Consider the following 144179-nt stretch of genomic DNA (forward strand, 5'->3'; position numbering starts at 1 on the left):
AGAGACTGCGCACTGTATTAAAATACTTCCTAGAACAAAGTGCGAGGGGAGAGAGATTACAGCAGCAACAGCATACATTAGCATCAGTTGCTGTGTTGTGATTGGCTGATGCGATGTGTTGTGATTGGCCGATGAGCTGTTGATGAGTGTTGAAGCCGAGTAGTTACTTTAAAGGGGAGATTAAAACGCTGTCATCGCGCTAGTGTGAGGTGATGTTTGTGGGGGCATTGAAAGGCTGTGGAGGCATTTAAAGGGCTGTAGATATTGGAATGAATGCTGGTGAGCGCTAAACAAAGTGCAGTAGTGGTGAGGTGGAGGAAGGCAGATTCACAAGCTGGAGATTGTAGGGAGTGGTTTGAAGTTTTACAGTAGTATCATTTATATAAAATAAAAGGAAAAACGAAAATTCTCAAAATTAATGTATAAATGTATTAAAATTATGCCCAGTCACATTTAAAGTGTTGAATAAATGTTTTATATTGCTGTTTTGCAAATACAGAATTTTTTTCAGGTTTATTAAAATTAAGATACAGAAAATTAAGGCAAAATAGATTAGGTTTTCTTTTTCCACAGGTATATGTTGCAGAAGGTGTGTAAGTGAAAATTAAGTACATTTAAAACACATGTGATTATATGTTGATATTTACTGTTATAAATAAAAATTTTGCGTTGCTACTGTTTTTGCAAATTAATATTTTTCTTTACAGGTTAATTATAATTAGTGATACAGGCAAATTAGAAGATATATTAGATTGACTAAATTATAAGGCTTTCTATACCTGATAGTGTTAAATTAATTAATTAATTAATTGATCAGCGAACATTGCAAGGAAAATTTAAAAAGTATATTTATCAAATTAATTAAAGAAAATGTCTTCCTTATATAAGAAAATGAAAAAGGTTGTTGCCAAATGCGAGAATAAATTAAAGATTCCCAAATTAGCGAAAATAAATAATAAAAGTGTCAGAGTAGAAAATATAGATCAGTGTACAATTGATATTGTAAATATGGATCAGAACAGAAATTCAAGAAGACCCCCAGAGCAGATTGATGTAACGCCAAAAGTCCAAGATCAGATTGACATAGTCTCAGTTCAAACTTCTTCTAAAAATGATGCAACAGAAAAGCATGATGAAATGCTTGGTACATCTGGAATTAATATTCCTGATTATGTAAATTCATCAAATGATTTAAAGGAGTCCATGAAAATTATGGAAACAGAGATAGTCCATGTGCTGGGAAAAGATGAAATTAGTTCCGCAGTTTTAAAGGTCCCATTAACTGAAAAGGTTTATTCTATTGTATTTGAAATTGAATTAGTAGGGATTGCAACTCAGCAAGAAACAGAGATGACTTCAGTTCTGGTAAGTGAGAAGTCTGACATTGACCTAATTGAATTGACACAGTCAGACGAGTCAAAATTCTGGTCAATTAAAAAGGAGATTGAGATAAATGAGCTGAATGAGCAGTTACAAATACAGCGACAGGTAATGGTTCAGCAGAATGACATGGCTTCACTGCCATTACACATTTTTGTTAATGAACAGTCAGACAAAACAGATACAGGATTAATTAAAGAACAAGAAAACAGACCACAAAGAATAAATATACTTCCAGAATATTGGTATAAAAATGATGTTCTTTTGAGTGAAGACATCAAAGTAAAGGACACAATTGATAAACAGATTAAAACTTTGACTTCTGCAGGTTCACTTTTCAGAAATGCAAATTTAGTTAAAAGATTGATTGATGATATTCAATTGGCAGAAAGGTTTGCTGTCGTGATATGTGCAGCATATAAAATGAATGATGAACATGCTTTGAGTTCACTAATACTAACATCTGTAGTTGAAACATGGCAAGTAGTCAAAGGCTTACAAGATGAAGCAACTCATGAGGAGAAAAACACATGGTTGAGAAACACATGGTTGAGTACAGATTTTAGACAGCGAGATGAGGATGAGATTTTGTCACACAAAGATGGTAGAGTAGTTTTACCAAATAGCATGATTACTGACATGGACAGAATGTACTATAAAATTGCAGAATTTCTTTACCAGAGGTGTCTGGCTTATCAGCAAGTGAACACAATTAAGAGAATAGTTGTGGGAATGGGAACAGAATTACAGGAGAGTGGTTCATTGACCAGATTACAAATGGATTTCTGTGAGATGTCACTGTATGACAAACTGTGCTACATTTTTGTGATTTTTTGTTTGATTACAAAATGGGTTGAAACATTTCAGATGCGACATGATGATGAAATTACTGTTGCAAAGTTATCAGATGGCAAAAGACATATTGGAAACAGATTGCTCCATTGTACAGATAGAATAGAAATTTCAGGTGTTGAGGAGCATGAGAATATTACTATAAAAGTCAGAGATGTAAAAATGTGTCTAGCTGCAGGTACAAAGTGGACAGATGTCCTTCCACTTGTTTTGATGTTTTTGAGAAGTACTACTGATAAAAAGACAGATTTAAGTCCACGTGATATTATGATGGACAAGGTCATGAGACAGACATTTATACCAGAGAAAAGAATGATGACTATCAATGATAACATCAAATTGGAGAAATGCAGGAATTTATCAGATGAAATGATCTCTGTGTTTGATGAAGATGAAACTGAAGTGCAAACAAGAGAAAAAGAGCAAGTACTTGATCTGTTACCAGGAAAAAGAATAAGGAAAAAGGTTCGTCTAAAAAGAAATTCTCTAGTGCCAAGGTGGCAGAAAAGGAGGCTAGTCAGTCTTGTCACAGCAAATGCAGAGAAGTGCAAAAGACTGAAGAGGTGGATTGACACTGGCCATACTTTTCGTGTAACTACACCTGAAAATCCTGATGAGGATAGTGTCACAATTGATGATTCAGATTCTGAAGAAGAGCCTGAAGAGAATCCAGATCTTGAAGATCGACAAGTTGGTCGACATCTGGAGAACACAAAAAGAAAACAAGCCTTGATTGAAGAAGACTTGAAAGTTGTGACTGAAGACTCAGAAAATGATGGAAATCTGCCAGAAAAAGAAGCAGAAGAAGAATGTGATCAGATTGTGATTCAAGACCAGGAGAGTATTGAAAAGCAGAAAAGTAGCTCTGAAAGCAGGAACAGGAATTCTGAAACTGGGAAGTTGAAGGTAATTGAAGAAGAAAATGAATTGCCAAGTACCAGCTACAAAGATGACGTTCCTAACGGAGTGAAGTTGCTGAGTAAAGAAGTACCTGAGTCCAGAATGGAAATGTCTGACACTGAAACTGATGAAAGTGATGAAGATTCTCAAATAAGAAAATTCAGAAAAGGAGCTTGGAGAACAGAATGTAATGTGACCAAGCAAAAGAAGAAATTACCAAGAAAAAGTGATGAATGGCCAGGAGAAAATGAAGGCCTAAAATTGAAATTGAGATACAGATCAAAGAAACAGATTGATGAAAAATCAAGTCAAAAAGATTCTGAAAAGAAAAGTGAGGCAGGAAAGAAAATGGAAGTGATACCTGTAATGGATTACAGTCAGGAAAAGATTGAAGAGAATAGTGACAATGGTTGAAGTACATACTTGTTAAATTTTAGGTTTTCTGTTTTTTGGCATAAGGCTGAAGAAAATCTTGTTAGGTGACACAAGGTCGAAGAAATTCTGTTAGCTGAAAAATTAATTTGTGACATTAGGTCGAAGAAAAACTGTTAGAAGGTTTAAAGAGTATAAAAAAAAAAATAAAAAAAAATTGAAAAAGGGGGGTGTTAGAAATTTTTAGAAAATTTAGGTAAAATTTTTAAAATTTTTGTTTTATTTTTCTTTGCAAGCTTAATGAAAATATAATTCTGCTTTGGTTAATTTAGGTTACTTTTTCTTTAGAAATTAACAAAGAGAAGTTTAAGGTTAATATGACAAGCAAGATACTGACATTTTATTAGTTATAGTTTTTGCAACACATTTATTGAAACTTAGTTGTATGTTACACAAGAGAAAGAAATAGAACTAGAGGAGTTTCTTAAAACTCAATATGAGAATTGTAGATAAACTGATGAGATAAGTCTTTAGAAATACTAACACAGGTGAAATTGAATCATGTTCATCTTAGATAAAATCTTTGCTAAAATATTGGGTGGTGGTGTGGTGATTTGTTAATCACCAGATGAGGGAGTTGATGGAGCGGGATAGAAAACAGAAATCTGTTTAAACCCGTGAAGTCACACTTCCATAAATAAATTAATAATGCTAACAATTTGTGCTGTGTGTGCTAATTCAACCTAGTTTAAAGTTACATTACATTACAGAACACGTGGGAAACTAATATGTGTGCTCATAAATGTGCATTATGTTGCATTCTTATGTATGTGGAAAATAATAAATTAATCCTGTCTATTGTCATGTCATAACTAATAGCAGCTGTTTTTAAAATAATGGCATGTGCTTATTTTGCTTCCCTTGTCTATGTGATGTCATTTCTACTATTCTAGGTGCACATAAGGCTTTATGGATTATGAAGACTGGTAGATATAAAATGCTGCTTTATTTGTGCTTTACTGCTAGGTAATTTAGACTAATGGGTTAATTATTAGCAATGATGGGAGGCAACAGAACAAACTGTATTTCTTTCATTAATTATTCTTTGTGTTTGTTTATATAATAGTTTTACAAGTGAAGCTTAGAGATGGCTGCAGAAAAATAGTACCCTTTTAAAAGTGGCGCAGGGACAGTGGCGCAGAAAATTGACGCTTTCTGAAAGAGGCCTAATGATGAAAATGGCTCAAGTGAAAATAATTCTGAGAAGGATGGAAAAGGCCTCTGAGCTTTTAATTTGAAAGGTTTTGGATTGAACTGCTAAAAAGATGACTTTTTGGAGAAATTTGCTAACGTTTGCTAACGTGCCACGGGAGTTCAGAGCTGACTAGCTCAAGGTTAAAAGGAAGCTGTCGCTACAAAATGTAGCAGCCTAAGGAAGAACTGCCAAGACTTCTAAATGAACAATGGACTAGTGAATTTGCCCGGACATGTAAGAAGGAGGTGTCACAGTTTACTGTGGTACGAGGTGGCTCAGCCAATGAAGAACTAGAATTCGTCTGCTGGAATGTGAAAAATAGTTAGCTCAGCTAAAATTAGGGTATAAGAATAGGTTCAGAGAACACATAGTTGGCTTACGCTCGAGAATTCTGGAGGACGATGTTATGCTGATGGACTTTACACGTGAGGACAGGAGTTTTTATTAATTACTTTATTACTAGGTGATGAGGGTAGAGACAGAGATATAGTTAGGATTTTGGAAAATGCTTAATTTTACTTATTCCTGCTAATGAATAATAATTCTTGATTTATGCTCTTTTTATTAATACTGAATAAATCTTTCTTTATGACAATTTCTAATGCTTGTTTAATAAAATACCAAAACCTAAGTTTTTCTAGATGTATTAAAATAAACTTTCTAAAATGACAAGCTGGTCTTGATTATTGCAGATGGTTTAAACAACTATATTTAGATCTTATCGCCTCATGATTCAAGCGCTCTATTGTTGTTATGGGCCTAGTGTTGTAGTGTAAGTTTTGTGGTAGTAGATAGTGTCATTTGTGCAATATTTTGGTGAGAGCGCTGGATCACACTCTTTAGTTTCTCTTGTTCTTTTTCTTGTCTGGGGTGAAATGTTTAAACATTTAATACAAAGATACATTTAAAAGGTCTGCTTTTGAGTCAGTGAAGGCTGGGCCTGGAGGGACTCACTGCTGGTGCTGACTCTGCCATCAATGACCCGGAGACTATTCACACTCACAGGAAGAGAAGAGCTAATCAGCTTCTGCTGTTTGTGCTGTTGTTGCCGCCGCTGGGCCAGACGTTATTGCCTACCAAGGTCGGGGAGAAGCTCAGTCTGCTGCTGCGACTGACTCTGACACCAGTGACCCGGAAGTGACTCTACCCACAGCCCGAGGAGAGCTTGGCAGCCCCCGGCTCTGACTGGGAAGTAAAATTGTTCCTCTTGTCTGCAGGACCTTTGAAAGAGGAGAGAGGGTGAGTCTGAGGGGGGCAGGCAGAGGAGCGAGGGGGGAGGAGGGGGCAGAGGGAGAGGGGGAGAGGGGGCAGAGGGAGAGGGGGCAGAGGGAGATGGGGCAGGGGGAGGAGGGGGCAGAGGGAGAGGGGCAGGGGGCAGGGAGAGGAGGGGGCAGAGGGAGGAGGGGGCAGAGGGAGAGGGGGCAGAGGGAGAGGGGGATGGGGGCAGAGCAGGAGGGAGGGCGGAGGAGGAGGAGGGGGGAGAGGGGCAGAGGGGGAGATGGCAGAGGAGGTGGGGAGGGGCAGAGGAGGAGGAGGGGGGCAGAGGGGGAGGAAGGGGGGAGGAGGGGAGAGGGGGAGAGGTAGAGGCAGAGGGGGTGGGAAGGAGGGAGAGACTGGTGCAAAAGGGGCGACGGGTGTGAAGGTTTTTTGTTGTTGTTTTTTTTGTTGCATATTTATATAGTGTGAACTCGACCCGAAGGTATTGGAGCGCTTTACTTGAGCACCGTATTTACATTACAAATTCAGGCACGAGGAGATGAAGCGATTTGCCCAGAATCACAGGATGTGGACGCGACCCCGAGACTCGAACCCTGGTCTCCAGCACCAATGTCGGCAGCTCAAGCCAACAGACCACATCCTCTCCCCTTTTAGCCTGGGAGACACCTTAGTGCAGAGCCGATGCATGGAGAGCCCCCGGCTTGGGGGGCAGATTCGAAGTGAGAACAAGAGTGGAGAGGCAGCCGCCAAGCATAGCAAGAGTGGGTGCGGCTCCATCTCCTATCATCACTGATCTAGACTGGGCAAACCTTGACCCCGAACCTTTAAATCACCCCCTCCCCCTCCACCACCTGAGCTTCCATAGCAGGTGCAATATGTTTCCTAATAGATTGATCTTGTTAACAGAGTCAGTCTGAACATGTCAGTCCCGCATTGGGCATCATCTGCCCAGCTGTAAGAGTTTCTCTTCCCCTCCCATGGCCGTCATTCGCTCACCCCCATTCTCTCCGGCATGTCCCCCTCTAGAGAACATGTGTAAGTGAGTAGGCCCCGATTTATCTCAGCCCAAGCGGCTAGGGCCTCCTGTGCTTTGGGGTCTTTTCTCGTCCTTCTCAAGCTTAAATGTGACAACCTCTCAAGCCCCCCTCATCGGAGCTTGTTAATGTTAATGTTAATGTTAATTGGAATTTGTTGAGCGCTCGTTCGCCCGAAGGCTTCATGGCGCTATAGGAAAGAACCAGGCAAGGCAGTCAATGAGTGGAGCTGTACTAGATCAGTGGTGAGCTTGAGAGAAAAGCCAAGTTTTCAAGGAGTGTCTAAAGCTGAGGATGTTATCATTCAGCTTTAGGTGGAGGGGGAAAGAGTTCCAAAGAGCAGCAGCAAGGTGGTCGAAACAGCTACCTCCGAGGCGCTTCCTTTTGAATGGAGGTACAATCAAGCGTGATTTATAGGTGGATCGGAGGTGACGGGAGGGGCAGTATTTTTTGAATAAGTCTCTGATGAATAAAGGGCCAGTGTCATTCAGAGACCTGAACAAAATACACCCGGCCTTAAAGGCCACACGCTGCTCGACTGGCAACCAGTGTAGCTGCTTAAGGCCAGATCTGATGGATTGCCTCCTGGGTATATTCAGAAGAAGCCTGGCGGCTTGGTTCTGAACAAGCTGGAGACGTTTGAGCTCTCCAATTTGGAGGCCGAGATAGAGACTGTTAGAAAAGTCCAGCCTGGACAGAACCAGGGAGATGACGATCTGTGTGAGGGCTGCTGAGGAAAAGAAGCGGGCGATTTTTTTTATTTTCTTCAATTGGAAGAAACTAGAGGATACCACTGCTCCAACCTGTCTTTTTAGCGAGAGATCCTCGCTGATGAAGATACCTAGGCTCTTGACCACAGATGACTTAGAAGGGGGGGCGCCCATACTAGTAGGCCAGAAGCTGGGATTCCAACTAAGTGAGCTCTGTCCGGGCAGGACCAACTCGGTCTTGCCCGGGTTGAGCTTCAGGTGATTGCAGCTCATCCAACTCAGTATGTGGGACATAGTTCTTTGGAATTCAACCACTGAGTCCTTGGTGTTAAGAGGAAAGATGAGCTGCAAATCATCCGCATAGTTAAAAATAGTTACCTTTGCATTCCGAAGGGAGTGCAAAAGGGGGCGTAGGTATACATTAAAAAGCAGGGGAGATAACGAGGAACCTTGTGGTACCCCGCAGGTGGTAGGTATAGGGGGAGCAGAGAAGGAGCCCAATCTGACCGATTGTGTACGGCCCGTGATGAAAGAGCGGATCCAGCTCAATGCAGGGCCCCTGAGACCTGCCTGTTCGACACGGTCGACCAAGATGGTGTGGTCGACCGTGTCGAACGCAGCAGAGTGGTCCAGAAGCACAAGCGCCTGATGAATTCCTGCATCTGCGTTCCGCCTCAGAGTATTTAGCACCGAGAGAATGACCGCCTCGGTGGAATGGCAGGGTCGGAACCCTGCTTGATTCGGTGCCAGATACTCAGATTTTTCCAAAAAGCTGGAGATACTTTCACATACATGTGACTCCAGCAGTTTGGCACAGTATGGCAACAGCGATATGGGTCTGTAATTGATGGGATCTAACGGGTTTGCTCCTGCCTTTTTTATGAGGGGGACGAGGAGAGCTTTTTTCAGATTGCATGGAACTTTGCCCTGTACAAGTGACCCATTCCGTATAGAAAGTAAGCACCCAGGAAGATTGGTGCCCACTTCTTTCAGGATGTGGGGGGGACAAATGTCATCAGGGGAGCCAGTTTTGACTTTAGTTAAAAGTTTGAGTAAATTGACATTGTCTATGAGGGGATAGGAGTCTAAGGTGGCAGAGTTGTAAAAAGTGTCTGCAAACAAAAGAGGGGGCTGAGTGATGGGATACTTTGTTTGATAGTACAGATTTTATCAAAAAAGAAAGAGTTGAGTGTGTTACAAAACTCTTGGGTGGGGACCATTGGGAGAGAAGTTCTGTCGCTAGTGCTGAGATTTTCCACAATGTTGAACAGCTCCTTTGACTTGTTTTGGGCCTTAAGAATTTTATCCGAGAAATAGTTAGTTATACATTTTAGAATGAGATTTTGGTAATCCCTGCGAGCCTTACGAAAATTGGCTCTGTCGTGTTCTGAATAGGCAGTACGCCACTTGCGCTCCATTTGACGAGCCTTAAGTTTGAGGGTTTTCAAGTGAGGTGTAAACCACCTGTGAGCGTCATTGGGGCGAGAGCGAGAGAAGTTGATACAGGGAGCATGGGCGTCAGCTGCCTGGAGTAGCCACTCTGAGAAAACCTCTTCTGTTTTTCCTATGTCCTGATCAAATGAGGGACAAGTAGAGGTTAGCGATTCAAGAAAGGCCGGGATATCAACATTCTTCCACATTCTTGCCTTCCCACCTTGTTGAGACACAGGTTTACTGTTTTTTCCGATGGTCATGATGAAGTTGATCAGAGAGTGATCCGACCAGATACAGGGCAATATGGAGTTAACAGCCAGAAAGATGTTTTGAGACCAAATTTGGTCAAGGCTGTGCCCTTTCTCATGAGTAGGGAGGTGAATGTGTTGGATGAGATTAAGGTCTAAAAAGATTTCTTTCAGTGTGGCTGCCTGAGAGTCAGACTCCACCGAGTCCAGCCAGAGATTAAAATCACCCAACAATACGATTTTATCATGGGAAATAATCAGAGGGGCAAGTTGTTCCGCTAGGGATGCAGCAAAAGTGGGCATGTTTTGAGGGGGGCGATATATGAGGATCACAAGAAGTGATCCAGTGTCCACATCCATTTTAAAAATTAAATTGTCTGATCCTGTCAGACCAAGAGATGGTAAAGGAGAGACTTTAAGGTTTTTGCGAAGAATCGCAGCAACCCCTCCGCCCCTTTTACCGGCTGGCCTGTCGACATGCAGTATATAGTAATCAGCGGGAACTGCCGCCAGGATGTCGGGTAAGGATGCCTCATTAAGCCAAGTCTTGGGGACTCATCCAGTGAATTGCAACTTAGGTACAAGGAGCCTAGCATAGTGTCCTGGCTACTGAGCTTCCTTTTTGGGTTCTCTGGAAGAAGGTCCAGCAGACACGCACATATAGTCTGAGGAATCTCCCAGCCAATGGCCTCCTGTAATTGAACTAAAACCTCAGCCAAAAGCCCTGTATCCTTGGTCAGTACCAAAACCCCTGTATCCTTGGGCCGTGCCAGATCATGTGCAGAAAGTCTGCAATCTCTGTGTGGCAGTTCTGGTCTCTAGTGGGATATAAACTGTGTAGGCGTTTGTTGGCGAGGTAGGTCTTGTGTATAATATTTTGTTCTTTTAGCTTAAAACAAGCAGACACCACCACCGTTTTACTCACAAATGTATCCTGAGACACTCTCGCTGAGCCACTGGGTATACGTAAGATTACCCAATAACACCATTCATAGACTATAAGTAATTCACAGCGACGCAGCTTGTTTACTATAGCAACTTCTGAGGTGGACACACGTCACACCAATATCAAAATAACAAATCCCCTCTAAGACCCTCTGCCTCACCTCTAAAAGGCTGAGAGGTCAAGTCCCTTACTTCATTGCAAACCAGGTGGAGATGCATACACCCGTACAAAACTTGCCATCTCACTTGAATTTACTTGCTATTCTAAAATTATAGAAGATCAGATCAGATCAGGTGGTTGCAGCTTTGGTACAAGCTCCTTCCATTCGGAGCTCTCTCCCGGTTAAATACATTTGAATCTAACTTAAGTATTTTCCCAGAAATCTGATAACCCACAAGCCCACTCATACTACATTCTTGTCTGATTTGTTGTCTTCTCTTTTATGAATTTCTGATTCAGTGCCAAGAAACCCCAGGTTGAACATGCTCTCTATATATGCAATGACACAAGAAGCTTTTTTGTAGATTCTGTAGAGGTTTGATATGTTGCCACGTGCTTCAGTCACTTAACTGAATACTGTAAAAGAGAGCTGTACAGTGCAAGTGAGAATGATAGCGCAGTCTTGTCTGCCAGGGTATTATAAACCTTCGATTGCTGCAGTTCTCTTTTTTAGGTAGCACAGTGTGTAATTTGGACAGAGCAAGGAACAGACATGGGGCCTGATTTAGATCTTGGCGGTATTCCCTCCGTCACTCCACGGCAGCAGTTTCAAGTACTCCCTTGAGTTGCCGGTATCCCGCCTGCTGTATTTAGATGTGTGCTGGCTGAAACATTTTCCACACCAACAGACTGTTTTCCGTCGCATAAGCGGCACACCACCACGTCTCAGCGGGGTCCTCTGCTAGCTAACATAACTCTGTCTCCATCAGGCCAACCGTATTGTGCCAAGCCTATTTAGATATCCCTGTTGTGCTGGGGTTGTCCTAGCTGCAGTTTGCTGACGGAGCGAGTCCCTGGTGGAGTGGAGACTGGTAAGTACTACTTATTAATGAGTCCATACACATATGTTGTATGTGCTTCTAATTACATATGTACGTAGTGTCATGCCCCTTTTTTAGGTCTCGGCCTCGAGACCTATTGTCGCCCACTTGCCTCTCAAGGGAGACAGAGCGGTGCACGAGCCTACCAGGGTCTGTGGACGCGCTTACGCAGGCCGGCCGAAGGCACGCACACACGAGCATACACACAGATAGACACACACACACACACACACACACACACAGACAGACACACACACGCACACAGATACACACGCAGACACACACACACACACAGACACACACAAGCACACACAGACAGAGACACACATGCACACAGACAGACACACACACGCACACACACACGCACACACAGACAAACAGACACACAGATAGACACATTAACACACATAGACAGACAGACACACACAGACAGACACACACGCACACAGACAGACAGACACACACATACACAGACACACACACAAAGACACACACGCACACAAAGACACACACGCACACACAGACACGCACACACAGACAATCAGACACACACACACACACAGACAGACACACACACACACAGACACACACACAGACACGCGCACACACATACACACACACGCACACACAGACACACACACAGACACGCACACACAGACACACACAGACACACACACACAGAGACATGCACACACAGACACACACAGACAGACAGACACACACACAGACACACATACACAGACACACACACAGAGACACAAACACACACCGGTGTGCAGCTCTGGTCCCTGCTTTGGCTCAGAGAAGCCAGTCTCATGCACAGACCTCAATGCACAAGAAACAAAACAGAAACAAAAACTAAAATTTGAAAGAGCTAAGGATGCGTGAGATTACACTGAATTAAATCCCCTTGAGTGACATTTCTCGAAAGTAGTCGAAGATGGACCCTGCTTGGTGTTTGCTTAAGAAACCAGGAAGTAGAAGTGTTCCGACTGTGAGTGTCTTAGCACCCACGTCTGTGTCTTTGCCAGTGCCAATGCTTGTTTCTCATACGAGACCCTGTCATGGACTCAAACACCCATGTCTGTGTCTTTGCAGGCGCCAATGCTTGTTTCCCATAGTACCCATGTCTGTGTGGTTATAGGAGCCAATGCTTGTTTCCCAATACACCCATGTCTGTGTATTTACAGGTGCCAATGCTTGCTTCCCATAACACCCATGTCTGTGTGTTTACAGGCGGCAATGCTTGTTTCCCATAACATCCATGTCTGTGTGTTTACAGGCGCCAATGCTTGTTTCCCATAACACCCATGTCTGTGTCTTTACAGGAGCCAATGCTTGTTTCCCATAACACCCATGTCTTTGTGTTTACAGACACCAATGCTTGTTTCCCTGCTGGAGGCGGCGGTTCCGTCAGCGGCCACCAGAGGGCGCTCCTCGCCTGCTGATGAATCCACTGAGCTGCACATTGGATGAAAGGAGAAGGGTTTGTCTTCCGGGTCAGCGGCGGCAGAGACAGCAACAGCAGCAAATGCTGACATCACTTCCTGCCTCTCTTTGTCTGTTCTGCCTGGAGCAGAGGAGGAAGGAGCCCTGTCTGGTGAGCAGTTACCTTCATCTGCAGATCCCCCCTCAGACCCCAGATCTGCCCCCCTCAGACCCCAGATCTGCCCCTCCCCCCCGGCCCCCAGGAGGAGGAGAGAGCCTGGACACGTCTGCACAGGTCTCTGCTCAGGTAGGAAATTGTCAGCACCTTCTGCTGTGTTTGTAGAAATAGACTGAATAATCCTGGAGAGAATCTCTGCAGGAGCCGGGCTGAGCTGGGCTCTTCTATCCGGGGGCACCAGGGGGGGCTGAGCAGGGCTCTTCTATCCCGGGCCCCTGGGGCTGAGCTGGGCTCTTCTATCCGGGGCCTCTGGGGCTGAGCTGGGCTCTTCTATCTGGGGCCCTAGGGACTGAGCTGGGCTCTTCTATCCGGGGGCCCCTGGGGCTGAGCTGGGCTCTTCTATCCGGGGGGCCTCTGGGGCTGAGCTGGGCTCTTCTATCCGGGGGCCCCTGGGGCTGAGCTGGGCTCTTCTATCCGGGCCCCTGGGGCTGAGCTGGGCTCTTCTATCCGGGGCCCCGGGGGCTGACCTGGGCTCTTCTATCCGGGGCCCCTGGGGCTGAGCTGGGCTCTTCTATCCAGGGCCCCTGGGCTGAGCTGGGCTCTTCTATCCAGGGCCCCTGGGGCTGAGCTGGGCTCTTCTATCCGGGGGGCCCTGGGGCTGACCTGGGTTCTTCTATCCAGGGGGGCCCTGGGGCTGAGCTGGGCTCTTCTATCCGGGGGCCCTGGGGCTGAGCTGGGCTCTTCTATCCAAGGCCCCTGGGCTGAGCTGGGCTCTTCTCTCCGGGGCCCCTCGGGCTGAGCTGGGCTCTTCTATCCGGGGGCCCCTGGGGCTGAGCTGGGCTCTTCTATCCAGGGGGCCCCTGGGCTGAGCTGGGCTCTTCTATCCGGGGGCCCTGGGGCTGAGCTGGGCTCTTCTATCCGGGGGCCCCTGGGGCTGAGCTGGGCTCTTCTATCTGGGGGCCCTGGGGCTGAGCTCGGCTCTTATATCTGGGGACCCCGGGGCTGCGCTGGGCTCTTCTATCCGGGGCCCCTGGGGTTGAGCTGGGCTTATCTATCTGGGGCTGTGCTGGGCTCCTCTATCCGGGGGCCTTGGGGCTGAGCTGCGCTCTTTTATCCGGGGCCCCTGGGGCTGAGCTGAGCTCTTCTATCTCGGGGCCCCTGGGGCTGAGCTGGACTCTTCTATCAGGGGGGCCGGTTCTTCTATCTGGGGGCCCTGGGGCTGAGCTGGGCTCTTCTATCTGGGGGGCCCCTGGGGCTGAGCTGGGCTCTTCTATCCGGGGCCCCTGGGGCTGAGCAGGGCCCTTCTATCCGGGGGCCCCTGGGGCTGAGCTGGGCTCTTTTATCCGGGGGCTGAGCTGGGCTCTTCTATCCAGGGGGGCCCTGGGGCTGAGCTGAGCTGGGCTCTTCTATCCGGGGGCCCCTGGGGCTGATCTGGGCCCTTCTATCCGGAGGCCCCTGGGGCTGAGCTGGACTCTTCTATCTGGGGGCCCTGGGGCTGAGCTGAGCTGGGCTTTTCTATCCGGGGGCCCCTGGGGCTGATATGGGCCCCTCTATTCGGAGGCCCCTGGGGCTGAGCTGGACTCTTCTATCTGGGGGCCCTGGGGCTGAGCTGGGCTCTTCTATCCGGGGGGCCCCTGGGGCTGGGCTAGGCTTTTCTATCCCGGGGCCCCTGGGGCTGAGCTGGGCTCTTCTATCCGGGGTCCTGGGGCTGAGCTGGGCTCTTCTATCCGGGGGCCCTGGGGCTGAGCTGGGCTCTTCTATCCAGGGCCCCTGGGCTGTGCTGGGCTCTTCTATCCGGGGCCCCTGGGGCTGAGCTGGGCTCTTCTATCCGGGGCCCCTGGGGCTGAGCTGGGCTCTTCTATCAAGGGGGGCCCTGGGGCTGAGCTGGGCTCTTCTATTCAGGGGCCCTGGGGCTGAGCTGGGCTCTTCTATCAAGGGGGGCCCTGGGGCTGAGCTGGGCTCTTCTATCCAGGGGCCCTGGGGCTGAGCTGGGCTCTTCTATCCGGGGGCCCCTGGGGCTGAGCTGGGCTCTTCTATCTGGGGGCCCTGGGGCTGAGCTCGGCTCTTATATCTGGGGACCCCGGGGCTGAGCTGGGCTCTTCTATCCGGGGCCCCTGGGGTTGAGCTGGGCTTATCTATCTGGGGGCCTCTGGGGTTGTGCTGGGCTCCTCTATCCGGGGGCCCTGGTGAGCTGAGCTGGGCTCTTCTATCCGGGGGCCCTGGGGCTGAGCTGGGCTCTTCCATCCAGGGGTCCTGGGGCTGAGCTGGGCTCTTCTATCCGGGGGCCCCTGGGGCTGAGATGGGCTCGTCTATCCGGACGCCTCTGGGGCTGAGCTGGGCTCTTCTATCCGGGGCCCTGGGGATGAGCTGGGCTCTTCTATCCGGAGCCCCTGGGGCTGAGCTGGGCTCTTCTATCCAGGTCCCTGAGGTGGAGCTGGGCTCTTCTATCCGGGGCCCCTGGGGTTGAGCTGGGCTCTTCTATCCGGGGCCCTAGGGACTGAGCTGGTCTCTTCTATCCGGGGGCCCCTGGGGCTGAGCTGGGCTCTTCTATCCGGGGGGCCTCTGGGGCTGAGCTGGGCTCTTCTATCCGGGGGCCCCTGGGGCTGAGCTGGGCTCTTCTATCCGGGGGCCCTGGGGCTGAGCTGGGCCCTTCTATCTGGGGCCCCTGGGGCTGACCTGGGCTCTTCTATCCGGGGCCCCTGGGGCTGAGCTGGGCTCTTCTATCCAGGGCCCCTGGGCTGAGCTGGGCTCTTCTATCCAGGGCCCCTGGGGCTGAGCTGGGCTCTTCTATCCGGGGGCCTGGGGCTGAGCTGGGATCTTCTATCCGGGGGCCCCTGGGGCTGAGCTGGGTTCTTCTATCCAGTGGGGCCCTGGGGCTGAGCTGGGCTCTTCTATCCGGGGGCCCCTGGGGCTGAGCTGGGTTCTTCTATCCAGTGGGGCCCTCGGGCTGAGCTGGGCTCTTCTATCCGGGGGCCCTGGGGCTGAGCTGGGCTCTTCTATCCAGGGCCCCTGGGCTGAGCTGGGCTCTTCTATCCGGGGCCCCTGGGGCTGAGCTGGGCTCTTCTATCCGGGGGCCCCTGGGGCTGAGCTGGGCTCTTCTATCCAGGGGGGCCCTGGGGCTGAGCTGGGCTCTTCTATCCGGGGGCCCTGGGGCTGAGCTGGGCTCTTCTATCCGGGGGCCCCTGGGGCTGAGCTGGGCTCTTCTATCTGGGGACCCTGGGGCTGAGCTCGGCTCTTATATCTGGGGACCCCGGGGCTGAGCTGGGCTCTTCTATCCAGGGCCCCTGGGGTTGAGCTGGGCTTATCTATCTGGGGGCCTCTGGGGCTGTGCTGGGCTCCTCTATCCGGGGGCCTTGGGGCTGAGCTGCGCTCTTTTATCCGGGGCCCCTGGGGCTGAGCTGAGCTCTTCTATCTCGGGGCCCCTGGGGCTGAGCTGGACTCTTCTATCAGGGGGGCCCCTGGGGCTGAGCTCGGTTCTTCTATCTGGGGGGCCTGGGGCTTAGCTGGGCTCTTCTATCTGGGGGGCCCCTGGGGCTGAGCTGGGCTCTTCTATCCGGGGCCCCTGGGGCTGAGCAGGGCCCTTCTATCCGGGGGCCCCTGGGGCTGAGCTGGGCTCTTTTATCCGGGGGCTGAGCTGGGCTCTTCTATCCAGGGGGGCCCTGGGGCTGAGCTGAGCTGGGCTCTCCTATCCGGGGGCCCCTGGGGCTGATCTGGGCCCTTCTATCTGGAGGCCCCTGGGGCTGAGCTGGACTCTTCTATCTGGGCGCCCTGGGGCTGAGCTGAGCTGGGCTTTTCTATCCGGGGGCCCCTGGGGCTGATCTGGGCCCCTCTATTCGGAGGCCCCTGGGGCTGAGCTGGACTCTTCTATCTGGGGGCCCTGGGGCTGAGCTGGGCTCTTCTATCCGGGGGGCCCCTGGGGCTGGGCTAGGCTTTTCTCTCCCGGGGCCCCTGGGGCTGAGCTGGGCTCGTCTATCCGGGGTCCTGGGGCTGAGCTGGGCTCTTCTATCCGGGGGCCCTGGGGCTGAGCTGGGCTCTTCTATCCAGGGCCCCTGGGCTGTGCTGGGCTCTTCTATCCGGGGCCCCTGGGGCTGAGCTGGGCTCTTCTATCCGGGGGCCCCTGGGGCTGAGCTGGGCTCTTCTATCAAGGGGGGCCCTGGGGCTGAGCTGGGCTCTCCTATCCAGGGGCTCTGGGGCTGAGCTGGGCTCTTCTATCCGGGGGCCCCTGGGGCTGAGCTGGGCTCTTCTATCTGGGGGCCCTGGGGCTGAGCTCGGCTCTTATATCTGGGGACCCCGGGGCTGAGCTGGGCTCTTCTATCCGGGGCCCCTGGGGTTGAGCTGGGCTTATCTATCTGGGGGCCTCTGGGGTTGTGCTGGGCTCCTCTATCCGGGGGCCCTGGTGAGCTGAGCTGGGCTCTTCTATCCGGGGGCCCTGGGGCTGAGCAGGGCTCTTCCATCCAGGGGTCCTGGGGCTGAGCTGGGCTCTTCTATCCAGGGGCCCCTGGGGCTGAGATGGGCTCGTCTATCCGGACGCCTCTGGGGCTGAGCTGGGCTCTTCTATCCGGGGCCCTGGGGATGAGCTGGGCTCTTCTATCCGGAGCCCCTGAGGCTGAGCTGGGCTCTTCTATCCAGGTCCCTGAGGTGGAGCTGGGCTCTTCTATCCGGGGCCCCTGGGGTTGAGCTGGGCTCTTGTATCCAGGGGCCCCTGGGGCTGAGCTTGGCTCTTCTATCCCGATGCCCCTGGGGCTGAGCTGGGCTCTTCTATCTGGGGGCCCCGAGGGCTGAGCTGGGCTCTTCTATCCGGGGGCCTTGGGGCTGAGCTGCGCTCTTTTATCCGGGGCCCCTGGGGCTGAGCTGGGCTCTTCTATCCGGGGGTCCTGGGGCTGAGCTGGGCTCTTCTATCCGGGGGGGCACCTGGGGCTGAGCTGGGCTCTTCGATCCGGGGGCCCCTGGAGCTGAGCTCGGCTCTTCTATCTGGGGGCCCTGGGGCTGAGCTCGGCTCTTCTATCCGGGGGCCTTGGGGCTGAGCTGCGCTCTTTTATCCGGGGCCCCTGGGGCTGAGCTGGGCTCTTCTATCCGGGGGTCCTGGGGCTGAGCTGGGCTCTTCTATCCGGGGGGGCAACTGGGGCTGAGCTGGGCTCTTCGATCCGGGGGCCCCTGGAGCTGAGCTCGGCTCTTCTATCTGGGGACCCTGGGGCTGAGCTCAGCTCTTCTATCCGGGGACCTCGGGTCTGAGATGGGCTCTTCTATCCGGGCTGTTCTTGCCTTAGTACATCAGGTAGAACCGCCCATGACGGCGTGCCATGGGTAGTACGGTTGATACTTCATCTCATTCATAGATCTAGGGCTGGTGCAGTCTTGTACTCATTTGTTCTTGCCTTAGTACATCGGGTGTACCACCAATGACGGCGTGCCATAGGTAGTACGATTGATACCTCATCTCATTCCTAGATCTAGGGAGGGTGCAGCCTTGTACTCATTTGTTCTTGCCTTAGTACATCGGGTGTACCACCAATGACGGCGTGCCATAGGTAGTACGATTGATACCTCATCTGATTCCTAGATCTAGGGAGGGTGCAGCCTTGTACTCATTTGTTCTTACTTTAGTACATCGGGTAGTACCGCCCATGACGGCGTGCCATGAGTAGTAAGGTTGATGCCTCATCTCATTCCTAGATCTAGGTAGGGTGCAGCCTTGTACTTGTTTGTTCTTGCCTTAGTACATCGGGTGTACCACCAATGACGGCGTGCCATGGGTAGTACGGTTGATACCTCATCTCATTCCTAGATCTACGGAGGGTGCATCCTTGTGCTCATTTGTACTTTCCTTAGTACATCGGGTAGCACCACCAATGAGGGTGTGCCTTGCGTAGCAGTGTAGATACTTTCCCAGGTGTTGTACGCCTCTGAAGAGGCACCATTCCAAGGGGAAGTCTCATCGCCACAATGCTGCTCCTCTGGTTGGTGTTGCAAGCGATCCAGAAGGCAGTTTTGTTGCTTTTTACGGTTACTTTGCCCGTAGTGGCGCTTATAGTCCGTGGACAGATTGCTTGTATGGAACCCTGTGTCTGTGGTACAGGTCCCACTCGACCCGCTCTGCCTGCTTTGTTCTGCAATACATACTGTCTGAGTCACCTATATAGGACACTGTGTGTACCGAGCCAGTACGGTTTCAGGTGATCCCACTTTAGGGAACCCTGTCTGACATTCTGAGGTATGTGGGGGCTAAGTGACCCACAAACCAATCTTGTGAACTGGACGAGTGAAAGGGTCTACCGGGTCATGATATGCTTGGGGCTGAGTAGGAACGGCTGCATCTTTGTAGGAGTGGAAAGCGCAGTACCGGCATCTATAGGACCAAAGGTCACCCATGAATAAAACATTTCAAAGGTATACACTGCATGTGCATGTACAACACATGTTACTGCCCCCCTGTGCTCAATGTTGCCTCTGTCTTCACAATGTTGTGTAACTTCTGCCCTGTAATTGACTCCAATCAAACAAGGAGCTCCATGTTTAAAGAACCATTTCAACTAACGAAAGATCCAATGTGCAAATACCACAGATTTGTTTGGATTAGTAGTTTTGTGCTGAAAAATTCCCCTAATGGTCCATTCTGGAAAACAAATCTACCTGAAATGTCTGTTGACTGCTCACATTGACCCCTTAAATGCTGGCCCTTCTCTCTCCCCCTCCCCCATGTGCTGAGCACTTTTTGGGCTATTTGGGGTAGCTCGTGCTTAGGGTCCATAAGTTATTTCCAAAAAAGGTACCCAACTCAAATTTGTGCCCTTTTTTTTCTAACACCCTGGGGATTTTAAAAGTACCCAGAATTTGTGGATTCCTTGGCAGTGACCGAGAAAATAGGCAAAAAATAGTCACATTTATAGTTTTTTGAAAAAACTGGGAAAAAATGCTCCGGATAAAAATTTCTATTTTATTTCCTAAAAATGTCATCAACTAACATTTGCTGTGCTACGGTCACCATCCTCCCAACTATTATGGACACTCATTTTTATCACAGTCTCAGTCTATATGTCCTATTTTTTGTTCTCACAACCCACAGTTTTTGGTGGAAACCAGTGTGATACCCATGGGTGATCCAGGAAGGCTGCAGATTTCTGAAAGTTAGACAAAATTCAGAATTCAGAAAGGGTCATATATGTAAATACCTCAAGGTTTTCTCAAAGATGCCAACAGTTGACATAAAGAAGTATTGAAAATGAGTGTAAACATTTTTTACAATATTCTTATCTGTGAATTTCTGTCACAATGGCCAATTTACAAAAGTGTTATGATTAGATGGTATTTTTCAAAATGTCTTCCTTCTTACACACTGGCTAAGTTTTGGAATGTACAAAATGTAGTGAAATTCAATTGTTAATAACAAATGTTTGACTATTCTATTCTCCCACATGTCTTCCCAAAACACAATGGATACATCACATGTTTTTTCACTCAAACTGACCCTTTTTTTGCAATGTGCCTAGCTGTGGATTTTGAACCCCAGCTCAGCCAGCACCCAGGCAAATTTAGCAAATTAGCACCTTTTTTAAAACTAGTCATTCAGGGGCACCCAGGATGGGGTGACTTGCATGGGTCTCACCAGGTTGTTTTACCCAGAATCCCTTACAAACTTCAAATGTTAACTAACAAAACACATTCTCCTCACATTTCTGCGATGGAAAGTTCTGCAGTCAGTGGGGAGCCACACACCTCCTTCTGCCCAGCATTCCCCCAAGGCTCCTGATAAAAATGGTACCTCGGTTGTGTGAGTAGCGCTAGTGCCCACAACGGGAAATGGCCCAAAACCCAACAGGCATACATTACATTTATTCAATCAAAACTGACCCATTTTGCTGTAAAGGGGGTAGCTGTAGGTTTTGGGGCCTAGCTCAGCATGTACCTAGGGAAAACCTAGATACTGAGGAGTATCCAGGGTGGGGTGACTTGGTCAATTGGAGTCCCCTCACACGGGCTCCCATTAACCCTGGTTTGATCCGTTTCTGCCTTGGGTACTAGGCCGAGCCACGCAGGAGACACACCGCTTTACCAGCACAAGTAGGGTAACGCTGGGTGCTAGGAATTTTGTGGATTCTTCCAGATTCCAGAAGCTTCTATCACAGAAATGTAATGAAAATGCGTAATTTCAGGCAAAGTATGAGGTTTGCAGGGCATTTTGGGTAAGAAAACCTTATAGGATCCATGCAAGATACACCGCACTGGAATTCCCTTGTTGTCTAGTTTTCAAATATTTCTTTGGTATGTTGGTTTCATGGATGGCACCACAGCTGAGCCTCAAATACCACAGCTAACCCTATTGCTTATCTATCAACGTAGCGCTTTAGGGCATTTTGTGTCATGGTTTCTTGACCCACCCAGACAAGTGGGATACCGTTCTTATCGGGGGACATGTGGGAACTCATGGTGGTTGGAAATTTGTGGTTTCCCGTGGACTTTTCCAGGCGCCTGCCTACCCATCCCAAAAAGTGCAGCCATTCACCATTGCAAGTGGGATAATATTGGGAGTTTGCCACACTCCTTTGGCCCATATGTAAAAACGACACCGGAAAGGATCAGATGTCCTCCCGCTTGCCATTGGGATGGTACGCTTCAGTCCGAAGTGGAGCAGAAGACTGTTGAGCCTTTAGGGGTGAAGGTGTGGCCTGATGTTAGGATGGGCCAGTCCCAGGCCATTATCTTATTAAAAATATATATTCCTGTCATACATTGGGCTTTCTACGCCCGAGGCAAATTGGGGCAAAACTGTCTGCCCCTAGTTGGGGGGGGAGGCAGAAAGGCTTGTGTGTGCCATTTGGGGTGGGGTTGTGGCTAATGCCAGTGTGCAAGACCTGTAACACGTTATTTTATCCTAATGGGAAAATCCCAGGCATCAGATGGACTTTCTACCTCTATATATCCACATATCTGGGGGAACCTTCTCAATTGGTACACACCTCGTACCTGCCCCATGGGAGCAGAAAGACACTATTGTCCCATATGGGGGAGGGTATGGCTCCATGCAAGGGCAGGCCGCCCCCTTCCTTTTGTTTGTTTTAACTCTGTTTTTAATTGCCTGGTGTTTCGTGGGCCTTCTGCCCCTGGGGGCAGATAATTGTGGGTGAATACCCCTATCATCCCACCATGGGGGAACAGAAAGTAATTTGGGCTGTGAGATGGCAGAGAGCACAGGCTCAAGCCTCGGGGTGGCAGAAAGCCCACATGGTATGGTATGGGTGGTAATCACCTTCATCAGACCCCCAGGCAGGGCAAAATGACTTGCAGCTTTTTTTGGGGCGGAGCCTGGCTGGGCTTCCCCCACCCCTGAACATTTGATTTTTTTTCAAAACGTTTCCTGTTCTCTTCTGCCCCCCTCCTCAGGGGTAGTTTGGGGGTAATCACCCCCATTGCTCCCCCCAGACGGTGCAGAAAAACTCATGCTGTCGTTTTCTGGGTGATGGCTTGGCCATTTCCATTGTGGACAGCCCCCAACCCTGCAAAAAAAATGCACATCTTCCTGGTGTCTGGTGGACTTTCTGCCCTCCTGGGTGAGCAAATGGAGATAATCGCCTCCATCTGCCTGAGGGGCAGAAAAACTGATGCCCCATGTTTAGGTCTCGACTGAGCCAGTACATGCGCTGCTCTGGCGAGACATTTAGAAAGCGGATTTTCAAAGTGCTGCCAAAGTGGCCACCAGCTGGTGCTCACTCACACAGGCGCACGCGCGCCACTCTCTGCCGTCTTATTTCCTTGGTTACCTAGGTTTCGCGCGATCGCGATCAGTTTCACTTTCACAGCCAGGCGGCCGTGTCATTTTCACGGCCGCATGGCCAATGCGTGTCGTTTTAGCATATGGAATCCAAGGTGGTATTCTCAATCACGTGATCGATTGTGTTGCTCGGGTTCATGGAAGCGTGCTATCTTTACTTTCTGAAAATACCTATAACGTAGAAACATCAGAATATTACTTCGGATGTGTCTAGATAATCCTAGCTGGTCGGGATAGGCATTGACGGGCATTACAAAATACAGTATTCCTTCTAACTTTAGATCACCATCGTCACTTCAATATGGCGCCCCTGGTTGCTTTATCTATCATTTGACATTTTACATTGTTCAGGATAACATAGGCCTTTGACCCCACGCTCTGACTTTACATATAACAAGGAAAATATGGCGCGTCTTTACAGACACAGACCACAGGACATATTCGTTTACCCACAGTACTTGGGTGAGGGCGTTCAGGGTTGATGTTGAATGATACTGTTTAAAGGGGAGGACCTTAGAATACTGGCAGCTGATGAGAGCTTTGGGTTTTTGAACATTTGGTTACGATTGCCTTAATGGAATATTCCTGAATGTATTATCTTTAATAGTGATCTGACGCTTTAAGGAAGTGGTACCATCCGCTTTACTATGTGTAAGGGTGGTAGGGTGATTTTGCATACTTGTGTTAAGGGGGAACTTAACCACGTACCATCATGACGATTTATTTTTGATCAGTAGAATACACTGTTGGGTTGAGATGATGTTGCTGCTTAATACTTTAATTTAATATTCAGATCTTTTCGTAAAATTCATAGCCATGCAGGAGACCATGGTAATATGGGCTATTGTCTTGTGGACTCTTTATCTTACTTTACGTGTTTCCAAATATGTTCGGTATTTATAAGTAGTCAGAAGATGGGGTATGACTATTCGAATGATGGTCCGTTTGCCAGTTCCTTTTCTCCATCTCACTCACAACATGGGGTGTTTTCACATGACTGAACTGCAGGTCTCTTTCTTGTATAGGTCCTGAGCAGGGATGTGATTTGGTCCACTTATACCATCTATGGACGGGATGAATAACACCCTGTGATATGATGACTGCCACCAATCACATAATATAAATATTGTGACTAAGGTGAGAATGTAGAAAAAGCAGCCAATCTCTAACGAATAACAAGGCTGCTTCGGCGCAAGACGCTTTTAGTTCTTTCTGTTAGTTACCAAAATAAAGAGGCAGGCGCAGGGAACTGGAAGGCAAGAACAGGTTTATTGCTCCAGAGGAGAGCACATCAATTCGGACACACGGAATGTCTTCGGAAGGTGTTCTAACAACTTCTCCGCTGTTCAGTCTTTTATACACATTTTAGTCAGTTTATTGGTGGTCAAACATCCTAGGAATTCCCGCCCCCAGCAGGTTCTCACACAGTCCCAACAGTTATCGTACCCCAGCCGGATCTAACAAATGATCGATATCTTGCAGCTGGACATTCCGACAGGATCTGTAAATGCGTGGGATCGGTCAGATCTAAGGGTTCGCGCTAGTGATTAGATCAGGCGCTTCTGTTCATACAACAAGTCCTGCCGTGTGGGGGGCAATAAACTATGTCCGCAAGGGTTGGTTTAGTGCTTGGGAGCGGATCGAGTGGCCAGGTCCGGTTAGGGGATTATCAGAAGGGCTCGCTCGTGTGCGGAGGATGAAAGGACAAACGGGTTTAGGGCGGGAGTGGCTCCGGGGCTTTGTCACGAGGACAAGGTTTTACGACCTCAGTACGTTTGGTCATGCTAAGTCAGGGTGCTCTGGACGGTTGCAAGTTCAGGGTGAATCGTAGGTGACTCGCAAAGCATGAGATGGCTGCGATGCTTAAAATGGGTGCCGCTTACACGCATGCAGTGGCTCTTGTTAAGCAAGATGGCCCTGGCAATGTTCATGTCTACCGATTATATTTCAACAAGAACTGCCTATTAACTACAATATCTATATATGATCTACAGTGGCTATAATTCTACACCAGTGCCTTGGACTTCCCCCTTACTCTCTTTATTACAGACAATTTGGTGAAGTATAATTATCTTTCGAAAAAAGTGAATACTTCCCAATCAGGTTGCCCTCATGTTTTACTCTCTCATTGTCTACATTTGAATTTAGTTGTGAACTGTACATCATTGTATGGTGAATTAGGATGTTGTATGTAATGTTATATATTTTTAATATCCGTATATGGGTTGAAGTACCTTGTATAGAATTTTGAAGAATTGGGGAGCACCATTGGATTCATTATGACTCTATTTACATGTAACCTTTGGGTTGCTTATTGGTAAACGACCTACGCTGTAATTTGTGTGTGGTGTATTATGTGCCAATCACTTGTGATTTAGGATGTGATCTCTATGAGATACATAGAGACCCCAAAGTGTTGTTTGTGCTTTTATACGTAGGATTGTAATGTCATTGTATATGTTTTTATATGAAGTGATGTTTATTGTCTTTTATGGGATTGTTTCAGCCTTGATGAAGGAAAGAGAGGTGGGCTGCTCGCGTGCACCACTCGCGGGCTTGTTCTTTTGATTATAGATTTGTATTTACTTGGTTTTTTTTCTCTGGCTGCAGCGTTGTCCTGTTATGTTGCAACATGGTGTCGAGTTCTATTATCAGCTCACTGCCACACACCACTTCCTGATTGGTAGCTCTAACTCATGGCTTCTGCAGGTTACTTAAGCAATCATGATTGCCTGTTAAAATTGCGTGGCTGGGCGAATTCTTATTCAGCTGAGTCGCGGCATCTATTACCACTTTAAGAGTAGAAAGAACTCATTCGTAACTTTACATCGAACGGCACAATAGAAACTGCTATTTCACCTTTTAGTATACCTTGAACTAGAACCTAAGGATTTCAGTTTGCCTTCGAGATCATTTCTTTTAAAGTGTCTGCTTGACTGGATTATCTTTCGTTCAGAACAATCTTGCTTTCCTATACCCACCTGAGCACTGCCCCGTCGTTAAATGCTCAGGATATTTAACAGCTCTGTTGTGAAGCATGTAATGTATTTCTGAACGCGCTGCATTCTAATAATGATTCAAAAGAGGGGGTGGTGATGGACCATCAGGATTCAAGCAAGCCGGGCCGACGACGGCTGAAATGCCAGAAACCGGTCCCCGGAAGCTTGTTTCCTTTCCAGTAAAGAATTGGCTTGGTAGTTTGGTCTGCCCTGTTCCCATGATGCACTGGGACAGGGCTAGACTAATTTGCATGTAGCCAGGTTCTGAACTGGGATGGTGCAGTGAGCTAAAAAACGGTGATGGATCAAGCCCTGATCTTTTGACTGGGTAGGAGTGTTCTGCTTAATTCAGATACTCTGTCCATCACCACCCCCTTTTCTGAAGCATTCTAATAATGGCTATTTCATCCTTACCTTTTTATAAATCTCCTCCAAAATGTTTGAGGAAATTAACTATATATGAGCATGATTAGCAAAGCCAATAGGTCTCGCCTTTGAGACTATCGGCTCTGTCATTGACTTTTGTTCCTGCTGTACAGCATGGCATTGACAACTTTGGCAATGGTATGCAGCTTTGCTGCAAGGAGGGTGGCTAGTGTGCAGCCTGGCTACTATAAGACCATGATGCATCCAGCATGCACTCTTAACAAAAGGCAGACTGCAAAGCATCCAGCCTGCTGTATAGCTTGACTGCAAAACCTTCCTAATAGGTCTCACCACCATCACGTGTCAGCAGCACAACACACTGACTACAAGCATTGGCATAGCCAATAGTTCTCGCCTTTGGGACCTTATAAGTGTTTAGCCATGTAATAGTTAATGTTGCGGCACCAACGATATTGTGCTGGATAACTAAATACTTATAAGGTCCCAAAAGCGAGACCTATAGGCTATGCCAATGCTTGTTTAGGTTAGGGGCATGATCATGCCCATCGTGTGCTTCCACCATCCCAAATTTTCTTTCCCCCCTCTTGGTGTCTAGTGGGCTATCTGACCCCCCCATTAAGGGGAAGATCGGGGGTAATCGCCCCATCCGCCCCCCATGAGGCAGAAATATCAAGATATTTGCGGGTCTGAGGGGAGCACAATGTCGTGCTTAATGGGCCGCTCCCAATGTCCCTGGGGCCTAGTCGATGTATCCCTGTGTGGGTGTCGCTCTCCTGTGGCGATTCCCAAGGAGGGATCCACTGGCCAGAGATATCAGTGGAAAGGGGAGCTTCTCCACTTTCCAACTACACCTCTCCTGAAGCAATCAGTGTTCAGCAGGGAGGAGGAAGAGGTGTGGTGCAGCGGCCAGGGTGCCTGACTCTGGACTACGGGGTTCATGGTTCAATCCCTGGTGCCGGCAGCAGGTTAGCCCAGCACCATGTGACTCTGGGCAGTAGCTATCTTAATCTTCCTGATGGCCCGCAGCGCCAGGACACCACTTCGGAGGTAGCTGTGCACTTTACAAATGCTGGTATTTCATTTCATTTTCATATGCACCTTCTCTCTTCCCCCCAAGCACTGGAGCTCCTTCAGGTGTGGTGAGTCAGTGGAGCTCCTTCAGGTGTGGTGAGTCAGTGGAGCTCCTTCAGATGTGGGTCAGTGGAGCTGGTTCTGGTGTGGTGAGTCAGTGGAGTTGCTTCAGGTGTGGTGAGTCACTGGAGCTCCTTTAGGTGTGGTGAGTCAGTGGAGCGCCTTCAGGTGTGGTGAAAACGATTCAAAAAGGGGGTGGTGATGGACAGAGTATCTGAATTAAGCAGAACACTCCTACCCAGTCAAAAGATCAGGGCTTGATCCATCACCGTTTTTTAGCTCACTGCACCATCCCAGTTCAGAACCTGGCTACGTGCAAATTAGTCTGTCCCTGGCCCAGTGCATCATGGGAACAGGGCAGACCAAACTACCAAGCCAATTCTTTACTGGAAAGGAAACAAGCTTCCGGGGACCGGTTTCTGGCATTACAGCCGTCTTCGGCCCGGGTTGCTTGAATCCTGATGGTGCAGTGAGCAAGGGACTCACATCTGAGCATACCCTTCCACACTTGTGGTGGCTAAAACAATTCAAAAAGGGGGTGGTGATGGACAGAGTATCTGAATTAAGCAGAACACTCCTACCCAGTCAAAAGATCAGGGCTTGATCCATCACCGTTTTTTAGCTCACTGCACCATCCCAGTTCAGAACCTGGCTACATGCAAATTAGTCTGTCCCTGGCCCAGTGCATCATGGGAACAGGGCAGACCAAACTACCAAGCCAATTCTTTACTGGAAAGGAAACAAGCTTCTGGGGACCGGTTTCTGGCATTACAGCCGTCTTCGGCCCGGCTTGCTTGAATCCTGATGGTGCAGTGAGCAAGGGACTCACATCTGAGTATACCCTTCCACACTTGTGGTGGCTAAAACGATTCAAAAAGGGGGTGGTGATGGACAGAGTATCTGAATTAAGCAGAACACTCCTACCCAGTCAAAAGATCAGGGCTTGATCCATCACCGTTTTTTAGCTCACTGCACCATCATAGTTCAGAACCTGGCTACATGCAAATTAGTCTGTCCCTGGCCCAGTGCATCATGGGAACAGGGCAGACCAAACTACCAAGCCAATTCTTTACTGGAAAGGAAACAAGCTTCCGGGGACCGGTTTCTGGCATTACAGCCGTCTTCGGCCCGGCTTGCTTGAATCCTGATGGTGCAGTGAGCAAGGGACTCACATCTGAGCATACCCTTCCACACTTGTGGTGGCTAAAACGATTCAAAAAGGGGGTGGTGATGGACAGAGTATCTGAATTAAGCAGAACACTCCTACCCAGTCAAAAGATCAGGGCTTGATCCATCACCGTTTTTTAGCTCACTGCACCATCCCAGTTCAGAACCTGGCTACATGCAAATTAGTCTGTCCCTGGCCCAGTGCATCATGGGAACAGGGCAGACCAAACTACCAAGCCAATTATTTACTGGAAAGGAAACAAGCTTCCGGGGACCAGTTTCTGGCATTACAGCCGTCTTCAGCCCGGCTTGCTTGAATCCCGATGGTGCAGTGAGCAAGGGACTCACATCTGAGCATACCCTTCCACACTTGTGGTGGCTAAAACGATTCAAAAAGGGGGTGGTGATGGACAGAGTATCTGAATTAAGCAGAACACTCCTACCCAGTCAAAAGATCAGGGCTTGATCCATCACCGTTTTTTAGCTCACTGCACCATCCCAATTCAGAACCTGGCTACATTTAAATTAGTCTGTCCCTGGCCCAGTGCATCATGGGAACAGGGCAGACCAAACTACCAAGCCAATTCTTTACTGGCAAGGAAACAAGCTTCCGGGGACCGGTTTCTGGCATTACAGCCGTCTTCGGCCCGGCTTGCTTGAATCCTGATGGTGCAGTGAGCAAGGGACTCACATCTGAGCATACCCTTCCACACTTGTGGTGGCTAAAACGATTCAAAAAGGGGGTGGTGATGGACAGAGTATCTGAATTAAGCAGAACACTCCTACCCAGTCAAAAGATCAGGGCTTGATCCATCACCGTTTTTTATCTCACTGCACCATCCCAGTTCAGAACCTGGCTACATGCAAATTAGTCTGTCCCTGGCCCAGTGCATCATGGGAACAGGGCAGACCAAACTACCAAGGCAATTCTTTACTGGAAAGGAGGTGTGGTGAGTCACTGGAGCTCCTTTAGGTGTGGTGAGTCAGTGGAGCTCCTTCAGGTGTGGTGAGTCAGTGGAGAGTCAGTGGAGCTCCTTCAGGTATGGTGAGTCATGGGAGCTCCTTCAGATTTGGTGAGTGAGTGTAGCTCCTTCAGATGTGAGTCAGTGGAGCTCCTTCAGGTGTGGTGGGTCACTGGAGCTCCTTCAGGTGTGGTGAGTCACTGGATCTCCTTCAGGTGTTGTGAGTCAGTGGAGCTCCTTCAGTTGTGGTGAGTCAGTGGAGCTCCTTAAGGTGTGGTGAGTCACTGGAGCTGATTCAGGTGTGGTGAGTCAGTGGAGCTCCTTTAGATGTGGTGAGTCAGTGAAGCTACTTCAGATGTGTTGAGTCAGTGGAGCTGCTTCAGGTGTGGTGAGTCAGTGGAGCTGCTTCAGGTGTGGTGAGTCAGTGGAGCTCCTTCAGGTGTGGGGAGTCAGTGGAGCTCCTTTAGATGCGAGTCAGTAGAGCAGCTTCAGGTGTGGTGAGTCAGTGGGGCTGCTTCAGGTGTGGTGAGTCAGTGGAGTTCCTTTATGTGTGGTGGGTCAGTGGAGCTCCTTCAGGTCTGGAGAGTCAGTGGAGCTCCTTCAGGTGTGGTGAGTCAGTAGAGCTGCTTCAGGTGTGGTGAGTCAGTGGAGTTGATTCAGGTGTGGTGAAACAGTAGGGCTGCTTCAGGTGTGGTAAGTGAGTGCAGCTCCTTTAGGTGCAGTGAGTCAGTGGGGCTGCTTCAGGTGTGGTGAGACAGTAGGGCTGCTTCAGGTGTGGTAAGTGAGTGCAGCTCCTTTAGGTGCAGTGAGTCAGTGGGGATGCTTCAGGTTTGGTAAGTCAGTGGAGCTGCTTCAGGTGTGGTCAGTCACTGGAGCTCCTTTAGGTGCAGTGAGTCAGTGGAGCTCCTTCAGGTGCGGTCGGTCAGTGGAACTGCTACGGGTGTGGTCAGTCAGTGGAGCTCCTTCAGGTGTGGTGAGTCAGTGGAGCTGCTTCAGGTGCGGTCAGTCAGTGGAGCTGCTTCAGGTGTGGTGAGTCAGTGGAGCTCCTTTAGGTGTGGTGAGTCAATGGAGCTCGTTCTGATGTGGTGAGTCAGTGCAGCTCGTTCAGGTGTGGTGAGTCAGTGGAGCTCCTTCAGGTGTGGTGAGTCAGTGGAGCTCCTTCAGGTGTGGTGAATCAGTGGAGCTTCTTCAGGTGTGGTGAGTCAGTGGAGCTCCTTCAGGTGTGGTGAGTCAGTGGGGCTCCTACAGGTGTGGTGAGTCAGTTCAGCTCCTTCAGGTGTGTTGGGTCAGTGGGGCTGCTTCAGGTGTGGTGAGTCATTGCAGCCCCTTTAGTTGTGGTGAGCCAATGGAGCTCCTTCATGGAGAAGTGTGGCTCAATGGTTAGAGCGGCAGACCCTGACGCAGAGGTCTAGCCCGGGACCAGGGTTCAATTCCCCGCCTCAGAGGGTCTTGGGCTCAAAAATTCCACGGACCTGATAATTCTCACCTCGGTGCCTATTCCAATCATGGAGTCCCACTCTGCAACTCTGGGCAATAGCTTGCTTAATCTCCACAACGGCCCCCAGAACGCTAAGGATGCCTGGCCTCCACCTTGGGGGTGCCCAGGAGTGGACACCTCACAGGGAAAGCCAGGATGGGTTCCACAGCGGTATTCGTACAAGCGCCTTGAGACCCTTGCGGATGAGTAGTGCGCTATACAAGTATCAATTTACATTTACATTTACATGTGTGGTGAGTCAGTGCAGCTCCTTCAGGTGTGGTGAGTCCGCTGAGCTCCTTCAGGTGTGGTGAGTCAGTGGGGCTCCTTTTGGTGTGGTGAGTCAGTGGGGCTGCTTCAGGTGTGGTGAGTCAGTGCAGCTCTTTTAGGTGTGGTCAGTCAGTGGAGCTCCTTTAGGTGTGGTGAGTCAGTAGAGCACCTTCAGGTGTGGTGAGTCAGTGGGGCTCCTTTATTTTTATTTATTTAGTTTGTATAGCGCAAGCAGCTACCCAACAAAGGGTTTCCCGGCGCTGTGATTCAGTAGTAGCTGACCGGACGCCTGACTTAGATGTTAAATAGCCAGGTTTTCAAGGCCTTTCTGAATTTCATGTAGTTCACCTCAGAGCGCAAAGCTTGTGGCATAGCATTCCACAGTGAGGGGCCAAGGTAGGCGAAAGATTTGCCGCCCATACGTGAGAGTTTTATTTTAGGAACAACAAACTTATTGGCTGTTGCAGATCTAAGAGTCCTAGATGGATGGTAGCAATGTACCAGATTTTGTAGATACTTGGGGGCTTTATTTGTAGAGATCTTATGCATGAAGCATAGGGACTTAAATGTAATTCTGTTTTCTATTTTTAGCCAGTGCAGCTCACGTATAAGTTTGGTGGTAGATGAAAAGGTAGGAATTTTTCCTAACAGTCTCGCAGCTGCGTTCTGCACAGTTTGCAATCTGCGGACTGTGGCTTTATTTGCCCCCAAATATAACACATTAGCGTAATCTAACCTTGATGTTATTAAGGCATTGATGACCGTTTTTTTTGTGTGTTCTGGTAGCATCCAACAAATTTTCTTTAGCCACTTTAAGATGGCAAAGCAAGTGGCCGATGTTTTAACTGCTTGCTGGTGCATACTCAGCGTGTCATTGACAATAAAGCCTAGATTACGGGCCTGTGTAGTAGGAGTTGGGGGAGTACCCATTGCAGATGGCCAGTGTTGGGGTCCCCAACGTTCTTTATTTTTCCCCAAAATAATTAATTTGGTTTTTTCACCGTTTAATTTCAGGAAGTTTTTTTTGCATCCACCCCGCAATTTTCACCAGTCCTAGATTTAGTGCGGAGGGGTTGTCACTTCCTGATGATGAAAGGGAAAAAAGAAGCTGAGAATCATCAGCATAGGAAAACATCATCAAACCGGTCTCCTCAACTATTTTTGCAAGCGGACTCATATACAAATTAAAAAGTAGCGGACTTAAAATTGAGCCTTGTGGAACTCCGTTTTTAAAAGTAAGGGTTTCAGAACATGCGGATTGGGAAAAAACTTGAAACGTTCTATTCTCAAGTAAAGATTTGATCCAGTTTAAGGCAGCGCCACAGATGCCAAATGAGTGGAGAGTCCTTATTAGTACCACATGTGACACAGTGTCAAATGCGGCACTAAGGTCAAGAAGCACGAGTGCCACCGTTTCACCTTTATCTATCATAGCACGGATATTCTCTGTCACACCTAACAGGGTGGTCTCAGTTGAGAAACCAGCCCGGAAGCCTGACTGATGGGGAGGCAGCAGGTCGTGTGTGGTTATAAAATCTGTGAGACAACGATGGACATGTTTCTCCAGAATTTTTGCAAAAATAGGGAGAAGGGAGATTGGCCGGAAATTAGAAGGCACATTTGGATCTGCATCAGCTTTTTTTTAGTAGTGGGTGAATCATTGCGTGTTTCCAGTCCTCTGGCTCCTTCAGGTGTGGTGAGTCAGTGCAGCTTCTTCAGGTGTGGTGAGTCAGTTTAGCTCCTTCAGGTGTAGTGAGTCAGTGAGGCTGCTTCAGGTGTGGTGAGTCAGTGCAGCTACTTTCGGTGTGGTGAGTCAGTGGAGCTCCTTCATGTGTGGTGAGTCAGTGCAGCTCCTTCAGGTGTGGTGAGTCAGTGCAGCTCCTTCAGGTGTGGTGAGTCAGCTGAGCTCCTTCAGGTGTGGTGAGTCAGTGGGGCTGCTTCAGATGTGGTGAGTCAATGAGGCAACCTCAGGTGTGGTGAGTCAGTGGAGCTACTTTAGGTGTGGTTAGTCTGTGGGGCTGCCTCAGGTGTGGTGAGTCAGTGCAGCTCCTTTAGGTGTGGTCAGTCAGTGGAGCTCCTTTAGGTGTGGTGAGTCAGTGTGGCTGCTTCAGGTGTGGTGAGTCAGTGGAGCTCCTTCAGGTGTGGTGAGTCAGTTGAGCTCCTTTAGGTGTGGTAAATCAGTGGGGCTGGTTCAGGTGTGGTGAGTCAGTGGAGCTCCTTCAGGTGTGGTGAGTCAGTGGAGCTCCTTTAGGTGTGGTGAGTCAGTGAAGCTGCTTCAGGTGTGGTGAGTCAGTGGAGCTCCTTCAGGTGTGGTGAGTCAGTGGAGCTCCTTCAGGTGTAGTGAGTCAGTGAGGCTGCTTCAGGTGTGGTGAGTCAGTGCAGCTACTTTAGGTGTGGTGAGTCAGTGGAGCTCCTTCATGTGCGGTGAGTCAGTGCAGCTCCTTCAGGTGTGGTGAGTCAGTGCAGCTCCTTCAGGTGTGGTGAGTCAGCTCAGCTCCTTCAGGTGTGGTGAGTCAGTGGGGCTGCTTCAGATGTGGTGAGTCAATGAGGCTACTTCAGGTGTGGTGAGTCAGTGGAGCTACTTTAGGTGTGGTTAGTCTGTGGGGCTGCTTCAGGTGTGGTGAGTCAGTGCAGCTCCTTTAGGTGTGGTCAGTCAGTGGAGCTCCTTTAGGTGTGGTGAGTCAGTGTGGCTGCTTCAGGTGTGGTGAGTCAGTGGAGCTCCTTCAGGTGTGGTGAGTCAGTGGAGCTCCTTTAGGTGTGGTGAGTCAGTGGGGCTGGTTCAGGTGTGGTGAGTCAGTGGAGCTCCTTCAGGTGTGGTGAGTCAGTGGAGCTCCTTTAGGTGTGGTGAGTCAGTGAAGCTGCTTCATGTATGGTGAGTCAGTGGAGCTCCTTCAGGTGTGGTGAGTCAGCTCAGCTCCTTCAGGTGTGGTGAGTCAGTGGGGCTGCTTCAGATGTGGTGAGTCAGTGCAGCTCCTTTAGGTGTGGTCAGTCAGTGGAGCTCCTTTAGGTGTGGTGAGTCAGTGTGGCTGCTTCAGGTGTGGTGAGTCAGTGGAGCTCCTTCAGATGTGGGGAGTCAGTGGAGCTCCTTCAGATGTGAGTCAGTGGAGCTACTTCAGATGTGGTGAGTCAGTGGAGCTGCTTCAGGTGTGGTGAGTCAGTGGAGCTCCTTCAGGCGTGGGGAGTCAGTGTAGCTCCTTCAGATGCGAGTCAGCAGAGCAGCTTTAGGTGTGGTGAGTCAGCGGAGCTGCTTCAGGTGTGGTTAGTCTGTGGGGCTGCTTCAGGTGTGGTGAGTCAGTGCAGCTCCTTTAGGTGTGGTCAGTCAGTGGAGCTCCTTTAGGTGTGGTGAGTCAGTGTGGCTGCTTCAGGTGTGGCGAGTCAGTGGAGCTCCTTCAGATGTGGGGAGTCAGTGGAGCTCCTTCAGATGTGAGTCAGTGGAGCTACTTCAGATGTGGTGAGTCAGTGGAGCTGCTTCAGGTGTGGTGAGTCAGTGGAGCTCCTTCAGGCGTGGGGAGTCAGTGGAGCTCCTTCAGATGCGAGTCAGCAGAGCAGCTTTAGGTGTGGTGAGTCAGCGGAGCTGCTTCAGGTGTGGTGAGTCAGTGCAGCTCCTTCAGGTGTGGTGAGTTAGTAGAGCTGCTTCAGGTGTGGTGAGTCAGTGGAGCTGATTCAGGTGTGGTGAGTCAGTAGGGCTGCTTCAGGTGTGGTGAGTCAGTGGAGCTGATTCAGGTGTGGTGAGTCAGTAGGGCTGCTTCAGGTGTGGTGAGTCAGTGGAGCTGATTCAGGTGTGGTGAGTCAGTAGGGCTCCTTCAGGTGTGGTAAGTGAGTGCAGCTCCTTTAGGTGCGGTGAATCAGTGGGGCTGCTTCAGGTGGGGTAAGTCAGTGGAGCTGCTTCAGGTGTGGTCAGTCACTGGAGCTCCTCTAGGTGTGGTGAGTCAGTGGAGCTCCTTCATGTGCGGTCAGTCAGTGGAACTGCTACAGGTGTGGTCAGTCAGTGGAGCTCCTTCAGGTGTGGTGAGTCAGTGGAGCGGCTTCAGGTGTGGTGAGTCAGTGGGGCTCCTTCAGGTGTGGGGAGTCAGTGGAGCTCCTTCAGGTGTGGTGAGTCAGTGGAGCTCCTTCAGGTGTGGTGAGCCAGTGGAGCTCCTTCAGGTGTGGTGAATCAGTGGAGCTCCTTCATGTGTGGTGAGTCAGTGGAGCTCCTTCAGGTGTGGTGAGTCAGTGCAGCTCCTTTAGGTGTGGTGAGTCCGTGGAGCTCCTTCAGGTGTGGTGAGTCAGTGGGACTCCTTCAGGTGTGGTGAGTCAGTGAAGCTCCTTCAGGTGTCGTGAGTCAGTGGAGCTCCTTCAGGTGTGGTGAGCCAGTGGAGCTCCTTCAGGCGTGGTCAGTCCGTGGAGCTCCTTTAGGTGTGGTGAGTCAGTGCAGCTCCATTAGGTGTGGTCAGTCCGTGGAGCTCCTTCAGGTGTGGTGAGTCAGTGGGGCTCCTTCAGGTGTAGTGAGTCAGTGAAGCTCCTTCAGGTGTGGTGAGTCAGTGGAGCTCCTTCAGGTGTGGTGAGTCAGTGGAGCTCCTTCAGGTGTGGTGAATCAGTGGAGCTCCTTCAGGTGTGGTGAGTCAGTGGAGCTCCTTCAGGTGTGGCGAGTCAGTGGGGCCCTACAGGTATGGTGAGTCAGTGCAGCTCCTTCAGGTGTGGTGGGTCAGTGGGGCTGCTTCAGGTGTGGTGAGTCAGTGCAGCTCCTTTAGGTGTAGTGAGCCAATGGAGCTCCTTCATGTGTGGTGAGTCAGTGCAGCTCCTTCAGGGGTGGTGAGTTAGTGCAGCTCCTTCAGGTGTGGTGAGTCTGCTGAGCTCCTTCAGGTGTGGTGAGTCCGCTGAGCTCCTTCAGGTGTGGTGAGTCAGTGGGGCTCCTTTTGGTGTGGTGAGTCAGTGGGGCTGCTTCAGGTGTGGTGAGTCAGTGCAGCTCTTTTAGGTGTGGTCAGTCAGTTGAGCTTCTTTAGTTGTGGTGAGTCAGAGGAGCTCTTGCAGGTGTGGTGAGTCAGTGGGGCTCCTTCAGGTGTGGTGAGTCAGTGCAGCTTCTTCAGGTGTGGTGAGTCAGTGGAGCTCCTTTAGGTGTGGTAAGTCAGTGAAGCTGCTTCAGGTATGGTGAGTCAGTGGAGCTCCTTCAGGTGTGGTGAGTCAGCTCAGCTCCTTCAGGTGTGGTGAGTCAGTGGGGCTGCTTCAGATGTGGTGAGTCAATGAGGCTACTTCAGGTGTGGTGTGTCAGTGGAGCTACTTTAGGTGTGGTTAGTCTGTGGGGCTGCTTCAGGTGTGGTGAGTCAGTGCAGCTCCTTTAGGTGTGGTCAGTCAGTGGAGCTCCTTTAGGTGTGGTGAGTCAGTGTGGCTGCTTCAGGTGTGGTGAGTCAGTGGAGCTCCTTCAGATGTGGGGAGTCAGTGGAGCTCCTTCAGATGTGAGTCAGTGGAGCTGCTTCAGATGTGGTGAGTCAGTGGAGCTGCTTCAGGTGTGGTGAGTCAGTGGAGCTCCTTCAGGCGTGGGGAGTCAGTGGAGCTCCTTCAGATGCGAGTCAGCAGAGCAGCTTCAGGTGTGGTGAGTCAGCGGAGCTGCTTCAGGTGTGGTGAGTCAGTGCAGCTCCTTCAGGTGTGGTGAGTTAGTAGAGCTGCTTCAGGTGTGGTGAGTCAGTGGAGCTGATTCAGGTGTGGTGAGTCAGTAGGGCTGCTTCAGGTGTGGTGAGTCAGTGGAGCTGATTCAGGTGTGGTGAGTCAGTAGGGCTGCTTCAGGTGTGGTAAGTGAGTGCAGCTCCTTTAGGTGCGGTGAATCAGTGGGGCTGCTTCAGGTGGGGTAAGTCAGTGGAGCTGCTTCAGGTGTGGTCAGTCACTGGAGCTCCTCTAGGTGCGGTGAGTCAGTGGAGCTCCTTCATGTGCGGTCAGTCAGTGGAACTGCTACAGGTGTGGTCAGTCAGTGGAGCTCCTTCAGGTGTGGTGAGTCAGTGGAGCGGCTTCAGGTGTGGTGAGTCAGTGGGGCTCCTTCAGGTGTGGGGAGTCAGTGGAGCTCCTTCAGGTGTGGTGAGTCAGTGGAGCTCCTTCAGGTGTGGTGAGCCAGTGGAGCTCCTTCAGGTGTGGTGAATCAGTGGAGCTCCTTCATGTGTGGTGAGTCAGTGGAGCTCCTTCAGGTGTGGTGAGTCAGTGCAGCTCCTTTAGGTGTGGTCAGTCCGTGGAGCTCCTTTAGGTGTGGTGAGTCCGTGGAGCTCCTTCAGGTGTGGTGAGTCAGTGGGACTCCTTCAGGTGTGGTGAGTCAGTGAAGCTCCTTCAGGTGTCGTGAGTCAGTGGAGCTCCTTCAGGTGTGGTGAGCCAGTGGAGCTCCTTCAGGCGTGGTCAGTCCGTGGAGCTCCTTTAGGTGTGGCGAGTCAGTGCAGCTCCATTAGGTGTGGTCAGTCCGTGGAGCTCCTTCAGGTGTGGTGAGTCAGTGGGGCTCCTTCAGGTGTAGTGAGTCAGTGAAGCTCCTTCAGGTGTGGTGAGTCAGTGGAGCTCCTTCAGGTGTGGTGAGTCAGTGGAGCTCCTTCAGGTGTGGTGAATCAGTGGAGCTCCTTCAGGTGTGGTGAGTCAGTGGAGCTCCTTCAGGTGTGGCGAGTCAGTGGGGCCCTACAGGTATGGTGAGTCAGTGCAGCTCCTTCAGGTGTGGTGGGTCAGTGGGGCTGCTTCAGGTGTGGTGAGTCAGTGCAGCTCCTTTAGGTGTAGTGAGCCAATGGAGCTCCTTCATGTGTGGTGAGTCAGTGCAGCTCCTTCAGGGGTGGTGAGTTAGTGCAGCTCCTTCAGGTGTGGTGAGTCTGCCGAGCTCCTTCAGGTGTGGTGAGTCCGCTGAGCTCCTTCAGGTGTGGTGAGTCAGTGGGGCTCCTTTTGGTGTGGTGAGTCAGTGGGGCTGCTTTAGGTGTGGTGAGTCAGTGCAGCTCTTTTAGGTGTGGTCAGTCAGTTGAGCTCCTTTAGGTGTGGTGAGTCAGAGGAGCTCTTTCAGGTGTGATGAGTCAGTGGGGCTCCTTCAGGTGTGGTGAGTCAGTGCAGCTTCTTCAGGTGTGGTGAGTCAGTGGAGCTCCTTCAGGTGTCGCGAGTCAGTGAGGTTGCTTCAGGTGTGGTGAGTCAGTGCAGCTACTTTAGGTGTGGTGAGTCAGTGGAGCTCCTTCATGTGTGGTGAGTCAGTGCAGCTCCTTCAGGTGTGGTGAGTCAGTGCAGCTACTTCAGGTGTGGTGAGTCAGCTGAGCTCCTTCAGGTGTGGTGAGTCAGTGGGGCAGCTTCAGATGTGGTGAGTCAGTGAGGCTACTTCAGGTGTGGTGAGTCAGTGGAGCTACTTTAGGTGTGGTGAGTCCTTGGGGCTGCTTCAGGTGTGGTGAGTCAGTGCAGCTCCTTTAGGTGTGGTGAGTCAGAGGAGCTCCTTTAGGTGTGGTGAGTCAGTGGGGCTGCTTAGGTGTGGTGAGTCAGTGGAGCTGCTTGAGGTGTGGTGAGTCAGTGGAGCTCCTTTAGGTGTGGTGAGTCAGAGGAGCTCCTTTAGGTGTGGTGAGTCAGTGGGGCTGCTTCAGGTGTGGTGAGTCAGTGGAGCCCCTTCAGGTGTGGTGAGTCAGTGGAGCCCCTTCAGGTGTGGTGAGTCAGTGCAGCTCCTTTACGTGTCGTAAATCATTGAAGCTCCTTTAGGTTTGGTGAGTCAGTGGGGCTGCTTTAGGTGTGGTCAGTCAGTGTGGCCCCTTCAGGTGTGGTGAGTCAGTGGAGCTACTTTAGGAGTGGTGAGTCAGTGGGGCTGCTTTAGGTGTGGTGAGTCAGTGCAGCTCCTTCAGGTGTGGTGAGTCAGTGGAGCTCCTTTAGGTGTGGTCAGTCAGTGGAGCTCCTTTAGGTTTGGTGTCATGTGTGCCGCGTGGGAGGTTGATAGTGATTCTGCTGCTGAGTTCTGAATAGTTTGCTGCTTTCTGGTGATTTATTTTTGCGGACTCCAGGATTGATGGTGTTCCCTTAGTCCAGCTTCCTTTTGCCAGGGCGTGTGGGATTGTTTTCAGGGTGCTGATTGGGCGGCATTTGAAAATCTTCTACGTCATCAGAGAAATGAAGCATGATGTAGTAACGTAGTCCGGAATAATAGTGATATTTCAATAGTATTTATTGTAAAAGTTACACGTCCAAAGGTTTAACCCCACCAGGAGCAGCCAGCATGCTGCTCAGCCCTTCTCAACTGTGGTTTCCAGACACCATCATTCTTTATTCTGTCATTCTTACAGAGTTCCGCTGGTGGAGCGATGGATGACATAAACTACAATACAGCTAGGATACAACACATAAGGTGGTGACTGCGCTGACTTGGGCGGTCATGATGCGTTTGCTGTCTATAACAATGCCAAGGTTCTTGGCATGGGTGGGGGGGATGTCTGTCTTATTTCTGGTGGCCATCAGGTGGCGTCCCACTGTGAAGTGCTCTTCCGGAAGTTCATCATTTTAAGTCTTGTCAGTGTTCAGTTTTAGGCAGTTATCATTCGATCAGTGGGCAATTCCCGTCATGTAGGAATTGAACTTGGGTGCCTCGACCATGAGAGACAGTTGTGTGCAGTGCAGGAGAGGACGTTGATGCTATGAGAGTGGATGATTCTGGCTCGAGGGATCAGTGATGGATTTAAGAGGGTCGGGCTCAGAGAAGATCCTTGTGCAACTCCGCAGGTGAAGTAAGGGGCATCCACGGTGTACGGTGCCAGGCTGACTGACTTGGTTCCTCCAGTCAGGATGGAGCAGATCCATCGGAGTGCGTCTCATTGGATTCTGATCCCCTGGAAGCGGTCGATGTCGATGGGGTGGGAGACTGTCTCCAACTCCGCAGAGAGCACACCTTGTCTCTTGTGTCCAGAGTCACGCGGGTGTCATTCATGGCGGCGTTTTAGACAGTTTCCATGCTGTGGCTGGGTCTGAAACCAGTCTTTTATGAGCCATGTCCTTTCTCACGCTCCATCCTCTTCCTGGGTCTGTGAGGTTCTTTCAGCGCCGGGACACTCTTCGGAGTAGCCGTGCGCTATAAAAGTACCCCCTTTAACATAACATAACATAACATAACTGAGAGGTGTGGGGAGGCGCCGGTGGTCTTTGAGGTATTTAACAAGGTGTCAGTTGATCCTTTTCTCTAAGACTTTACCCTGGAATGGTAGCAGGGAGATCGGCCTGTAGTTGGCGAGCATTGGTGGGTCTACATTGTGTATTTCTATCAGGCCGGTTCTTCCTCGGGTCTATATGAAAATCGAAAGATCCACCCCCAGGCACCGCCAACTTGCTGTATTAGCACAGAGTATTGGAGTGGCCAGGCGAGGGAAATGGGTTCAGGGGATAGGAACAGCGGGGAAGGAGATTTGAAAAAGAGAACACACATAATATTCAGATGGACCTTGAGTTTTGACTTCCCCGTAAAACTTTCTCTGCTTTTGAAGGATAAGATTTTTACCTGGAATGGTGAACTCTCTCTCTCTATTGTGCTTTTTTGAGGGTTTCAGTGTCCATACGTGATTTTTTAATAGTAGGCTGTCAGATAAAAGGGATAAGGGAAACTCACTTGTTCAACGCTAACCTTTTAACACCTTAGCTCCATTGCATTCTAACACTGCTGCAGACATACATACCAGAAAGATTTCCATTAAACATTTCTCTCTCCTTCTCTCTCTTTTTAAATTGTTCAACGCCCCAGGTTAAGCCACCTGGGTTGTTAGACCTGGCACCTTGGCGTGAGTCTCCCTTCTACTTTTTGCTGATATGCCTCATCCTGTGACCATCGCCCTCCGCCTGGGACGACTCCTGGTGGCCCCCCGCCCTGGGCACCGCACCCAAGCCAACAGACCACGCACGCAACCTGGGCTTCATCCTGGACTCCTCACTCTCGATGACCAGACAAGTCAACGCCGTCTCCTCATAGTGCTTTCTCACCCTGCGCATGCTCCACAAGATCTTCCGATGGATCCCGACCGAAACCAGGAAAACGGTCACCCAAGCACTCGTCACCAGCCGACTGGACTACGGAAACACCCTCTACGCCGGAACCACAGCCAAGCTACAGAAAAAACTCCAATGCATCCAGAACGCCTCCGCCCGACTCATCCTGGACATCCCCCGACGTAGCCACATCTCCGGCCACCTAAGAGACCTGCACTGGCTCCCCGTCAGCAAGAGGATCACGTTCCGGCTCCTCACCCACGCACACAAGTCCCTCCACAACCAGGGCCCCAAGTACCTCAACGACCGCCTGACCTTCTACACGCCCACCCGCCAGCTAGGGTCCACCAGCCTCGCCCTCGCCGCCGTACCACGCATCTGAAGAGCCACCGCCGGAGGAAGATCCTTCTCCTACCTGGCGGCCAAGACATGGAACTCCCTCCCCATCCACCTTCGGCTGACCCAGGACCATCTCGCCTTCAGGACCTGGCTGTTCGAGCAGTAGCGGACCCCTTCCACCAAGCGCCTTGAGACCCTTCCGGGTGAGTAGTGCGCTATACAAGTATTCTGATTGATTGATTGAGATGTTTTGCTGGTGTTAGCTGCTCAGGGCACTGTGCCACTGCCAATCAGTTCCACAGTGCAAGTGCCCCATGATTGGCTTATTTGGTTTACTGTCAGACCCCTGTCAAGTGCACTAGGAGTGCCAGGGCTTGTAAATACAAATACTGCTAGTCTGCCTGCAGCACTGGTTGTGCAGAACCTGCGTGCAATCTGGTACTGTCATGAGGGCTGGGCAAGTGCACACGCTTGCCAGCCCCTAAACAATCCCTTTACTTCAGGTGAGTCACCCCTAAGGTAGGCCCAAGGGCAGGGTGCGTTGTAAGCATAAGGTAGAACAAGCCCTGGTATGTGTGGGCATGTCCTAATAGTGAATTACAGCCATTTTCGTTTTTGCACTATTGTAAGGCTACCTGTTCTCATAGGCCAGAATGGGCTGCTGGAATTGTTACACACTATAATCCCAGCAGGCTCAGGGAACATGGTATAAAGTCAAGTTTAGTATGCCTGAACTCAGAATAATAAAATACATTTTTTAGTAAAGTTTATTTTAATATCCTGTGTTTGCAAATACTACTTTTAGAAAGTTAGTGTTTGCTTGCCTACCCATTTCAGCCCGCCTTTGCTAGGTTGTGTATCTGCTGTCTGGTTTCTGTGTGTGACAGGGCTGGGAAATTCCAGGAGACAGGCTGGGGCTGACAGGTGGTGAATAGAGAGATTACCCCAGGATGGGTGGGGGGAGTGCCCCTTGACTCTGAATAGGGCTGTGCTCTGCCACCTCAATGCTGGCTCCGCCCCCTGGGGAGCGTCGGATGTCTCTGCCCTGCACCTTGTGAACAGAGAAGGGGAAACTGTCAACAGAGTACTCCTGGACTGTACTTGTCACCACAATGCTGGCTCCACCTCCTACGGAGCGTCTGATGTCCCTGCCCTGCTCACAGAAAGAAAAGCCAGAGCTGCCCAAAACAAAGTGCTCAGGAACTGGACTGGATTAGGCAAAGGCCCCCCTGGCCTGAAAGAACAAAGGGTTGGTATATAAAAGTAGGAGCCTTGCTCCTAAGAAATCAGATACTGTTTGCACCAAGAAGAACCTCTGTCTGAAGAGAAGGACCTGGGAAAGATGCATGGAGGACTACTGTCTCTGACCTGGGAGACTGGCCTGTGGTGGGTGCCTTGCTCCAAGAAGGAGAGGAGAAAAGACTGAGAGACACTTTTACAATCTACTTGGGCACTTCAAAAGAAACGATCTCCAAGGGCTTGGAGGCGAGCTTGCCCCCTGAACTGAGCCCCAGGACCATTGGGCTCATCCTGCCTTCGCTGTCTGCTGCTGGTCTGTTGCCTTTTTCCCCTCGCTGGAGCTGTGATTCCCAGTGCGCCTCGCCCCCTCCTTGGGCCTTGACACTTGTGCCTGGCCGCCCCGCCTTGTGCGAGCCCCGCTCGATTTCGAGCTGCTCATCCTACGCATTGCTGGGCTGCCCGCACTCTGCCACCTCGTCCTGTTCGCGCCGCACTGGACGCATCTCACCCCTTCCACCAGAATTCAACCCGAGTGCTGCCTCGAGCCCCGTACGGGGCTTATGTTCGAGATGTACCCCAGCCGCCCCGCTCCACACTCTTCGGTCCCGCTGGGCCGCGCCGCACGTTGCAAGCCTCCCTGAACGCTCCGTACTGGGAGCCCCGTGCCGTGCCTGCCCGCATCGTACCGTAGCACCCCCAACAGACCCGAAGGCACAGCTCGAACGCTGCAACACCCCCAGCGTCCCCGAGGATCCGTCTCGTCCGCCTCATCGCCCCGTGACCCCCGCTCTCTACCTCATCCCCACAAAGCCGGACGCAGCCGGGACCACCGCATCCGAAGGCCGACCTGCGCCCCATCCTCCACCATGCCCAGCTTGCCTGTTTCGGCCGGACTCCGCTCCTCGCAAGGTACTGTGCCCCAGTTCGTGCCCCCTGTGCACATGCCACAGACCCCGAGGTCCGCAACGACCGGACAGTATTATTTTAATTTTGTGAGCCCAGTATAGGAGTCGGACCAAGAGTGTGCCACGCGCACGGCTAACAGAACTACGCATTTATTTGTTTAAGAGACGCTTTGCCAAAAACGATCTTGTGGCTCATATTTAGAAACGTTATTATGGTCTTGTATTTAAATCTGCCTAGAAGTATATATTTGCATAAAGCTTACGTATTTTCATAGAACATAGACTGGTGTCCATTTGTGGTGGGTCATTTTTGATTGCTGTGTAAAAATCATAAATGCTTAACCTATAATGCTCAGGGATCAGCCTTGTCTGCTCGCGCCACGCAACCTAGAGGGTGAGCAGGGGTTATTCTCTAGAGTAAGTCCCTTGCCCTGACTAGAGGAGAGGGTCCCTATTTGTCACAAGTGCATACCTGTGCCAACTAGAGACCCCCAAATCTAACATGGGTAGATGAAAAGAGTTATATGAACAGAACAATAATATTCATGAATCGTTTTCTTTGCTCTTCAATCAAACGGGTTTGTCTCTATGGAGCTGCCTTCCCTGGAATTGTTTCAACTAATAATGGTCTTTACTGGTTGTGCAAGAAATTAGGTTACATTTAGTCTCTTACTTCGAGTTAAAACCAAAACTATAATGAGGCTTGCAACGCTAAAAAGTTCGGCCGACTCAGCCCTTACAGGGGTTTCACTCTATCCCAAGTGGAGAACAGACTCAGCCCTTACCAGGGGTTTCACTCTCTCCCGAGTGGAGGCCGGATTTAGCCCTTACCAGGGGTTTCGCTCTCTCCCAAGTGGAGGCCGGACTCAGCCCTTACCAGGGGTTTTACTCTCTCCCGAGTGGAGGCCGGACTCAGCCCTTACCAGGGGTTTCACTCTCTCCCAAGTGGAGGCCGGATTTAGCCCTTACCAGGGGTTTCACTCTCTCCCAAGTGGAGGCCGGACTTAGCCCTTACCAGGGGTTTCACTCTCTCCCGAGTGGAGGCCGGACTCAGCCCTTACCAGGGGTTTCACTCTCTCCCGAGTGGAGGCCGGATTTAGCCCTTACCAGGGGTTTCACTCTCTCCCAAGTGGAGGCCGGACTTAGCCCTTACCAGGGGTTTCACTCTCTCCCAAGTGGAGGCCGGGCTCAGCCCTTACCAGGGGTTTCACGCTCTCCAAAGTGGAGGCCGGACTCAGCACTTGCCAGGGGTTTCACTCTCTCCTGAGTGGAGGCCGGACTCAGCCCTTACATGGGGTTTCACTCTCTCCTGAGTGGAGGCCGGACTCAGCCCTTACCAGGGGTTTCACTCTGTCCCAAGTGGAGGCCGGACTCAGCCCTTACCAGGGGTTTCACTCTCTCCCAAGTGGAGGCCGGACTCAGCCCTTACCAGGGGTTTCACTCTCCCCCAAGTGGAGGCCGGACTCAGCCCTTACCAGGGGTTTCACTCTCTCCCAAGTGGAGGCCGGACTCAGCCCTTACCAGGGGTTTTACTCTCTCCCAAGTGGAGGCCAGACTCAGCCCTTGCCAGGGGGTTCACTCTCTCCCGAATGGGGGCTGTACTAAGCCCTTACCAGGGGTTTCACTCTCTCCCGAGGGGAGGACGGACTCAGCCCTTACCAGGGGTTTCACTCTGTCCCAAGTGGAAGCCGGACCCAGCCCTTACCAGGGGTTTTACTCTCTCCCGAGTGGAGGCCGGACTCAGCCCTTACCATGGGTTTCACTCTCTCCCGAATAGAGGCCGGACTCAGCCCTTTCCAGGGGTTTCACTCTCTCCAGAGTAGAGGCCGGACTCAGCCTTTACCAGGGGTTTTACTCTCTCCCAAATAGAGGCCGGACTCAGCCCTTACCAGTGGTTTCAGTCTCTCCCGAGTGGAGGCCGGACTCAGCCCTTACAAGGGGTTTCACTCTCTCCCGAGTGGTGGCCGGACTCAGCCCTTACCAGGGATTTCACTCTCTCCCGAGTGGAGGCCGGACTCAGCCCTTGCCAGGGGTTTCACTCTCTCCCGAGTGGAGGCCGGACTCAGCCCTTACCAGAGGTTTCACTCTCTCCCAAGTGGAGGCCGGATCTCTGGCAGGGCGAGCATACTCACCACCAAAGCGTTCAGCTGAAGAAACGTTGGCCAACAAACTCCGTCAACACAACAGAGAGATCCAGATTAGCGCGGGAGCCCAGGAAGGAAGCTGTTCCTCTGATCAATTCCTGGAACAGTGAGCGCGTGGTTCTGGGCAGGGCCAGTTTTATACACTAACCCCACCAAAGTGGACCAGCGCTTAGTGCTACTCAGATTGATAGTGCTGACGCGCCCTTGTTTATGGAACTAAATTACGGAAATATTAGTTCCCATATTGAATCATAAAATCGCAGCGGACAATATTGATTGCGTATTGCATTGCATGCAACCCCAGTACAGGTAGCGGTCCAAAGCGGCAACCACAGGCAAGATTAGTTTTGAATAACAGCAGGCAATGTTAGTCGCATTTTGCATTAAATGAAAAGACCAATACAGGTAGGTGTTCAAGGCAGTAATAACAGACACTATTTGTTCTCTCATCAATTTACAGCAGCACTATTGATCGCTTTTTGTTGTTGTATGACTTTATTCGATATAAAATATCATAAAAGTATGAACAACCTAATCTCATCGCTTTGAAACATGCCAATTTTAAAATAAAAACAGTAACATATTGCCATACAAACAATACAAAAAAAAAAGACAATCATCATTAAAAGGATTACAAGAGTGAAATAGAAATATAAATAGTTCAGAAAAACAGTAAAAACAATCGAACAATATCATACACAGAGGAGCAACAGTGCACGTAGGGAGGGGGCTCGCGTATATTAATGGATATTAATGTTGCTAACCCTCAACAGCTTGCTTCTAGTTAGCCAAGCACAACCCAAATATTTAGCTACCCCACAGATTACGCACAGGGAGGACGTATCTTTTTTTAAAATACGCAGCGCCTCCCTGTGGTACTTGGCCCCCAAGTTAGTGCAAACGGATTTCAACCACTTTCTTCTCGCATGTCTATACGCAGGACAAGCAAAGAGAAAGTGGGAAATAGATTCAGTGGGCGCTGCACAGCCAGGGCACGCAGCATCTTTCGCGGTATCTAATTATCACCCTGCTATAAATTCATTAAGTGGGAGCGTTCCAAGCCTCATCTTCAGGAATAATTACCTTTCTCTCGGAGATTGGATAAAATCAAGAACATTTTCTAATTTAGGAGTAGGTTTGTAATCTAAAAACTGCTCTGTCAAAGTGCCCCTTTTAGGGTTGCGTGTGGCCTCTGCATGCACCCACTCCCAGTAAGCTTTCTTTGCTACTAGTTTTGGCGGCGGGATCTGGCTTTCCCATGCCTCTGCCAATTCGATGTCCCCAACAAGCTGTTTAAGTTTACAAATCCATTTGATCTTATTGCCTGTGTCGAGTTGGATGAGCTCACTAAGGGCTGTGGCATAGATTAACAAATCTGGGGTCCTTCTCAAGCACACCCAGAATAGTAAGGGACGAAGCCTAGCAATTTCGTTAATTGGATGTTTCCCACAGTCCTGGCGGAGCGGAACTAATGGGGTAGATGGAGGGAGTGAGACCAGACCTCTGTAAAATGTATTTTCAGATCTCACTAAGTCCGTGATGTTCTCGAATCCCCATAGTTCCGCTCCGTAGAGGGCAGATGGTAATGCATTGCCCTCATACACCTTAAGGGCCGGGGCTACTGGTCTACTATAGGAAAGTCACTGATGTCTTAAAATGGCCCCCAACACCCGTTTATGATTGAGCAACATTTTGACCAAGTTGGAATTCCACTTCATCAAATTGTTAACCCGCGTGCCCAAATAGTCAAATGATTCGACTAATTCTAATGGGGTGCCATTCAGCTTAATAGTGTTCCTAAACCGTTTTGATGGTGAGTGTTAGAATCGGAGGTGTCTGGTTGGCACAGGTATGCACTTGTGACAAGCAGGGACCTTCTCTTCTAGTCAGGGCAAGGGAACTACTCCATAAGAATAACCCCTGCTCACCCTCTAGGTTGCGTGGCCAAGCAGACAAGGCTAATCTTCAGGGCGATAGTTATTTAAGCATTTATGATCACATACAGTAAACCCACTGACCCACCACAGACGGACATCAGTAGTAAGGTTGTATCAAAAATAAGTAGACTTTATGTAAAAGATATACTTCATATGCAGGATTATTACGGGACCATATAACGTTTAGCGATTGAGGCCACCATATTTAAATAGGCAATTGTTCTTAAGTGTTCTTGGACAGCAAGGTACACTGAGGGTCGAAGCACGCTTCGCGCTAGAGAAGCAACCCGTGGATGAATGACGGACGACAGGGAAAACAAACGTTGCGGACCCTGGATCCGATGCGAACTCGGGATCGAGTTCAAGTGTACCTTGGGTTGAATGTCCTAGGCGTTTCAAGCGCGGCCACTGGTGAGGATGGACCAGGGACGAGGCCGACGGTTCTCCGAAGGATCTATCCGGCTCGAAGCCCCCTCGAGGTGCGAGAAGAGTGAGCGGGAAGGTGTGGAGGGTTGCGGCGATCCGGGGTCTGGTGCAGCTCACAGGGCGAGGCGCCGTTCAGGCCTGCGGGGCGTACTACTTCTTAGCACGCTAGGTCGTACCTATGGATCTGTGTGGGGCGTCACGTTCTCGGGCAGACAGGTGCAGCACCGGGCCTCCGGTACCACCGTACGGAAGGCCTTCTTGAGGTGCGGCACGAGCCTTGGTATGCAGGAGAGCAAAGCGAGACAGTCGGGTACGTAGCAACGTACGGACCGTCCGGGGCTATCAGATGCGCTCCGTGCAGATTCCGGCGGGAGAAGATGAGAGACGCACAACGCGCTCCATAGCAGGCAAGGTGACAGGAGAGCGGGCGGGCCGGCACTTAAGGGGAGAGCGACTCAAGCTTGAGCGGGGCTCTCTGCGGCGGGGCAACCAGGCTCCGAGCTGTCACGACCTTAGGAGGGGCGAAGGCACCCGAGTCACAACTCCGGCGAGGGAAAAGAACTTAAGGCCCAACAGCAGACGGGTACAGGCAGAATTGAACCCACTGGTCCTGGGGTTCAGTTCAGGGGACAAGCTCGAGATCATGCCCTTGGAGATCGTTTCAGGCACAAGTCTTCAAAGTCCTCTCTGATCTTTTCCTCTCCGTTCTCAGCACGGCACCACTGCAGGCCAGTCCCTCAGGTCAGGGACAGGTTTCCTTCCTTCAGCTTCTCTTGGTCCTTCTAGTCAGGCAGGGGGTCGTCCTGGTCAAAACAGGATCTGATTTGCTAGGAGTAGGGTTCCTACTTTTATACACAGTTTCTTTTGTCTTTGCAGGCCAGGGGGCCTGAGCCTGGTTCAGCCCGGTTTTAGAGCACTCTATTGACAGGAAGCTGCCGTCTTCTTTCAGGGTGCAGGGCAGAGACATCAGACGCTCCGCAGGAGGTGGAGCCAGCATTGTGGTGGTGGAGCACAACCCTATTCAGAGTCAAGGGCTACTCCGCGCATCCATCCTGGTGTAATCACTCTATTCACCACCTGGTAGCCTAGACTGTCTCCGGGAATCCCCCAGCCCTGTCACTCACACAACCCAGACAGCAGATACACATCCTGGCAGAGGCGGGCTGAAATAGTTAGGCGAGCAAAGGCTAACTTTCTAAAAGTAGCATTTGCAAACCCAGGATATTAAAACAAACCTTGCTAAAGGAAGTATTTTATTATTCTGAGTTCAGGCATACTAAATTTGATGTGCCACCGTGTTCCCTGAGCCTGTCGGGACTATAGCGTGTAATAGTTCCGGCAGCTAATTCTGGCCTAAGAGAACAGGTAGCCCTTCAATAGTGAAGAACGAAAAGGACGGTAATTCACTATTAGGACATGCCACACACATCTGGGCTTGTCCTACCTTATGCTTACAATGCACCCTGCCCGACTGATATGAAGTTAAGGGAAGGTTCAGGGACGGGCAAGTGTTTGCACTTGCGCCGTTAGCGTGACAGTACCAGACTGTACGCAGGTTCTGCAATGGCAGACCCTAGACACATTTTATGAGGCCGCTTCTGTGGGTGGTGCAACCAGCGCTACAGGCCCTCTAGCAGCATTTGTAGTTACAAGCCCTGGCAAGCGTAGTTCACGTTACTAGGGACTGACAGTAACCCAAATAAGCCAAACATGGAAGTCAATTACGGATACACTTTACATTGGGAGCACTTGAACTGCGGCACGGATTGGCCGTGGCGCAGTACCCTGAGCAGCGAATACCAGCAAAAAATCTGAGGCACATCAGCAAAAAGTGGAAGGGAGACTCACGCCAAGGTGCCAGGTCTAACATAGAGTGTAGTGGGGGAGTAAAGTGCCATAGAGAGGATATGGTAAAGTACAGTGACATAGTGTGTAGTGAAGGATCACAGTGTCGTAGAGTGGAGTGGGGGAGTAGAGTGCCGTCGAGAGGATTTATTGGAGTACAGTATCATAGTGTGGAGTGAAGGATCACAGTGTCGTAGAGTGGAGTGGGCTCATAGAGTGCCGTCGAGAGGATTTATTGGAGTACAGTATCATAGTGTGGAGTAAAGGATCACATTCTTGTAGAGTGGAGTGGGGGAGTAGAGAGCCATAGAAAGTTTTTTTTTGGAGCACAGTGTCATAGTGTGGAGTAAAGGATCACAGCGTCGTAGAGTGGAGTGGGGGAGTAGAGTGCCGACGAGAGGATTTGTTGGAGTACAGTGCCGTAGACTGGAATGAAGGAACAAAGTGTCGTAGAGTGGAGTGGGGGAGGAAAGGTCCGTAGAGAGGATTTGTTGGAGTACAGTGTTGTACAGTGGAGTGGAGTGGGGGAGTAGAGTGCCATATAGAGGACTTGTTGGAGCACAGTGTCGTAGAGTGGAATGAAGGAACAAAGTGTCGTAGAGTGGAGTAGAGAGGATTTGTTGGAGTACAGTGTCGTAGAGTGGAGTGGGGGAGTAGAGTGCAGTAGAGAGGATTTGTTGGAGTACAGTGTCATAGTGTGGCTGGAAGGATCACAATGTCGTAGAGTGGAGTGGGAGAGTAGAGTGCCGTAGAGAGGGTTTGTTGGAATGCAGTGTCATTGTGTGGAGTGAAATATAAGAGTGTCTTAGAGTGGAGTGGGGGAGTGGAGTGCCGTAGAGAAGATTTGTTGGAGTAAAGTGTCATAGTGTGGATGGAAGGATCACAGTGTCGTAGAGTGGAGTGGGGGCATAGAGTGCTGTCGAGAGGATTTATTAGAGTACATTGTCATAGTGTGGAGTAAAGGATCACAGTTTTGTAGAGTAGAGTGGGGAGTAGAGTGCCATAGAGAGGATGTGTTGGAGCACAGTGTCATAGTGTGCAGTGAAGGATCATAGCGTCGTAGAGTGGAGTGGGGGAGTAGAGTGCCGACTAGAGGATTTGTTGGAGTACATTGCCGTAGACTGGAATGAAGGAACAAAGTGTCGTAGAGTGGAGTAGAGAGGATTTGTTGGAGTACAGTGTCGTAGAGTGGAGTGGGGCAGTAGAGTGCCGTCGAGAGGATTTGTTGGAGTACAGTGTCATAGTGTGGATGGAAGGATCACAGTGTCGTAGAGTGGAGTGGGAGAGTAGAGTGCCGTACAGAGGGTTTGTTGGAGTGCAGTGTCATTGTGTGGAGTGAAATATAAGAGTGTCTTAGAGTGGAGTGTGGGAGTGGAGTGCCGTAGAGAAGATTTGTTGGAGTACAGTGTCGTAGAGTTTAGTGAAGGATCACAGTGTCGTAGAGTGGAGTGGGGAGTAGAGTACCGTAGAGAGGATTTGTTGGAGTACAGTGTCGTAGACTGGAGCGAAGGATCACAGTGTCGTAGAGTGGAGTGGCGGAGTATAGCAATGTCTGAACTGGGGTGGCAGAGTGGGCTAAAGAACGGTGATGGATTAAACCCAGATCTTTTGACTGGGTGTGAGTGTTTGATAGATTCAGATGCTCTGTCCATCACCACCCCCTTTTGTACCGCTTTTGCCTGCCATAAGTGTGGCAGGGTATGCTCAGACGTGAGTCCCTCACTTTGCCACTGGATTCAAGCAAGCCGGGCTGAAGACGGCTGGAATGACAGAAACCGGTCCTCGGAAGCTTGTTTCCGGTCCAGGGAAGGCATGGCTTGGCAGTTCGGGCTGGACTGTTCCAATCAGGCACAGGGTCAGACTGATTTGCATATAGCCATGTCTGAACTGGGGTGGCAGAGTGGGCTAAAGAACGGTGATGGATCACCCCCAGTGAACTGATCTGCAAGGCCCAGATAGAGCCCCTTTACGCCACAAGTGCCCCAAACACAATCAGCGCACAAAAGGCTCCTGTAATCAGGCCTTGAGATAACAGCGAGGGGAATCCTCCCGAATAATTGAGTTAGTAGTGAATGAAACCAGTCACCTTCTTGAACAATAAGATTTGATGTGTGGTACAACATCCTGATGTCCACCTTGCTGTCTTGAGTCTTCCTGATCCATCTCTTACTCCAAGAGCCGTTCTTGTTTTAACAAAACCGTGACCATATGCGTCTACCTAAAGCTGTAACTATTATATGTGTGCTATGTGAGCACCCTTTTTTTGCTAAGTTACTCTATGAACACCTTTGCTGAAATAAATAAGATGTGGCATGTTTAACCCGTTGACCTGCGGTGCGGGTGGTTTATGACTGAGCGTGGTCAGGACAGCCCCCAGCCGTCCTCCGCACACTACCATTATGACGTCGGACGGCCGGGGGCTGTCCAACACCTGCAAAGGGTTAAAAGAACTTTTATGCAAATATCTCTGTATGGTTGAATGAGTCTTAAATATGTCTTCATAAGTTTCAACAATAGTAATAAATGAGATGCTTTTACAATCAATTAAAAATTGTATATGCACATTCAGGTATTTTCCATTTAAGTAATTTAAATCTCTTTACATCCTACAGCAAACAATCCTTGATTGCACAAAATGTTTAAGAATAATGAAGATAGTACTGTAACTCTGCAAAAGCAAAGTCCGAAACATGGAGTTCCAGTATTCAGGAAAACGTAAGTGCCGACAAAGGCAGTCGAACCTGAACATAAACAGACAGATCTTGGGAAGTGCCGTCAAGGGCAATTCGGTGGTTCTACCAGTCTCAGTTGTGCACCTCCGTGCCTGAAGATGAAAAAATGACCTCTAGAAAAGGAAGGCATCACTAATCAACCACTTCTAATGTAACCATGTCCAATACCAGCTCTGATCATGAGGTGGTTACAGCAGTACTCTGCTTCCTAAAGTGATATCAGGCCACTATTCAATGCTGGGGGTGTATTGTAAACTCTTTCAGGCCATTCCACAACAAGCAGCGAAAAGCACAGTTAACTGAAAGTTAAAAGAAATGAGGGTTCTGCTATATAAAACAAAGAGTACTGTCCCAGTGTGCACTGACCAGAAGGAAGATGGATCTTTACCCGCAAGCTTGCCGAACCATTATCCAGTCTAAAGACACAATCACCCATAAAGCAGCCTTATACACGTTATGAGTGTGGCGAGTATTTGGTGACCTTTTCATTTTAGTGTTTAATCGGAAAGCAAACGAGCAAAATACCACACGCATACAGGGAGAGCTTTACCAGTCATGTTGGCCCTTCAGAAAGCACAGTCAAGAGATGTAGAAAAATACATACCAGACTCAGAGACACTAACCAAGAAAGAAAAAGCATACACTTGCAGTGAATGTGGAAGTAGTTTTTCCGAATCATCTAAATTCATGAGTCATCAGCGAACACACATAGGGGAAAAGCCGTTCAAGTGCAATGAATGTGGGAAGAGCTTTTGTCAATTATCAACCCTAAAACGCCATCAGAAAACACACACTGGGGGAAAACCATTCAAGTGCATTGAATGTGGGAAGAGCTTTTGTCAATTATCAACCCTGAAAGAGCATCACAAAACACACACTGGGGAAAAACCATTCAAGTGCAATGAATGTGGGAAAAGCTTTTGTCAATTATCAAACCTAAAACGGCATCAGCGAGCACACACTGGGGAAAAACCATTCAAGTGCAATGAATGTGGGAAGAGCCTTAGTCAATTATCAAACCTAAAACGGCACGAGGAAACTCACAAAGGGGAAAAATCATTCAAGTGCAGTGAATGTGGAAGTAGTTTTAGTGAATCTTCAAAATTAAGGATTCATCAGCGAACACACACTGGAGAAACACCATTCAAGTGCAGTGATTGTGTGAAGAGATTTTGTAGCTTATCAGTCCTACATACACATCAGCGAGCCCACACTGCGGAAAAACCATACCATTGCAGTGAATGTGGAAGTAGTTTTAGTCAATCTTCAACATTAAGGATTCATCAGCGAACACACACTGGAGAAAAACCATTCCAGTGCAGTGAATGTGTGAAAAGCTTTAGTCTATTATCAAACCTAAAACAGCATCAGAAAACACACACTGGGGAAAAACCATTCAAGTGCAATGAATGTGTGAAGAGCTTTAGTCTATTATCGCAGCTAAAACAGCATCAGAGAACACACACTGGGGAAAAACCATTCAAGTGCAATGAATGTGGGAAGAGCTTTATATGTTTATCAAGCCTAAAACAGCACCAGAGAACACACACTGGAGAAAAAACATTCAAGTGCAGTGAATGCCTGAAGAGCTTTTGTCTATTATCAACCCTAAAAGTGCATTACAAAATACACACTGGAGAAAAACCATACCTTTGCAGTGAATGTGGAAGTAGTTTTAGTCAATCTTCAACATTAAGGATGCATCAGCGAACACACACTGGAGAAAAACCATTCCAGTGCACTGAATGTGTGAAAAGCTTTAGTCTATTATCCAACCTAAAACAGCATCAGAAAACACACACTGGGGAAAAACCATTCAAGTGCAATGAATGTGTGAAGAGCTTTAGTCTATTATCAAACCTAAAACTGCATCAGAGAACACACACTGGGGAAAAACCATTCAAGTGCAATGAATGTGGGAAGAGCTTTATAGGTTTATCAGACCTAAAACGGCACCAGAGAACACACACTGGGGAAAAACCATTCAAGTGCAGTGAATGTGTGAAGAGCTTTAGTCGATTATCAATCCTAAAACAGCATCAGAGAACACACACTGGGGAAAAACCATTCAAGTGCAATGAATGTGGGAAGAGCTTTATATGTTTATCAGACCTAAAACGGCACCAGAGAACACACACTGGGGAAAAACCATTCAAGTGCAGTGAATGTGGAAGTAGTTTTAGTCAATCTTCAACATTAAGGATTCATCAGCGAAGACACACAGGAGAAAAACCATATCATGGCAGTGAACGTGCAAAAAGCTTTTGTCAATCTTCAAATCTAAAAAAACATCAGCGAGCACTCCACCATCAATGAACGTGTCTATTCTCTGCTATTGTTTATTTCCCTACAGTTAGGAAAAACATGAAATATCAGGAAACCCATTGGGAGACTAGCACAAAGTGGACTAAAAGTAAAGAAACATTGTTGGTTTTTATTCTGTGAGAGAGTTATAAAAAAAGAAATCCAAGCATACCTGACCATGCTACCTGTAAAATCAACACCATGAACAATGCTTGGATTAAAAAGGGTATGTTCAGCTAATTTTAGAGATTAGTAATAAAACATATAAACCCAACACACTCAAAACTATTTAACAAGCACAAAATGAAGATTCTTCAGAGCTGGCTGTGGTTTTGCTCATTTTATGCATCATTAATAGTTATGTGACAGCGGCCAGAGAGCTGTGTAGAAAACTAGAAGTGAAAGCAGGAGAATGTGAGCTGCAGCTCGCTGGGTTAACCCTTGCAGTGCATGACATTTACCTCTGAAGCTCTGGTGTGGAACAATTGATGATCAATGTCCGAATTTCCATCTACGAGCCGTACTCGTCAGCACATTACACAACCTCGCATTTCATTAGCAACAAAAGAGTTAAAATCTCAAAGAAACTTGGCTCTACGCCTGGCTAGGAAAACCCCAGGAAACACAAGCTAATTTACAACTACAAGCGAGCATGAAAAACCTTCAAATCATCTATATACAAGGACAAACAAATCACATCGGATCAGTTCTGGCTGAAGCTGGTTCAAGCAAGCAAGAACTCCAACACAAAGTTATTCTGGTCTCTAGTTAACAGGGGTCCTTTAGGTAAAAGTAGGCATGGTAGCGCAAATATAACCTCAGAAGAATGGACTCAGTTTGTACCTAAACAATTCTGCGACCACTTAAACAGGGACGGTCATTCTAGCCCCCCATCAACTAATTTAGAGTTATTACCTTTTGAAGCCCAACGCATTGATAAGACCGAGCCTAACAACTTAGCTAATCATGTCCTGGAAGCAAAAACATTTGACGGAATGGAGCAAAGCGAAGACCCCTTGACGGAGACCTTGACAACACCAGAAGTGTTAAGAAACAACATTGCCCGTACAATCAGGAAAGCAAGGTCAGAAGGAGCTCCTGGGGCTAACAGTCTTCCTCAGGCCCTGTTTAAATCATACGTAGGTTTGTGGTCGGACCTCTTGGCCCCCCTATTTTCATACTGTAGGCTAAACCACAACATCCCAGAGTCCTGGAAAGGCACTATTATCCACCCAATCTATAAAAGTGGAAAGAGAAATGACTTCCGAATGATAGCTCTCCTCGACATTGAATCTAAATACTATGCCAGTATTTTGCTGGAATAGTTGGCGTCTAAGCGATGTCAGTTAACCGCGGCTCTTACGCTGCGTGACATTGCGCGCATGCGCATTGCTGTTTTAACGAAAATCAGGTTTTCTTGCTTTGAGAAAACTTTATTAAGACGCTGCGCGCTGTGGGGAAATGGCGTGTTTACTGTTCTTTTAGTGTGCAATGTTGATACATGTAGGGCTGGCCTGACACCATGATATAAATACATATGATTGCCTCATTTCAATATAAAGATTCAGGTTTTCATAATAAATAACAGAACTTTGTTTGTTGCGTCCATGCATTACAAATAACAAGTAAATTCAACCCTGTCATTAAGGCCGTGCGGCTTGAGGGAATTTAAATGGTAAATCCAATAGTTTTCGCAGCAATGAACATGCGCGCAATGTCACGCAGCGTAAGAACCGCGGTTAACTGACATCGCTTAGACGCCAACAGGAAGAAACAGCGAGGGGCAGCAGAATAAGAACATTGCGGTCAGTTAGAACGTATGGGGAAGCTTTGCAATATAAACGTAGGCATGAACAGCAGCGCTATTAATTAATGCAGTAAGACAGTTAAGAGGCATTGAAGATGGGCTAACGTTTATAGTAATCACAGTATACCATCCCCAAATAAACAAAATTGCAACCGAGTTGAGGAAACATACACTACAGACCTCGTATTCAATAAAATACATGCCACCAGTAACCATGCACAACGGGGCTGAATACGAACACGAAAGACAGAAACACATAGTCGAAAAGCGCGCGCTGAGCACACATGTTAATTCACCCGCACGAAGACCGTTTCCAGAGCGCTGCAGAGCAATATAGAACAGAGACTCAGACATGGACAGCTGAAGACACTGCGCGTAATATATGAGCGATCAGCACACTAGTGAAACCACAGAGTTTATCACCAGTAAGCATTTAATGTAATTGAAACATGGGCACTTCTTGATATTAAGGAGTACAACATATTATGTTTATTTTTTTAGAACATTTCCCTGATGAAGGCGACCAATCGCCGAAATGCATTGGAATGATGGGAATATTCATGATGCATAGCAGGAATGTTGTGTTAAGATAACACCAAATTATATGTGATTTGAAATAAATGAGCATTTTACAGTGAATATCGAGTGGAAGTTCATGCATTGAAATACTAGCTGGATATTACAGCAACAATCCAGTGCCTTGGGAGACAGTCGTATGAACCATAGGACTGCTACCTACTAGATTTTTGATTACACTCCAGGCGGGGAGTGATTCCCAAGAGCACGGGCATAATTAGAAAACTTCAGGAAGCTAACAGAGGCAGTACACGACCAAAACCAAAGCCTAATAGCCGTATAGCCTTTCTGCCTCAGGATATACCGGTTGGTAAAGGCCCTGAACCTGTGTTTTAGCCCCGAGCCGCAGGCCCTTTGCAGCAGGCTATTAAGCTCTAGTAAGGCCTGCCTGACTAGAACAGTACTTTGGGAAATCATGCATTTGATTGCATGTTTAAAACAGAACTTAACTGCAAAGCTTAAATAAGTCTAGACATATTTAAACATTGCCAATTGAATAGAATTGTAGTGTAGTTTCTATATTCCCAATAGGCTCAGAGCATTGGAATAACATAAACAATAGTGTAGACGTGGGACTGAGGTCGACTAGGTCTCTATTGAATATGTTAGACTTAATTATGAATGTCAGCTAGCTCAGAGGTCACTAGAAACTTTCTCGAATTCACAAGAAGGGATTAGTTTCCGACCGCATAAACATGACAACTTTGCTCCCCAATAACAAGGCGGATATCTCCAGAGTCGCGGAAACAATAGATAGCTGTTTTACTCAGTCACTTGTGCATGCTTAGTTTCACCAGAAGTGCAGAGAAACAGAGAGACGGGCATATTCAATAAAAGAAGTTATTTATTGAACAGTCTTCTTTCTCATGCAAGAGAAGTGAATTGCTACAATCGCAATACTTGTCATAAAGTAAAGAGCGTTTAGTGAAAAGAGTATTATAAAATAATACTGTAAAAGCATGGTATGGTTTCTAAGACATCCGGTGTTTAAAATGGATAAAATACATACAACGATAAAACAATGACTAAACGTATTCAACTGGTGCTTCTAAGATACGCCTACCCGGTGTACCTAACCCAAGGCTAGTACGGGGGAAGAAGTAAGGGAAGAGCAGCTTAAAGTTAAAATAGTTTCTGCCAAGAATCTAAACCAAGAATTCTCTAAGGGTCTAATCAGCTCCGTACCTTGTTTAGAATGTAGGAGGTCTTGTATCTCTCTCTCAGGACTCGATCTCCCAGCAACCCGCAAGGGTAGCTGGGAAACACTGGAGCTGGATTTCTCGGCAAGAGAAAAGACAGCGTCTCTCTCAGTGCGTCAGCGGGAGGGTCGGTTTCCTTCAGCACTTGCTTCAGCAGGGCGTGGGGCAAGTAGATAGTCGATCTGTTCCAAACCACCGTATATTTTGCTAGGGCAGATGCTGGTATGTTAATTCCTGGAAGGTGCAGAGTTTGACGTAAGGTTGGACATAAGACATCACTAAGAACTCGCAGTTCTTTCAGGACTCCAGGAGTTCTAGGACAAATCAATACAGAAGCAGGGGGAAGTCCCGGGCTGCTGGAGGCTTGGTTTCTCTAAGAACACGTTGTGCTTTCTAGGAGTCTGTGGAAGTAGCCTTGCTGTATTTGGACTGCATTGGCTATGTCTTAATATGGGTATGATTATTATGCCTATATAAGGATATGATTTAATATAACTATATAAGGGCATAAATCGGGAATATTAGACTAGGGTCCTAGATTCGTCCACAACACCCACTCCACGTCTAATGTCCATCATTACTAAATACTAAGCAATTTAAACATATCTATGCATGTGTTTTCCATCCCACCCCAAAATACTTGAACTGCATTTGAAATGGTATGTACACGAAAAACATGAGTGTTGTACTGTGCGTTTTTTAAGCAGTGGTGTCATTCAAAATAATGCATATATTGTATCTTAAATGATTCACAAAATTTTACATTTATGAAATGGCTCTAAATACAGAAGAGAAGGTTGAGACCATTTCATCACATATTTATACAAGACTGTACATGTGCTAGAGGGTAAGTGAAAATATTTTCTCTAAGTTTTCAAATTGAAATCTTGTTCTCTAAGAATAGTTCTACTTTAAGCAGAGTATCATGTGCCAAAAAGGTAAATATTTTGGGAACGGGGAAAAATAATCTCTGTGTGTTTAAAAAAGAAAACATTTTCAAAAGCAGGTTTGGAAGTTCTGTTTATCCTAATTGAAGGCCAAATTTAGAGTTCAGTGAACGCTGTGTGCTCTTGTTCTAAAAGTTATTCTCGTTGTTAGGGGAGAACATTACCTCAGATAGGCTGTTAAAGAATTCCTCTACAATAGTAGGTGAAAGTTCGGCCATGTCTGAAAAAGTAGAAATAGTGCATATATGCAATGCATTGCCGTCATCTTTGTCTAGATCAGCAATGGTAACTGAAGGTTGTACCTGTGTGCCGCTTTCATCTCGTACCTCACTGCCAGCTTGTTGCTGTGAGGTCTCAACGAATGCTGTCATCAGAATAGGTAGCCGCTGGGAACAACACGTTGCATGAGCCGTTACCGAACCAAGCAAAGTATTGACATCCTTTGGTACTGCTGATGGGAGTGTGAGACAGACATCTAACACGCATTCTTCTCCGCAGAGCCAGATTGGTCTGAATGAAAGGAACCAGGTGGTATTCAGATCTCTCAGCCGAGCCAATCCGAGTACTTTGGAAATTCTATCTCTGTACCGCATCGCAAGGAGCGTTTCTTCCATTGTAGCCTGAGTTTTGCCTGTGACTGGACTTGCCATATCGGAGCAGAAGGAACAAAAATAAGATTCTTGCTACGAGTCTCAAGATGAGAGGCAGGCCGCCGAACACAGCATTCGGGAAGATGCTCAGGACTGCTTCAAAGGGTGATAATAGTCCCGAAAAAATTGTCTTCAATACATGTGCGATGCCGCTGGTATCAGACATGTTTAAAATTTGGCTAACCATTTCTATAAAATGTACGGGGCAATTTGTTGATAATAATGCATGTATCTCTGCAGAAGTCCTTGCTACTTGCAGGTCATAGATTTCTTTAGACGAGGTCAAAGGCACAGTCTTTTGCAAAAGAATGGATTTCATTCCGCTTAAAGTATCAATTCGAATAGAAGAGATATTCAATTAAGGCCATATCGTTGCCTCCTTGTCTGGCTTAACGTTTGGATACAATACTTGCATACAACAAGTGACCCTGGATTTAACACTGACGAGCTAGGCTTTTCCTGGCACCATGCCACAGCAGCTGTGGTCACTTAACATAACGTAACTACCGTTGGAAAGTTGTCTGAAAAAGGGCTCTATCTGTAAGGCTGGGGTGCCGTGCAGGTGGCAAGAAAGGTCATTAGATGAACCTTCGCAGGCTCCATGTAAGTTAATTTCTTGACACAGGAGTGTACCGCTCAGTGAGTTTTCACAATTTCTCGCACTAAGAAATACCTCTTTATTTACCCCATTTCTACATTGATGTGTATAAGGTAAGCTCCAGGTTGACTTGATGTACCCATTACCCAACTTTTCATACAGGCCTGCTGGTATGTGCTTTAAGCAATATTGAAACTGAAATGTAATTGGTATTGTTATTGTTCCGTGTATTATCCACTCAATAACAGGTTTCTCAGAAACTGTCAGTGGTAATCCCTCGAGTTTTTCAATGCTCAGCACCGTATAGTCTGCTCCTCTCTGTGCCAAAGAGATTTGCTTATCTGTAAGTTAAAGATAGAAAATAATGACGTTGTGTTAATCAGGCGCCAGGGCACATATCCTGAACGGAGATTTTGCAACGTCCAGCCTAATTGTACAAAAGAACGTAATTGGGACTGGCCATGCTGTAACATTTTTAGGATGAGTCTTTGGAAACCAAAGGCTACGTGTCACACAGCTCCACAGGCCCAAACTAGGCCTAATTAACCTGTAGTAAATGTACTCAAGTACTATATCATAAAGTATTTCAAACGTACTCAAAAATGATTCTCCATCATATTTTCATTTATATTCCAGTACTAACCACTTTTAATCTGCAAAAATTCATTCCTTGATGAGAAACATAAAATTGAATCAATGAAAGACAATCCAAAAATAAATCAAAGCAATTCAATCCTATAACAATTTCTTAAAGGTGAAAAAATGTGGTCATTCCCAATGCATTTCGGGTTCAAACTGAACCCTTCGTCAGGGGATTAGCGAATTACAACATTTATATACAATTCATGAAAAGAAGATTCCAAAGTAGTTCTCGTCCGAATCTACAACACAAAATATTATTCTTAATACCTGGTGGTTCTGTACATTGTGTTTCTATGATTAGTATAATACTGAGAGCTTGCAAGTGAGATAGAATAGAAGCCTCAAATGAAAAAGTGTATGTGAATTAAGCTCAAGGAAGGAGAAAAGGTCAAGGATATAAGATGTTTATTTCACCTCAAGGTGGGAATAAAAAAGTGTACAAATACAACCAGAGTGATAACCAAGTAAAAGACAAGTGACTTTGAAAGCGTGACAAACCCATACTATATCGTCCAAAAACCTTAAAAAACGTCCCCATGTCATACGCTTGTCTCATTCAGTGTAAATGCCCGATATCCAAAGAAACGTGGTGTATTATAAAGAGAAAAAGTAATCATGGTTAAACTATGCCAAGTAGTATCCGCTTCTACCTTCCGTGATACAATGTAGACACGATACCGAAACCAGCTATATCCTACCAGGAGCATGACAAACCATAATTACTACTTCATAATCTTATTGAATGATTATACATTTGTTAAACAGGCAAAGAGTCTTACCAGTTTGCCTTGTAGATAAGCGTAAGAATCGTTCGTGTTCACCCAAAGCTGTCTACCTCGTTCAAGTATCTAAAAGAAGATGGATTCTAATGAACAAAGGTTCCCAAATGGAATGCAAAACGTTTATTTCAACAGAATCCTGACAAAAACATACCGCTCGATCTTCTAATGAAGCGCTGGATAATACCGCCATCAAACGTAATCCCGGAGGTCACATGAGTCTGGTTATCCAATCAGGTACGTTTAAAACAATTCCAAGAAATAAAAAACTGACTACAACTCCTGAACTGCGTAATGCTCAAGAAGGGACTATATGTTCCAAGACATGCAAAATAACTTTATTGTACCCCACTCGGGAATCTAAACCACTGCGTGGGACTATCTCAAATCCATAACCCAATGTTACAGCATTATGTATGGGTTTCTTTTGAGGACAAAGCAGGGGAAATCCAAATGTGTATAAACCAAATGCAATTGGAGACAGAAAAGAGACAAAAAACGAAGGAAAGAGGCAAACTCGATCTTAGTGACAAGAGTGTGACATACAACAGCAAGCTCCCTTACAATCTAAGTGTATCACAGTCAATTACAGAAAACACAATAATTCCTAATGGTCATTAAGACCCCCAGGGATTAGAGTCCCTAAGTATTTAATCCAGAAAGTCTCCCCACGCGCAAGCATGGTATTAATGTCAGTGTCAGTACGCTTGCTAATGTGTTCAAGAATAGTAAAGCGCAATTGTGGTATTGTATGAGGAGTAGTTGTCCAATGTGCAGCTAGAGATGAGCTCATATTCTTATTACGGATACGACTCTTGTGTTCCACAATTCTTGTTTTTATCATTCTATTCGTTCTCCCCACATATATTAATCCGCACGGACATTTGATTGCATATATTACCCCTTCCGTTGTGCAATCCGATGTGTGTCTCAGAGTAATAGCTTTGCCTGTGTGTGGATGTCTAAATTCGTTGCCCACCATGACATTGCCACATTGACCACAATTGTAGCATTTTCTCATGCCTTTGTTGTTGATTTTCATAGTTTTTTTTGGTGATTTCAATAACTCACGTAAGTTTTGTGAACGTGTATGTGCAAATAGCGGTGGACCAACAAGGATACTCTTGAAGTCTTGCTCATTTTCCACCAATTCCCATCTTTTTCAAATGATAGCTTTTATTTTGGAAGATTGCGCCGAGTGTTTTAATACAAAGACTTCCTTTTTTGTTGATTGTTTGATCTGTTTTTTCAGTAAGTCTTCTCTTTTTTTGTTAGAAACTGAGTGCTCCGCTTCTTCCAAAGTTGAATCTGGGTAGCCTCTTTCTTTGTATTTGGCGGATTGTTCTTTTATCAAATCCTTAAATGTATCCATGTTTGATGTTATTCTCTTAATCCTCATAAATTGAGCGACAGGTAGGTGTTTTTTCAATGAAATAGGATGGGCACTTGAGTAGTGTAACACGTTATTCACATCAGTAGGTTTTGTGTATACTTTGGTCAATAGTCCTTCGTTGGTTTTTGTTATTTCAATGTCCAAAAAGTGAATCTGATGTGTATGTATTCCGTGAGTAAACTGTATGCGTGAGTTGCATTTATTGAGATCAATTATACTAGATTCTAGTAGCTCTCTTGATCCTCTCCACACCACTAGGATATCATCAATATATCGTACAAACATCACAGCATTTTGTTTCCAATCCGGGTTCTTTAGGACAAATTGTTCCTCAAAATAGGCCTTGAAAATATTCGCGTAGGCAGGCGCCCCCGGAAATCCCATGGACGTGCCTGTCTTCTGAAAAAAATAGTCTTCCTGCCACTGGAAATAACTATGATACAGTGGAAAATGTAGCAGCTCTAGAAGAAATACACTTTTATCCTGAGGTATGTCCGACTGTAAGAGTCTCCATTCTACTGCCTCTAGTCCCTCATTGTGGGATATTGACGTGTATAACGCTGCTACGTCTATGGTACATAACAAGATGTCTTCCAAGAAATGATCTTTGATGGCTTCCAGTTTAAGTAGACAGTCTGTGGTATCCTTTACATACATCACCCAGGATTGTACTAGCGGTTGGAGATGGTGATCCAAAAAGTAGCCCAATGCCTCATGTATAGATCCTGCTACAATCAGACGAAATGGAGGATGTTGTTTGTCCTTATGTATCTTCGGGCACATGTATCTTGGGAATTTTGTGATTTTAGACACGGAATATTACCAACAGAGTGTGAATGAACATGTAAGAGACGAAAACACATACATTTTCCTGGAACAAGATCCTACGATGGCATTTCAAAATATCCTGAAGAATATTTTGCAAAAAGGAATTGATTAAACAATATTGGATGATAATACACGCAGATACTTAATGAACTTGTATCCCAAAATTCCCAAGATTCTAAGGGGCGCCCTATGATTGCTGGAGGATGGGGAGGTGCGGTATAAAAAAGTTTTAAGACCACTGGTCTGGGGTGTTCCTCATCGGAGAGGTGTGAGGGGCCTGATGTAACACTGTTGGTTGGTCAAATCTTAAAGTGGAGGGCACAGAAACTCTAAGCGCATGGATTTCAATGTCGAACCTGTTCATCACCACTTAATCATCCTCACTGATCACAATGGGTGACTAGAGCAGGCCCCCTCCTACTATGTCCTGATGCGCTGCCAGCTAGGTATATTCAGCACAGGTATGTAAATCAAGTTTGTGATGTAAAACATTGTAGTAATGGAAACATGTAAACTTTACAAAGGCATGGTGAGAGCAATGCCAAGTCTTGATCAACACGGTTAGTACTACTAGCAGGAGTGTGTACATTTATCTGCTAACAGTGCCCCTCCATGGAAAAGGTCAGCCATACCGTGACTCTCTCCCTGTCAAACCCAACCTATTCTAGACTCTCTCCAGCAGGACCTGCAGACGGCTGGCGAGTGAACACTAAGCACTCTCTCACAAACCCAACCTATTCTTAATTCTCTCCAGCAGGATCTGCAGACGGCTGGCGAGTGAACACCAAGCACTCTCTCAATTCTAAACTCTCTCTAGCAGGACCTGCAGACGGCTGGTGAGTGTACACTAAGCACTCTCTCACAAACCCAACCTATTCTAGACTCTCTCCAGCAGGACCTGCAGACGACTGGCGAGTGAACACTAAGCACTCTCTCACAAACCCAACCTATTATAGACTCTCCATCAGGACCTGCAGACTGCTGGCGAGTGAACACTAAGCACTCTCTCATAAACTCAACCTATTCTAGACTCTCGCCAGCAGGACCTGCAGACAGCTGGCGAGTGAACACTAAGCACTCTCTCAAAAACCCAACCTATTCTTAGTTCTCTCTAGCAGGACCTGCAGATGGCTGGCGAGTGAACACTAAGCACTCTCTCACAAACCCAACCTATTCTAGACTCTCTCCAGCAGGACCCATAGACGGCTGGTGAGTGAACACTAAGCACTCTCTCACAAACCCAACCTATTCTAAACTCTCTCCAGCAGGACCTGGAGACGGCTGGTGAGTGAACACTAAGCACTCTCACACAAATCCAACCTATTCTAGTCGCTACAGCAGAAACCTGCAGATGGCTGGTGAGTGAACACTAAGCACTCTCTCACAAACCCAAACCTATTGTAGACTCTATAGCAGGACCTGCGGACGACTGGCGAGTGAACACTAAGCACTCTTTCATAAACCTAAACCTATTGTAGACTCTCTCCAGCATGACCTGCAGGCGGCTGGCGAGTGAACACTAAGCACTCTCACAAACCCAACTTATTCTTAACTCTCTCCAGCAGGACCTGCAGACGGCTGGCGAGTGAACACTAAGCACTCTCCCACAAACCCAACCTATTATAGACTCTCCATCGGGACCTGCAGATGCCTGGCAAGTGAACACTAAGCACTCTCTCACAAACCCAACCTATTCTTAACTCTCTCCAGCAGGACCTGCAGACGGCTGGCGAGTGAACACTAAGCACTCTCTCACAAACCCAACCTATTCTTAACTCTCTCCAGCAGGACCTGCAGATGCCTGGTGAGTGAACACTAAGCACTCTCTCACAAACCCAACCTCTTCTAGGCTCTACAGCAGTACCTGTAGAAGACTTGTAAGCGAACAACAGACACTCCCTCTGTCAACTCCACCTTATTCCAACCCTTTTCAACAACACCTGGAGAAGACGGGTGGATGAACACTCCAGGCAAATGCAACAAAACTAGGGCTGCTGATTGACCCCGATCGCAGGCCCAGAGTGGCTGATCCACAGAGCCTGGTTCGATCCCATGTGTGGGCAGAAACGTCACCGCTTCTCGTCCAGAAATGCTTAGTGTTCATAGGAGACAGGCAGCCCTTGTTCTGGAAGAGCATGTGTGTTGAGTGCTTATGACCCTTGGCCCTCTTACAATAATTTATTGACCGTACACGTATCACTAGTACAGAGGCTGGTGTCAAACTCTTGAAGGGGGAAGAGTCACGTTCCCTAAACCACTGCAGTTAGAGCTGATGCTAGGAAACCAACCAACCTTCAAGCAACTTGGTTTCCGCTGGTTCTTTTGGTATGGCACCGCCATATGTAGTACATTGTGGTTTTATTTAAATATGTTATCAATTAAAAAAAATATTTATAAAATATTTTAGACAATTTACATCAAAATATTAGCACCCAAAAATAAACGTTCCAAAGTTTAGAACGTGTTACAATTAAAATGTATTTTTGAAAAAAATATTTATGTTTCTATAATTGTTTTATTAAAATGTATTTGTAACCAACATTCTTAAATTACTTCCCACTCTTACCCCTATAAACCCAACATCCTGCTCCTAATTTTTTACATAAAATTTAAAAATTTTAAAAAAAATGGAATAAATATTTTTAAATTACTCCCCACCCTTATCCCCCATTAACCAATCATCCTGCTCCTAAGATTTTACATAAATGTGTATTTGGCAATGTTATTTGGCCATGAGTTAACCATTCTGTGGACGGTGACTCTGCCGCAGTGAAAGGTAATTGTTGTAATTTCTCAATGTGCAGCATTGTATATTTTGCATCTCTTTGCGCCATTCTCATTTGTCTCTCTGATAGATTATATGCGGAGAATAGAGACGTACTGTTAATATATTGCCAGGGCACATGACCAGAGCGCAAAGATTGTAGCGTCAGCTTAATAATAGAATGGATCGTAACTGTCCGTGTTGTAAGATGGACAAATCCTGTTCCATTATATCTATAGCAGAAGATACAATGTTTCCCAGGTATTAAATCCTGGATGTCGGTGTGGTCATTCCATTGTCAACCACAGCTAAAGCTTTTCCTAAGTTAACTCTGTCAATTTCATGCAATCGCTCTGCAGCTTCTTGTTGAGAGATTTTCCAAATTTCATTATAGATTGCATATAAGAAGCGTTTCTGACCTGGCCTTTGGGGACGTGGATGTATTGCTGGACCCGTTAAAGGCCTACGTAGTGCAGTGTCCTCAGCATATCCCCATGTTGATGTCTGCATTCTTAGAGCAACCACAGGATGCTTCAGCTCTAGTTGGATTGGATACCGGCTCTACTACAGGCACACAGGCTTTGGATGTTTCGAATACTTCCCTAGCATTGGCTGTGGGAACTGAAGAAAATCATCTTTGCTGAATCGACCTGATCTTTGAGGTGTTACAGGGACCATTGTCCGAAACCGCTAGCAGCAGTGATATTAGTTAAACAGTCGGTGGTCAGTAATAAGCGAAGGTGGTGCTCTAATGTCTTTCACAAATACAAATCACTTAAAGCAGGTAATCTGGCACGGCTCATAAGGTAGGGAAAAAAACACCAAATCTCCACGTTTGTAGCCAGCAGACCACTAATGCTATATATACAAATCCTCTGCACATGTTCAAAAGTAAGTCCATAAAGTTACATTAAATATCACAATGATGCTGGTCTTTATATTTTTAGATGTCTTTAATTCAAGATCTTTAAGCCTTCTTAGCCAACACATTTTTTGTCGCTTGTACGACTAGATTGCCTCCGCCTCAATCTCAAACTTCAACTAGCTCCCCCCATCCAAGATCGAACAAATCACTACACCTAAATGAGCTGCCACCTACCCTGATGAGCTCGAAACATAGACAGAAAGAAACCAATAATAGGTATCAAATCCAGAGACCCAGTGAACCCCCAACCAACCATGCATCACTGTCACAAAGATCCAGAGAAGCTGATACTGAATATCAAACGCAGAAACCTGGGAACCCCCACCCACCCATGTGATCCTAACACAAAGACCCAGAAAAACTGACCTAGAACATAGAAATCAGAGACCTAGAAGAACCAAAGCAGTCATGTTCTCTAAGGAGGTGATAGAGCTATCCCTAACCTACAACACTCCACTCACAGATACCCCTACAGCCAAGATTCAAGTGATCACCGGTTTCGGAAGAGACCACCACTACTCGAATTCTCCAAGACCTCCGGCCCTCCTCACTCCCATTCCCAGAACCTCCCCCATAAAGAAGCACACCAAAGGGGAACGCACTACCAAATGCATGCTCATAAATTGTAGATCAGTAGTCAAACACGCAACAGAACTTGCGGAAACCATCCTCTTGCATGACATAGACATTGCATTTATAACTGAGACTTGGCTAAACAAATTCTCCACACCATTCCTAGACATGTTGGTGCTCCCACGCTTCACTATCATCAACAAGGACAGAAATGACAAGGACAAAAATGACCAAAGAGGCGGAGGCATAGCAATCATACATAAGAATATCATTGCCATCTCAGAAAAGGACTCCTTCAAGTACAGCTCCATCGAATGTCTCACCGCCAACATCAAGATTAATGACAATAGAACAATTCTCTGCCATCTCCTATACCATCCCCCAGGCAACACGTCCACTTTCGGGTAAACACCTGTCATATATGATTGCCCACTGCTCACTCGGCGATGCAAATAACCTAATTCTCTGTGACCTCAACATACACTGGAATGAGGCAAACAATCCACAAATTCTGACCCTCAACAATCTTCTTCTGGACAACAATTTGACTCAATTCTGCTCCGAAGAAACGCACAAGAATGGGGCAACCTTGGATGCCATTATCGCTCAAAATGACACAGTGACGATTGACCACGTCCTCCCCGTAGACTGGTCTGACCATCACAACATCCTATTTCACATCAACCAAAAAACTCTTCTTCAGCCCCCCCTTGCTAGACCCCCCCAAATGGTCCAGAAATCTAACTCCGATTCCTTTAACAGACCTAGATACAAAGATACGTGCACTCCTCCCTAGCTTCTCTGATCACCTTTCAACAACGGAACTTACCTCGCACTACACCTCAAAGATGACATCCATCCTCGATTAAATAGCCCCTCTAAAATTAAAAAAAAGCAGGAGTACTCCATCCAGATCTTGGTTTAACTCCAACATTAACTCAGAAAGGAGACAACTAAGAGCTACAGAGAGACTATGGAGACACAACCCCTCAGTCACACACCGCAAACAACTCAAAGGAGCTTGTGGGAAGTACGAAAAACACATTGAGAACGAAAAATCCTCATTTTTTTGCACTGCACTAGATAACCCAAAAAACAGGCCTAGAGAACTCTTTAGCATCATTAGACAACACACCTCTAAGCCTGCTACCTCCTCAATGTAAGCTTCCAAAGAATTATGTCATAACTTTGCAATCTTCTTTGAGGAAAAAATCAACAAGATCAAACTTTCACTTGAGATCAACATCAATAACCTCAGCAAGATCCCCCAGCCCGAGATCAAGGACGCCCCATACAATCCTCCTTCAAAATCGTGGAAATCTATCAGCCCTATACATGAAGACGAGATAGTCAACCTGATCTCCACATCTAAGCCTACCTCACACGCTCTAGATCCTCTGCCGCCTCAATTGACCAAAAAGCTTAAACTCTCCCTTGCCCCGCTGTGGTGCAAGATCATTAACAGTTCACTGCAATCCGGCATCATCCCGGAATGCCTCAAATGGGCAAGTCATGCCACTGCTAAAATAAACAGACCTAGACAAAAAAGATCTGAACAACTACAGACCAGTCTCAAACCTACCTGTTCTAGCCAAAACCCTAGAAAGATGTGAGCTCTTGCAACTTACCCAACACCTGGATAGCATCAACCTACTCGACACCAACCAATCGGGCTTTAGAAAGGGATGTAGCACCGAAACCGCGATCCTCAACATCATTGATGACATGCACAAAGCATTAGATGCGGACAAATGCTGCCTTCTCATCCTCCTAGATTTATCAGCAGCTTTTGACACGGTTGATGACATCCTCCTCATTAAGGCTCTTCAAGAAAGGGCAGGTCTAAATGAGGTGGTCTTACAATGGTTCTCCTCCTTCCTCCACAACCGCACTCAAAGAATAAAAATCAAAAACTGCTCGTCTGACCTACATCAAGTTAGCAAGGGAGTCCCCCAAGGATCAGTGCTCTCCCCACAAATTTTTAACATTCACATGGAACCACTCACAACCTTACTCAGAAAAGCTAACATCCCCTTTCACCTTTATGCCGATGACACACAGATCTACCTGGAAACCCCATCAATTGACGACATTCAGAGACTTAATGACACGCTCAGAGAAGTCCAACACTGGCCATCAAGGAACCACCTAAAATTCAATCAAGACAAGACTGAAATACTCCTCATCTCAAACAAAGAAGAGAACCCTCAAATTACAGAATGGTTAGCTGCAATCGATACACTCGACGGAAACATCACCCTGACGGATTCTGTAAAATCATTAAGCGTCACTTTAGACCTAAAACTGACCAAACACATTAAGGTCTCGGCAAAGAGCGCCTTCCTGAACTTAAAGCTGTTGAACAAAATAAAACCTTTCATCCCAGCCAAGGACCTTAAACAAGTTACCCAATCACTCACTGGTGTTATCCAGATTAGACTATGGGATCGCAACACTGTCAGGCTCAGCAAAGGCGCACCTGTCCCCCCTTAAAACAACACTAAACAAAGCAGCTAGAATGGTCACAGGAGTGAAGAAATTTGACCATATCTCACCTGCACTCATAGAACTAAAATGGCTTCCAGTTGAAATGCGTGCCAGTTTCAGAACAGCCTGCCTCACCCACAAAGCCCTTCACACAGGCAGACCCGAATACTTGGCCTCTAAACTAAAAAAAGCCGGACAAACCACGAAAACAAAAAAACGCAGCCCGATCCTTCGCGGGAAACGCGCCCAAAATCTGGAACGCTACTCCCCCTCATATAAGAACTATCTCCTCCTTCGCAAAATTCAAAGAGCAACTCAAAAATCTTTTCCTTGACCGGTCCCTAGCAAAAGGGCAGGAGACACAGAAGAGCTATTGACAATACTCATCTGTGTGTGGGATACCCAGAATACGGTCATCCTGATAAGGTCCTACGAGTACATATTGACACTGTTGACTTTCCCTCCAATACGCAAAGTGTATACCTGATATTGTCTTGAGACTCTTGACACTTGTGTTGATATCTGCACGGTACTTGCTGTGAATGTTTGTTTGGTCTTTGCATTTGAACGGTTGTCAAGCGCTCCGATACCTCCGGGTCTGGCTAGCGCTATATAAAACTTCATAATAATAATAATTGTACATGGGATTACCATGCGACTTTTTCAGGGTTGAGGTCAGTTACAAGTAGTCTCTTAGTTCCAGTGATAGTTCCAACTCGGAAGGGGATCCTATAAGTACTGCTCCTGGAGAGGTAGACCAATTAGTCTCTTGCCCGGAGAGCTAAATATGCTTCCAAATATAAGGGAGTTTCTTTTGGAAGAGTTGCCCCAGCCACCAATATTTAGGTGGAACCCTTCAGATCTCCAGGCCGTGGCGTGTTCGCCGTGCAAATCAGCAGTCTGAACACGTGTTCACTAAGGATTACAGATCTTGAATTAAAGACATCTGAAAATATAAAGACAAGCATCATCATTGTGATATTTAGAGTAACTTTATGGATTTACTTTTGAATGTGAGCAGAGGATTTTGTATATGTAGCAAGCAGCAGTGATGGTTCATCTCCCACACAGGACACATAAACATTTGGCTCTCAGTGTGCTGGGAAGAAATCGACTTTTTTACAAAACAACCAAAATTGGAATTTTAAACAAAATCTTTTTTTTCTTTTCTTTGATACTATTACTGAGCACCGCGGCTTGCAGACTCACTCAGTTGTTCAAGCTTTATATGTGAACATATTTTAAAGGACTTATAAAGATTTTTAAAGGACTTGTAGAGCTTTTTACTCATTTTTATTTTTTATAAACTTTAGAAATGTTTAATCTGAACCTATTAACAATGTTTTTACGATTGATTAGAAGGACATTCCCTAGTGTTTAGTATATCGTCAGGTCGGATGAGGAGTGAGTGTTATGATGTATAATGTACCCCAATATAGGCATGGGCAGTCACCTAACCTTTCACCTACATTTTCCCTGCCATTGTACCATATAGCAGGTTTTGGTATTGAACATTTACCTAGTTAGGTGCTGCATAAATGTTGTGTCGTTTTCCTAGAAATCTAGCCTCATTTATTATGCATGATGATTCTCAGAATCACAGCAGGATTACCATCTTTTGCATAATAACTATGTATAAGGGTCATCCCTTTCGTCATTCTTGGCCGACATGACACAGCAAGGTAGATCCCCTGAGGGCATCTTTTGGGTATATGAACACCATATCTTTGCTGGGGCGGGCAGAGGAGAAAGACTTCCATGCTGATACCCTGATGTGAGACACTGAGGTACCTGCACGCAGACACTCCAGCACGCAGTGGTCTGACATCCCTCGCGCGTTGTCCATCTCGAGACCAAGACGGGATCCTTCATTCTCTCACACCAGGTAATAGGGTTGGTTTTATCTTAGGGGGATTCTTGGCTGTACACATACATACATGCTAGGTTAATTTAGGTACATCTAGTTAGCGTCTGCATCGTAGGAGTACACATTATTACTGTTATGTTTTTATAAGCTTACATATATTCATTGTTTTAGCACTATGGTAGGAATCTACCATCCATTTACTCTGTTGGTGCTTATAATCACTTATATCTGTTTCTGTCTTATGGTTGTTTCAGCACACATATTTTAAACTGGAATGATGCTGGTTCATTAAATGCTTATAGAAAATGTCCCCACCGTTTATTCTGTTTATCTCTCTGAGTTAAAGTGAGTTCGAGTGACTGACCGAAAAGTGTTGTACTGTTTCCACGATCCCTGATGGGACGGAGTTGTCATGTTCGATAGTTGCCAGAAACTAATCGGTCCTAGGTAGGAGGAGTTCATAGTGGCACTGTGAGCTAGCTGGTATACAGGTGAACATACCCGGTGGGGGTGTCTGGAATCAGTCTGGACACCAACCCCAGTTTATGGTGTCTAAACGTGCAGATCCTCTATAGATTTATAGGAACTATACAACAGTGTACGGAGATATCAACCTGGACCAAGGTGGGCTGCAGACAAATCATGAGGACTGTATCAACCAAGAAAAAAACCTCATATCAGTAATGATGTCCAGTACCAGCTCTTTGATGCAGTCATCTTTAGTAACAAATCTGTAGTGAATAGAAAATATGCGGTCTTGACCGTGCATGGGGCCTGGTGGAGGAACCCTTCTCAGTTGTTATTTCTCTCGCCATTGATGTGTATTTCTTGAAGAGACTGGACTCCTTTCTCTTTCAGGTGCTTTAGATAGTGCTGAAAAACTGAACCTGCAGACCATATATAGATGATAATAATAATAATAGTGTTACCTCTGTAGCGCACACAGCTCCCTCAAGCAGAGATGTGACTGAGATGGCCGTTCCTCCCTTTCTGGCCTTGGAAAACCGGGGATGCACAGGAGGTGCTTGGAGATAGACGTAAGAGTGCGTGCCGATTGATACGGGAGGAGCTTCTTTCGGAGGTATCTAGGTCCGATATTATGCATTGCCCTAAAAGCAAGGGTCAAGGCCTTCAATTCGATGCACTTAGCAACCAGGATCCAATGAAGGATCTTGATGAGAGGGGAAATGCAGTGACAGAAAGGCACTCTGTGAATAAGTCTTGCTGCTGCGTACTGAATCATCTGAAGTCTGCGAATTAAATATCTGGGTAATCCCAGGTAGGGACTGTTGGCATAATCTAGATGAGATATCACCGTCGCATGGACTACTGTCCTCCTACTGTCCTCTGGCAAGAGGTGCAGGAATTCTTTTTAAGTTTTCAATTTGCCAAAGCAGACAGACGAGACATGGTGGATGTGGGTTTCAAAAGATAGATCTGGGTCCCACTTGACGCCCAGATTTCTCTTGTCACATGTATTTGTTTGCCCTGAAGCACTGGACATTGAGAAGACTGTATCTACAGCGGGAGCAATTGCTATTCCCATTGACGTCATCTGATGTGCTAGAATCTGGTTTGCTTACGGGACGCTGACGGGCGCAGACAGGCGCAGATGAGCATGCCTTAGGCATGCCTTCGGTGCACCAGTGGCACATCTGCGCTTTGAACATCTTAAGCGTTATAAGAGAAAAGAGTAAGCTGCCCCGCCCACTGCCAAACACTGGAGCGGGGAAGCGAAGGCTTCACAGTAGAGTTACACAGCCGCCATTTGAGTTCAAGGAGAAGTGATTCAAGCAGATTCAAATTCAAGCAAATCCAAATCTTTTTCAAGCAAATTCGAATTGTATACCTCCCAGTAAAATTAAAAACAAAAATCCACATCAAACAATGTGTGTACATTGAAGATGTATATGATGTTAAGTTCTCAAACTGATAATGCCTGGATGTACGTCATGTCGGAAGCTTACCAGTAGTAAAGTTAGACTTTTCTTCAGTTTAACTTAAGTTTGCACTCAGTTACACTTAAGACCAAAACTTAAGTTAAACTGAGACAAAAGTCTAACTTTACTACTCATAAATGCCCTTTGTGAATACCGAAAGTCGCAAAGTTAGACCTTTGTCTCAGTTTACCTTTGTGAATCGGGCCCTTAGTGCGTGACTCCCCCAGGCTGCCAGTTCACAAGTGCCTGGGGGAGTATGTCTGCCCATCGGAGTGCTTCACTGGTGACGTGACAGTGGTGCTCGTGCTGAGGCCCCGGCTCAGGGCTGCTGTAAGTTCACCTGCATGAGAGTCTGCTGGCTGCAGACATGAAGTTGTCCGAGTTGTCACTCTGATATCTGGAGCTAGGATGCAGCAGACCGAATGCTCTCTTTACCTGACTATGACAGGCTCGAGCACACCAGGAAAACGTACATTCACTGCTGCTGCCTGCTGCAAAGCTTGTGGCCCTTTGGGGAGGTGCTGGAATGTCTGCCTCGGGCAATTATGAATAAGCGTGGCAAGCTTTGCCAGACCATATCAACAGGTAAGGCGCTGGCCCACGGATTCACATGTGCCTGGAGCTGTCTGCAGGTGATGGCAGTTATGTTATCAACATTTGAGGAGCAGCCATGCACGCTGATAAGACATGGGCTGACTCGGCTACTAATCATGATTTAGGACCTTTTTTGCCTGCAATAGAACCCAGACCAGAGTAAAATCAGCAACAGAATGCAAGTTCCCCCGTCCCCAGGATTGCGGCTGTAGGACATAAATTCCGGTTGTGACAAAGTGAGCCACGGCCTGACGGGAAACTGGAACCGGCCCCTGTAGACAGCTCAGCATTGGGCAAATCATTGCAGTCTCAAGTGACAGATAGGAGTGCTCACCCACGCACACAAAGCCCTACACGATCAAGGCCCCAGCTACCTCAACAACCGCATCAACTTCTACGCTCCCAAACGACACCTCCGATCAGCCAACCACGCCCTTGCCGCCGTCCCCCGCATCCGAAGAACGACAACGGGAGGAAGGTCCTTCTCCTACCTGGCCGCCAAGACCTGGAACTCCCTACCGACCGACCTGCGCCTGACCCAAGACCACCTCTCCTTCAGGAAGAAGCTCAAGACCTGGCTATTCGAGCAGTAGCAGCACCCCCCCCCTAGCGCCTTGAGACCCTCCGGGTAAGTAGTGCGCTATATAAATTCCTGTGATTGATTGATTGATTGAGTGCTGTCCCTGAATGTAGCTAAACCAGAACAAGTCCTGCTGAGCCAGCCCCTAAATGGGCGCTGTCAGCTTGGCTCAGTTTGACTTCTAATTTTAATAGCAGCGCTCCGGCACTTGACAGCTCAGAAAACCATAAAAATATGTGACTTTGCATTTGAGTGCGGTGATGCGGACCACCACATTGAAAGGGGTTAGTCTAACACCTGATGCGCGGTACTTGTCAGGCCTGTTTCCCTCAAGGCAGGCACCCTTGCACTATGGTACAAGGCTGTCTACACTGGCGCTAGGCAGCTAAATTTAGCACCAGCACAGGGAGAAATGCAGGGCTGGACCGTATTCTTGTAAATACGGTGCAGCCCTGCGTTTCAGAAGTGGAGAGCGCTGCGCTCCTCGACTTGCTTGTAAAAAAGCCCCTTAATGTCAACAGCCTGACCTATTTTATCAAGAGACAGAAAATCCTCTCATTTCAGAAGATGCACCGCCTTGATGTAGCATTGCTCCAGGAAACACACCTGCACCTATTGAACATGATACAGTCAGAAGGGATTGGATGAATAAGGTACTACACGCCACAGGATCCAGACAACCCTTACACACCCATCTACTCCTTTGGAACATGGGGAGAGTGGGTTGGACATCTTATTTCACAAATCCCTGGGGGTTTGCACACTGCGGACACGGCAGGACCCTCCTGGACAGATATATTTTTGCTAAGGTTCAGATACTCAATGAGTCTTTGTGTGTGGGCTCTATCTATGCCCCGGCGGCTGATCAAACTCCTGCTCTCTTTTGGACAGCCAGGGTATTCATGAGGGGGGGGGGGCTGGAATATGGCTTCTTGACAAGTCCAGAAACCATACAACCAGGCAGCCCCGAGACCGGTTCATCCTCTCTGACATTATTGATGATCATGCCTTGATGGATCCATGGTGATTGGCGCACCTGAGGGACGCGGACTATACTTTCACCTCCTGCGTCCATTGTAAACGTTTACGCCTTGATCCTCCCAAACAGTACCTCTGATCATAATCTTGTTGCTACTCCACCATTTTTTTCCCAACTTATTTTAATTGAATATATACATAAAACAATAAATCAGAAGACATTAGTCAGTACAGCCATATGGCAGCATGAAGAGTCTCAGAAGAAACAGTAGTGGAAGCGTATCGCAAAGTAGTAGCCTGAGTTTACAACTGTACAGCAGGTGATATATAACAAATGGAGGTACCACATCTGCACACTACTCTTCGAGCGCTGTTTGGTATGATCCTAGCTTAATTGACCTTTTAATGTTATAGACCTGTTCAAGGTAACAGTTCTTGGTGACCGTGTTTCTTCCAATTATATAATAAAAAAGAAAAACTAAACCAATTTCTACACCCACCCCCCCTTCCAACCCCGTAGACTCAGCATCAATTCCAAACAGTTAGTCGACCCATCCTAGTGCAACACAATCATGGAAATCTAATCTTTCACACCGTAAAATCCAAAATCCACATTTGTAAAGCGCACAATCACCCGTAAGGGTCTCTAGGCGCTGGGGGCCGTCGGGAAGATTAAGCAAGCTATTGCCCAGAGTCACATGGTGCTGGGCTAATCTGCCGCCGGTGCCGGGGATCGAACCGTGATCCCCAGATTCCGGAGTCAGTCGCCCTGGCCGCGGCGCCACACCTCTAACAGCAACCATCATTGTACTATCTTAGGAATTAATTGTTTCAAAGATATATTGCTTTTTTTTGTCAGTGAATCTTTGTTGAGAGAGGATGGTGGTTACTGGATACAAAAAAACAAAGCCTGCAAGAGACCGCTATCTTAATATTTTAGGAGACAGTTGTCCTCTTAAACCAGAATCTCAAAACCTAATTAGAACCTACAATTCCGTCTTGTTCGAGGATATAAAACCGTATTAAGTATAAGGAATAAGCCACAGGCACAGTAAAATTCAAATTAAGCTGTTCCTTTAATTACCGCTTTGACACATGACCTATGCCTCATTGTCACTGATATGGTGTCTTAAACTCCATGGTATTTACCTCTGTTTACTTTGCTATCTAGGACGTTGTGGATTTGAAAAACTGCAAATAAATTATTTAAAAGAATAAATAAGCTGCCCAGTTCAATTGGAAAACTGACTAATATGCTCAGATATATTCATTGAAATACAGATATATTCATTGAAATAAAGACTGTCATTTCCAGTTGTCACCTTTCTGTAAATACACTTTAGTCCTTTACATCAGTGTTTGGAAGATGCTCATCTCAAGTGAAGCTATAAATACTTTTTACAGCAGCAACCAAGTGTGAGGCCCTGTACTTGAACTGTCTGACTCTTAAAAACATTCACGTCTGTGACATCTGAAATCCCAGGTCTTTACAGGCACCAATGCTTGTTTGTGTGAAATGTATTCACTCTTGGAGCCTGGAGGCGGCGGTTCCGTCAGCGGCCACCAGTGGGCGCTCCTCGCCTGCTGATGAAACACACTGAGCTGCACATTGTTTGAAAGGGAGAAGGGTTTCCTGTTCCAGGTCAGTGGTGGCAGAGACAGCACCCGCAGCGGTGGTGACATCACTTCCTGCCTCTCCTGGTGTGTCCAGCCTGCTGCAGAGGAGGAAGGAGCCCTGTCTGTCTGTGCAGTTACCTTCATCTACAGATCCCCCCCTCAGACCCCAGATCTGCTCCCCCCCTCCAGCCCCCCCCAGGAGGAGGAGAGAGCCCGGACAGGTTTCTGATCAGGTAGAGAGCTGCTAACTCACTTGGCTGCAATTTATTAATCCTGGAATTCATGGTGATGTCAGAGGAGGTGAGGCCTGTCCAGGGATTCAGAGGAGGTGAGGCCTGTCCAGGGGTGTAGAGGAGGAGAGGCCTGTCCAGGGGTGTAGAGGAGGGGAGGCCTGTCCAGGGGTGCAGAGGAGGAGAGGCCTGTCCAGAGGTGTAGAGGAGGGGAGGCCTGTCCAGGGGTGCAGAGGAGGAGAGGCCTGTCCAGAGGAGGGGCAGAGGAGAGGCCTGTCCAGGGGTGCAGAAGAGGTGAGGCCTGTCCAGGGGTGCAGAGGAGGTGAGGCCTGTCCAGGGGTGCAGAGGAGGAGAGGCCTGTCCAGGGGTGTAAAGGAGGAGAGGCCTGTCCAGGGATTCAGAGGAGGTGAGGCCTGTCCAGGGGTGTAGAGGAGGAGAGGCCTGTCCAGGGGTGTAGAGGAGGGGAGGCCTGTCCAGGGGTGCAGAGGAGGAGAGGCCTGTCCAGAGGAGGGGCAGAGGAGAGGCCTGTCCAGGGGTGCAGAGGAGGTGAGGCCTGTCCAGGGGTGCAGAGGAGGTGAGGCCTGTCCAGGGGGGTACAGAGGAGGAGAGGCCTGTCCAGGGGTGCAGAGGAGGTGAGGCCTGTCCAGGGGGGTAGATGAGGTGAGGCCTGTCCAGGGGTGCAGAGGAGTAGAGGCCTGTCCAGGGGTGCAGAGGAGGCGAGGCCTGTCTAGGGGTTCAGAGGAGGCGAGGCCTGCACAGGGGTGCAGAGGAGGTGAGACCTGTCCAGGGGTATAGAGGAGGCGATGCCTGTCCAGGGGAGCAGAGGGGGTGAGGCCTGTCCAGGGGGTGAAGAGGAGGAGAGGCCTGTCCAGGGGTGCAGAGGAGGTGAGGCCTGTCCAGGGGGTGAAGAGGAGGAGAGGCCTGTCCAGGGGTGCAGAAGAGGTGAGAACTGTCCAAGGGGGGGTAGAGGAGGAGAGGCATGTCCAGGGGTGCAGAGGAGGAGAGGCCTGTCCAGGGGTGCAGAGGAGGCGAGGCCTGTCCAGGGGTGCAGAGGAGGTAAGGCCTGTCCAGGGTGCAGAGGAGGTGAGGCCTGTCCAGGGGAGCAGAGGGGGCGAGGCCTGTCCAGGGGTGCAGCAGAGGAGATGCCTGTCTAGGGGTGCAGAGGATGTGAGGCCTGTCCAGGGGTGCAAAAGAGGTGAGGTCTGTCCAGAGGAGGAGAGGAGAAGAGGCCTGACCAGAGGAGCAGAGGAGGTGAGGCCTGTCCAGGAGAGCGGAGGAGGTGAGGCCTGTCCAGGGGGTGCAGAGAAGAGGCCTGTCCAGGGGTGCAGAGGAGGTGAGACCTGTCCAGTGGTGCAGAGGAGGCGAGGCCTGTCCAGGGGTGCAGAGGAGGTGAGACCTGTCCAGGGGTATGGAGGAGGTGATGCCTGTCCAGGGGTGCAGAGGAGGTGAGGCCTGTCCCAGGGCATGCAGAGGAGGTGAGGCCTGTCCCGGGGTGCAGAAGAGGTGAGGCTTGTCCTGAGGGGTGCATGGGAGATGCCTGTCCAGGGGGAGCAGAGGAGGCGAGTCCTGTCCAGGGTGCAGAGGAGGTGAAGCATGTCCTGTCCATGGGGTTAAGAGCAAGTGAGGCCTGTCCAGGGGTGCAGAGGAGGTGAGGCCTGTCCCTGGGTGCAGAGAAGGTGATGCCTCCCCAGGGGGAGGAGAGGAGGTGAGGCCTGTCCAGTGGTGTAAAGGAGGTGATGCCTGTCCTGAGGGGTGCAGAGGAGTGCCTGTCCAGGGGGAGCAGAAGAGGTGATGCCTGTCCTGAGGGGTGCAGAGGAGAGGCCTGTCCAGGGGTGCAGAGAAGGTGAGGCCAGTCCCGGGGTGTGCAGATGAGGTGAGGCCTGTCCAGGGGTGCAGAGGAGGTGAGGCCTGTCCAGGGGTGCAGAGGAGGTGAGGTCTGTCCAGGGGTGCAGAGGAAGAGTGGCCTGTCCAGGGGTGCAGAGGAGGCGAGGCCTATCCAGGGGTGCAGAGGAGGTGAGACCTGTCCAGGGGTATAGAGGAGGTGATGCCTGTCCAGGGGAGCAGAGGGGGTGAGGCCTGTCCAGGGGTGCAGAGGAGGAGAGGCCTGTCCAGGGGTTCAGAGGAGGTGAGGCCTGTCCAGGGGTGCAGAGGAGGAGAGACCTTCCAGGGGGGTACAGAGGAGATGAGGCTTGTCCAAAGGGTGCAAAGGAGGTGAGGCATGTCCTTTTCAGGGGGGGGTTGCAAAGAAGGTAACGCCTGTCAAGAGGTGCAGAGGAGGTGATGCCTCCCCAGGGGGAGGAGAGGAGGTGAGGCCTGTCCATGGGTGCAGAGGTGATGAGGCCTGCAAAGCTGGTGCAGAAGAGTTAAGGCCTGTTGCGTGGGGGTACAGAGGGGGAGAGGCCTGTCCACGGGTGCAGAGGGGGAGAGGCCTATCCAGAGGTGCAGAGTAGGAGAGGTATGTCCAGGGGAGGTGAAGCCTGTCCAGGGGTGCAGAGGTGGTGAGGCCTGTCCTGAGGGGTGCAGGGGAGATGCCTGTCCAAGGGGAGCAGAGGAGGCGAGGCCTGTCCGGGGTGCAGAGGAGGTGAAGCATGTCCTGTCCTTGGAGTTAGGTGCAGATGAGGCCTGTCCAGGAGTGCAGAGGAGGTGAGGCTCGTCCAGAGATGCAGAGGATGAAAGGCCTGTCCAGGGGTGCAGAGGAGGAGAGGTCTGTCCAGGGGTGCAGGGGAGGTGAAGCCTGTCCAGGGGTGCAGAAGAGGTGAGGCCTGCCCTGAGGGGTGCAGGGGAGATGCCTGTCCAGGGGGAGCCGAGGAGGCGAGGCCTGTCCGGGGTGCAGAGGAGGTGAAGCATGTCCTGTTAAATCTGGTAGTAAATATTTGGCACACTCCGAGATGCAAGTAACGCTGAATGGCAAGTCCCACACGAAATACTGACTGGGCACGGAGTTTGCACAGCGTGGAACGGGATCGTCCACTTGTAAAATCTATATGTAACAAGGATTTTGACTTCAGCGTGTAAATATAGCTCCCTGGAATTCTGTGCTACATGTACACGCATGCAGTGGGTGGTGACAGGACTTGTGAAAAGATATTATACCCATTGAATAATTTGTTAAAAACATAAGTGCCAGGTATCTCGTCAGGAGGCATGTTAAGTACAGCACATACCAACATTATAATTAAAACAAGAAGCGCGAGCAACAAGCCGGGAGTTGTGCGCGCACACGTGCAAAAAAAACATGCGAGTGGTGCGCACGAAAGAAGGAGAGGCCAGGGCGCTGAAAGCTGGTGGCTGCGCGCGTGATCGCAAGCGCTAGGCCGTGTGGCAGCACTTTTAAAAGCCGTAACAAAATGTCTCGCAGAGCAGCGCATGCGCTGGCTCAGGCAAGACCTAAAAACGGAAAGTTAACTAATGGCAAGTGGGGAGAAATTATCCCGCAATAGGCGGAGTATCCCCAAGCATATAGATTATTAGATGTCTTGGAGAGACAGCGCATGCACGCTGCCTAGGCGAGACCTAAAAATCACCAACTGAAACAAATGAAAATGATGATGAGACACCAACAAACAGCCTAATTATTCTAGTGAAAACAAATCACATTTCATTTTTAGGTCGAGCCTTGCTTTACTTATAGTAAAGGGCATCTCGAAAGGGCTACCCAGGATTTCATGGCTTGCTACAAGCTTGAGTGCACATGCGTGTGCACGCGCAGAACAGCCATCTGTCTCCTCCGTCACTGGTCATTAATTGCTTTCCTCTCTGTCTCCGTCCGATCACTTTAACTTTCGCTTTCCTGGCTTGGCTTGTTTATACTGGTGGGCTGATGCAAAGCTCCTTATTTGTGTCCTTTGAAAAGCTTGCTATGTCCTTGTTTCCCTTGCCTTGGCAAAGTTTGTTTGCATTTTGAAATAACTGTTATTTTATTGCGAAATAATGTCCCCCTCAGCCAAACTTTCGTCCCCTTTTCCCCTCTTTTTTGAAAGGAAAAATAGCTGCCATGTCCACCACCACCCCCACATCCACCACTAGCACGTCCACCACCACCACATCCACCACCACCATGTCCACCACCACATCCACCACCACCACTCCACCACCACGTCCACCACCACATCCACCACCACATCCACCACCACCACCACCACATCCACCACCACCCCCACCACGTCCACCACCACCACCACCACATCTACCACCACCACCATGTCCACCACCACGTCGACCACCACCACCAGATCCACCACAAATACTACCACCACCACATCCACCACCACCACATCCATCACCACCACGTCCACCAGCACCCCCACCACCACCATGTCCACCAGCACCCCTACCACCACCATGTCCACCACTAACACATCACCCACCACCATGTCTACCACCACCACGTTCACCAACACCACATCCACCACCACATCCCCCACCACCACCACATCCACCAACACCACGTCCACCACCACCACCACATCCACCACCACCATGTCCACCACCACCATGTCCACCACATCCACCACCATGTCCACCACCATCACCTCGTCCACCACCACCACATCCACCACCACCATGTCCATCACCACCACGTCCATCACCATGATGTCCATAACCACCACGTCCACCATGTCCACCACCACGTCCACCACCACCACACCCACCACCACATCCACCACCACTACGTCCACCACCACCATGTCCACCACCACCGCGTCCACCACCACCAGCATCCACCTCCACCACCACCACGTCCACCACCATCACTACTACCACCACCACCACCACCAGGTCCACCACCACCCCATCCACCACCACCACGTCCACCACTGCATCCACCACCACTGCGTCTATCCCCACTGCATCCAACACCACCGCATCCATCACCACCACATCCACCACAACCATATCCACCACCATGTCCACCACCACCATGTCCACCACATTCTCCACCACCACCACATCCACCACCACTACATCCACCACCTCCATGTCTACCACATCCACCACCACCATGTCCACCACCACCATGTCCACCACCACCACGTCCACCACCACATCTACCACCACTACGTCCACCACCACCATGTCTACCACCACCACGCCCACCACCACCACCCTCCACCACCACCATGTCCACCACCCCCACACCCACCACCACCAAGTACACCACCGCCATATCCACCACGTCCACCACCACCATGTCCACCACCATCACGTCCACCACCACCACATCCATGTCCTCCACCACTACATCCACCACTACCATGTCCACCACCAACACCACCCCATCCACCACCATATCCACCACCACCACCACATCTACCACCACCACCACGTCCACCACCACGTCCACCACCACCATGTCCACCACCACCACATCCACCACCACCACGTCCACCACCACGTCCATCACTACCACGTCTACCAGCACCCAGTCCACCACCACCACCGCTTCCACCACCACCTTCACATCCACCACCACCATGTCCACCACCACCACCACCACATCCACCTCATTCACCCCCACCATTTCCACCAACACCACACCCACCTCCACCACCACCACATACACCACCACCACACCCACCACCACCACGTCCACCACCACTACGTCCACCACCATCACATCCACTACCACCACTACGTCCACCACCATGTCCACCACCACCATGTCCACTATTACCACGTCCACCACCACCACGTCCACCACTATCACGTCCACCACCACCACATCCACCACTACCACGTCCACCACCACCATGTCCACCACCACGTCCACCACCACTATGTCCACCATCACTGCTTCCACCACGTCCACCACCACCGCGTCCACCACCACCATCACATCTACCACTACCACGTCCACCACCACCATGTCCACCACATCCACCACTACCATGTCTACCACCACCACGTCCACCACCACCATGTCCACCACAACCACATCCACTAACATCATGTCCACCACCACGTCCACCACTACATCCACCACCACCACATCCACCACCACCTCCACCACCTCCACCACCTCCACCACGTCCACCACCACCAAATCCCCCACCACTAAGTCCACCACCACCATGTCCACCAATTACCACCACGTCCACAACCACCACGTCCACCACCACCATGTCCACCACTACCATGTCCACCACAATGTCCACCACCACCCCACAACCATAATGTCCACCACCACCATTTCCACCACCACCACATCCACCACCACCACCTCCACCACCACCATGTCCACTACCACCATGTCCACCACCACCACCATGTCCACCACCTCAACCATGTCCACCACCACCGCATCCACCACCATGTCCACCACCATAATTTCCTATGCAATGAATAACGTTAACAGATGTTTCAGTGGCGCATCTGCAGAAAAATCCTGTTCCTGTTGGAAATTAAGAGAAACTTAACCCCTCACCCAAACAATACATTTACGAAAAAAATGGACTAAATGAGAGCCGTGGCCTGCGACCTTAGTGCTCCAGTAATATTACACCTGGCGGCCAAGAAACCAAGCGCGTAGAAGTCCTGCCGCAGACGCACGCACCGCGGCAGCCATCTGTGGGTTCTGCCCCGGTAGCTTGCGTGGTTTAATGTAACAGGCGATTGGCTTTGAATAGATCCCACGGGCTTCCCAGGGGCGGGATACACTTACAGGGACAGATTTAATCTTCCATGAAAAATCTGTGGGATGCCAGTGAAGCATGGGACAAAGAGGCTCGAGCGGTTTATAGCCGCTGCCAAAGCTACCACTGGACATGACTTCTCCAAACAGTATGTGTCCATCTTCACCTTTGACCCAGTAATGCACACCAGAACCGGAGTCATCAAGGACAACTGTGGCAATCAAACTACACACACAGGTATCTAGGTAATCCATAGGATTGGTTCTGTTGTGTGGTGGGAAGGGGGAATTCTATAAATCTAATGCCATTTGAATATAATTAAATTGGGGACATTACTATAAGGACAATCGTACTTCAAAGAAGTAAGTAGGCACCGAGGCATTTATGCCACACACATGTTTATTTGTTGACAGGAAAATACACTATGCAAAATGTTTCAGTAACAGATAGCTTTTGGTTAAACCTGGGCAGAATCAGTCAAATTCAAACTTTGTTGACAACGGATTAGAAATTTATGGTTGTGTGTACAGCGCCCTTGGCCATAAGGGCCCACACAAAAGCTTCAAATTTAAGTTTTCTAATGTTACTAAAAAGACCATGAGACGGAAGATAACAAGCATTTGCAAAGCAACAGGTTGCGCATTTACACAAGTTTAAGCTACTGGGATTGTAAATGACAAAGCATTTTATTTATGTGTTGAAAACCAAAACATAAATAAAAGGCATTGTCATTTACAATGCCAATAGCTCAAACTTGCGTAAATGCGAGACAAATTGCTTTGCAAATGCTTGTTCCAGTTTGTTGTGTGTCCAAACACCCATTTGGTAGCTAGTAGCAGGTATACCCCAACTGCCTGGTACTTAGTGAATATCAAATGAATCGCTAGTGGGCTGCCAACTATCAGAGTCGCACTGAGATAAAGAATATTTACCGGCACCAAAATAAAAATGCTCACCATTAGTGAATTAAATAGCTGAAGAAGTGGCATCTATAAGCTAACTGTAATACACGCTATCATGAAAAAGGAAATTAATAATAGACTACTGCGTAGAATATCAGTGCAATGCAGTAAAAAAAAGTACATAGATATGCAAGTCAGATTCAGAGAGGACTATATTCATTCTATATCATGCATTACAATATTTTAGCTTTCTCCCACTGGAAACTTGCTCTGCCCAATAAAAGTTAATGTTAACATGTTCCCCCACGTTTCATTAAAACTCTCCCACATTGTTGTACCAAAATACATTGAAGCCTTTTTTATTTATGTACATGAGAGCATACACTGCTCATGTGCGTGCTTATAATACGTGAATCATGGTTCATTACCATTAAAGAGAGGTATAATAAACTTGCAATGTCCCTCTCTGTGACATTACTGCACACTGCCGATGCTACTTTGCCAACCCTGCCCCTCTAAAACCTATTTTTTGTTTTGTTTAGGGCTCGTGACCCCTGTACTATGCATTTTCGTACTTGTAGTTTGCTGTTTTCAGTATCTGTATAGACTTAAATATACAAAAGTGATGTTATTACAAGCCTTAAAATAGCAAATGTGTCACAAATTGTGGCTTAAGTGAGGACGGAGGTGCAGGAGACTGATTAGTTAAGTGGTGAATTAATAAACCAGCCTCGTCACACTCACACTTCCTTGAAGACTTGACGAGCCTGTCTGCTCTGACACTTCTGGAAAGTTAGGGAAGGATTAGCAGAATGAGCAGCTTCTACTCCCATGGGACCACCGAGAGCAAAGGAGATACAGCGGCCCCGGCTCAACCCCGACCGCTTTTCGAAGAACATGGAAATACACATGTAGCTGGGGTGGTCGCCGGGAGGATCTAGATCAGTGATACTCAAAGTACGGCCCGGGGGGCGCAAAAGGCCCTCCAGGTCTTTACATACGGATCCCTGGTGAGCAGCAGCACTGGGCTGCCGTTTACTCGACTCAGAACTAACATGAAAAAGAAACGTACATATACAGCAAACACTTATTTACAGGTTAATTGCAGTTAGGAAAAGGAGGTAACTAGGCCTTTAACTTTAGGAACACCTTTATTCTTAGAGGCAGTCACTAGATATACATGCTTTGTTTCCCTACCCCGACTTTACACCCTGCTGGCATCAGGGCGGCCCTCGGTCACATCATAGACCAAACTTTGCAGCCCCCAGGAAAATGTTTATGAGTACCCGTGACCTAGATCAACAAAAGGCGGAAGTAGTTTGACACGAGGACGAAACAGAAGCATGCATCTCTAAAAGGCACGAACAGGAACCAATGATAACAAACATTGGCATAGCCAATAGGTCTTGCCTTTGGGACCTTATAAGTGTTTAGCCATGCAACAGTTGATGTTGTTGCACCAAGGATATTGTGCTGGATAACTAAACACTTATAAGGTCCCAAAGGCGAGACCTACTGGCGATGCCAATGCTTGTTTACCTGATGGGCATTGGCTGACCGCTACCTGGTTACTGAGGCCCTAGTGAGGTTGAGACATATTTGGGGGAGTTTTAGCCTCATCAGATGATGCTGTGCATGCCCAGCCTAGGTGCAATGAGGCGCAGTCGGTGCTGACTGGGAGTGTGTTCTTTCACTGGGAGTGCGTTCTTTCACTTTCAATTGACGGGGCTGCCCCCCTTTACTGTGGTGAAAGCCAAAAACGGAATTCAAGTCGATCTTCTCATCACACAGACTTTTCAGGTGAAAAAAATGTCAACGTTTGCTGAAGCCTTCAAAAGAGTGACCCAACTCCACCAATAAGGGTCAATGAGTATTGTTGATACAAAATAATCATCGATCGATGCAGATAACAACAACAAACATGAATCCCGTACAGCAGACTTGGGACCCTCCCAGCACCAGACAATCTTTGTATCTCATGGCGTCACCTGGGGTTTCATACGGGGTCTGTGGTCCTTGCTGTGGGTCATGACCTCACCTGGGGTTTCATACGGGGCCTGTGTTCCCTGCTGTGCTCGGGCGTCCTCCGCTGGCCCTGCTGAGACTGAGGCCAGGACTGAACCATGAGCGCGGGGTTAACTGCGCATGCGCTGAGGACAGACACTGCCTCCCGCCACGGAGCACGAGGCGCCTCGCGCCACAGCACATGCCGAGATTTACGTGCACAGGTCCTCGTGTTGGCTCCTCTATGTGGAGGGGGGGTAAGTGTCTTTCCTCTGCGCAGGCGCACTGAAACTGAGATATCTGTCCAGGGAAGTTCACAGGGCACAGGCTGCATTCCGTGCAAGGTCCTATCTCGGCGATAGGAAGTATTGTCTTCGCCCCGCACGTGCGCAGCTGTGACGCGCGGTGCTGCGCGTGCGCAGCCATGAGACGCCATGTTTGTTCGCGTGCGTAGATGGAGTCAAGCCCTGAATCAGCTGCGCTTGACCCGGAATAACAACAACCACCGAAGAGAGACTGAAGTCAGAGGTATCCGAGGAGGCAAAGGTTTGATTCAAACCAGAAAGCGCTCGGAGCACAAGACAACAGAGGCCGCAAGGAGCCTCTGGGCAGGAGGTTTATTAATAATAGGATTGCAGCATTTGTGGCCGTGAGCTCAGCCTGGTGACAGAAAGGATGCTCTGCAGCCACAGTGTGTGTCACAAGTTTACAAGTCGATGGGTTTAAAGCAGAGATTCAGTGCATGCATTCATTTCATTTAATGTAAGCACCGTGAAGAAATGATGCTTTGTGTTTATTAGCAGGTAAACATGTGTAGTTTCTACAGAGGAATAGTATTTGTATCTGTTCACAGGCTTCTTTCATATTGTCATACGCAGGGCTTTAAGTTGGACGGGTCTCTATCTAGCAGTGCCACCCTTCACTCTTTATGTCAATTCAAAGAGACTCCTTATAGTCCTTTCACAGTCTCATCATTTCAGAAATGATGCTTTGTGTTTATTAGCAGGTAAACATGCACACTTTCTACAGAGGAATAGTATTTGTATCTGTTCACAGGCTTCTTTCATAGTGTCATACGCAGGGCTTTAAGTGGGACGGGTCTCTATCTAGCAGGACCACCATTCACTATGTATGTCAATTCAAAGAGACTCCTTATAGTTCTTTCACAGTCTCATAATTTCAGAATTGATGCTTTGTGTTTATTAGCAGGTAAACATGCGCACTTTCTACAGAGGAATAGTATTTGTATCTGTTGACAGGCTTCTTTCATATTGTCATACGCAGGGCTTTAAGTGGGACGGGTCCTTTTTAGGTCTCGCCTGTCGATGCGCATGCGCATCGAGCAAGCGAGACTATAGGGGCTCATCGACTCTTTATCTAACTTGCAAGGAATCGTGGCGATTCCTTGCAGTGCCCGTGACTTTTAAGCTCAATGCGCATGTGCATTGAGCTTAAAAGCGCGTGCACAGCCGCCCGCATTCCTCCGACACCTTTGAAGTGAAGCTTAGCTTCACTTCAAAGGCCCGGCTTCTTCACACCCACATGCCGCTCTGCCCCGCTCCGCCCCCTCCCCTGAGTCATCCTGCCTGCCCAGACTTCTCCTCCCCCTACTTACATCCCGCTTTCACTTGTTTTTTGTTCCGACTCGACGTTCCCCCCGCCCCCTCCCGCCACGCAATGCCGAGAGCTTGTTTTTTAATGCCATCTTTTCTCCCCACGCTCTTTGGAGAGAATGCATTTGTGTTTTCTAATTGCTTCCCCTGACTGACGCCTTCCCGGATCATTGCAACCACAGTCACTTGCAGGTTTGCAAAACAGGCTGGGTAAACAAACAGATGACGTGGGCAGTTCAGTGCGATTGTCCAGCGAGTTGATATCGTCCGCAAGTTATTGTCCGCCCTCTGGTGCTTTGGACCACATCCTGACCCTATAGCCCTGAAAAATGATGGTACCACACAAGCCTATTGACCGCATACTGTCTGTGGTGTCTGCCCGCCCGCTCTCCACTCTATCAGGCAGCCAGCCGCACTCCTCCCACACCCCCGCTCCGCCCCCTCACTCTCTCTGCCCGCCCGCTCTCCACTCCATCAGGCAGCCAGCTTCAGGAGAGCAATCTGGAGAGCAATCTGCGGGGTGTCGCCATTTTAGCAGCACGGGCTTTCCCGATCACTGGACACTTACAAATTGGGCAGCAGCATTGAAGGCTTTGCTGCCTTACAAAACCGGCTCAGCGCGGCTGTCGCAACGCAAGTTTCCGTGTCTCCTGGAAGGCATCAAGTGCAATACTCTATTCCTCGTGGAACAGATCCAGCAGGACAGACGAGTACAAGAATAGTAGTTTGTATCAAAAGCATGACCTTCATTACCGCATGATAGCTGGGTGTTAATCAGCATGGCTAAGTCTAATTCCTTACGCACGGTGACATTTCTAATGTAGCTTCAGCGCCATCGGAAGTATAAAGCACTATATCCGTATCATACCATTATCGGCACTACAGGTCTTGTGTTGCGGATTGAGTTTCCTTTTAGAGGAAAGTTTGGTTCTGATTTGCATGTGTGCCAACTGGGGCCTCTGGTCAAGAATTGTAACTTCTGTCATTGCACAGAGCCCTAGAACTTAGGGTGGCTGATTATCTCACAAGAACATAAGAAACTTTACACGAAAAAAACACGCCCTTTTGGCAGGGCCACTGGAGCTTACTTGACTAACTATTTACAGCTGTTGGCTGGAGACTGTCATGTCTGGGTTCATTATGATATTCCGAGCGTTAAAACATACACTGCCAAACGCGCCTTCACATCCTCACCCCCTCATCCTCACACACCCTCACTCACCCTCACCCTCACTCACCCTCAACCCCTCACCCTCACTCACCCACACTCACCCTCACTCACCCTCACTCACCCTCAACCCCTCACCCTCACTCACCCTCACTCACCCTCAACCCCTCACCCTCACTCACACTCACCCTCACTCACCCTCAACGCCTCACCCTCAACCCCTCACCCTCACTCACCCTCACTCACCCTCACCCTCACTTACCCTCAACCCTTCACCCTCAAACCCTCACTCACCCTCACCCTCACTCTCACTCACCCTCACTCACCCTCAACCCCTCAGCATCACACTCACTCACCCTCACCCTCACTCACCCTCAACCCCTCACCTACCCTCACCCTCAACCACTCACCCTCACCCTCACTCACCCTCAACACCTCACTCGCCCTCACCCTCACTCACCCTCAACACCTCAACCTCAACCCCTCACCCTCACTCACCCTCACCCACCCTCACTCACCCTCACTCTCACTCACCCTCAACCCCTCACCCTCACTCACCCTCACTCACCCTCAACCCCTCACCCTCACCCACCCTCAACCCCTCACCCTAACTCACACTCACCCTCACTCACCCTCAACGCCTCACTCGCCCTCACCCTCACTCACCCTCAACACCTCAACCTCAACCCCTCACCCTCACTCACCCTCACCCACCCTCACTCACCCTCACTCTCACTCACCCTCAACCCCTCACCCTCACTCACCCTCACTCACCCTCAACCCCTCACCCTCACTCACCCTCACTCACCCTCAACCCCTCACCCTCACTCACACTCACCCTCACTCACCCTCAACGCCTCACCCTCAACCCCTCACCCTCACTCACCCTCACTCACCCTCACCCTCACTTACCCTCAACCCTTCACCCTCAAACCCTCACTCACCCTCACCCTCACTCTCACTCACCCTCACTCACCCTCAACCCCTCAGCATCACACTCACTCACCCTCACCCTCACTCACCCTCAACCCCTCACCTACCCTCACCCTCAACCACTCACCCTCACACTCACTCACCCTCAACACCTCACTCGCCCTCACCCTCACTCACCCTCAACACCTCAACCTCAACCCCTCACCCTCACTCACCCTCACCCACCCTCACTCACCCTCACTCTCACTCACCCTCAACCCCTCACCCTCACTCACCCTCACTCACCCTCAACCCCTCACCCTCACCCACCCTCAACCCCTCACCCTAACTCACACTCACCCTCACTCACCCTCACCCTCACTCACCCTCACTCACCCTCACTCTCACTCACCCTCACTCACCCTCACTCTCACTCACCCTCAACCCCTCACTCACCCTCACTCACTCACCCTCACTCACCCTCACCCACCCTCACCCTCACTCACCCTCACTCTCACTCACCCTCACCCTCACTCACCCTTAACCCCTCACCCTCACACAGTGCAATAGGTCTCGGAGCATTTGAGTTAGAGCTTTTACATTTGTTTATGGCTTTTTTTCTTTGTAATTCTTTAGCATTGCCTACAGGAAACAAAAATGCTAAAGATTTACAAAAAAAACCCATAAACAATTCTAAAAGCACTAACTCTAATGCTGCGAGACCTATTGCATTTCCAATGCTTGTTAAAAGCTGCTGCTGAGATGGGTCTCACTCCAGCAGTGCCACCCTCCACTATTTATGTAAATTCAAAGGGACTCCTTACAGGTCTTTCACAGTCTCATCATTTCAGAAGTGAAGCATTTTCAATATTCTAAGCAACTAAGCCATAGCCGTTGCTTTTTTATCTGATGCAACTAGGGTGACTCACTAGCATGGGTGCATATTCACGACACTGAGAGTAAACATTCAGGGCAATGGACTGTACAGTGGTTTCCAGACTCTGAACTGTTTCATACATTTGTGACTTAAGAAAAGAAAGTGCATTCAAATCGATCCGTCAAGTCCTTGCAGCCCGATAGTGCACTCTCAATGATCTGGGAAAGTGAAGCCTGCCAGAAATGAATTACGTCACACAAGACATACAGACACTTAGCAGTTTCCCATTCTTCTGCTCGTGGTCTCTTCTTTGTAAATTAAAACCACTGATAACTAGTATTCTTCCCTGCATAGAACTGCACACGTTACCTTTCATTATTTACCTTTCTCAAACAAGTCATAACGCTTTTTCAAAGTTCATTTAAATTATATTGCAGAACTGCTCACCAAGCAAAAACTTTTTAAAAAAATTACTAATCAGATAGGAGAAACCTAATGAATTTACCAATGATTGTTTATATTGTACTATTGTTAATTAGATATTCAACATACATTAACGAGCATTGGCATAGCCAATAGGTCTCGCCTTTGGGACCTTGATGTTGTTGCACCAAGGATATTGTGCTGCATAACTAAATAGTTATAAGGTCCCAAAAGCGAGACCTATTGGCTATGTCAAGGCTTGTTTTGCATTTGTCACCTCGAGTGGGCCAGGTATGCCCAGACGTGGGTCCCACACTATCCCTGCCACTGGAGTCAAGCTATCCTGGCTGATGAGGGCTGAAAGGCCGAAACCGGTCCTAGGATGCTTGTTTCCAGTTCAGAGAGCATATAAAAACTGTATCAGCCATTTTCCTACGATGCTTTCCTGTGTGTGTGTGTGTGTGTGTGTGTGTGTGTGTGTGTACATGTTTGTCTCTGTCTCTCTGTCTCCCATTCCCTGGAGGGAGAGTTTGTAGCTCCCCATTGTAGAAGAGTCGGTCGAGAAGGAGCTCACTGCATTGAATAATTTCTTGGTATACACTTTTTATTAGTATTGCAGGAAATCACAATGATTGATTGTCTCTTTTGTATTCTTCTTTTCCACAGGGTCTTCCACTTCAGTCCCTTAGGTGAGCCTAGGCCGCCGTCATCCCTTGGACAGATGGAAAAGGCTCAGGTAAGTGTTTTTGCTTAATGGTTTAGTCAAGGGAGGATGTGAGGAATAAATATTAGCTATGCATAAATGTGATGGGAGGGGCTAGAGGTTGGAGTAACCAAAAGAAAAAGAGTAGCCGATGATTTCTGCTTTTGTCTTTCCTTTCCGTCTTACTTATTTCCTTTACCCTGGGTCCCTTTCACCCCTCTGCCTCTCCACCCGTCCCTCTCTGACTCAGCCCCTTTCCAAAAGCCCCGTAGACGCCCATGCACCTGGAAGAGCAAAGTCCCTCCGGGGCCTTGGCGTGGTGACGAGTTCAAATTTCGAGATGGCATTGACTGATCGGAAGTCTATACAAAAACGGATGGAACCATCCGGTTTCAGAACTATGACAATGGGGGAAGACCAGTTACTGCTGGAAGGTTTTATGACTCCTAGTTGTAACATGCTCTCTATTGCGGCAGGGACCGCGTCCCGCCTAGCGCATGGTATTCTGTAGGGGTGTTGTTTTATTACTTAATTTGGTGGGGTAACAATGGCATGCTCGACGATTGTTGTTTTTCCCAGGAGGTCGGAAAAGATGGAGGAGAAGGACTCTAAGAGGGTCTGAAGAGACACTTTTTGTTCCTCTGTTAGATGTTCGTTTATGAGCAATTGAGTCAATGTTGAAGGAATGGGTTTTTAGTCAGACAAAACGTAATGGGTGTCTTTGGGGAGGGGTAGACGTAACCGGTAAGTAGTGAGGCCTATCCTTTCAACAACTACATATGGTCCCTTTAATTCTGCCCTTTTTTGGCGTATAGAGGAAGGTAGGAGTAGGAGCATCTAGTCATGGACTTATAACTGCTGTCACCTCTTTCCTTTATTGCAAGACATCTGCTAGCTTCTTTGAGCTTTTTCTAGGTTGTCGTGAGCAAAATCTCGCCGTTTCTGTATGTGGTTTCTTAGGCTTTGGGTGTATTCTAGAAGGTGTTGTGTGTCTTCTTGTTTCTCTTGTTCCCAGTCTTCTCTTGTCATTTCTAGCAAGGTTTGTGGCTGTCTCCCATAAATAAGTACAAAGGGAGAACAACCCAAGCTTTTCTAAACCTGGCTTCAAATAACAAAGAGGGCGAATGGCAACAACATGTCCCATTCTTTCCCTTCGGTGGTTAGCATTTTCTTCATGGTTAGCTTGAAGGTGGCGATATATTGCTTGCACAGACCCTCTGTCTGAGGGTAATAAGCCAATGTTCTTATTTGGGTAATTTTCAAGGTTTTACAGACTTGTTTCATTAAACGAGAAACAAAGGGGGTACCCTGGTCTGTCAAAATCTCTGTGGGAAATCCTACCCTCGAAAACAGTTCTAGTAACTTTTCATTGATGTTTTGTTCGTGCTTGATGTTCGTAGGGGAAATGCTTCTGGGTATCAAGTTGAGTAATCGACAATAACCAGTATATAGATATATAATATTTTTGATTTTGGGAGAGGACCCAGTAAATCCATACTTATCCTCTCAAAGGGGTTATCGATGATTGGTAGAGGTTGTAAGGGAACGGCAGGGGTTTTTTGGGGTCCTTCTTCTGAAATATTTCACACTCCCTGCAGTATTTATCTACATTGGCGAATATCCCTGGCCAATAAAAAATATCTCAACACAGTCTGGGTTGTTTTTTCAGGCACACTGTGACCTGCTAGAATGTGTGACTGGGCAAAAAATAATATTTGATAGCGAAATCTCTTGAGAACCACTAACTGTGGGGGATCGTCTTGTTTTCCTATCCTGTATATTAAATTGTTTTTGAGGATGAATGAGGAGAATGAGGACGGTATCACTGGGTTCTGCGCTTGTTGCCAGGCATTCTGGCGGGTGGGGTCTTTGAATTGAGCATACTGAAATGACCAGTCCGAAAGCCAAGGGGCTTGTGTGAGCAGCGTACAAGGGGGTGTAGGAGTCTCCCTCAGTGTGCTTTTGCGCAACAAGATGAATTCTGGATAGTCTGTGTCCAAACTGAGTTGTTCGGGTAGGTTGTCCAATACTCCTACCCTGACTAGTAGAGTACTGTCATTGGGTAACTTGATGGGGATTTCGGCTATTGGATAGGTTCTGATGTCTCCATGAACGCAGCGGATGAGTGTATTTTTCTCCATGCCAGTGCTTAATTTGTGCCGCTGCTTTCAGGTGCTAAGCACAAGCAACTATTTCTCAGGGCCGGGTCTATAGAATTAAGAGACATGGGTATGCTCCAAAGCCTAAGGAGTGTTGCAGGTGCTGACTTTTTCATGGTGAAGCTTCGTTCATTGTTTGAGGCTCGATCGGAGTCGGTCAGCTGCAGAGCAAGTAATGAAGCGGTGAGGGGGGCTGTGGTTGGAGGCAGCTTCAAGGCTCTTCAGGGACAGGGCAGGCCTCAATACAGATGGAACAGGCACAAATCGACTTCCGGGGCACTCCTGGCAACGTGAGAGCTGGTTGCTTCTCCCCATCCAATCCTCCGGGTCTGGCCACAAAGGAATCCTCTGGAAAAGAGAAGGAATAGTTGAGTTCGATGAGAGGACGTGGAGCAAGCAGAGGAAGTGGCAGAGGGAACCGTTGGGAATCACCTAAAAACTTCTGGCAAGAGAGCACTGGGTAAAAGGTCAGTTCAGTTGGAGGTGAGAGATTTAAGACAAGTAATGTTAGTACCAGAAATGGATACACCCTAAGAACAAAAAAATATCTGATGATCAGTCTTCCTTGTAAAATAGGGTCCATGTTAAATACATTTTCAGTTTTTCCCAAGGTGACACATTGAAACTTCTTTGCTAACAAAAGTGCAGATTGCTGCTGGGGCCTATTTATGGTAGGAATATAAACAACTGTGATTAGCAGGAAGTCAAATGCCATATTTTGTGTACGCATTAGGAAAAAATGTTGCAAAGAGGCAGGGATGGAAAGAGTGGTGGGGAGCTAGGGGGTGTGTTTTCTTGAGCAAAAGGGATAAAAAAGTCCTCTTGCCAGATCTTTACTAATAAAGAAGTAGTCTGTTCCAAGAGCCTGTTGTTCCCCCAAAAGATCTTGTTTCTGAATTTTATAAAAGGAAAAAGGCGCACACAGACCAGTCCAAGCCCAGCGTTTCTAACTGCCACCCCCAGCTAGTCATTCCAGTGATTCTCCGAATGATCGTGGTCATTTATATATATTCCCTCTTTCCGATAAGACAACTTTTTATGAAATAGATTCAACTATGCAATGGTATAATCTATTCTAGCACTATGATCCACTGCTTGAAAAGTCCATGCTGGTGGCGAATCTTGAGGAAATCGACCATTTTGCCATCTTAGACCTATGGTTTCTAATTCTTATACAAGAGTCTTGCCGATGTTTTCATTCTTTTGTTCCCTCATACCCAGTGTTGATTAAAAACTTGGAATTGACTATAAGTAATTTTGCCATTGTGTTTCAACATCTCTATCGTAAGACCATAGCATATTCATGTTATAGTCACCGGTAATAATAATCTCAGGTTGGGTGTCATTGTCCAGTTGCTGCAATATCATAATTATCAAATTGGTCACCATTGTTCTTCGTAATTATATACGTTGATTACTACAAGAGATTTCATTATATTTTGTTCCTTGTATCGTATTTTGACAATTAGATCATCCTTTTGACATGGGACATCCATTTCACTTTCCATTATTAGCTCAGTTGGTATAAAAATAGCCAAACCCCCACACAATCTGCCATAGTTACTTGTTCTCTTAGCTAATGAGTAATAACCCTATACCCTTCCCATCTAAAAGGAACTAAAGCCCAAGTCTCTTGTAAACAAATGATTTGAAAACAGCATAAAGTAGCGAGTTGGTTATTCTGAATCTTTGCTTGGACCCCATTTATATTCCACGAACATAATCTGACCCTTTCATTCAGAATTGTTGGTCCTCTTAAAGGAACTTCAGATTGTAAATGTCAATCCTGCCTGACATTATGGAGGGCTGCTGTTAGCCAACCTAATTTGACAGTGTCAAATAATCATTCTCCTATTTTTTTCCTCTAATTATTTTAAAAGATGCCCGTTGGTCATAGCTATGTATTTTTTTAATATTGAGTATTTCTTATTATTCTCGGTTCTCATTTGGTTATGATTTTGTAATTTTGTTGAAACAAAAGGGCTAGGAAAGGAAGGTTACAGGGGAGTTATTTTTATTCCCCAGTCCTGAAAGAGATTATGTTCTTGCATAATACGGCTGGCGGCAGTAGAAGATGTCCAAATTACTAATGTCGATTCTCGATTATTATTCTTGATTGTGAGGAATTTAATTGATTCTATGTCGGTACATTTAATTTTCTTTAATGAGGGTACTGCATTACACAATTTTAATATGTTCCCACGAGTCAAGATATCATTATTACCCCTAGATTTATATTCCGGCGTAAAAATTAAATGCACCACTCCTTCTTTTTGATCTGGGTTATTTTATTTAATTTGTTGCAGGCTATTTTCACCTTGAGCATGTTCAATTAACCTTCCATTATGATTACTAACAGTTTGAGACCATCATTGTCGATGTTTATGTAACTGCTTCATTTCGGTTCCCAGATCTTGTGGTAATTTAATATCCTTCCAGGTTTTTAACAAATCTCTATTCGTTTCATCCCCTCTGATACTCTCACTCTTTGCTCTACTTGTTTTCAATTGTGATGGCTTATTTTCCACCTGTTTATTAATTTCCTCCACTTGCTGCATTTCTAAGGACTGAATTTTTCCATTCTCTATCATTTTTATACTATCAGCTTGATTGTTTAGGCATTTATTTTTCATAACTAAAAGGGTTTTGTTGGAGACATTTGTTTACCCTCACCTTCACTATATATTTGGTCATGGTTGTTTCCAGTGCTCAATCTTACTATATCTGATGCATTTGTATTTTTTATACTTTTAAAACTTTATTTCTTGCTACCGTTGTTTTTTCGTTTCTCTTTTTGATAGATGAACTTCCGGAGCTGCGTCTGTCATTGTTGATTGTGTCGAGCATAGGTTTATCACTTCTTGATCTTTTGTTATATCATCTATTTTTTCTTTAACAACAACAATATTGTCTTTACATTTTATTGTATCTTTAGCGGGGCAGTCGGTCTTGATGGGTTGAATTCCCACATTAGGAAAATTCCGCTTTACATCGTCAATTATTGTTTTTAAAATATCGGGAATGGTAGCTAGTTTGTTAATTAGTGGGGCACAACTACACTCTGCATACGTAGATATTGGCTGAGATTGCGCCCTTACTATTATATTATTTTGCGTTGTTATCTTCTGCATAATTCTGGTAACAGAGGATGCCATAGCGCTCGAGATCTATTTGGACCTCCTTTTTGTTGGACTGATATGTTAAAGCTTCCAGAGTTAATTGCGAGGTTTTGAAGAATAAATCCCAAATTGCTCCTGCGTTCCCACTTCCTGGTGCCTGAGTACCTGGGCTATGGTGTTGCCCATTTATGAATGAGAGGTCCTTATACTCCTCTTTCTGTGGTCGTTGAAAATCATGTCCCTCTTCACAAGAATTAATGAATTGTGGACTACTATTCAAAACGTGTTTTTGATACGGAGTACTCCAGCGCTGCAGAGTTTCTGGGTTGCTGTTGTATTCGTCCTTATTAATTTGAGATCCGTTATTTTGATTACATTTTGGCTGGTCCTGTTTTTTAGCTGAATTTATTTTAGACAGAGTAAGATCCGATTTCAGTGGGGTATTGGCTTCCCTTATGATTTTCACCCCACCATTTAGTTAATTTGGAGCATCTTGCTCTCGTTGATTTATTTGGCCCAAATTAGATGGTTCCCCTATCCCGTTAGCTTTTCTGATTTTTACTTGCACTTCTATTGGCATTGGCTGCCTAGTTTGTAGTAAGTGCAGAGTATCTCCCATTTTTAGATTTGTGCATTTTGCGTCCTCTTATTGTGAACGACCAGTAAGTGGAATAGTTAACATCTCTAGGTCTGTTATTTGACCCCTTTGGTTGACTTGGTCCTTAGTTGAATTTGACATTCGTTCGACTTCAGCTTCAGACTCAGGGTGGCCTGGTTCACTTACTCCTTGCTTAGGGGATATAATATTTGTTCTACTCAGTGTTTTAATTGGAGTTTGGAGTGCACATGGGTTAGTTAGCATTGTTGCATAGCATCAGTTGGATCTTTCATAAAATCAAACTTTGACAGCGACTATCCCAGTTTCCCAAATGTATGGACCTTAGATGATTTAAAGGACTATATGTCACCTGCCTGTTTTATTTTAAACGTATCTAATATTGGTGTTTGTTGTATTTTTCTTTTCCTTTTGATAGGAGGGAAAGGTGGCCGCTCCTTTCCTGAGCTCCTAATACACCCTCTAAGGTGAAGAAGTCTTGCTCTTTTCAGAGAATTAAACGGGCCAGTGACAAGACCAAAGGGTGCTTTGATAGGACAAAAACACCACCAAATACCTCCAAGGGAGAACACCCCCAAAGCACACCTCCGTACAGAATCCGCCGGTACTGCTGGTTACTTAATTAGTTAATTAATTAACCGATTGATTAACATCCGGGCACCGGGTAGGGCTGTAGTCTAGGCATACAGAGTAATTCAGGGGCCGAGGGGTGCTTCAATAGGGTCTAAGTCTATTGTCACTTTCCTCTTTCCATAATTTCTCAGATTTTGTATTACAGACTTATTACAGACTCCAATGGCTCAGCAACTTAGGGACCGATCAATCTTAGCTACCTGCCACACGCCACACACCTCTTGCCACTTGTCACTCACCACTCACTGTTCATTGCTTGTTCGTTGCTATTCATCGCTGACAAGAGTACAAGGGAGAATGCTGGCAATCGTTCAGGAGCAAGAGCGGAATCCACAGCTAGTCCCACTACAGACGGCAGATGTAGGCACTTCCCTCCACTGCTCAGCTCAGCTCTGCTGAATGCTTAGTAAATACGTAAAATCAGGTGGCAGGCCAAGGTTCCTCTGTGATCCTCTGTTCTCCTCTGTGCTTCTGTGCGCTGCTGCAGCTGCCGCACCAGCAGCACCGCAGGCCAAGGCTCCTTTGACCCCTGCAGCGGCCGCGCACGAGCAGCACTAGCAGCGCCTTAGCACTGCGGTGCCGGCAGCGGCCTTTCCTGCCCCCACAGCAGATCTTTAGAACTTAAAGCGCCCATATAACAGGACGCGGGTGAAGCGGGAGAAACCTTTGGGGGCGGGAACTGGTCACAAAACAAACCCGGGCAGTCGTCCCAGGCTCCGCTCCGCTTGCTGGTCAACTCCTGCTCAGCCCTTCAGCTCTACTCGGTACGCTCTGCACTCAATGCCGAATCACAGGCCGACAACGACTGTGAACACCAACAGAGGGAAGAATTGTGTGTTTCCCCCAGTTAGTAAAAAAACAGCATAAGTCTTGGCTGCTTCTGCTGCACCCAGAGTCTTATGCGTCTTTGCAGTCTAATTTTTCTGTCTGGAAAAAAATGGTGTCCTGGTTTTCTGCACCCAGAAAGTCCAGGTGCAGAAAAACCTGACAAATCAGGTGGAATAAAATGAACACATGAAAGTACGCCTTAATTTCATTGCCCTTGATTCTTACTCTGGACCATAGATGAGGGATTGGTCTAGGCATAGTCCTCGCAGCACACAATAGATTTGTTTGAGGCAGAGGCCAAAACTGAAAAGTCAGGATACCAGATACAAGTAGGTGGTAACTCAGGGCAGGGGAAAACGCCTGCTGTCCGTGGACGAATAATTCCCATCCCAGAAATCTACATTACAAATTAATTAATAGTATTTATTTGTTTAATATCTGTTTGGTGCCAGTCCATATGACTTTAATTTCTGCTTTGGTATTCTATGTTACAACTCCATAGGGTACATGTATCCTATGTGAGCTTAATAAAATGTTGAAAATTCTACAAATCCTCACTCCTATATCCAAGTACTCTCTTGCTACCATTCTACACTCTGCACTGTCTGAAAAACAGCTCAACATTTTCAAAATTCTGCTTTGATTTGGCTTGTAAATTATATTTTGGAAATTTACATGTATTAACTATTTAATTTTAATACTATAGGTGATTGACATTACGGACGAAGAAAGCAAGATTTAGCACTAAGCAACTGAATGTCAGTGCCTTAAGAAGGATTATTTTGAAAAACTGAAGGACATCCAGCATTCTACGTTTAAACAATTTCCAAATATCTAAGTGTGGCGAGGAAAGTACTATACCTGTAAGTGAAGTCTCTAATTTTGCATTTCATTAACCCAGAGCAAAGCCATATCTGTGCACACAGCATCAGAAATAATGTAGAAACACCACTTCAGCATCTTCATCTGGAAAATTATCAGAAAGACAAATTGCCTCAGCATGACAGAATAACGTTCATCTAAAGCATCATATAATTCTAGAGAGGAAGCACACACTGCATAAAAGAAAGTTACAACTAAAGGTTTCTTCTGGATACCATCAAAGAAAAGACGCTGAAAGAAGACTCCGAAGCTGACAAGTTAACAGCTAAAAGATTGGAAAATCACCTTTGTTCAACAACCGTTTTTAACCAGTTACGCAAGTTTGAGACTATCTGCCTCGGGATATAACACCTCGACCCACTCTGCTCACTCTTGCGAAAACCTTAAAAATTCACCACTTAATTGTGTTCATGACCATCTCAGATTGTTTCCTTTTTATTGTGTACTGTTCTGTAATTCTATATAAATCGCCTCAACATTATCTGTTGTGCAGGAATGATATGTAAAACTGTTAAATATAAAAATGGATTAAAGGAGCACCGTTGCGCTATAGCTAATGTAAATAAATCCTCATCTTCAGAACTACAAACCTTAACCTTACACCAAACATAGAAAAGGTAGAAGGAACTGATGTTCTGCGACTAATGATCTACAATATTACTGTGCATGTTCTAATGTTCTCAGTTACTGCCATTACGCCAGTGCAAAAAGGTACTTCTCAGTTTAATCATTAAATATCAGACTAACTCCTTATGACTGCATTGCTAAGAACCTATACAAATAGATTTGAGAAAACTTCAGTCACAAATGAAGTTGCTTCCGGAGAGGCTATTACCTAAAGACTATTATCTGCTAGAAAATTTTCAACAGGTGTTACAGGGCTGCTTCCTGACATTTTTTGCTCAATTCAAGTGTTGAGAAGATTACCCACAATTTTGTTTAGAGATAAGTGCTGAACATTATCTAAACAAGCCTGACTCTAAAATCGAGGCAAAATAACCGAAGTTGGGGAAAAAAGTTACCTGTGCCCAAAAATATACAACCATAAATCTTATCTCACAGAATTTGACAGAATGCACACTGGGGAAAACTACTTTCAGTGTACAGTATGCCAAAAAAGTTTCAGGCGTAAATCTTATCTCACTGAGCATATGAGAATCCACACTGGGGTAAAACACTCTCCGTGCAAAGTATGCCAAAAAAGTTTCCGGCGTAAATCTTATCTCACTGAGCATATGAGAATCCACACTGGGGAAAAACCTTATCAGTGCTCTGAATGCCAAAAAAGGTTTAGTATCAAACCGAGTCTATATCAACATGCATTAACCCACTCCGTGGAAAAACCTTACCAGTGCGCTGAATGCCAAAAAAGTTTCAAACGTAAATCTTATTTCACTGAACATATGAAAATCCACTCTGGGGAAAACCCTTATCAGTGCTCTGAATGCCAGGAAAGGTTTTGTAACAAACAAAGTCTTTCTCAACATCTAATAACCCACTCTGGCGAAAAACCTTACCAGTGCTCTGAATGCCAGAAATGTTTCATTTACAAAACCAGCCTCACTCGGCATAGAAGAACCCACACTGGGGATAAACCTTTTCAGTGCTCTGAATGCCAAAAAAGTTTCATTGACAAAAACAGTCTCACTCGGCATAGAAGAGCCCACACTGGAGATAAACCTTTTCAGTGCTCTGAATGCCTGAAATGTTTCAGTTGCAAAAGCAAACTCACTGAACATACAAGAATCCACTCTGGGGAAAACCCTTATCAGTGCTCTGAATGCCCAAAACATTTCAACCGTAAATCACTTCTAACTGCACATTTGAGATTCCACACTGGGGAAAAACCTTATCAGTGCTCTGAATGCCAGGAAAGGTTTTGTAACAAACAAAGTCTTTCTCGACATGCAATAACCCATTCTGTGGAACAACCTTATCAGTGCTCTGAATGCCAGAAATGTTTCAGTATAAAAAGTAGTCTCACTCGACACATAAGAATCCACACTGGGGAAAACCGTTATCAGTGCACTGAATGCCACAAATGTTTCAGTCAAAAAAACTGTCTCACTCGGCATACAAGAACCCACACTGGGGAAAAACCTTATCAGTGCTCTGAATGCCAGAAATGTTTCAGTGAAAAAAGACATCTCACGCTGCATGTAAAAACTCACACTGGGGAAAAACTTTATCAGTGCTCAGAATGCCCAAAAGATTTCAAACTTAAATCACTTCTAACTGCACATGTGAGATTCCACACTGGGGAAAAACCTTATCAGTGCTCTGAATGCCAGAGGTGTTTCAGTGAAAAAAGACATCTCACGCTGCATATAATAAACCACACTGGGGACAAACCTTTTCAGTGCTCTGAATGCCCAAAAGATTTCAAACTTAAATCACTTCTAACTGCACATGTGAGATTCCACACTGGGGAAAAACCTTATCAGTGCTCTGAATGCCAGAGATGTTTCAGTGACAAAATGAGACTCACTAAACATACAAGGATCCACTCTTGGGTAAAACGTTATCGGTGCACTGAATGTGACAAATGTTTCAGTGAAAAAAGTAGTCTCACTCAGCATACAAGAACCCACACTGGGGATAAACCTTATCAGTGCTCTGAATGCCACAAATGTTTCAGTACAAAAAACAGTCTCATTCATCATATAAGAATCCACACTGGGGAAAAACCTTATCAGTGCTCTGAATGCCAGATCTGTTTCATTCAAAAAAGCAGTCTCACTCAGCATATAAGAATCCACACTGGGGAAAAACCTTATCAGTGCTCCGAATGCCAAAAATGTTTCAGCCAAAAATCTCATCTCACTGAACATGTGAGAATCCACACTGGAGAAAAAAAATTATCAGTGCTCTAAATGTCAGAAAAGATTCAGAGGTAGAGATGGTTACAAGCGGCATAAAATAATTCAGTTCTCCGAATGCCAGAAAAGCATCAATTTTAAACTCAATCTCACTCTACATGAGCAGACGCACACAAGGGAAAAACATTACCAATTTCTGTGAATGCCATAAATTCCTATTTGAAAGGCACAGCCTCACTAACTATAAGCGACTCCATACTGATGAAAAACCTCATGAGTGCTCTGAATGCCAGAAAAGCTATTTCACCATGAGAAGCTCCAGACCGGAGAAAATCCTTATGCCATAAAAGTTGAATCTGAAAGACAGTGTTACACGTCATGAGAGATCCCACTCTGGGGAAAAACCTTATGAGTGCTCGAAATGCAAGCAAAGTTTTGGTTACAAATTACTTCTCACTTGACATGAGCGAACTCACACGGGGGAAAAAAGCCTTATGTGTGTTCTGAATGTCAGATAAGGTTTAGTCTTGAACACAATGTCATTTCACATGAGAGAATACACACTGGACTAAAGCCATATACAGGAGGGGAAAGCCAGAAACGTTATACTCAGAAAGGAGATCTCACTAAGCATGAGAAATGCATCCACACCAGGTGAAAAGTAAGGCGTATCTTGAGTTGCAGAAAAACTTCTAACAACCTGACTTTACATGAGAGAGCACATATTGTATTATTATTATTATAATGCTGAGGAGGTTAAAATATTCAAATTGAATTCTAATTACATATGAAATGTTCATTGTTCAATATATTTCTCTTAGTATTTTAATGTGAGGACTTTATTGCTTAAGCAAAATAATTAGTATTTATTTTTCTATATGTAGGAAGCATTACATTAATGAAATCACTGTAGCATGCACACACCCTCACGTAGATATCAGGTGTACTCCTACCTTAAAAGGCATCAGGTACAGATCGCATTGTTGCAGGAGACCCACCTGGTAGCCGCAGAGGTTGCCACACTTCGCCGTAGATGGAGGGGGCAAATATTTGCCACGAGCTTCTCAGCGTTTGCACGAGGGACCCTGATCTGGGTGCGACCGGGAGTTCCATTTGCACTGACACACAGCAACATTGACACGGAGGGGCGTTATATCTTCATACAGGGTAGACTGGACGGGCAACAGATAGTTATAGCCTCCATCTACGCACCTAATGTCGAGCAGGGGAGGTTCCTGACGAGACTGTCGACGGTGATTGCATCTTGGCCCGACGTGCCCCTATTGTTAGGTGGCGATTATAACAGTGTGCTAGATGTCTCCCTCGATCGCTCGTCTCCTCCGGCGACAGTCGCCCCAGTCCAAGCAGCCTCCAGGGCCCTCCTTGATTGGGCAGCACAATGGAACCTGCGGGATGCTTGGCGAGTCAGGAACCCCAACGCCCGGGTATATTCCTACTTCTCCGGGGCCCACTCATTACACGTCAGATTAGATAGGTATATGATGTCCCGTGACTTGATTCCTTACGTATCGGATACCGACTACTTGGGGCGGACGCACTCAGACCACAACCCACACACTCTAGATTATGGATGGAAGCGCCCGCGCCCGCCTGTGCCCACGTGGCGCCTGCAGCCGGATCTCTTGCTCGATACCCCATTCCGAGAGGAGATGTCTGGGAGGATAATACAATACCTCGAGGACAATGCCGACTCTGCCTCGTCCCCGCTAATTGAGTGGGACGCCTTTAAAACAGTGCCCCGGGGGAACTGTCTCGGTGTGCAGGCAAGCCTGCGGGGGCAGGTGGAGCGGGATCTACTGAAAGCGGAGGTGGCTTTGCTAGACAAGGAGCGGGAAGCGGCGGAGGGCGATGACTCCCCATTGATCACGGCCAGGGCAGAACACGCCCTTTTGATGGAGAGACTGAAGAACCTTAATTTTGCGGCACACTCTGCACGCACCCACAACACCGGTGACAAGCCAGGCAGACTTCTATCATGGCTGATACGACAGGACACTCAGTCAGCGTCGGTGCTGTCGATCCACACGACTCAGGGCACTGAAGTCTTCACACAAAAACAGATACATGAGGCATTCACCGCACATTATAGGTCTTTATACAGCTCGAGACTGAGAACCACCGAGGTGGAGATCATAGATTACCTAGCGACACTGCGACTACCAGCGGCCACTCACGCCCAACAGGCGGAGCTGGGGGCGGAGCTTACTGGTGAAGAGCTGCGAGAAGTGATCTTTTCCCTCTCTAACGGCAAGGCGCCGGGCCCGGACGGGCTTCCGCCCGAATTTTACAAGGCCTATTCCTTGTTACTAATACCCGAACTGTTAAGGGTGTACAAGGCGGCAATTGAGGATGCTGAACTTCCGGCGTCCCTGAACGAGGCCAATGTGGTCTCCCTGCTGAAACCAGGCAGGGAAGCGTGCAAGCTAGGATCGTACAGGCCATTGGCGCTCCTTAACACGGACTATAAGATCTTGGCGGCGACACTGGCTCGGAGACTTGCACCCCTGGTTCCCACACTGGTGCACTCTGACCAGAATGGCTTTGTGCCCACCCGCAGCACGTCTTACAACATACGCCGCTTCTTCAGAGTCCAACGCTATGCGTCCTCCACCTGGCCACACTCAGGGTGCATAATACTTGATCTTGAAAAGGCGTTTGACTCGGTGGAGTGGCCCTTTCTCCTCCAAGTGCTCAAAAAGTATGAGCTGGGCGATGCCTATATTCAGATGGTGGGGCTCCTCTACCAGGCGCGAGAGGTGCGAGTCTGGACTGGACGGCTATTCTCTGACAGAATAAGGATTGGGAGAGGCACCAGGCAGGGATGTCCCCTCTCTCCCCTGATATTCGCGCTCGTGATGGAGCCATTGGCGGAACTGCTCCGGACCTCCGGTGCCGCCTGGGGTATCCCGCTGGTGGATGGAACCCACTCGGTGTCTCTGTATGCCGATGACTTACTCTTATATGTCAGGGACCTCACCCATATACCTACGACACTCACGGACATCTTTCGGGTGTTCGGGGACATGTCAGGGCTCCGCGTTAACTGGTCGAAATCAGGGGTCTATGCGTTCAGTGACACTATGCCACAATGTGTGGTGCGAATGATGGGAGAGAAGCTTCGATGGCACCCGACGGTATTCCGGTACTTGGGGATCCTCATATATTGGGACCCCGTTGATCTCCTAGAGGGCAACCTTGTGAGAGCCATCTCCTCGCTGTCAGCCCAGGTCACGTTCTGGAACTCCCTCCCATTGAATGTGCCGGCCCGAGTGGCACTGACGAAGATGATAATGTTCCCCCGGCTCCTATACTTTTATGCTAACCTTCCGGTGTATGTGCTGACGCGCATATTCAAGGGATTGGAAACCCTCACCAGATGCCTTATCTGGAATAAAGGACGCCCCCGGGTGGCATTGAGGACCTTATACGCGGCCGCGGAGTCTGGAGGCCTAGCGGTTCCCAATCAGGAACTATATTACCTGGCGGCCCAGTTGCAGTGGGTTGCCTATTGGCTGAGTGGTAAGAACCTGATGGACACGGCCACGGAGGACACTACCTTGTCCCCTACTCAGGTGCTGACGCTCTTCCACCCTCTGACACGGGGCCGGCCCCCCAATCAGATCCATTTAGCTGTCGCGAGGCAGTGCTTTATGCGAAGCCTCAGACTCACCAAAAGCACGGTACCATATGCCCCGAACCTACCACTGCTGGGGACCCCCTGGGGAAATGGCGTGCTGTCTTCAACCGTGCTCCGCAGTTGGACAGCGGCAGACTTGGACGGACTGGGTGACTTGTATAGTGATGGGGGGCTACTGTCCCTCGAGACTCTGACCGCCGACACCGGTCTGCCAGCGGGACAGTTTCTGACATACGCGAGGCTTCTCCGAGTGCTGACAGAGGCATGGGGAGACCTGACTCACGAGCCGACCACACACATGCTCATACAGTACCTACATGTGATGGGTGATGGCTCTCATCTGGTGCACTGGCTGGCTCAGGCGCTGAACTATCATACTCAATTCTCCTCCCAACGACTGAGAGAGAAATGGACAGCCGACCGGGGTAGTGAATGGACGGACAAACAGTGGGCCGCAGTACTCGCTGGCGCAAGGAACATTCCTCGCAATGCGAGATTTAGGATCATCCAATATTACATAATACACCGTGCGTATTTATCCCCGGACAAACTGAACCGCTACTTTGGCCTCGCCTCTTCGGCATGTCCCAGGTGCGGACTCCTGCACTCGGACCTGCTACACGCACTCTGGAGCTGCACTCACCTCACCGTGTACTGGTCGGCGGTCACGGACACGTTAGCGGCGGCCACGGGCGATGCCCTCCCCAAGACGTGGGAGGTATGCCTACTGGGACTCTACAAGAGAACCAAGCAGTCCAAACTACAGGCACGCTTCTGGGATCTGGGGCTCATTACAGCTAAGCGTCTCATCACGAAACGCTGGAAAAATAATGCCCCCCCGCGACCTGCAGACTGGCGTCGCTCAATTGCTAACTGGGCTAGCGCTGAGAGTGTGTCTTTGCACAGGGAGGAGACAGCGGGCCTTCGTATGTACCCAATTGCCCAAGAGTGGGACACTACCCTAACTGCATACCACCGGGCTTGTACCCAGGCTGGCATTACATGACCGCCTTGTCATGGAGTAGTGATAGACCAGCCATCCTCCGCCCCGGCACGCCGCTTCCTCCCCGTTCCCCCCCCCCAACCGTTGTGGTAACGCCCAGCGAACTCCATTAGCTATCCTTCCCCCCCACCGCCCTCTAGCCGCAGCGGCTCTCAATCCACGACCACTCCCTGCCCCCGCACAGTCCACATATGGCGTCACATACACCGCTAAGGTCACTGATTCACTACGGTACATGCTAGCACTAGTCCAATCGTTGTTGAAGTGTTTTCTCTCCTATTTTTCTTTACTTCCCTATAGTTTCTCATGATGGGCGGTTAGCTTGTTTTTGCTGAGCTCACGATGATGTTCATCTTCCCCGACCCGTTTGCTCTTCCTACTGTGTTTATTGAATACTGCCACGATCACAAGACTATAGCCCAGTGCATTATATGGCAAAGTGGGACATGTTTCCTGTCTCTGACTTCATCCGTGCCAACCAGGGAACGCTGCCTAGGATGAACATTGTTGGCTGTTATGACCACCTTGGTCTCTCTGCAGTGATGAACGCTGCAGGCACTGCAACCCATGATTTCTCCTGGAACTGATAATTGTGGACTAATGCATATTCTCTGGCTACTGTTTATTTTCACATATATGTGACCAACATGTCGAAAGTATCGCTGACTGGGTAATGCTTGAAGTTTATATGACGTTGTATGATCTATTGGTTTATTACTTGTGAACTTAAATAAAATATGGGACCGTTGGTCTAAAAAAAAAAAAATGAATGAAATCACTGTATCCCACCTTCTTTGTTTCCTTTCCTGTTCTTTATGAACGTTTCTATTGTTGAACTTTAAAGATTGCCCGAAATTATTAGGAATTGTGCTCTACATAACTTTGCTGTGTTACAGTATGTTGATTTTTATGTACTATTTTTGTCTCTTATGTGTATGGCAACTGATGTTTTGTTTTGCTTTAATAATCAGCTTATGTTTATTAGGTTTTATTATTCAATAAAATGTTTCAAACACAACAAATGGTAGTTGATATGTATTTAAAACGGCATCATTTTTATTGCATGGGCAGTTTCAAAGCGGCCAAAAATATGGTCTGTGGGATGACGGAGGACAACATTGGCATCAGCACGGAGAGGTTTGGGCAGGTGATTTTGAACTGTATGAACGTTTATATTGTTGAACTTTAAAGATTGCCCGAAATTAGGAATTGTGCTCTTCATAACTTTGCTGTGTTACAGTAGTTGATTTTTATGTACTACTTTTATCTCTTATGTGTATGGCAACTGATGTTTTGTTTTGCTTTAATAATCAGCTTATGTTTATTAGGTTTTATTATTCAATAAAATGTTTCAAACACAACAAATGGTAATTGATATGTATTTACAACTGCAGCATTTTTCTTGTATGGGCAGTTTCAAAGCGGCCAAAAATATGGTCTGTGGGATGACTGAGGACCACATTGGCATCAGCAGGGAGAGGTTTTTGGCAGGTGATTAGGGGTACATGTAAGGTTGGAAGTAGGGGGAACAAAGCATGTCCATTGTGTGGACTGTGACTCCTGGAGTTAGTGTGAGGGATACCATGCTACCCTGTAAATGAATCCCCTAGTGATTATTATCAACACATTTGATTAGGTTTTATAAAAGAAAAACATCTTCCAAGTTACAGATTGATAAATATAATATGTCCAAGTTAATCAGAACACAAGATAAAAATTCATGAATTACAGCAGTAGCTTTTTGCGTCTGTGAGATCACAATGAATGCCGTCATCAGAATCGGTAGCCGCTGGGGACAACACAGTGCATGGGCTGTTACTGGTTCAAGCAAAGTATCAACATCCGTTGGCATGACTGATGGGAGTTTGAGACATGTGTCTAACACGCATTCTTCTCCGCATAGCAGGCAGCGTAGCACAGGTAGGATGCAATCTTGCCAAATTGGTCTGAATGACAGAAACCATGTGGTATTTAATTCTCTTAGACGAGGTAGTCCCAAAATTTGGACGATGCGCTCACGACACTTCATCGCCAGTAGAGTTGTCTCCATGGAGAACTAGGTGTCGTTTGTGAAATGACTTGCCATATCGCAACAATAGAAGCAAAAATAGTATTCCTACAGCGAGTCCCAAAATGAGAGGCAATCCACCAAACACAGAGTGCACAAAGTTTGGAAATATTACCAGGACTGCTTCAAAAGGTGCTAACAGTCCAGAAAATACGGTCTTAAATACATGTATAATACCACTCGTATCAGACATGTTTAAGATACGACTTAACGTTTCTGAGAAATGTATAGGGCAATGTGTAGTTAAGAGGGCATGTAACTCTGCAGAAGTCCTTGCGATTTGCAGAACATAGGTTTCTTTTGCCGAGGTCAGTGGCACTGTTTCTTGCAAAAGAATGGCTTTCATTCTGCTTAAAGTATCAATTTGTATAGAAGAGATGTTCAGTGAAGGCCAAAGTGGCGACTCCCGGCTTTCTTGGTTTTAGGAAACAATACTTGCATACAGCAAGTGACCCTGGCTGACACAGTTACTAGATATGGTGTTCCTGGCAACATGCCACAGCAGCAGCGATCATTCAACGTAAGGTAACTCCCATTCGAGAGTTGTCCAAAAATTGGGTCAATCACTGCAGCTGGTGAACCTTGCAGGTGGGAGGATAAGTGTTAGAGGAAATATTGCAGGCCCTGTGTAAGTTTATACCCTGACATAGGAGAGAACCACTTTGTGCATTTTCACAATTTTCCCCGCTAAGAAATACTTCACGACCCCACTCCAATATCTGTATGTGTACGGCAATTCCCAGGATGTCTTGATGTATACTTTACCCAACCTTTTATATGTGCCTGCTGGAATATGTTGTAGGCAATATTGAAAATGGAAAATTGTAACAGACTGAGTGAATGTTCCAATGTATAATCCATTCCATAACTGGCTTTTCAGCGACAGTAAATGGCAATCTTTCCAGTTTTTCAATGCTCAGCACCGTATTGTCTGCTCCCCTTTGTGCCAATTTGATCTGTTTATCAGTGAGATTGAATTCTGAAAACAGTGACGTAGTATAGCCTGAATGAAGGTTTTGCAATGTCCAGCCTAATAGCATGATAGAACATACTTGCGACTGACCATGTTGCAACATGACCAAGTCCTGTTCCATGATGTCTATGGCAGAAGACACTATGCTATCTAAAGAATATATCCTGGATCACAGAGTCGTTAACCCATTGTCAACCACAGAGAGAGATTTCTCTAAATGAATACGATCAATTTCTCGTATTCGTTCTGCAGTCTCTGCTTGCGTAATTTTCCATGCTTCATTATAAGCAGCAAAGATACCGGCATATATATAAAACGTTTATGACGCGGTGTTCTTGTTCCTAGCAACAATTCCCTAAGATCAGCGCCATCTTTAAGTAAAGATAAGTGTTGCTTTACATCCTTAGGTGTAGATCTATGTATCCAATCAAGGCAAAGTTTCCCTACACTGTATGTTGTTACTATTCCTGGATGCTGTCTTTGAACATATCTTGGTTCTGGCCTAATGAATGCGAACCCCTTTGTTTTATTCAGGAATCTATCTTGACAGTTGTTTGTGTCTGTGGGCCAGATCAACCATTTATTCAAATCTGGATCTGTTCTGTTGTGATGCAAAATAGTATGTACGTCGACACCCCCCTCTGAAGTGTTATCACTAACAGGTGTAGGTGTAGGTATAGACAGATTGTTCAAGTCTTTTATCTTGGCTAACCCAAGACAAGACGTCTCTTAGGCAGTGTCATCCAAAAACATAATTTGCTCAGGGATGATGCAGGCTCTAAATTAAGCTTCTATCCTCTGCACTTGCCAATATTTTGTGCCCCAGACAGTTTTTGTCTCGATGTTGTCTTTCCAAGATTCGAAACCTAGTGAAGACAGTTGAGCATAAAAGGCTGTAGAATAAATTTGCTTGGTATTTGTTAACATACTTTTCATTCCTGTTTTTGTTTACATTTTTAAAGTAAAATGATTCCGGATTGGATACATTGAACCCTGAAAAGTACGGCCATTTTCTAAAAAATATTTTGATCTACCCTTTGGTGGCGTAGGACAATGTTCCCATTGGTTATACATTAATACATTTCTAGGATTTGCAGATTTGTGCAAGAAATGATGACCATAGTGATTATAACAATACATTTGTTCATAATCTTATGAACCTTCTAAGTATTCATGATTTGTAAAGTCTGACATCATATTATTAACAGTCTCGAAGTCCCAATCATCAGAAAAGGTACTAGATGAAACAAAGTAATTCAAGGAAATCTTGAACTGGTGTGAAATCTTCAACAGCTCTGACGGGCCAAAAATGTCATAATTAGTTCTGTCCCAAGCTATACTCCCTGGTATAGGAATGTCTGTGATGTTCACTGATGGCAAGTCTCTTTGTTCACGAAGGGATGATTTGTGTGGCTTGAGAATTAAGTTGATGTTCTTACTTGCTGGGTCCATTTTGACATATCTTCCATTTATCAGCATTCCCAAAGTTATTACCAGAGTTAACCAAAGTAGAAGAAAAAGCACACCCGACACAATCCAAAGTTCAATCTATGGTGATACCAAATAGGTCTTTTCCAGGTGATGAAAAAGGTTTATTGCTTGTTCTTTCAAAGTTCTTTTTACTGGCGCAGTTTTAGGTTCGCTTGGATCCTCGGAAAATGTATCAAAGGTAATGAAATAGCCAGAGGCAGTTCTGTCAATTGTTGGGTTTGCATCTGGATTCGTTGAAATCGCTGGAACCTCAGGATTACTGGTAACATTTGTGTAGTCAGATGCTACTTCATTGTAGACTGGCGTTTCTTGAAAAACTGTTATTTGGGTTTCAAGAGGTACAACTTCCATAGCTTTGTTGCTTAGTCCTTCATTTCGCACTGCAGATTCTTCAAAGGTGATGAGTCTCTCAGTTTGAACCTCTTGGATAGTGGCCAGAGCTGGGCATCTGCTACATTGGCGGAGTCCACTTGGCCTACTGCTTATGATTGTCCACATGAGGTGGTTTGACCAGGTTGATAGACACAAACCTGTTCTCCTTTTCTCCAGCAAGGGGCGGCAGTAATACTGTTCTTGATCCGTGGATTGATAGGACAGGTACTGGTTGTCAGTTAGAAGGCCCAAATTCCTTCTTGTCCGCGATCTTTTCTCTGACCAGATCACCAAGCTTTGGGATCCAGACAGGCCTTGCTGGGACGGTCGGTTTCTCTTCAGTGGTGATTGGCTTCAGGAACACATTACTTTGTTTCGTTCTTATTTCATTTAAGTCCTGTAAGACAGCCAAACGATCTTTGATATCAAAGAGTTTGTGGTCTACCAATCGAGGTCCGCTACTAACATTCTGGTCCCAAAAAGGACTTCCTATGGAGTGATACCCCCTAGAGAACTTCTTGGCAGATTGTTAAGACTATGTTGGACATTTATTAGATGTTTGACCCACCCGTAAGCCGAACTTAATACTCTAGCTGTTATAGATTGCTTTATGTCTCGTTTTTTTCTCTCCACTACCGAATTTCCCTCAGGATGGAATGGACTAGAGTACCGCAATGCAACGCCCAGATTGGCCATGGCCTCCTGGTAAGCTCGAAAGGTAAACTCAGGACCCTGGTCGAAATGTAGCGTGCCGATAAAGACTCGCAAATATTTAATAACAGTTCGAGCGTCAGCCGAGCGCTGAGGCCACATCCAAATGAATCTTGAACACGAAACCACTGCGATCATGATATATTTATAGTTGCCATCACTCTGTATGGGACCGCAGTGGTCCAGGTAAACGCAAGCTAATGGTTTATCTGAAATCAATAGGGGCGTCTGCGCAGGACGTTTCACAGTAGAGACTTTCATCTTTTGGCATATTTCATATTCCAAAACATAGTGTTCGAGGCATATGAGCTGCAGATACTACACTGTGCATTAGATCGCCAGCTGGTGTTGGGCTCGGATGATTGCATGTTGTTGTCGTCTTGGAAGAAGTTTTTTGTAGTCACGAGATAGGTGACTCCTCCATTGGACGATAGTGCGCAAGGGCATCGGCTCCATCCTTAGATAGTTTTTTTCCGCCACTGGGTTCGGATGAACTTTTTCCGCTCCGGCTCGACACCTACTTTTCAAGTACTTCGAAGCGCAAAAACTTGACCTAACTACCTTCGATATCGACTAACATTGTTTTCGACTCCATCAGCTCGATTCTGGTCATCGACGCGGGCCGTTGGGCCTATCCACGCCGTGAGGCCTACACCTTATGGAAAGTACGCCATTCAAGAAATGCCCCTTGTGTGGAGCAAAGTTTCCATGCAGTGACCACCACGAGGTCTGTAACCTGTGCTTATCGCCAGAACACAACGAAGCCAGCTGTACAGCCTGCGCGTCCTTTCGATCCAAGAAAACCATCCGAGATCGGAGGGCCCGTCGACACGATATGCAGAGATCAGCTCCAGAACCGGTGGATATCTTCGACGAGGAGGTTCCGCTCGTTCCCGAAGAGGATTCCGATGATCTCCAAATCGTCATATCAGAGGCAGACGACTCAGATGACTCCATACCATTGGGTCAGTGTGTGAGTACTACTGCCCCTGCATCACACACAGCACCCAAACTGAAGCAAAGGTCAACACTCCGCCTCCTGGGCCCAGTCGAGAACGAAAAATCACTTCGAAAGCCCTACCATCGAGCCCGGCTCAGAAGAAAATAAGTAAGCCTTCCGGCAGCTCCTTACCGAGCAAGCCGCCCGTGTCGATCCCACCAGCTCCATCGGCACCGAAACCGAAAGAAGTCGAGGCTCCGTCGACTTCTAAAGACAAAGGTGCGAAGCCAACGTTCGACGCCTCGAAGCCGACGAGACCAGCTTCCACTCTGAAGCCATCACCTTCGGTATCGAAACCGACAAGGCCTGATTCCGATGCACCCAAGCGCTCGAAACTGCCTACCACACCAAAAACAACACCTTCGGTGCTGAAAACTATGCCAAAGGACACTGTAACGCCTCCTAAGGCTAAAGACAAGCAGCATACTCGTTCGGATCCGAAAAAATCGGCGCCGACAAAGGTTACACAAGGAGAAGAACTTTTCCAACCTAATCCTCTGCAAAATAAGATCTACATTGACCCAAAGACAGGTGCTGTATCCACCATACCACACAAGAAGAGGAAGGCAGATACAACACCCACTGTAGTACCTGCCAAGAAGAAGGACTCTGCCACATCTCCTATCACCCTTCTTCTCCTATACTACCTTCTCCTCCTTCACCAGAAGATAATATTAGTTTTGGACACCTGCTGAACAGAGCTGCCATTTACCATGGAGTTACTATGCACTCTGATGAGGCAGTGGAAGATTTTCGTTTAGACACATTTGAACAATCGCCAATGTCTGTTCAAATTCTTCCTATGATTAAAGGGGTCATCAAACACGCTCCAGAGATATTTTAAGACCCTGTACGTACTAGGATCTTAAAACCCTAGAATTGAGAAAAAATATAGGCCTGCACCTGCAGATCCAGCCTATATTAAAGGACAACTACCATTAGATTCACTAGTTGTATCAAATGCTAGGAAAAGGGCAAATTCACAAATGTCAGGTGAGACACCCCCACCTGACAAAGAATCTAAAGTAATAGATGCTTCAGGCAAAAGAATAGCTGCGCAAGCTTATAACATATGGCATATAGCTAACACACAAGCCCTCCTCTCAAGATATGATAGGACTCATTATGATCAGTTAGAGAAACTATTGGAACATCTACCTGACCAATATAAGGCACAGGCAAACAACCTTTTACAAGAAGGCAAGCTAATTTCCAATGCCTCAATCAAGTGTGCACTTAATGTGGCAGACACTGCATCCAGAGCTGTCAACACTAGTGTCATACTTAGAAGACATGCGTGGTTACGCATTTCAGGATTTAAACAGGAAGTGCAAACTACCATTTTAAATCAACCATTTAATCAAAAACAGTTGTTCGGACCAGAGGTAGACACAGCACTTGAAAAGATGAAGAAGGATACATATACTTCCAAATCTATGGGAGCTTTACAGTCCACACAAGCTAAAAGTTCCTTTCATCGCTCCTTCTACAGAGGAGGTTCCAAACAGTCTGGAGCAGACAATACAACATCCTTCAAATCAAACACACAAACATCCTCTAACAAAGGATATTTTAGAGCAGGATATGGCGGAAACAACAACAAAGGAAGAGGTCGGGGTAACAACAATAATCGAACCTCCTCAAACACAAAACAGTGACTTTCCTCTGCTCCCCCAACAGCATTCCACTACTGTGGGGGGGCAGATTAACACAGTTCCTACCTGTCTGGAATTCCATCATAACAGACAAGTGGGTAAGACAAATTATCCAGTCCTGCTACTGCCTGGAACTTACTGCAACCCCTCCACACATACCACCCAGACAGCATCCAATGTCGGCAGAACACCTTACTCTGCTCAAACAAGAAGTCCTGTCACTTCTTCAAAAGGACGCAATAGAAACAGTTCCTTTACAACACCAAGGAACAGGGGTTTACTCGCAGTATTTTCTAATACCCAAGAAAGATGGGACACTAAGACCAATTCTAGACATCAGGCCCCTCAATCATTACATAAAATCAGATCATTTTCACATGATCACTTTACAACAAGTGCTCCCACTGCTGCAACAAGGCGATTTCCTTACAACACTAGATCTAAACGACGCCTACTTTCACATTCCTATGCATCCTGCTCACAGGAAGGATCCAAGGTTTGTACTGGAAGGACAGCATTATCAATTCAAAGTCCTTCCATTCAGAGTTACAACAGCACCAAGAGCATTTACAAAATGCCTAGCAGTAGTAGCAGCACATCTAAGGAGACAACAAATACATGTCTTCCCTTATCTAGACGATTGGCTCATGAAAGCCAAGTCATTCAATCAGTGTGTTCAACATACACATCAAACAGTTCAAACATTATACGACTTAGGGTTCACAATCAACTACACCAAGTCACACCTGCAACCCTCTCATATACATCAGTATCTAGGGGCTACAATAAACACGTCTACAGCTCTAGCGTATCCCAGTCCAGCAACGATACAGAGCATTCAGTCCTTAGTCACAGTCTTCCAACCTCAACAATCTCTGCAAGCCAGAGTGTTCATGAGACGGATAGGATTGAAGGCATCTTGCATCTTCATAGTACCATATGCAAGACTGCAGATGCGTCCGTTACAGGAATGTCTAGCACGACAGTGGAACCAGGCTCAAGGGCAACTAACAGACTTGGTGTTGATAGACAGCCGCACACATCGCTCTCTGCAGTGGTGGAAAACCAAAAACTTGACAAATGGGCGGCCACACCTCAAACCTGTTCCACAAATAGTACTCACAGCAGACGCATCTCTCACAGGATGGGGAGCCCATCTCCTACATCATGCAACTCATGGGCATTGGACCATTCAACAAAGATTGTTCCATATCAACCATCTAGAGCTGCTAGCAATATTCTTAGCACTCAAAGTATTCCAACTACAAGTACAAAACAAAGCTGTCTTAATCCGGACGGACAACATGACAGCTATGTATTATATACAAAAACAGGGGGGGAACACACACTCTACAACTGTCCCAGCTCGCACAGAACCTTTGGAGATGGGCCATTCCGCAAAACATATATCTGTTAGCAGAGCACCTTCCAGGAGTTCACAATTAGATAGCAGATCTGTTAAGTCGGCAGACACAACAGATTCACGAATGGGAACTACATCATCATGTTCTTCAACCATTTTTAGGTCTTGTGGCGTTAACCGCACGAAAGCGTGGTCTCGCCAGAGACCTATTGTCAGCGACTCAGCTTCCCAGGAGACAGGAGCTGGCCGCGTGCATCTTGCAAAAGGCGATCGGAGCGGGTCGCGCCCGCGAGAACGCGCTCGCCGTGGCCATCTCCTGTCTCCTGGGAAGCGCAAACATACACAGGCACACCTCCCCCAGAGACACACACACACGCACACATACACACACGAGCGCCCCCCCAACTAAGTCCCACTTACCGCCAATCCGGTGTTCTGTAGCCTCCGCGGGGCTCTCCCTCGGGGATGGGAGCCCCGCGTCACCGTGAATTATGTCCGCCCTCCAGCGTGCGGAACATCCGAGGCCGGGACCAATGGACTCCGAGAACGAGGCTGACGTCACAGCGTCCTCCCTCGCCCCCTCCTCCGACGCCAGATGACGCAGACTGCGGCTGCACGCTGAGGGGAGCCGCCATTAGAGCAGCTCTATTGATTTCTGAATCACACTGCAGCCGGGGATATAGAGCTGGTGGAAAAAATGTGTAAAAAAATCCCTGCGAGAGAAGCTGAGTGGGAGTGCGTGCATTAGAGGATGTGTGTGTAAGTAAAAGCGATCCCAGGCCTGCTAGCCTATCGTGCTGCATTTGTCATCCCTGCCAGGGCGACATCCCCCCACCCCCTCACCCCAAGCTTCTGCAAACGGAAGAGAGTGGGGAAGCTTCTCCCTGCAGTCTGCTGGACGCCCCTTGGTTTTTTATTCACTAGTGGTGGGTGTTTTTCCTTTTTTCCTCCATCATCCGGGAATGTGAGTTATCTTTTCAATGGACGGTGAGGCAGCCGAGCCCCAGTTCCTGGCTGCCTGTGGCACGCGTGTTACATGTGTTCTGTAAAAGTTGCCGCGAGGAGCTGCGCTGAGGCAGTGCATGCAGAGCAGCTATGAACTTGGCAGTGATGAACTTTTCCTTCGCCTTGACGCTGGTGGATGCAGCATTTCCACGCTCCTAGGTAGGTGTCTGGCTTTTGTGCAGTTTGAAGAGCTTCCCTGCAGCAGTTTTCTTTCGTTTCCTGTGTTTCTGTTGGCTCCTGTGAAGTTAGAATATCATTGGAGTTGGGTGCTTTTGACTTTCTTATCGGCTGGGCGGTGTTTTAATTCGGGAAAGAAATTGTGTGTTGTTTATTTTAATTCGTTTTTATTTGTATAGCCCCATAGTCTTTTCATGTTTGGTACGGTTTAAACATGCTCTCGTCGCAGGCATTTGTTACTTCTTGTTGGTCTCAAACATAAACTTTCGCACAGAAGAAATGTCTGTAAAGTGAAATTGTTTCTCTAATTGATGTAGCCGTTTGGATGGCATCGCGGCGCTAGGCTTGGATTCCCTTATGTTATGGGATTAGTGCTGGATGGAACGGCAGGAAAAGGGTTCACATTAAGTGATGTTCGTCATTCATTGCATTGTGCCTATAGTGTATTTATGCATTTATTTAAGTGATGATTTTTGTAAAGCACCTATAGCTCCTGAGCCTTTTTCAGAACACTTAACTGACTTGGGAAATGAATATGCTCAGTCGGTGTTTCAAATGTAGTGCCTTTCCAGAGAGTCTTCAAAATAAAGTTAGTGTGCATGCTGTACCTTAATTCCACTGGGTGTCATGTCCTCCGCCTCCTTCTTTTTTTTTTTTTACTTGTTGCCTGCCCAAGATCAGGAAGCAGGCACACCGAAACGGCACCTCCTCACCACTTCTTGTCAGCCAATAGCAACCCCCATGCCCAGCATACACAGAGAACTACACTGCTATGGCACAGCACTACCAACTGCCTGCCTTCCTGCCCCTACACTGTTACCCCGCGGTGCAGCCACAGGACAGTGGCTACATTGCCTGTGTCTGCCCCGCAACACGTTGTTCCTGCCATGGAGGTTTCCCACTGCTGGGTGCAGTTCATAAGTACAGGGACCCAAAGATATGTGGCATCGCAGAATAAGAATGGACGTGGTACAGGTAGGCTTTTAAAAATGTATTTATTAGTTTTCACTTTTATATAGCGCAAACTTTACCCGCAGGTATCAGAGCGCTTTAAATCAGCATGCTTATAACAAGCAAGACTAGCACTCTATATTACGGCCAACTTTGCTTAGCATAAGCAACAGCTAACCATTCGCAAACAATGTTTATATACCAATTGCAAATGCCAGTAACTCAAACTTTAATGCTGCGAGACCTATTGTAAATGCTTGTTTCACAAGTGGGGCCATCCAGACATTGATCTGTTCGCCACACAAGAAAACGCAAAATGCCCAACGTTCGCCGTCAGGTTTCCACACCCGCTGTCCAAGGGCAATGCGATATGGATGAACTGGTCAGGCAGATTTGCGTATGCTTTTCTGCCACTACCACTAATACCACTAGTAGTACGCAAGCTCAGACAACAGTCTCTCAAATTAATCCTGGTAGCTCCCAATTGGGCATGCCAACCATGGTTCACCACACTGTTAGAACTGTCTCTAGTTCCACACCAAAGCTATGTCTCACACCATCTCTGCTAAGGCAGAACCATGGAGACATCAGACATCCAGACCCAAATCAACTGAATCTGGCGATCTGGCTCCTGAAGTGTTAGAGTTTGGTTATCTTAACCTACCTCCAGACTGTATGAACGTTATTAAAGAGGCCAGGAGACCTACTACAAGAGCTTGTTATGCTGCTAAATGGAAGAGATTTGCCATTTATTGCAACAATAACCAAATAGATCCCCTGGATGCTTCTATCCAGGATATCATTTGCTACCTTTGAATTTCCCTCAGGATGGAATGGACTAGAGTACCGCAATGCAACGCCCAGATTGGCCATGGCCTCCTGGTAAGCTCGAAAGGTAAACTCAGGACCCTGGTCGAAATGTAGCGTGCCGATAAAGACTCGCAAATATTTAATAACAGTTCGAGCGTCAGCCGAGCGCTGAGGCCACATCCAAATGAATCTTGAACACGAAACCACTGCGATCATGATATATTTATAGTTGCCATCACTCTGTATGGGACCGCAGTGGTCCAGGTAAACGCAAGCTAATGGTTTATCTGAAATCAATAGGGGCGTCTGCGCAGGACGTTTCACAGTAGAGACTTTCATCTTTTGGCATATTTCATATTCCAAAACATAGTGTTCGAGGCATATGAGCTGCAGATACTACACTGTGCATTAGATCGCCAGCTGGTGTTGGGCTCGGATGATTGCATGTTGTTGTCGTCTTGGAAGAAGTTTTTTGTAGTCACGAGATAGGTGACTCCTCCATTGGACGATAGTGCGCAAGGGCATCGGCTCCATCCTTAGATAGTTTTTTTCCGCCACTGGGTTCGGATGAACTTTTTCCGCTCCGGCTCGACACCTACTTTTCAAGTACTTCGAAGCGCAAAAACTTGACCTAACTACCTTCGATATCGACTAACATTGTTTTCGACTCCATCAGCTCGATTCTGGTCATCGACGCGGGCCGTTGGGCCTATCCACGCCGTGAGGCCTACACCTTATGGAAAGTACGCCATTCAAGAAATGCCCCTTGTGTGGAGCAAAGTTTCCATGCAGTGACCACCACGAGGTCTGTAACCTGTGCTTATCGCCAGAACACAACGAAGCCAGCTGTACAGCCTGCGCGTCCTTTCGATCCAAGAAAACCATCCGAGATCGGAGGGCCCGTCGACACGATATGCAGAGATCAGCTCCAGAACCGGTGGATATCTTCGACGAGGAGGTTCCGCTCGTTCCCGAAGAGGATTCCGATGATCTCCAAATCGTCATATCAGAGGCAGACGACTCAGATGACTCCATACCATTGGGTCAGTGTGTGAGTACTACTGCCCCTGCATCACACACAGCACCCAAACTGAAGCAAAGGTCAACACTCCGCCTCCTGGGCCCAGTCGAGAACGAAAAATCACTTCGAAAGCCCTACCATCGAGCCCGGCTCAGAAGAAAATAAGTAAGCCTTCCGGCAGCTCCTTACCGAGCAAGCCGCCCGTGTCGATCCCACCAGCTCCATCGGCACCGAAACCGAAAGAAGTCGAGGCTCCGTCGACTTCTAAAGACAAAGGTGCGAAGCCAACGTTCGACGCCTCGAAGCCGACGAGACCAGCTTCCACTCTGAAGCCATCACCTTCGGTATCGAAACCGACAAGGCCTGATTCCGATGCACCCAAGCGCTCGAAACTGCCTACCACACCAAAAACAACACCTTCGGTGCTGAAAACTATGCCAAAGGACACTGTAACGCCTCCTAAGGCTAAAGACAAGCAGCATACTCGTTCGGATCCGAAAAAATCGGCGCCGACAAAGGTTACACAAGGAGAAGAACTTTTCCAACCTAATCCTCTGCAAAATAAGATCTACATTGACCCAAAGACAGGTGCTGTATCCACCATACCACACAAGAAGAGGAAGGCAGATACAACACCCACTGTAGTACCTGCCAAGAAGAAGGACTCTGCCACATCTCCTATCACCCTTCTTCTCCTATACTACCTTCTCCTCCTTCACCAGAAGATAATATTAGTTTTGGACACCTGCTGAACAGAGCTGCCATTTACCATGGAGTTACTATGCACTCTGATGAGGCAGTGGAAGATTTTCGTTTAGACACATTTGAACAATCGCCAATGTCTGTTCAAATTCTTCCTATGATTAAAGGGGTCATTAAACACGCTCCAGAGATATTTTAAGACCCTGTACGTACTAGGATCTTAAAACCCTAGAATTGAGAAAAAATATAGGCCTGCACCTGCAGATCCAGCCTATATTAAAGGACAACTACCATTAGATTCACTAGTTGTATCAAATGCTAGGAAAAGGGCAAATTCACAAATGTCAGGTGAGACACCCCCACCTGACAAAGAATCTAAAGTAATAGATGCTTCAGGCAAAAGAATAGCTGCGCAAGCTTATAACATATGGCATATAGCTAACACACAAGCCCTCCTCTCAAGATATGATAGGACTCATTATGATCAGTTAGAGAAACTATTGGAACATCTACCTGACCAATATAAGGCACAGGCAAACAACCTTTTACAAGAAGGCAAGCTAATTTCCAATGCCTCAATCAAGTGTGCACTTAATGTGGCAGACACTGCATCCAGAGCTGTCAACACTAGTGTCATACTTAGAAGACATGCGTGGTTACGCATTTCAGGATTTAAACAGGAAGTGCAAACTACCATTTTAAATCAACCATTTAATCAAAAACAGTTGTTCGGACCAGAGGTAGACACAGCACTTGAAAAGATGAAGAAGGATACATATACTTCCAAATCTATGGGAGCTTTACAGTCCACACAAGCTAAAAGTTCCTTTCATCGCTCCTTCTACAGAGGAGGTTCCAAACAGTCTGGAGCAGACAATACAACATCCTTCAAATCAAACACACAAACATCCTCTAACAAAGGATATTTTAGAGCAGGATATGGCGGAAACAACAACAAAGGAAGAGGTCGGGGTAACAACAATAATCGAACCTCCTCAAACACAAAACAGTGACTTTCCTCTGCTCCCCCAACAGCATTCCACTACTGTGGGGGGGCAGATTAACACAGTTCCTACCTGTCTGGAATTCCATCATAACAGACAAGTGGGTAAGACAAATTATCCAGTCCTGCTACTGCCTGGAACTTACTGCAACCCCTCCACACATACCACCCAGACAGCATCCAATGTCGGCAGAACACCTTACTCTGCTCAAACAAGAAGTCCTGTCACTTCTTCAAAAGGACGCAATAGAAACAGTTCCTTTACAACACCAAGGAACAGGGGTTTACTCGCAGTATTTTCTAATACCCAAGAAAGATGGGACACTAAGACCAATTCTAGACATCAGGCCCCTCAATCATTACATAAAATCAGATCATTTTCACATGATCACTTTACAACAAGTGCTCCCACTGCTGCAACAAGGCGATTTCCTTACAACACTAGATCTAAACGACGCCTACTTTCACATTCCTATGCATCCTGCTCACAGGAAGGATCCAAGGTTTGTACTGGAAGGACAGCATTATCAATTCAAAGTCCTTCCATTCAGAGTTACAACAGCACCAAGAGCATTTACAAAATGCCTAGCAGTAGTAGCAGCACATCTAAGGAGACAACAAATACATGTCTTCCCTTATCTAGACGATTGGCTCATGAAAGCCAAGTCATTCAATCAGTGTGTTCAACATACACATCAAACAGTTCAAACATTATACGACTTAGGGTTCACAATCAACTACACCAAGTCACACCTGCAACCCTCTCATATACATCAGTATCTAGGGGCTACAATAAACACGTCTACAGCTCTAGCGTATCCCAGTCCAGCAACGATACAGAGCATTCAGTCCTTAGTCACAGTCTTCCAACCTCAACAATCTCTGCAAGCCAGAGTGTTCATGAGACGGATAGGATTGAAGGCATCTTGCATCTTCATAGTACCATATGCAAGACTGCAGATGCGTCCGTTACAGGAATGTCTAGCACGACAGTGGAACCAGGCTCAAGGGCAACTAACAGACTTGGTGTTGATAGACAGCCGCACACATCGCTCTCTGCAGTGGTGGAAAACCAAAAACTTGACAAATGGGCGGCCACACCTCAAACCTGTTCCACAAATAGTACTCACAGCAGACGCATCTCTCACAGGATGGGGAGCCCATCTCCTACATCATGCAACTCAAGGGCATTGGACCATTCAACAAAGATTGTTCCATATCAACCATCTAGAGCTGCTAGCAATATTCTTAGCACTCAAAGTATTCCAACTACAAGTACAAAACAAAGCTGTCTTAATCCGGACGGACAACATGACAGCTATGTATTATATACAAAAACAGGGGGGGAACACACACTCTACAACTGTCCCAGCTCGCACAGAACCTTTGGAGATGGGCCATTCCGCAAAACATATATCTGTTAGCAGAGCACCTTCCAGGAGTTCACAATTAGATAGCAGATCTGTTAAGTCGGCAGACACAACAGATTCACGAATGGGAACTACATCATCATGTTCTTCAACCATTTTTAGGTCTTGTGGCGTTAACCGCACGAAAGCGTGGTCTCGCCAGAGACCTATTGTCAGCGACTCAGCTTCCCAGGAGACAGGAGCTGGCCGCGTGCATCTTGCAAAAGGCGATCGGAGCGGGTCGCGCCCGCGAGAACGCGCTCGCCGTGGCCATCTCCTGTCTCCTGGGAAGCGCAAACATACACAGGCACACCTCCCCCAGAGACACACACACACGCACACATACACACACGAGCGCCCCCCCAACTAAGTCCCACTTACCGCCAATCCGGTGTTCTGTAGCCTCCGCGGGGCTCTCCCTCGGGGATGGGAGCCCCGCGTCACCGTGAATTATGTCCGCCCTCCAGCGTGCGGAACATCCGAGGCCGGGACCAATGGACTCCGAGAACGAGGCTGACGTCACAGCGTCCTCCCTCGCCCCCTCCTCCGACGCCAGATGACGCAGACTGCGGCTGCACGCTGAGGGGAGCCGCCATTAGAGCAGCTCTATTGATTTCTGAATCACACTGCAGCCGGGGATATAGAGCTGGTGGAAAAAATGTGTAAAAAAATCCCTGCGAGAGAAGCTGAGTGGGAGTGCGTGCATTAGAGGATGTGTGTGTAAGTAAAAGCGATCCCAGGCCTGCTAGCCTATCGTGCTGCATTTGTCATCCCTGCCAGGGCGACATCCCCCCACCCCCTCACCCCAAGCTTCTGCAAACGGAAGAGAGTGGGGAAGCTTCTCCCTGCAGTCTGCTGGACGCCCCTTGGTTTTTTATTCACTAGTGGTGGGTGTTTTTCCTTTTTTCCTCCATCATCCGGGAATGTGAGTTATCTTTTCAATGGACGGTGAGGCAGCCGAGCCCCAGTTCCTGGCTGCCTGTGGCACGCGTGTTACATGTGTTCTGTAAAAGTTGCCGCGAGGAGCTGCGCTGAGGCAGTGCATGCAGAGCAGCTATGAACTTGGCAGTGATGAACTTTTCCTTCGCCTTGACGCTGGTGGATGCAGCATTTCCACGCTCCTAGGTAGGTGTCTGGCTTTTGTGCAGTTTGAAGAGCTTCCCTGCAGCAGTTTTCTTTCGTTTCCTGTGTTTCTGTTGGCTCCTGTGAAGTTAGAATATCATTGGAGTTGGGTGCTTTTGACTTTCTTATCGGCTGGGCGGTGTTTTAATTCGGGAAAGAAATTGTGTGTTGTTTATTTTAATTCGTTTTTATTTGTATAGCCCCATAGTCTTTTCATGTTTGGTACGGTTTAAACATGCTCTCGTCGCAGGCATTTGTTACTTCTTGTTGGTCTCAAACATAAACTTTCGCACAGAAGAAATGTCTGTAAAGTGAAATTGTTTCTCTAATTGATGTAGCCGTTTGGATGGCATCGCGGCGCTAGGCTTGGATTCCCTTATGTTATGGGATTAGTGCTGGATGGAACGGCAGGAAAAGGGTTCACATTAAGTGATGTTCGTCATTCATTGCATTGTGCCTATAGTGTATTTATGCATTTATTTAAGTGATGATTTTTGTAAAGCACCTATAGCTCCTGAGCCTTTTTCAGAACACTTAACTGACTTGGGAAATGAATATGCTCAGTCGGTGTTTCAAATGTAGTGCCTTTCCAGAGAGTCTTCAAAATAAAGTTAGTGTGCATGCTGTACCTTAATTCCACTGGGTGTCATGTCCTCCGCCTCCTTCTTTTTTTTTTTTTACTTGTTGCCTGCCCAAGATCAGGAAGCAGGCACACCGAAACGGCACCTCCTCACCACTTCTTGTCAGCCAATAGCAACCCCCATGCCCAGCATACACAGAGAACTACACTGCTATGGCACAGCACTACCAACTGCCTGCCTTCCTGCCCCTACACTGTTACCCCGCGGTGCAGCCACAGGACAGTGGCTACATTGCCTGTGTCTGCCCCGCAACACGTTGTTCCTGCCATGGAGGTTTCCCACTGCTGGGTGCAGTTCATAAGTACAGGGACCCAAAGATATGTGGCATCGCAGAATAAGAATGGACGTGGTACAGGTAGGCTTTTTAAAATGTATTTATTAGTTTTCACTTTTATATAGCGCAAACTTTACCCGCAGGTATCAGAGCGCTTTAAATCAGCATGCTTATAACAAGCAAGACTAGCACTCTATATTACGGCCAACTTTGCTTAGCATAAGCAACAGCTAACCATTCGCAAACAATGTTTATATACCAATTGCAAATGCCAGTAACTCAAACTTTAATGCTGCGAGACCTATTGTAAATGCTTGTTTCACAAGTGGGGCCATCCAGACATTGATCTGTTCGCCACACAAGAAAACGCAAAATGCCCAACGTTCGCCGTCAGGTTTCCACACCCGCTGTCCAAGGGCAATGCGATATGGATGAACTGGTCAGGCAGATTTGCGTATGCTTTTCTGCCACTACCACTAATACCACTAGTAGTACGCAAGCTCAGACAACAGTCTCTCAAATTAATCCTGGTAGCTCCCAATTGGGCATGCCAACCATGGTTCACCACACTGTTAGAACTGTCTCTAGTTCCACACCAAAGCTATGTCTCACACCATCTCTGCTAAGGCAGAACCATGGAGACATCAGACATCCAGACCCAAATCAACTGAATCTGGCGATCTGGCTCCTGAAGTGTTAGAGTTTGGTTATCTTAACCTACCTCCAGACTGTATGAACGTTATTAAAGAGGCCAGGAGACCTACTACAAGAGCTTGTTATGCTGCTAAATGGAAGAGATTTGCCATTTATTGCAACAATAACCAAATAGATCCCCTGGATGCTTCTATCCAGGATATCATTTGCTACCTTTGACATTTACAAAGATGTAACTTGGCACATTCATCTATACGACTGCACCTTGCAGCAATTGCAGCATATTTACAAAACAGACAACATCTGTCTCTTTTTAGAGTACCTGCTATTAAAGCATGTATGGAAGGATTAAAGAGAATCATTCCCCCCAGGTTACCACCTTCTCCAGTGTGGAACCTAAACGTTGTTCTTACAAGGCTCATGGGACCACCTCATGGGGCCACCTTGTGAACAAATGTGAACTGCAATTCATCACATGGAAAACAGCTTTCCTTATTGCTATTACCTCTCTTAGAAGAGTAAGTGAGTTACAAGCTTTCACAATACAAGAACCATTTTTACAACTACATCGTAACAAAGTGGTTCTAAGAACTAATCCTAAATTCCTTCCAAAAGTCATTACTCCTTTTCATTTAAACCAATCTGTAGTGACCTGTGTTTTTCCAAAACCCTGCCTCTGTAGCAGAAAGAGCTCTACACACACAAGATGTTAAAAGAGCTCTTCTCTACTATATAGATAGGACTAAATCTTTTTGAAAAACAAAACAATTGTTTGTATCTTTCTCTCCACCGCATAAAGGCAACCCCATCTCCAAGGGTGGAATTGTAAGGTGGATTGTAAAATGTATACAAATATGCTATCAAAAAGCAAAATGTACATTAACAGTTCCTTCTAAAGCGCACTCCACACGCAAAATAGGAACATCTATGGCTTTCTTAGGGAACATCCCCCTAGAAGACATATGCAAGGCAGCGACATGGTCTACAGCACACACATTCACTAAACACAACTGTGTTGATGTGCAAACCAAGCAGCAAGCTGCAGTAGGACAAGCTGTCCTTAAAACTCTTTCAAACTACTGCAACAGATACAGGTGACCACCGCTAGGGACACAGTGCTGCACAATCGATGCACAGTGTAGTATCTGCAGCTCATATGCCCCGAACGGAAAATGCTACTTACCAGTATGCATCTGTTCTTGGCATGTAGAGCTGCAGATTACTACACGCCCTCCCGCCTCCCCGGGACCTGTATCTGTTCCAGTTTTCATCTTACTTAGATGCACATGCAAGACATCTTTCTATTTACTTCTACTAACTCCATCATTTCCCATCATGGCGAAAAACAATCTACGGATGGAGCCGATGCCCATGCGCACTATCGTCCAAGGGAGGAGTCACCTATCTCGTGACTACAAAAGACTTCTTCCAAGACGACATCAACATCCAATCATCCGAGCCCAACACCAGGTGGCGATCTAATGCACAGTGTAGTAATCTGCAGCTCTACATGCCAAGAACAGATGCATACTGGTAAGTAGCATTTTCCTTCTGGTTTGTTTCCTCATGTGTGGCCACCAGTATCTCTGCTTTAATAATGACACTGTGGCGGAAACACGTGCATGAGCGGAGGCGAGCCCTTCATGTGCTGCTAAAGATTAGTCCTAATCTATGTTTCATGTTTGAAATTACTCTATCCCCCACTCCAGGAATTTGAGCAAACGGAACATTGTTCGCATCAGTTATGTATGAATATTTCAGTGGAAACCCTTTTGGTAATGTTTACCACTGTCTTTGCTTGAAGCATTGACTTCCAACATTATTTTGCCATTTATTTTTGTTTTTGAACGAGTGATTGCAGCTACGGAAGCCGTTTGCACAGCTGCCTTCGCGGCTTCATCAGCCAATTAATTCCCTGCAACGTGAACGCATTCATGTTGATGACTCAGCCTATGTATCACATGAGTGTTTTGTAGTTCTTATCGTAACTGAACTACTTGTTCCCAAAGCAACTTATGCTTAATTGCGCCACTCTTTGCATCTTTGTAACCGTTTTGAATCCAGTTTTGGAAGTATTCATTGAACACAATAATGCGAATCGCACACTATGAGTGTTGGGAATTCGCGGTCCGTATTCTCAAGCGCTATCTTGAATGCTTGTAGTTCAGCTCGCTGAGCTGTACAATCTCCTAGAGGTTGAGTTTTAGTAGGGAAACAACCTTTACAATGCAACTTTTACAACGCACTACCATTACAACAAAACTTTTACAACGCAAAAACCATTACAACGCATGTTTTTACAACGTAGATACCTTTACAACGCATACCATTACAAGGTAAGTATTGGTAAGTATATAATTATATTTAAAATGTTATAGGTTTGGTTTTTGGGTAAAGGGGTATTTTTAGGGTTCAGGGTCAGTTTTGGGTTTTTGGGTAAAGGGGTATTTTTAGGGTTCAGGGTCAGTTTGGGTTTTTTGGGTAAAGGGGTATTTTTAGGGTTCAGGGTCAGTTTGGGGTTTTCGGGTAAAGGGGTATTTTTAGGGTTCAGGGTCAGTTTTGGTTTTTGGGTAAAGGGGTATTTTTAGGGTTCAGGGTCAGTTTTAGGTTTTTGGGTAAAGGGGTATTTTTAGGGTTCAGGGTCAGTTTTGGGTTTTTGGGTACAGGATAAAAATAAAGTAAAATTAAATTTAAATTAAATTAATTAAATTAAATTATATTAATTAAAATTAATTTACATTAAAAATATTATTATATACTTACCAATACTTACGTTGTAATGGTATGCGTTGTAAAAGTATCTGCATTGTAAAAACATGCGTTGTAAATACATGCGTTGTAATAGTTTTTGCGTTGTAAAAATTTCGTTGTAATGGTAGTGCGTTGTAAAAGTTGCATTGTAACGTCATACATCCGTTTTAGTAACCATTGGTCAGAATTTGCCATCGTGGCAACAACCTTTAACGATCGCGCAGGCCGCACTATAGGCTTGTTTACCCTCGGTAGCGGGTTGAGCTGATCCGTCACTATAAATGATACATTCATACTGTTCTAGAGGCAGAATTTCAGTAGGCAGAGGACATTCTTGTTCGTATTGTAAAAATGCTTGTGTTTTCAAATAAGGCTAAAAAATATAGTCAACGTCTGTTGCAGCAAGAGAATTAACCCATTGTATCCATCTCGGATGTAAAGCTTTAGCACAGGTGTAACAACCATAATGCGCTTACCCTGTGCGAGGGCTCTCTCTTTCGCTACAGCAGTTTGAACAGCTGTCAGAATTTTTTCTGTAAAAGTGAATTTCATTTCTGCTTGTGTGTACAAATGTGATTTGTAAGTTATTGGTACTTTTTCACCTTCGTTAAAAGTTAAGTATGTGAATCCGTATTGTCCTGGAATGATTCGGATCACTAAGTTGCGTATGTTTACACGTGTTTGCAAATGTTTTGTCACTAACATCTCTGTTTGCAATGAACGCAAAATTTCAGTGTGTTTTTGTGTCCAATTAACTGTTTTAAAATCAGGTTTGATTAATGCATAGAGAGGTTTTGCCTTTCTGCGTAATTTAGAATGTAATTTCTTCCGAAATTTTAGGAAACCTAGAATCGACTGTAAGTTTTTCAGCGTTGTTTGAGGTTGGAGCAGCGCTCATTTCTCTAGAAAGTTTGCTGCCAGTCTTTTGCCTTCACTTGAAAGTTCGTATCCTAAAAAATGGACATTGAGGTGGGCAATATTTGCTTTCTTAAAATTGAATTTATACCCTTCAGAGGCGAAGCCCAATATAATGGTGTTCACCCTGTTCAAGTGCCTATCCAAGTCATCATCTGTCAGATAGATGTCATCAACATATGACAATGCTTCATCATCATAAGTTTGTAGTAACTCTGTTACCCTCGCTTAGAATAACGCAGGACTATTCTTGAATCCATGAGGGAGACGACAGAAGTGACCTTGTGTCCCCATGATTGAGAAAGCGGTCAAATACCTACTTTCTGGTGCAATGTTTTGACAGAAGAAACCGTTAGAAATATATAATGTGGTTTTATATTTTTTACGCACAATGTTATTCAATAATGCTGCACTGTGTGCTTTTTGTACTGCAAATGTTTTGCAACAAGAGTTTAGATGTCTGTAATCCAAAACTAGATGATATATATTGTCTGGTTTGGAGACAGGAAACAAAGGATTGTTCATTGACAAGGTGCATGTTTCAATCACCCCCGATATTCAAGTTGATCTAAGATCTCCCTGACCTGTTTTGTATCTTCTTGCTTAACTGGGTACTGCCTTTGTGCAGTTGGTTGATTTTTTAACTAGATCTTATGGTGAGGAGAATCCTCATCCCATCCTACATGATTTTTGTATAATGCGGGAGTTTGGGCAACTGCTCATTTCCTGGCATAAGTATATTTTAAGTGAATTGGAATGTGGTTGGAGAAGGCTGGCATAATGATGTCTTCGCCATGTGGGCACTTCCTGACAAATTCTGGTGGCCAGTCTTTTTTTTTTTTTTTCTTTTTTTTTTTGGCCAGTCTTGTTCAGCAAGAAGAATGTCATAACCCTTAGAAAGTCGCTCCCCAAAGAGTGCTCTCACTTTTCGTGGTATGTATCCCTCCATCTGGAGTGTTACTTCATATAAATTATGTGGAGAACTAACCCTGAGATCTGCAGTTTCAACTTGGATGAAATCATTCAAGTCCACTGTCTCCAGATGATCCTTCAAGTTCTTGTGAGCTCTGGTGACTTCTGCTGCACTGTCCAACATTGTCTGAGCCCATTCCCCGTTCTTGAGTTGTGTCCTAAAGATCCTTGGCATGTCTGATTTTTAGACCTGCTACCTTCTTTTTCGTGAATTGAGGTTTCTTGTTTTTCTGAACGTGTTGATCGTCTTTGGACTTCACGCGTTCTTCCTTATGTTCTGACCGTCCTCTCCTTTCGGATGTCTGTGACAATATCTGGTGCATTCTTCTTTGCCTTACAAACCGTGCATATACATGTGCATTGATTGCTTATCCTATAAAATACTATTTATGTAGGGACGACATATTTTTAAAAGGGACTTTTTTGCATTCCATATGGTTAAGGTGTTTCTAGTACAACATTTATATTGCATGCCTGCCACTGAGTGTAATATCACGTTTATAAAACTCTCGCACACCAGTAGCAGTGGGAGGCGGGAAGCAGAGTCATGGCAAGGGATGCTTCTGTGGCAACCATCTTCTGTTACGAAAAACAGTCATCTAAAGGCTGGTGTCCAACAACTTGCAATGTGAATGCTGCGGGGAGGGGGGATTGGGCAACACTTAAAGCCTGGCACATCACACACAAAGTAGCCTTTCAGACTATAAGTTATTGTTCAAGCCACTCAGTCTGGTGTGTTGCATCAGCCTACCATCCTGCAGGACTCAGCAATATTTACTCAGGCGTGCAACTGTGTACAGGACTATGCTTGCACAATATTTTCTGCACTACCCATCTGTTCTGTGTTAAATCCTTTGCAGCGCCATAATTTTCAGGACAGACAGTTACAGCCTGCTGTGTCAGTAACTCCTCCATTCTAAGTCCTATAAACAGTGCTGTAGCTCTGTCTTTTCCTCATTCGAAGTCCTCAAGGCAGTGCTGCAGCTGCTTATCTGGTCTTGTCAGTAACTCCCCCATTCTAAGTCCTCTAGACAGTGCTGCAGCTGTGTCGTTGGTCAAACAGATGATTCCTCAATCTTAGTCCTCTATGCAGTCCTGCAGCTGTGTCTTTAGTCAAACGGGTAATTCCTCATTCTTAATCCTCTAGGCAGTGTCTTTGGTCAAACAGGTGATTCCTCATTCTTAATCCTCTAGGCAGTGCTGCAGCTGCTTATCTGGTCTTGTCAGTAACTCCCCCATTCTAAGTCCTCTAGACAGTGCTGCAGCTGTGTCGTTGGTCAAACAGATGATTCCTCAATCTTAGTCCTCTATGCAGTCCTGCAGCTGTGTCTTTAGTCAAACGGGTAATTCCTCATTCTTAATCCTCTAGGCAGTGTCTTTGGTCAAACAGGTGATTCCTCATTCTTAATCCTCTAGGCAGTGCTGCAGCTGCTTATCTGGTCTTGTCAGTAACTCCCCCATTCTAAGTCCTCTAGACAGTGCGCAGCTGTGTCTTTGGTCACACAGGTAATTCCTCATTCTTAGTCCTCTAGGCCGTGCTGCAGCTGTCTCTCTGGTGACAGTGGTAATTCCTTATTCCTAGTCCTCTAGACAGTGCTGTTAGCTGCTTGTCTGGTCCAGTCTGTAATTCCTCATTCTAAGTCCTCTAGGCCGTGATGCAGCTCTGTCTCTCCTCATTCACCCACTACACTCCAAACCAAAAAACATAGGTAAAAGACATTGTCATTTTCAACGCCAATAGCTCTAACTCTCAAAAAATGTGAGACCTATTTCATTGCAAATGCTTGTTATACTTCTATGCACATTTCTTGTGATCCTTGATCCAGAATTCACATTGGACAGGCAAGCTTCCTGTGACTCCAGATGAGTTGTGATTCATTCACTACATATTTAATTACGATCATGTCAAACACATGTCTTAAAATATGTATCTTTTGTATTGCACAGGCTGCACTTGTTTTTAGAACTGAGGAAACCCCAATCTGATGTTTTAAGAAAACACTACTAGCAAGGGTCAAAACTTCATCTATATACATATGTTGTGCCCCGTATTTACTCTAACACAACACAAAGTATTCACTCTAAAACTAGCCGTTGTTATTCATAGACTTACGGAACAAAATAGGCACTATATCGAATTAATTGTTTTAATATATTTTGTTGTTGTGTTCAAAGTCTATTGATCATACTGCATGATGACTTCGCTTCAATGTCACTTTCAAAGACCGCCTTGATACATTATTTTCCTGTAAACCTCTGCATATGAATAACAATATACGTAGAAAACCAGACTCCTGTGTTTTTTAAATCATTTAGTGATAGGTCAAAGTTGTGAAGCAGAATATAAATAGTTGGATGCAACATTTCCTTCCTTCTGACAACCGTTGTAACTACATATTATGAGCTTAAAGCAAGCAAGGACTTTAGAAACTGCTGCCAGAGTGTTTGGTAGTTGTGGAAGATGGTGGGCGTGAGGAGGAAGATGGCGCATTGAACCGCACAGATGGGGGTGTGGTCTCTGCCGTGCACCTGACCGCTGCTGTTCTTACCAGCCCTCGGCTCAGCCTAGTCATCCAGCTGGGAGACTTGAGCGTGTGAATTTGTGTGGGTGCCCGGCCCCTTCTCTGTATCTACTCCATTATGGATGGCTGCATGATCCCGCGAGGGTGTGCATCTTGAAGCAGCATGTTCCTGAGGAGGTGAATACCCTCAATTTTGAAGTGGCGATAGACCAGCCACTCCTTGAAAGACCTGAGGTTGATCACCAGGTGGAACCCCCGTCCCTCTTCTCTACCAGAAACAAGTTGCTGAGGAAGCAACTGGGATGAAGCTGGGAGAAGCATATCACACTCTTGGCCAGAAGGTCCGTAGAATTCTGTGTGGTACCCTTGGACGGTCTCCAGTACACACTAGTCCGCCGTTATCTCTGCCCATTTGTGCACGAAAAGGCATAACCCTCCGCCCCCAAACAGAGAGGTGATAGAACAGGGCTTACTGTTGTATCCATTGTTGTTGGATCCCCCTCAAGGTTGATTATGTTTCCCTAGACTGCCACCACGGGAGGGAAAGATGGTTCTGTGACGGCCATCAAGCCATCTCTTCGCATGGGCACTGTTAGGGCATTGGTATGATTGGCTTCTGGAGGAGCAACCCCTGCCTCTTCTGGCCCCTCCAATAACCCTCGACAGGAAGATATTTTTTATTGAAGACTGAGCTTTGTCGAGGGCTGGAACATGGTGACGAACTTTCCTGGTTCTTTGACAAAAGGGTCACCGAACAGGGTAACCTGTGCTATCGGGCCTGCCTCCGAGGTTAGAGGTTCTCCCAGCTTGGGGTTGATTTTGATCAGAAGGGAGCAGCATTGTTCTGCTGAGAGCGCGCAGTTGGCATTGCCCAGGAGGCAGATCGCTCTCTGCGCCCAGCATGCAACGTCCTCTGTGGGAAGAAGATCCCCTGACTGTCTAGCCTGTTCTGCTAGTTTGATGAGCTTGGTTAAAGGCCCCACCACGTCCCGGAGTTTGTCCTGGCAGGCTCGCCATGACCTCTCTACCCCTTTCTTAGGATCCCTCATGTACCTAGCGAGAAAGGTGCATCATTTGGGATTTATCTCTGGGGTTGCTGTCACCATATCGCGAAAGGAAGGTCTGGGACATTCCACCCTTAGGCTTGCCCTAACTTCTTTACTGAGAGGCTGGCGGCTCTTGCTCGCCACATACACCGCCCCTTTCTTCTCTGGGACCCACTCTGCGGAGCGTGGCATGTAACTAGGCCCATTGTCTCCCACAGCAGAGTCTAAACAGGTTGAATGTGGGTGCCAGAATCTGCCCAAGTCTTGAGCCTTCGTCATCCTCAACATCACCCTCACCCGTATCGGGTAACCCCTCTTTGGGATCGAAATCCATTGAGACGTCATCGCCCATTACTCCAGGTATTTCTTCCTACCGGTAGGGTGCATCCTTAAGCGTGCACACACTCTTGTGGAAGACTTCATTCAAACAGCTAAAGCCTTCCATGTGCCCCCTGTTATGCTTGCCGGCCTTGCGTGTGGAGACTGAGGTCACCACACTAGGCCCAGCCCCCAGTCCCCCAGTATACCTCTGTAATCATAGGCTGACAGTTTGGCGACACTCTAATGCAGAGGGGCAAGCACAATGATATGGCTATGAGATATGAATTGGAGAAAGAACTTATCCATCTCTGCAGGAAGGTGTCATTGTGGGGGCCAAACCTCCTCCTAGGCACACGAGGGTGCATAGTCGTGTTCTCTCTGGAATTGCATCTTCTTTAAGGGTGAGAGCACCAATACGTCCTAAGGTATATAAATGGGCATCCCCCTCGCTGGTGCTCCGAAGTGGTGTTCCAGGCAGTAACCAGTTTCAGGGGTGTACGCTGCTTGCCTGCACCACACAAAAGTTTTAATTGGGCTTAGCCCTGTTTGTCTTACTGCCTCCGTGGTGTCAGGTGAGGGTTGAAGAGAGGAGGCACACAGTGGGAGTACGCTTCACCTCTCTTCAGCAGTACGTGCTGCTGGAGCGCTGACAGAGCTGCTCTGCGGTGTCATGAATGGGTTGGGAAGTGCGAAAGAGTGCCATGTAGCGCACCAGCGCTGTACTAGGTAGACACCCTTGGGCGGTTTGCCTACAGCGCATGGAGCCTGAAGCAAGGAGGCTGTAACTAAAACAAAACAAAGCTAAGTGAAAGCTCATGTAGAAAGGCAACACTTTTTTTAAATAAGCAGTCAAATCAATAACTCTGCACCAGAAATGCCCTATATCCCTCTAACTATAGTCAGGAAGGAATCTAAAGGCGACTTAACTGACGTCATGCAGTGAAGAAAGAGGAAGGCCTGCGATGTGTTGTGTTATTTAGACTATCGTACTGTTAATGGATTTGACTATTGGTGACCATGGTTACTCCCTGTGGTTCATGGGAGTTGTAGTATTGTTGCAGTGTTGTTTTTACTTTTATCTTTGAACTTGCTATTAATAAAGAGTGAAGAAAGATATGCATAACCTCACCTCCTGTCCTGCCGTAGAATTCCCATGTCTGGAAGAAAACAGTGTTAACGGCACAGGTTGTATCTAAAGAGTTAGACTCTTTAGAGGATGCGCCCTCTATGCAAGGCTGTCCACACAGTCTCTACATCTTGACAAAACACAATACTTCTACAAGTTCCACTGTAGGAACAATGTATTTTCTATGTGCGTGCGCAACTATGACGAGTTGTAATATGCATGCGCAGTTGTAGGTGGCCGTTACTACACATACGTCTTGTTCCACGCAAGAGCACTTGTTATTCATCATATCGTTCAATGCGCACTTGTTCATGATCAAATTCCTCTTAACCGATGCACGTGCTTCAGTGCCGCGTGTCCAGGGGAATAACAGTGTCTGTGGTCCCTGCTGTGCCCTCTGTGGGGGACTCACACAGACTGGCTCAGGAAAGTCTACACTCGGTGTCTCGATCCTCACAGGTTGTGTTCTCTCTCTTTATTCATTTATGCTTCGCTATGTAGCGCAAACTTTACCCAGAGGTGTCAGAGCACTTTACAATAGAGCAAAGTAAGTTGCATGAGGCATGAGAGTATTATGGTAGTAGGTAAAACTACTTATATGTACAAGTTACTCTCACTGCCAAACCGCCCCTCCCTTTCCACCAGCTGGCTACCATCTGCGCCAGGCCACCCCTCTCCATTGGCTGCCTACCCTCAGTACCAGGTCGCACCTCTCTCAGGCTGTCTACCATCTGTCAAAAAGGAGGAAATTTCCCTTGACAATGATTAAAACCTATACCTGTGATTGTATCAGAAATTACACCAATTATGTAAAGTGGTTACCACTGCATACAATGCTCTAACACAACTTTTTTTCTGAGTTGAAAAACGTGTATCTTTATTTGTAAGCCTTGGGCTTTTTTGATAAAAAATATTTTTAAAAGATTATACATGTACATCAATTTTTCGAAAAGTTCATTTACAATTTCTCATATCATGAACAAACAATAAAAAATATATATATCAATTTCCACAATTCAAATTAAAAACAGCACAATATCACAAAATTCTACATACAATTTACACAAATTATGACCTGCATAATCTGAACAACACAAATACATGAAAGACTAAAAACTTGTGTTATTCAATTGCACATTGATTATAACAAACCCAGGCCAATATTTTCAACTTAATATTTGCACCCTTTCTTTGGCTTTCGTGTTCAATTGTGCTTCCCCTTAGCGTCGACGCTAGGATTTAACAACCTAAAGCAATTAAAAGAGGTGAGCAGGCATTTGTAATGTCCAGGAGTTACTCGATAAGAAATAAGCTCTCTTTGAAAAAGAGGGGAAAGTCGGGGGATATGCTGAATTACATAACGGCCCAATGCAATCAGGAAGGAGCCAATAGTATAGTTGCCTACAGGCAACACAGTTATAAAATTAATGTAAACTCCCTCAATTATGATACTGTGAGCTAACTAAAGACTCGTGAGGGAGCACACAATGAGGGAATCCTGCCCATTACCTAGGAGGTAGGAGAGAATCATAAGAGAAATGGGAGATCACAATAGAAACAGGACACGCTTTAACCACAAAATGTGCTAAGGGGGCGTGAAGTCGACCTCTAAACGATTGAGGGGTGGATCATAGACTATGTGCACGTACCTAATAGTAAGGAAAAGTGGCCAAATGGATTAGCCATAAAATGTAATGTGTATATAATGTGAAATTATAAATATGTATGACGAGTATTGATGGATTGTACTTGCATTTATTTGTTTTTAGATAGAGAAAATAACCATTGAACAAGATTGGGGACAACTAAACTATCTGTATGTCTTGATAAAGATGGTATCAAATTAATACAAACCACCAAAATGCGTAGACGCTAAGGGGAAGCACAATTGAACACGAAAGCCAAAGAAAGGGTGCAAATATTAAGTTGAAAATATTGGCCTGGATTTGTTATAATCAATGTGCGATTGAATTAGACAAGTTTTTAGTCTTTCATGTAATTTTGTTGTCCAGATTATGCAGGTCATAGTTTGTGTATATTGTATGTAAAATTTTTGTGATATTGTGCTGTTTTTAATTTGAATTGTGGAAATTGATATATATATTTTGTATTGTTTGTTCATGATATGAGAAAATGTAAATGAACTTTTCGAAAAATTGATGTGCATGTATAATTTTTTTAAAAGATTTTTTATCAGTTTTAACGTCTTTATTGCGAATTGTTATTCATAAAAGACACACATACAAAACAAACAGTACAAATTGATTTAACAGAATCATAAAGTATCAAAGCAATACTAACAAGCAAATAAAAAGTAACAGTAATTAATTAGATAAAAGTTCCCAATTAAACATACATTTTTTATCAAAAAAGGCCAAGGCTTACAAATAAAGATACAAGTTTTTCAAGTCAGAAACAAAGTCGTGTTAGAGCATTGTATGCAGTGGTAACCACTTCACATAATTTACCCCAGCAAAGCACCTTTTCCTATGGGAGGCCAAACAAGGTAAATCGCCACTTTCTGGAAGACCTGGAACACCTAAACCTGAGGGCCCTCAACGGAAGATCAGACAATGATACTCCTCCAGCGGCAAGCTACCACACTGAGCGAACAAGCTCGCTTATAGACTATACGTTTGTTAGCCTTCCACTGTGGCAACATGTAACATGCTTCAAAATGGGCGATATAGGAGACAGTGATCACTGCCCACAGGAGGCCTCCCTAGTGGGCACAGCTACGAACAACATCCTCCCCACTCTACAACTAGGCTCAAGTTACACAACCAATTACAAGAGGATTAAGTTCTCGACAGAATCAATAAAGACCTTGACAGAAACAGCAGTCAGTCTTAATATTGGCTCAAACACCTAGCGAAAACCAGATAAATTCCTGGGAACGCTTCACAAGCAACCTCAGCGCTCTAAAGGCAACAGCTACTACACAAAGGATCTCTCATGGGAAGTCACAACCGATCAATCTATCTACGAGTCAAAGAATACAATTAAAAGGACTCAAAAATCAATAAATGGCTCGCTAAGATCTCTAAGCCACGACCCATGTAATATTACAATATTACACTCATTTCCAATGTGCGGGAACAGAGAACCAAACTAAAGAGGCTGAAATGGAATATTAACAACAACAATGAACAGGACCTCTGGGTAAAACTCTTGCATAACATCAAGCACAACGCCAGTGATAGATTCTGGAAAACAGTAAATAAGAGAACACACCCGAACCGTGTGGGCCCCACCTCCTACATATTAGAAGAAACATGGGCAACCTATCTAAAGTCCCACCTCAGTGCCCAAAGTTTCACTGCCTCAACACCGGGGTAGACCAAAACAGCGGAGCATGTAGTTGACACCATCGACTGTAGTAGGGAAAGTGCTAGCTTCCCTCCCGCAAACACTGAAGCTGGTTCATGCGTAAACGCAATCAGCACATCTCAACCTGCTGGAAATAAGCTATACAGCAAAAAATGCACACCCGTCACTGAACAGCTCTTAATTAAAAAAACAGATCAAGAAGGGAAAAAAGGAGGGAGCACCAGGGCCGAATGGTATTCCACCAGCAGTGTTCAAAGAAAAACCAGAGGACTGGGCAAAAATACTGCACTCGCTATTTCTTGAAGTACGACATCTGGGCATAATTCCAGACTCTTGGAAAGGGTCGATAATTGTGCCAATCCATAAAACGGGCAGCAAGAATCTACCACCCAATTATCGATTAGTATCCCTGATCGATAATGAAGCTAAATACTTTGTGAGTACATTGCTGGAGGAATTGACAACTTGGGCAGAAAACAAAAAAATAATTCCGCTTAACCAGACAGGATTCCGAAAAAGCACCGGCACAATAACTAACATCATGGCAATGTTAATGCTAATGGACATGGCAAAAACCAAGCACATGCAGCTCCACGCCTGTTTTATTGATTATAGTGCCGCGTTTGATAATGTGGATAGGCCCAAACTATGGTCGAAGCTAGCCAGATGGGGCATTCCCAACAATCTTCTATCATTGATCATGCTCCTACATTCCAACACCTGGGTTCAAGTAAAATTGGGCTCAGGAACGCATCTCTCAAGTAAAATACAAACAACGAAAGGGCTGAAACAGGGCTGCGTGCTGGCCCCCATGCTATTCAACCTATTCATGGCAGACTTAACCCTGGCACTTAACAACTGCAACTCGCACCCACCCAGATTAGGGGGTTCCACAATATCTAATCTACTCTATGCGGACGACGTTGTCCTACTCAGCTACACAGCAGTGTGCCTGTAACATCTCTTGAATTGCCTAGAGGCCTATGCCAAAGAAAATTGTCTCTCAATAAACTTAAATAAAACAAGCACCATGACAATTAACAAGAAACGAAAAAAGCCCTACCAGTGGCTCCTGGGTAATAAACACGTTGAATCAGCAGAGGCTTACAAATATCTGGGTATATATATAGACAAAGATGGTCTAGTCAACAGCCAGCAACAGGACATCAAAAGGAAAGGGATGATTCTTGCACTCTCTCTGAAAGGAGTCTCAGCCAATTACTGGGCCCCATTCTGAATCCACTTTTGATGGTAGCCCGGGGTCGGAGGCAAGATGGCGACCGTTACGGTCGCATGAGCGAGCCGCTCCTGCCGGACCTTGTGAACCTTGGTGTTTGACCGCTGAAAACGGGAGGCTGAAAGCCGGAAAAAAAAGCTGACGGAATAGGGGAATTATTACCGCTACTGACTTTGGATAGGCAGAAACCGCCTTTGAAAAAAACCTTGCAGAACGGGTGTGCCTCACCTTGGGCTTCAGCGCTGATTCCTCTGCCGGCGAAGAATTGAGGAGACTGAGGAGACCGCGGCGGCTGCGCTGGACGCGGTGGGTGGGTCTGTGAGACGGCTCACCTGTGGCGGCTACGGAGCGGCTGTGGGAGCTGCTGAGTGCTATTGAGAGCAGCCCGAACCAAGACACGGTGTGTTTTCTGGAGCTTGCAAAACACTCACGAAATGCGGCCGAAGGTTCGAAGGGGCCGGGGGCAGGCTGTTACCGGAGCTGAGATACAGGGAGAGCTACGGAATTCAGGAGTGGTTAATGCTGCTACAATCCCCATGCCCATACGACACACCGCAAATACTGCAAGTAAAGGCGCCAGTCGAGCGGAGACACCAGCTAAAGATTCTGAAAGAGTTGGAAAAGGTAATCATAGACAGTATGAGAAGGAGGTGGAAAATGTATCACTTGAGTTGTCTAAGACTGTA

General features: G+C 47.0%; 2 protein-coding genes across 3 annotated transcripts; both read left to right on the forward strand.

Moving 5' to 3' along the window:
* Window positions 1-12899: 12899 nt before the first annotated feature.
* LOC144826210 (uncharacterized) lies at window positions 12900-57384 on the forward strand. 2 transcript variants are annotated; one of them, XM_078684614.1, is made up of 2 exons: window positions 12900-12989; window positions 52523-57384. In XM_078684614.1, exon 2 carries the CDS (start codon window positions 53198-53200, stop codon window positions 54956-54958), a length of 1761 nt encoding a protein of 586 aa, XP_078540740.1. In that variant the 5' UTR covers window positions 12900-12989; window positions 52523-53197; the 3' UTR covers window positions 54959-57384. The 2 variants fall into 2 exon arrangements, with proteins under 2 accessions (XP_078540740.1, XP_078540785.1); XM_078684659.1 differs by lacking the exon at window positions 12900-12989 and adding an exon at window positions 13011-13124.
* A 21413-nt stretch (window positions 57385-78797) lies between these two features.
* On the forward strand, window positions 78798-107427 carry LOC144826138 (uncharacterized). The gene is made up of 3 exons (XM_078684546.1): window positions 78798-78923; window positions 94118-94187; window positions 102216-107427. Exon 3 carries the CDS (start codon window positions 103465-103467, stop codon window positions 105262-105264), a length of 1800 nt encoding a protein of 599 aa, XP_078540672.1. The 5' UTR covers window positions 78798-78923; window positions 94118-94187; window positions 102216-103464; the 3' UTR covers window positions 105265-107427.
* The last annotated feature ends 36752 nt before the right edge of the window (window positions 107428-144179 follow it).

The sequence above is a fragment of the Lissotriton helveticus genome, chromosome 1_1, assembly GCF_964261635.1.
Source record: "Lissotriton helveticus chromosome 1_1, aLisHel1.1, whole genome shotgun sequence".
NCBI lineage: Eukaryota > Metazoa > Chordata > Amphibia > Caudata > Salamandridae > Lissotriton > Lissotriton helveticus.

Bases quoted from the DNA above. Each gene is read 5' to 3' on its own strand.
- LOC144826210 (XM_078684614.1), top strand. From the start codon at position 53,198: ATGTTGGCCCTTCAGAAAGCACAGTCAAGAGATGTAGAAAAATACATA.
- LOC144826138 (XM_078684546.1), top strand. From the start codon at position 103,465: ATGCACACTGGGGAAAACTACTTTCAGTGTACAGTATGCCAAAAAAGT.